General features: G+C 44.3%; 13 protein-coding genes and 2 pseudogenes across 16 annotated transcripts in view; 8 read left to right on the top strand and 7 right to left on the bottom strand.

Annotated features, from left to right (window-relative positions):
- LOC133897145 (rab GTPase-activating protein 22-like) overlaps positions 1-3,056 on the top strand; it is a 4,861-nt gene extending 1,805 nt beyond the window's left edge. The window contains exons 3-5 of the mRNA XM_062337747.1: positions 133-182; positions 1,156-1,209; positions 1,520-3,056. Coding sequence (XP_062193731.1) covers positions 133-182; positions 1,156-1,209; positions 1,520-2,759 — 1,344 coding nt within the window. The 3' untranslated portion in view covers positions 2,760-3,056. The remainder of the gene's footprint in view (positions 1-132; positions 183-1,155; positions 1,210-1,519) is intronic.
- Positions 3,057-13,795: 10,739 nt separating this feature from the next.
- LOC133897762 (cytochrome P450 78A9-like) lies at positions 13,796-15,875 on the bottom strand. The gene is made up of 2 exons (XM_062338579.1): positions 14,696-15,875; positions 13,796-14,605 (listed from the first exon to the last, which is right to left on the bottom strand). Exons 1-2 carry the CDS (start codon positions 15,689-15,691, stop codon positions 13,988-13,990), a joined length of 1,614 nt encoding a protein of 537 aa, XP_062194563.1. The 5' UTR covers positions 15,692-15,875; the 3' UTR covers positions 13,796-13,987.
- Positions 15,876-48,155: 32,280 nt separating this feature from the next.
- On the top strand, positions 48,156-51,555 carry LOC133897439 (mediator of RNA polymerase II transcription subunit 10b-like). Its single transcript, XM_062338173.1, has 5 exons — positions 48,156-48,469; positions 48,592-48,672; positions 48,761-48,863; positions 50,013-50,102; positions 51,051-51,555. The coding sequence occupies exons 1-5, from the start codon at positions 48,243-48,245 to the stop codon at positions 51,120-51,122; spliced, it is 573 nt and encodes a 190-aa protein (XP_062194157.1). The 5' UTR covers positions 48,156-48,242; the 3' UTR covers positions 51,123-51,555.
- Positions 51,556-57,892: 6,337 nt separating this feature from the next.
- LOC133897908 (homeobox-leucine zipper protein HOX6-like) lies at positions 57,893-59,474 on the bottom strand. The gene is made up of 2 exons (XM_062338736.1): positions 58,674-59,474; positions 57,893-58,549 (listed from the first exon to the last, which is right to left on the bottom strand). Exons 1-2 carry the CDS (start codon positions 59,025-59,027, stop codon positions 58,205-58,207), a joined length of 699 nt encoding a protein of 232 aa, XP_062194720.1. The 5' UTR covers positions 59,028-59,474; the 3' UTR covers positions 57,893-58,204.
- An 11,045-nt stretch (positions 59,475-70,519) lies between these two features.
- Positions 70,520-71,135, bottom strand: LOC133897374 (small ribosomal subunit protein bTHXm). Its single transcript, XM_062338089.1, has one exon. It carries the CDS (start codon positions 71,056-71,058, stop codon positions 70,795-70,797), a length of 264 nt encoding a protein of 87 aa, XP_062194073.1. The 5' UTR covers positions 71,059-71,135; the 3' UTR covers positions 70,520-70,794.
- Positions 71,136-73,808: 2,673 nt separating this feature from the next.
- LOC133897862 (kinesin-like protein KIN-7J) lies at positions 73,809-78,901 on the bottom strand. The gene is made up of 13 exons (XM_062338691.1): positions 78,552-78,901; positions 78,367-78,456; positions 78,193-78,293; positions 77,334-77,447; positions 77,149-77,230; positions 76,987-77,054; positions 76,842-76,907; positions 76,615-76,739; positions 76,121-76,454; positions 75,872-75,988; positions 74,883-75,785; positions 74,334-74,629; positions 73,809-74,216 (listed from the first exon to the last, which is right to left on the bottom strand). The coding sequence occupies exons 1-13, from the start codon at positions 78,715-78,717 to the stop codon at positions 73,904-73,906; spliced, it is 2,775 nt and encodes a 924-aa protein (XP_062194675.1). The 5' UTR covers positions 78,718-78,901; the 3' UTR covers positions 73,809-73,903.
- A 6,358-nt stretch (positions 78,902-85,259) lies between these two features.
- On the top strand, positions 85,260-89,659 carry LOC133897546 (B-box zinc finger protein 18-like). Of its 2 annotated transcripts, XM_062338313.1 has the most exons (6): positions 85,260-85,596; positions 87,724-87,799; positions 88,464-88,560; positions 88,656-88,771; positions 88,858-89,100; positions 89,214-89,659. In XM_062338313.1, exons 3-6 carry the CDS (start codon positions 88,470-88,472, stop codon positions 89,298-89,300), a joined length of 537 nt encoding a protein of 178 aa, XP_062194297.1. In that variant the 5' UTR covers positions 85,260-85,596; positions 87,724-87,799; positions 88,464-88,469; the 3' UTR covers positions 89,301-89,659. The 2 variants fall into 2 exon arrangements, with proteins under 2 accessions (XP_062194297.1, XP_062194296.1); XM_062338312.1 differs by lacking the exon at positions 87,724-87,799 and having other exon boundaries at positions 85,262-85,596.
- A 6,518-nt stretch (positions 89,660-96,177) lies between these two features.
- Positions 96,178-97,625, top strand: LOC133897782 (auxin-responsive protein IAA26-like). Of its 2 annotated transcripts, XM_062338604.1 has the most exons (5): positions 96,178-96,392; positions 96,531-96,639; positions 96,741-96,831; positions 96,953-97,072; positions 97,301-97,625. In XM_062338604.1, the coding sequence occupies exons 1-5, from the start codon at positions 96,272-96,274 to the stop codon at positions 97,376-97,378; spliced, it is 519 nt and encodes a 172-aa protein (XP_062194588.1). In that variant the 5' UTR covers positions 96,178-96,271; the 3' UTR covers positions 97,379-97,625. The 2 variants fall into 2 exon arrangements, with proteins under 2 accessions (XP_062194588.1, XP_062194589.1); XM_062338605.1 differs by lacking the exon at positions 97,301-97,625 and having other exon boundaries at positions 96,520-96,639; positions 96,953-97,028.
- A 4,581-nt stretch (positions 97,626-102,206) lies between these two features.
- LOC133897385 (endoglucanase 23-like) lies at positions 102,207-105,792 on the top strand. Its single transcript, XM_062338107.1, has 5 exons — positions 102,207-102,708; positions 102,786-103,085; positions 104,615-104,776; positions 104,894-105,169; positions 105,283-105,792. Exons 1-5 carry the CDS (start codon positions 102,229-102,231, stop codon positions 105,625-105,627), a joined length of 1,563 nt encoding a protein of 520 aa, XP_062194091.1. The 5' UTR covers positions 102,207-102,228; the 3' UTR covers positions 105,628-105,792.
- A 6,817-nt stretch (positions 105,793-112,609) lies between these two features.
- Positions 112,610-115,499, top strand: LOC133897720 (uncharacterized). Its single transcript, XM_062338530.1, has 5 exons — positions 112,610-112,870; positions 113,048-113,217; positions 114,482-114,557; positions 115,001-115,071; positions 115,149-115,499. Exons 1-5 carry the CDS (start codon positions 112,702-112,704, stop codon positions 115,266-115,268), a joined length of 606 nt encoding a protein of 201 aa, XP_062194514.1. The 5' UTR covers positions 112,610-112,701; the 3' UTR covers positions 115,269-115,499.
- Positions 115,500-117,275: 1,776 nt separating this feature from the next.
- Positions 117,276-121,961, top strand: LOC133897052 (subtilisin-like protease SBT3.6; annotated as a pseudogene).
- A 123-nt stretch (positions 121,962-122,084) lies between these two features.
- Positions 122,085-122,700, bottom strand: LOC133897771 (UPF0651 protein YPL107W, mitochondrial-like). Its single transcript, XM_062338594.1, has one exon. The coding sequence runs from the start codon at positions 122,626-122,628 to the stop codon at positions 122,302-122,304; it is 327 nt and encodes a 108-aa protein (XP_062194578.1). The 5' UTR covers positions 122,629-122,700; the 3' UTR covers positions 122,085-122,301.
- Positions 122,701-123,134: 434 nt separating this feature from the next.
- On the bottom strand, positions 123,135-126,939 carry LOC133897497 (uncharacterized). 2 transcript variants are annotated; one of them, XM_062338242.1, is made up of 12 exons: positions 126,769-126,937; positions 126,578-126,657; positions 125,993-126,098; positions 125,214-125,312; positions 125,046-125,111; positions 124,785-124,901; positions 124,334-124,408; positions 124,127-124,229; positions 123,990-124,037; positions 123,786-123,907; positions 123,496-123,680; positions 123,135-123,411 (listed from the first exon to the last, which is right to left on the bottom strand). In XM_062338242.1, the coding sequence occupies exons 1-11, from the start codon at positions 126,841-126,843 to the stop codon at positions 123,579-123,581; spliced, it is 993 nt and encodes a 330-aa protein (XP_062194226.1). In that variant the 5' UTR covers positions 126,844-126,937; the 3' UTR covers positions 123,135-123,411; positions 123,496-123,578. The 2 variants fall into 2 exon arrangements, with proteins under 2 accessions (XP_062194226.1, XP_062194227.1); XM_062338243.1 differs by lacking the exon at positions 123,135-123,411 and having other exon boundaries at positions 123,535-123,680; positions 123,786-123,927; positions 126,769-126,939.
- Positions 126,940-135,883: 8,944 nt separating this feature from the next.
- On the top strand, positions 135,884-136,545 carry LOC133897051 (uncharacterized; annotated as a pseudogene).
- Positions 136,546-138,063: 1,518 nt separating this feature from the next.
- On the bottom strand, positions 138,064-139,597 carry LOC133897049 (protein MEI2-like 6). The gene is made up of 4 exons (XM_062337634.1): positions 138,732-139,597; positions 138,526-138,645; positions 138,284-138,425; positions 138,064-138,216 (listed from the first exon to the last, which is right to left on the bottom strand). The coding sequence occupies exons 1-4, from the start codon at positions 139,595-139,597 to the stop codon at positions 138,064-138,066; spliced, it is 1,281 nt and encodes a 426-aa protein (XP_062193618.1).
- Between the last annotated feature and the right edge of the window lie 828 nt (positions 139,598-140,425).

Here is a 140,425-nt window from a genome sequence, read left to right as displayed (position 1 = left end):
ATTTTTCTTGTCTATTCATTGTTTCTAGTTCAAGATATAGATATCTCTACTATTACCTTAGTCTAATAAAGATCTCTACTATTACTGAATTTTTTTGCATCTTACATAAATGTCCCTCTTTTATTGTACCAGGGTATTGAACCAGGCATTAGGGCTGAAGTTTGGCCCTTTCTACTGGGAGTGTGAGTTTCTTGATCCCTTTTATCCATCTAGTAATAATTTATAACCGCTCATATCTGTGTCCAACTGTAACTTTACACCTATGCATGTCAATACTCTCCAGTACATCTTAAGAAAATATTCAATTGAGATTCTGCCGCATGAATTTGCATTGTGCAGTTGATTATTGGCCTAGAGCAAACTCCCTCTTTTTTTTTTTTCCAAATTTGAACCCAGGATAATAACTGCATTCGATGAACCGATGTCAGTTCGGTTTTTATGGGTACAATACATTACTAGTCCATGCCAAAAAACTGGTATGTATTAATAGTTTTTAGCTAGATCAATCTTGGAATTTAAAGTTTATGTAAATAAAGTTGAAGGTGATACTTGTTTGTGTGGCAGCTTTTTTCATAGAAAACCATAAAGGTTTAAAACCAGTGTTCCTTTTAAGAAATATAACTCTTAAGTAATGTTATGGAATGTATGCTTACTGTCCTGCTCTTGTTCATGTGTTTACGCTGCGCATCTGCACGGGTAAGTGGCATTTGTATGTATGGCATGCCTACAGTGTCTGCTGCTGCAACCAAAACTCTTACCTTTATCATTGGAAAGCTAGGCATTTTGTTATGTTATATTAGGAATATGATTTCTTATCTAGTCAAACTGGAGTATGGGGCATTCAGTTGTGTTTAACTTTTGTATTATTTGATATTGTGAGAATGATAACTAGTGTACTCTGGTGTCCATATCTAGAATATGAGTAATCTATCTTGTAAGAATGTGATTTTGCAAGATAGCCTCAATTTGTGGCTCATGGTAAATGCTATAAATATCAACATATCATACATTTAGTATTTTCAGCGCAATATGGTGTCTAGTCTGTTCAAATTTTGTTCTTTTGTGTAAAAGAAAGGTTTTTGTTTGTATGCTTCTTATGTTATGCTTGGTGACTTCATAGCCTCAGAGATTGACCTTGTCGGATCTTGTCTGCAGCTATGATTTGAGTAGCTCTGAAGAGGAAAGGAATACTGTCAAGCTCAAGAAGAGGTAACATATTCATCACTGTAAAGACTTCTTCTTTGGTGTTAATGGACACTTGCTTTATAGATCTGTTCAAATGCCTGGTTTGCATTAAAAGTATTCATCTGGCTTGGCTCAATGTATCATGCTTCCATGAAGCAAGACTGAAACGAATATCATGTTGCACTTTAGCAGCATGCATCAACTTGTTACTCCCCTGAGTAGTTTCAGTAAAGGATGGATATCCTAATGTCATTGATGTCCTGTCTAATCTGTTAATAATTCTTTTTTTGAGATGATCTGTTAGTAATTATGGATGAACATGGCTTTGGTACAGGAAAGAGTTTGAAAAGCTGAGGCGGCAGTGCCAACAATTTCTGAATGACTACAAGGGAAATGGATTGAAGGCGATAACTGAAGTTAATAATGATGAATGTTCTGGTTTAGAGGGTACTGCTGAAGTATCAGAATCACCTTGTTTCGAGGATGCCAATGTTGCAAGTGCTTCTGTGTCACTCGAGGAGCTAAAGCCTGAACACAGCGAGACCGAGCAACAAGAGAACACACCCTGTATTGTCTTAGAATGTATGGAAGAAGACGCAAACGAGTTAACTTATGCAGATCCATGCATAGCAGAGTCAGAATCTTCTGATTCTGAATCATCCGATGAGGATGACGCTGGAAGGATATCAGTGTCTGGTGAGGAGAATTGTGATCCAGATCCTAAATTTACCAGGAGCACTTCATTCAAGGCAGATTTTTTTAGGTCTAGCAGAACCTCAGAGGACTTCGCCACATGGCAGCGCATCATAAGGTTGGATGCTATCCGGTCAAACACTGAATGGATTATGTTCTCCCGTGACCAGGCTGAAGTTTCCAAAGAGAAAGCATTGCAGTGCGCAGCATCTGTTGGGTTGAAAGACTATGATCACTTAGAGCCCTGTATGATTTATCATGCTGCTCGATTAGTTGGATTGCTTGAAGCATACGCGGTCTACGATCCAGAGATCGGCTACTGCCAAGGTATGAGTGATCTTTTATCACCGATAATTGCTGTGATGGAGGAGGAGGATGAAGCGTTTTGGTGTTTTGTGGGTTTCATGAGGAAAGCAAGGCACAACTTCAGGCTTGATGAGATTGGAATAAGAAGGCAGTTGAAGATTGTCTCTCAGATCATCAAGCGCAAAGACTCGCACCTGTATAGGCATCTGCAGAAGTTGCAGGCTGAGGACTGTTTCTTTGTGTACAGAATGGTGGTGGTTCTCTTCAGGAGGGAGCTCACTTTTGAGCAGACCGTGTGCCTTTGGGAGGTTATGTGGGCTGATCAAGCGGCCATACGAGCTGGGATTGGGAGGTCCACCTGGGCAAGAATAAGGCTGCGTGCTCCGCCAACCGATGACTTGTTGCTTTATGCGATCGCTGCGTGCGTGCTGCAGAGGAGGAAGCTAATAATCGAGAAGTATAGTAGCATGGATGAAATATTGCGAGAGTGCAATAGCATGGCTGGGCAGCTAGACGTCTGGAGGCTACTAGATGATGCACATGATCTGGTTGTTAACCTTCATGATAAAATTTGATCTGGTGGTAAGTGATGTTCTTCGTTCCCGCGTTAGAACAGATGTAGACATCAACAGAAATATTGAGGTATATTTACTGCCTGTTGAAAGTACTCTATTATCTGCTATTCGTTCCCAGCACACAACCCATTTCTAGGTATAGAGAATGTTGTAACTTAGAGCGAGGACTTGAGTGTCCTCGCAAAGAAAAGCTGAAATACTGTTTGGTGTTACTGAGGCACGGTAAACTATTCATTGTTTAACCTGTTATAGGTAAAAACAAAATTTCCAGGGATGGCAGTCCATCCATTTTATGCATCCATGCTCAAGCTAACGACTAGAAAGGCGCATGGTGATATGGTTCAGGGATGCAATAACTTTGTTCGCATTCCATGCTTCCAAAATGCTCTCGTGTGTTTGGCTGGTGATCAACTTTGCCCAACCAATCTCGCATAATTTGTCATCAAATTGGCAGCGCAAGAATTGGGTAAGAAAATGAACGACAAAACCAATAGCAGGAGAGCATTGCCGAAATCTCGGCAACAAACCGAGTTTGGACCAAATTTGGTTAAACTCACTAAATTTTGTGAAAGCAAGCTCTTCAGATAAATCATCCCTTAAGGACGAGAGATCATAGGACCTATCAGATTCCCCTGATGCCATCGTTTGATCTGCTTTTTGGGTGACTAGGACATCAAATGGTACGACGAAGCAGGCTCCGATGTGATCTTGCCCGAAGCAAGGCTCGGCATAATTGGGTCAGCAAACACAAGGTATCATAGGACATACTAGCTTCTGTTGTCGGATTCGTTTTCCAAATGACTTTTCTTGTTATCAGCTAAAAAGATCACGCCATTTCAATGGATCAGAGAAGTTCGGTCACAAAATTAGGCTGAAGTTTGTCACAAGTTAAGCTGGCAAAGTTACCCGAGATAATTTTTGGCCGTTTCAGAAGAAAAAACTGTGCATGAGTCTAAAAAAGAAGAAAACTTTGCAGGTCCTCCTGTACCAATGGATGCAACTCGACCCCTTATCTGCGATTAAGTTTCCCTTAAACTCAGTACAGCATCGCAGGAAATAGTTCGTTTTTCGGATGAATCAACAAGATTTCCGGCGTGCCAAATGGAGTCTTTTTTCCAGCGTTTCATCAGCAAGAGCCTGCCTGCTGTTCCAATCAGCAAAAGAGTTGCTGCTGTACTGCAAGTCTGCAAGTGCCGGCGCATCGAGCAAAGCGACAGGATGGACGATGTTTCAACAGAGCGTAGAGTTGGGTGCGCGCAGGGTTTCTGCGTCAGCCGAACCCTCCAAACCATTGGAGGGGACGACGGCGACGTGACACAGCCAGCCGACAAGGCACCGTGCGCCATGTCTGGACGCCCTGCAGGTGAACTGTATGACAGAGAAACATCAACGCTCCTGATGAGGGATGCGAATCGGTGCTACCCGCTAGTGCCACTGTGGATCGGTACTTGCAGTGCGTCTCTGACTGGATTGTTCCAGGCTTCCAGCGCCGATTGCTCCGTGCAATTGTCAAATCAGATGAATTATAGCATCTTCTTTTGGGAAAATTGCTTGACTGCCACGAGTTAACTGCGTTACGAAGAATTTCCATATTGTCATCACAGTGGGATTTTTAAAGCTAATTTGCCGTTTCATGGGTTTTAATGTGTTTTCTCTTTTTCACCTATACCGCCCATCAAAAAGACTATTTTATCCCTGACCAAAATGAATCACATCAAGTTTCTAACCCGATCAGGACTCTTTTTGCTCAACCTCCGATGTCGCCCTCACACCTCGCACCATGCAACGCTGCCCCACGCCAGCACTATGCCGCGCCGCCCCAATCGATGCTCGGGCTGCTTCATCTCGTGTCGTTTTAGTTAGTGGTGGATCCAACACATATGAGATAATGAATCAAAATCTCTATCTAACATATTCCTCACCCTATCCCCTTCTTGTTGATTCAATTAGTGGCAGATTTGAGATCGAAATCCTTAGGTTGTTCATGGCGATTTAAGATAGCTGAGGTCAGTAGTGACGGGGATGGACCCTAAGAATATCTCAACAGAGTAGGTAACAGTATCATTTTCATATTTTTCATTTCCATTAGTAGAGGGAGCCCTAATTTTTTTTCCCCTTGTTTGATCCATTTGCTCACGTAGAGTTGACCTTGAGCTTGCGTTTAAAGTTGTTGCTGGAATTTCATCCTGTGTTATAAGGCTTGATGATGGAACCCTACGACAAATTGAGCGCCAAGATTTGGAATGGGATGTCAATTTAGCCGGTGGGTACATGATGGAGAAGATTAGTGATCTTCGCTCGAGGACTGAATGAGGTTGCTGCCAGGAACCACATGTTTGGTGTACTAATATGGATATAAATCAACAGTAAAGGGTACATCATAGCTTGGATTTGTTTCAGGCTTTTAATTCTCATTGGAGGGTGAAATGGGTTTGTTTTCTGGTTGAGATAGTTAACATTGTTAGGTATGAATCTTGCCATTCAAGTGTCACAATGGTGCGTGCTTGTTCTTCAGCAATAGCTAGCAATATGAAAGGTGATGCGACTAGTGATGTTGCAGTAGTGGCTAACAACATGTTAGTTCCTGGAACTACTAATGCTTTACCTTTAGATGTTGATTGGTCTACTTTGCATAATCATCAATTAGTTAATGAGGAAGGAAGAAATGACCCCATTTATGATCATGCTATGTTTGTGTTACTTGGTCTGAGGGATGAGGATGAAAGGTCTAGAAAGGCGGATGTTGATGTTTCTGATGATGTTGATCCTTATTGTTCCTAATGTTGCACCCGCTATTGCTCCAAGTATTCATGATGAGGCTTCCATTCCAATGGATGACGCTATACCAAAGGAGAGACACATTGTGTATGGTAGGGACCACCCTCAAATTATTGTAGATAGTATATTTCCATCAATAGAAGACTTTAGGTTGGCTATCAAGCATTATGCCATAAATGAAGAATTTGAGTTTGGCACTGAAAAATAAGATAGAAAGAGATACATGGTGTATTGCAAAGTAGATGATTGCCCTTTGATGCTTGTTGGCCGCAATATGGTAGATAACAAAATAGTCAGGTATTAACCTTCTTGCTAATGTACTTGAAACCTAACATACTAGGGCGTCCCTAATCATTATTGTTAACATAATTTATTTCTTGGATTTGCATGTCACTTTGTTAGTAGACATGCACACTTGTGGCTCCACTAGCAAAATCAAGACAAGAATGACTTCTAATGCTTGGGTAGTCGACAAGGCAGTAAGTCTCTTACGCACCACTCCAAACATGGGTACCAAACAACTTCAGAAGGAGTTGGAGGCTGAATACAATGTTACCATTGGCTATGATACAGTTTGGAAAGGTAAGGAGAAAGCTACTGAGTTTCTTTATATGTGATGGGAAGAAGGCTTTTAGATGTTGTATAATTTTAAAGTTGAGGTAGAATCGAGGTCTCCTGGTAGTGTTGTTGAGATTGACACTCAGTTTGTAGATGGCAAAGTGCATTTTTACAGATTCTTTTGTACATTTAGACCTTGCATTGATGGATTTATAAATGATTGTAGACCCTACATTAGTATCGACTCCACTGCACTAAATGAAAAGTGGAATGAACACTTGGCTACAACAACTACTTTAGATGGACTTATTGGATGTTTCAATTGCTTTTGGGTTCATCCAATCTAAAAATAAGGATAACTAGGTATGGTTCACGAGAAATCTACATAAGTCTATAGGAGACCTTCCTAAGTTGGCAGTGTGTACAGATGCTTACAAGGGGCAAGAGAATGCAGTTTGGAAAGGTAAGGAGAAAGCTACTGAGTTTCTTTATAGGTGATGGGAAGAAGGCTTTTAGATGTTGATCATATCAAGAAAAAGAAGAAGACCAGGAACAAGAGGGAGACAAGAGGAAGGTGCAAGGCATTTGCCAGCATAGGAAGGTAGGTGAGTGAAGATGAAGATTCAAGCTCAAGTAATGAGAGTTTCACCACCCACTCCTCCAAGAGAAACTCTTCCTCAAAGTTGTCATCATGCAAGTTGTTATCTCATAAGTGTCTTATGACAAAAGCTATGGAAATCGATATAAGTGATGATGAATTTGATGAGCATTCACCCTCTCAAGAAGAATTTCTTGCATTAATCAATGAGCAATAAAGTGTCTTAAAGAAAAAATCTAAAGAACTTAAAAAATTCAATACCTTTAATGATATCCATGCTTCTTTTGTTTCTAGTTATAAACAATTGTTGAGCAAGTTTGAATTGCTGAGCAAGGAACATGAAGAGCTTAAGGCAAAATTGAGGACATTGAATTTCAATCTACCTCTACCTCTACTTACTGTCTAGATATGTATATATTGCTAGATTACTATAAGTGATATTCTCAAGTGAGTCTCATTATATGTATGTACATATATACAGGAAGTTTAAATTATATCATGTGAGTTTCATGAATTGTAATTCTTGTTTGTCTTTTTCAATTGATATTAATGCCTCCTACCTTTATAATTGGTATATCTTTTCAATTGGTATCATTTCATTAGATCATAATTTATGAAACTCTCTTACGTGTGCTCTAACACTCTTTCTCGAGTTTAACATATGTTTATAGTTATTTTTGAGATTATTAACAAAGGAGGAGAAGTTTGATGACCAAAGCAAGAGACATGTCTAGTGAAGAGTAAGCAAAATAATGGCAATAATAAAGCTCTTTCATAGATCGATCAAGGGAGATAGTGACAATAGAGAAAGAGTGACCATAACCAAATGGGACTAAATGGTAACAATATACATCCAAGCAATATGGTAAAACTTTGTACTCTCTACAATTGGTATCATTTATTATTTGCAACTTGCTTTGGTTATGTTGTCATCAATCACTAAAAAGGTAGGAGATTGTAGCGAATATGGTCCTCTTAGGATATGTATGTGATTTTAGTGATTAATGACAATATAGTCAATAAGACTAACATATTTATCAAGTACATGCTTTAGTAGGTCGCATAGATGCAACAAAAGAGAAGTCACCGAAGCCGGGATAAAGAGAAGAATAAATTAGACTTTTTCTATGAATTTTGATGTGATCAAATGGGATGATTTCTATATAATCATGTAGAGCTCTTCACAAGCTTTATATAGAGCCTAACATCATAAAAATCAGATATCGTAGCGAAAAGTAATGACCAAAATACGAACTGCTAGTAGGCCAAAAATATATACGGCGGATATTCCAGCGTGTGCAATTTGAAGAGCATAAAATACTCCGATGTTCAAAAAATAAACACGCCGGATGTTCTGTTGTTTACAAAAAGTTTTCAGCAGTTTGTTTATTCCAGAGAGCTTTCAAATGGGATCTAATACACGTCGGATGTTCCGATCTTAAAAAAAAGTTTATATCAAACTATTTTTTCCAGAGGGGTTGTAAAATGGTTCAATTGGCATTGTATGCACATCGGATATTCCAGTATTCACAAAGAAAATACTTCGGCGTTCATAAAAGAAAGTGGAGTTCTAAGGCTAGTTTTTAGAGTACACGCTAATGGTCCGGCACTTATAATGTTGCACACGCCGGATCATCCGGTAAGTACAACAAAATATGATCATTAGAGCAATGCCTAGTCCACGTGGTTGAGACTATAAATACCTCTCCACTCGATCATTTGGATTGGCCTAAGTGTGCTGGAGTCCAAAAGAGTCATTAGACACTTGAGAAGACATCCAAGCCACCATAGTGTTCAAAGTTTTCATCCAAGACGATTAAATACAAGATTAGTGAATAATTAGTGCTAATAGGTCTAGAGAGAGTTGATGCTAAGTGATGCTACCTAGAGAGTGGATTAATGAGTGTCCTAACTTGTACGAAGATATACACCGTGTCTTAAAGTCTTAGTGACTCGTCGACACCTTGGACCTTGGTGACTCAAGCTTGTTGACACACCGACTTGGTGTGTAGAGACGGTAAGACGCTTGTATAGTGATACGGAGACCCTTGGCTTGATGGCTCAAGCTCCGAAGTGATCACGGAGATAAGTGATCGGAAGATAGACTTGTAGTGAGACCTTGCCTTGCTGGTTTGGTGGCTCATCCTACTTAAGACCTTAGTGGTTCAAAGGCCGTGACCGGTATCGTGTGAAGCATATCCTTAGTGTAGCTATAATGTGAAATATAAATGGTATTTATACCATCGATACTATAAGATAAAAATCTTTTATATCGAGTTTGCTCTCTCTCTACTTTATTTATATTTCTATATTTACATATTTACAATCTAATATTGCTTATTTATTTTTCTAAGTAGTTGGTTAGAATTGGCAGTAAGTTATAAACCATTCGAACGATAGAGTACACACTAGATAAATCTAAAGACGTTTAGATATAAATTAATATAGATTTATTAATAAATTTTTTAAAACCAGTTAGATGTGAATCGGCGTAGCAATGCAGGGTGTGGGTCAGCGCAGCACTGCACGGGCGTGAGGCGTGAGAAGGCATGGTGGAGGCGTCACGGGGCGGGCGTGGGCGCGGCGCAAGGCTGGGCGAGAGGAGCGAGCCGAAGAGCGTGTCAGAAGCAAAATTATCTTTTCCGGTTGCTGGTATAGGGGCAAAAAAGAGAAAGCGCATTAAAAACCATGAAATGGCAAATTAGCAACCAAAAATCTCACTTTGATGGCAATCGGTAAAAACGAATCAAATGGGTAGCAATTCTTCGAAACGTGGTTAACTCGGTGGCAATCAAGCAATTTTCCCTCTTCTTCTGCCTGGCCTGGCATGCAAGATCAGATATTTACCATAAAACTTGCCGGTCGATCGTTGCTGCAACTTGCTGGACGATCTTTGCTTCAGCTTGCAGAGTGGATATGCCGATTCGAGTGGCCGCGTCTGTCGGACTTATGTATGCTGGGAGCTGCAGCCTACTTCAAAATTCAGATGCAATGTAGCTGGGGACAAAGATCGGATGTTTCGTCCGCGCATGGCCACCTCGGTGGGATGACCTCATGCATCATTTTTGCTCGTGAAACATGAGGGAGTGATGGACAAATTTATTTTACTCCTCGGACAAAACGGTTGAGTCAGATTTGGAGCAGGATCAAATGGTTATACGCTGTCTGGCCCCTAAAAAAAAAACCTTTTAATAGGTTGGCATCTGTTCCTCTGTTGAGATCAATCACAATCACCAGCCGAGCCCAAGTTGAGGACGTGCAAGACATTAAACACTAGAAATTGATTCATCTATACTCCTATAAAATAATGAATTATAATCAATTTAAATAATCTTCACCGTATATCTTACGTGATCAAACAGTTTATAATTAAAGTTGATTCTTCATCTTCTCTCCTCTTAATTATTTGTGTCTATCTCGTCCACCGTCCTCATGTTGCAGCCACCATCAATGATCTTTTCCTTCCTTACCTGCTTCTTTCCTTCTAAATCAACAAGCGATTAATTTATAAATGCAATAAATTAGGTTCAGAAGCTCAATCACAAGATTATTGATTAGGGATGTTTTCGATTATTTTTTCTCATGAAAACTTTTGCCTCTCGTCGTAATATTATTGATTTCACACATGTAATACGTCCGTGGTTGCTTTTGCAAAAACAAACTTATTCATCTTAAGTTACATAAATCTGCATTTGGGATTCATGACATTTGAACAATGTATATCTGGATTGTCAGAATAACTAAACCAACTAAGCGCAAGTGGAGCAACATTACATTTCCCTATCACCATTGATCCACTTGCAAAAGTAATATGCTCTTATCTTCAGAGGGAGTTGGTAGGTAATCCTTTTCACAACCGTAGTCATGCATGTCACTAGCTCTGCCTCCCTGGTAAGAGATGTGTTTTTATCTTCTGTGGCCTGCATTGGCCATGCTTGCAAATGGGGGCTGCCTTAACAGTGGAGTTGTTGACCTCACTAACTGTTAGCTCAGCTCATCACACGTGTGGATCGAGTACTAGCTAGTCCGAACCGGTATGCTCGTTCCGACAGTGCTGTCCACACACACACATGCCACTTGCTCCTACACGACGTTTACACTTACCTTCATTAATAATTTAAAGAGATAATTTAAAATAGTACTCTAGTAGTAATGTTTCATCCAGAAAAATGCTGGGCATCTGGCAGCATATGCAGTATAAAGTTTTGATTATACTCCCTGCACAGGTCATGCGAGATCAGTGTACTTAGTTCGATCAGTTAGTTAAAAGTGTGCATATAAGTCTAGATCAACAAAGTTTGAGTCGTTGAATTGAGTGAATATTTCTTTCTAATATAAAACCGTTTAATTCCTTCTAGATTGATCTACTTTTTTAGTGTGCTCAACTCATGTGACATTTTTTAATAGGAAAAGATACATATTTAGTTCCTCGACTCTTCCCTCGGTTTCGTTTTCACTCCCAACTATTGTTTCGGTTCAATTTACACCCTCATCTTCAAATACCATCCAAATATTGTCCTCTGGCCAGTTTTCTATCTCATATGGCGCTGACGTGGATACTGAGTTGTGATGTGGCGCTGACATGACCGGTTTTCTCCTCATCTGATGCCCTCTCTCTCCTCACTCTCCCTATATGTCATCTCTCTCTTTCTCCTTCTCTCTTCTCTCCTCTCTCTTGTCAACGTCAAAGTCGATCATGTGGACATGACACACGCCACCAAGCGCGTCTAGGAGCACCTTTTGTGGATGTGAAGTTGGTAAACAGGATGGTCGAGGACGCTTTCACTAAGGCCTTGTTCGTCGGGCGAGAGGGTGACGGGCGTGAGGCAGAGGCGTAGGAGCGCGTCCTGGAGGTGAGCATTGACACAGAGAAGCAGAGGGTGCCCTGGTGGCGAGGGGGCTGGTGATTGAGCCCTGCTAATATCCCACGTGCACCAGTAGAGTCCCTAACATCAACGTGGTGTGCTGCCTCGAGGAGCTCAGCCTAAGGCTCGAGATACTTGGCAACGGGGAGCAGCTACTCCGGATGTTGCAGCAGCATGAACGCCTCAAGGATGGGTTCTTCTTCTTCTTGGCACGGCAGTAGAGGTCAAAGGCAGGGCCTTTGAGTCCAAATGTGTTGCCTTCGCCGTTGCATCCGTGATTCAGTGGGGGAAGGAGCTTTCCTAAGACCACGTGATTGGTGTCATGGCCATGTCGCTAAAGAGAGGGAGAGGATGGAGAGGGAGAGAGGAGAGAGAGGGCGTCAAATGGGGAGAAAACTGGCCATGTCAGTGCCACATCACCACTCGTTATTCATATCAGCACCACGTGGGATAGAAAACTGGCCAGGGAATAACATTTGGACGGTATTATGAGACGAGACGAGGGACACAAATTGATCTGAACAATAGTTAGAGGCGAAAACTAAACGAGGGAAGAGTTTGAGGGACCGGTTATGGACTTTTTCTTTTTAGATAATAGAAAAAGGGTTTCTTGCCTCTGCACTATAACAGTGCATACAACCTGATTTGTTATTATATCATTGTAGCGTCACGCTGAAATATCAAAAAAGATAAATATAACAAACCATATGATGCACATATGACATGGACACGGGTTCTTTGTATTGGGCATGTAATTAAGCTGCATGTCTTGTCCAGAAAGTGGCCGATAATATCTCAAAACTCTCGTTTGATTGGCTGCTGCAGATCGTCATCTAATCCTCTTGTGATGAGATCGATGGGTTGCAACAGTTACATACAGCATGCAATACAGCAATCGGTTGCAACAGTTTCAGCAGACGAGTCATGTTATGTTACTGCCACGATACAGATCTGTCTCCAATTGGAACATTGTATATGAGCCCCAGCATGTCGCTGCCCAATTACTGAAGACAGCACATTCGGTTAGCAGAGAGGCAGCTACGGTACACCAAATTTTTACTGAATACTGAATTAAACGGAGCACATACATTTTCGCATAGTGGAGCAGCCAGCATGAGGCAGTCAGAGGAAATCTATTCTGCCGACTCTGAGCTATTCACCAAAAGATCACGCGTCAGGTTCGCCATGGAACAGCAACCTCTGTGAAAGTGCAAATTAGCCATGGGCCAGCAGCCAGCTCCGGGATTGTAGAAGCGCGCAACTTGAGCTTGGAAGTAAGCAAGCGGCACATCACATCACATCACAGACAGCTCGGCAACTTTTGTCGGGGAGGGAATCAGAGCGGCACACCTGGGCAGGAACGGCTGCGAGGTTGTTGTCCACTTCGTCGCGCGGTGGAGGAATTCGGAATTCCTGGTCCTGCCCGGCAGAGCGAGTGCAAGAAGCTATTCGCCAAGCTGACGCCCTCCTAAGGCCAGCTTCAACGGAAGCGGCAAAACGCCCCGTATCACTGTGCTGACGGTCACGTTTTTCCTTTTGTCGATCGGCAGAGAAAAGCTCTACAACAGCGCTAGTATCAACCGGCACAAGGATACGGGCACGAGACCCTGTCCGGCAAATTTGCGGAAGCAAAAATGAGTCTGTATCACTGTTGCAAAACAATAGAAGATAGTAAATAAAGTAGCTACTGGAGATGATAAAAATAGATGATACTGTAATAGTGTTAGAGGATGTTGTAATAGTATTAAATTTTAAAATATCTATTAGAGATGACATAAGAATGATTTGCAAGATGACACAGGAATGAAATCTATGCTTTGGATATGCTTAGTGGTACTTATGTTCAGCTGTTTGATGACATGAATCCTTTGGCAACTCTGCATTCATCAGGGTTGTTCTTTAGTGAGCATAAGCATCGAAGAATATGATTCTTACTACTTAGTAAGTTTCGCAACGTGTATCATATAGTAAGTGAGTGTCACAGCACTCTGCGTTGTAATGTTCGTCATGCGGAGGCGATGCAACACTCAATTGATTCTTCTCTAATATAATGAACAAATGATGTATAGCTCTGTTACGTATTTGAAAAAAAATAATTTGTACCGAGCAGTATTAATATATGATCTACAATCCATAATCATTAAACTATATATTTTACTTACTATTTTACAAAGCAGTCATGCGTACTGAGGTACTGTCGATCCACTTCTGCCACACAAAAAGGAAAAGAAAAGGAAGAACAGTACAAAACCAAAATATCACATTCAGCACCTGGTTGATACATCTATAAAAGATAAGAACACGACAAGCATACACCCAGGTCGAGTAGTAGCAACTCGCAAGCTGACCGGTAGCAACAACATCTCTAAAAAGTAGCGGCAGCAGTAAGGCGGTAAGCGTACGGTAGAGCGAGGCCTCCGTCCACGTCATCACACCGCTCGCCGAGGTCTCACCGTCACCGCCAGCGGGGCAGACATCTCGCACGACAGCCTCAGCACCTCCGACAGGTCGACGCCACGTGCCGGGTCGGGCGAGGGCAGCAGTTCGAGCTCGTGCAGCAGCGTGGCGAGCCAGAATGCCACAGTGGCCATGGCGAGGCTCTTCCCGGGGCAGCTCCGCCGGCCGGCCCCGAACGGCGCGAGCCTAAGATCCGACCCCATCACAGGGAACTTGGCTGCTCCAGCGAACCGGTCGGGGCGGAACTCCGTGGGATTGGCCCACACGTCAGGGTCATGCGTGATGGCCCACATGTTCACCATAGCAGTGGTGCCAGCAGGGATGAGGAACCCGTCCACGTGTACGTCAGACGTGGCCAGGCGCGCCCACGAGAGCAGTGGGCCCGGCGGGTGGAGCCTGAGCACTTCTTTGATCACAGCGTGGAGGTAGACCAGTGACCCCGAGTCCGACTCGGTCACGGCCCGGTCAGGTCCGACCACGCGGTCCAGTTCGTCGTGGACGCGGGCCTGCACGTCAGGGTGCAGCACGAGCCTGGCCAAGACCCACTCGATCAGCACGGCCACAGTGTCCGTGCCACGAAACACCATCTCCTGCAAAAATATAGCGTGCAGGCGTCAGAAAACTGACACATGCGAACAGTCAGGAGAGGTCACGCTCGCGGTTTGGGTTCGGTTACGCACCCAGAGAACGGCGACCATGTCGGAGTCGGCGAGCCTGTCGTCGCCTTGCAGCGAGAGCAGGACGTCGGTGAAGTCCATGGCGGTGCGTGAAGCCGAGCGGTGCTCGTCGATGATGCCGCCGACGAAGCGGTTCACGCGTGGGACGAGGCGCGAGCACCTGGCCCGGATGCTCTGCAGGTCGAAGCGCGCGAGCCAGGGGAGGTGGTCGGACCAGTTGAGCTGACCCAGCAGGTCGTAGCCTTCGTCCACGAGGCCCCTCAGCTCCCGTGCCTCCGGTCTCTCCTTGCTGGGGTCCAGCTCCAGGTCGTACCGCCGGCCGAACACCGACCACATCACGTTGTGCAGAGACGCGCGCCGCAGGACGCTGCGGACCTGGACGTCGCGGCCGGTGGCCGACGCGCCCGCCAGGGCGCCGACCATCTGGCGCGCGATCACCGCGCGCTGCGCACCGGAGGCGGAGACCTGCCACGGGGAGAAGAGGTGCGTCGACGCCACGCGGCGCAGCGCGCGCCAGTACGCGCCGTGGGGCGCGAACCCGATGGCGCGGTGGAACAGGAGCCCGTACGCGGACTCCTTCACGGGCCGGTCCGCGAACGCCGGGCTGTTGAGGATCTCCCTCGCCACGTCCGGGTGCGCGGCCACCACCACCCGCGTCTCGCCGAGGGAGAACGCCATCAGCCGACGCGCGCGCAGGCTCTCGGCCGCCGCCGCGAGGTTGCGGTGCGCCAGGCCGGTCATGAGCCACATGCTCCCGATCACCGGCAGTCCCCTGGGCCCCGGCACGGCCTTGCCTCCGAGCCGCAGAGCCCGCCGCGTCCACCACCACTTACCCCACGCAGGTCCTCCCGGGAAGCACCAGTGGAGGAGGCAAGTGACGAGGCCGGCGACAGAACAAACCACCAGGAAACCGGCGAGGCGATGCGGCTGACCGCCGCCGCATTTGGCGGCCAGCGAAAGGTACAGCAGCCAGCTACCACAGTCATCAGGAGTTGCCATGGCAAGAAACCTCAGCTTCTTCTGTTTTACTATCGAGCTGAGGCTTGAAACGGGCGTCCAAGTTGAGAGGCAAGGGCGAGGCGAGGCGCCATTTTATAGGCGCGGGAAAGGCGGCAACGCACCCGAAGGAAGCGGGAACGGTACATGGCGGCCGTAAAGCTTGTGGCCCTATGTGCTGCCGCCTGCCGGTGCAAATGTTCATGGTTTAATCACGGCATCAACGGCGCGGTTAATGTCGAGGCGGTTTTGAAGGCGAGATATTTGTACTCGCTGTACGAGCCCCAATGAGACGGCGCGGAGAGGCGGGCGCAGCCGCCGCGGGCACTCATAACGAACAGTGGGAAAGGCGCATGGAGAGGCTACGGCTGGGTAGGGCAGGGGAGGGGGCACGTACGGCTACGGCGGCGGCGGCGGCGGCGGCTGATTGGCGGGGGAGGAGCGTGGGGGGCACGTGATGGCCATGCACGGATGCGCTGCGCCGGCGGCCGCCGTGCGGTCGTGAACTCGTGATGGGCGCGCACATCGGCCGTGTGACCGCGAGGTGCGGGCATTGCATTCGGCCGCCTCGCGCCTCACGCGGGCTCCGCGCGGCGTGCGGCGGCGCTACGACTCCGCTAGCGTCTCAGGGTCTGGCAGAGCACGGTGCTGCTCGCCAACCAATGAACCGGTCAGTTCTTCCAAAATCCATGCATCAAAGCTGATACCGTTGCAGCTAAAAAAAAAAACTGATGCCGTTGCTGCAAAACCGTGGATCTTTCCATGATTTGAACTCTGAAGGCGGTGTGGTTCTGTGGTAAACTGCGGGGTTTTTTTTTTTTTGTTTCAAATCACAGCAGGATGAGTAACTGAACGTAATTGCTGCGAAACGGTCGCCCGTCCTACGCATCCTGCACAAGATATCGTCCGTGTGCACGGCGGCGGATCCAGGGGGCTCCAGACCCGCTAATGCTCGACAGCCTTTTACAACCATGCAGACGTATGGTTTATTTAACTTATTTAGTATTGGGTTCACTCATGTGTGGATGTCAGGCTAGAGCTACATATATAGTATGCAACGCGTTGGGTAGGTGGGCGTGTGTGCCGGAGGCAAAATGCTGGAGCGAGATTTTCAGAGCAGAATACATGCGAGTGGAGTAGTGGAGATTGAGGGTATGAGGTGGATAATTTCTGCGAAGTTTAGGATAGTTTGTAGGATTGGAATGAGAACGTCCTGTCTAGTGCGAGAATCACTATGTATTTTTTAAATAGCATAAATTTATTTAGGCTAAAATTTGTATTAGATAGATAGAAAAATCATGATGTAAATAAGAATTAATAGATGAATGAGTATCAGGTGAGAGATATATAGTTGGTATATGTAAACCACATTACATAGTTGCATTTTCCTCTTTAGAAGCCCCTTTGAGCCTCTAACATTTTTCTTTGCCATGGATAAGGGGAGTGAGAACAAAACAGAAAGAAGAGAAGAAAGAAGATGTGGATAAATCCTCTACTTTATTTCTCTGCATCTGTCATTGCATATGCATAGCACCAACCTTGTTATGGATCAGGTACCACGGTTGTAGGGCTCGAAGGATAAGAAGGATAGGGTGAAAAATGGATAGTAGGTATCCAAATTATTCGATATTTGTATCTGTTAAAATATAAATATGGATATCGTATTTGTATTCGTTTCTAAAATGGATACTAAAATGGATGTATCGGAATTCGTTTTCGAGATTCGAAGTCAAATGTGGATATCCGAATTGCTTTGAATTCGTACGGGGAAATGGATGATATCTGTATCAACCAACCAGGGAATCAAATTTCGCTAATGTTTTAGAAATTTCAGATGTGAACAAAATTTATATATTCTGGCCTAATCTGGAAACAAATTTCAGTCAAATTTGACCAAAAATATTTTTGACATGAATTTTGAACGAAATTTCTAAAGTTTCGGTAATACCAGTAATTTTGTCGAGGGTTAATCCCTAACAAAGATTTCAGGACATACCGATCGATGAGCACATGAACAATAATTGTGGTGTGTATGTGTGTGTTTGTGATGAACTCAGGAACACAGAGATTATCCAGATTCAGGCCTCCTTAAGGATAATAGCCCTACATCCTGTGTATTTTGTTATCAATGTTTATGAACTGGTTCCATATCCTCATTTAATAAACTGGGTCCTCATCTCTTTATAAACAAGAGAGAAGTAGAACTTACAAGTATATCATTTTTCGCTGACTCATACCTTAGCTAAATATTTCACCCCATGTTATTTAAAATAGGCGGCGCATGTGCCTCTTTTTGTTATATGAAGCTGGCGAGCCCGTCCCATCCGCTGGATACCTCCACGCCTACGTCACCCGGTCAGCCGATCTGCCCCGTCCTATCACTGGTCACGCACGTGCGTCTGTGAAGCAGTCTGACACGCCTGGGAGACTATCCCGTAACATTTAATGCTACGGGACAGGGCATGGCACCACTGCACCGGCTACGACCTGTCCACTGGGGAGGTATGCCTAGAGAAGAAAAATACTTGAGTGGAATGCATATAATGAGAATAGACTGGTTTGATAAGTATCTATCCCGCGACCAACCTCGTGTAGGTTGGTCACAGGAATTCCTTATGTGATGAGGATCCTAGTCACGAAGATGCAGACTGGTCACGCAAACTGGTCACGCGGTGGGACTCTAGTCCGGTAAAGAATCTTCTACCAACTAACATTGGCTAGTGTGTGCCCTTAGAATAGGGGACCCCTATTCTATACTCTGACGATAGCCCCAAAGCTCTCTTACGGAGGTGGTGATCGAAGTGGTTCGTCGCGTGGTCACGGATGGATCTGGTCGTACCATCTGGGCCCCAGGTCAACACGAGTTCACCCTAGGAGTGGGTATTGATGCAGTCCACTTTCATGGCAAGACCATAAAACCGCATCCCAATGGGATGTTTTAAACCTCTAGAGAGATAGAAACATCATGGGAGAGAGACATTGGATTCTGTCGGACTTGAGGGAATTTTAGCCCTCGTAGCACAGCCTTTTGAATTTGAGACGATTGAGCTCCACGTGACGGTTGGGATATCGTGCTAGCCTTATAAATTTGAAAGTCAAAGCTTGCCCAAGGAATCCTTTCGCCATCCCCTACAGCCTCTCAGCCCTTGCGCTCAGAGCCCATCGTCCCATCTCCACTCGTGTTCCCACAGCCACCCCTGTCGCTCCCGATGGCAGCACGCATCGGTAAAGAGTCAGATTTTCCAAGTCCAAGTGCACTACGATGAAGCTGAAGCAGATGTATAACAACTGTCTACTCCCTCGCTACCTTTCTTAGGGGTACCGCTAGGGGAGGACGTGCATGCCCCCTGCAAGGGGGAGATCGTGTTGTTTGCCTCTTTCTTTTTGGTTGGCCTTTTGTCATCCTTTTCTGAATTATTCACCACCGTCATCTCCTTCTACGATATATGTCACCTCCATCTCAATGCCAATTCTATTGTTATGTTGAGCGTCTTTGCTCACATGTTCAAGAACTTTATTAGGGTCAATCCATATCTTGATCTCTTCAGGTATTTTTTACACGGCCAGGTTGCAGATCGGACCGACTATTGGGAGCTGCAGATTCCGCCTTCGCGACGGCATCGCGGGCTCCTACCTTGAGATGGGCCTTAAGCCGTCGTGGTCGGGCTGAAGTGAAGAATGGTTCTACCTCAAGATGGAGGATTCCTTGGACAACATCTGCATGTCGAACAGACTGACACAGGTCTCCGAGAGCTAGGAGAACTCCCTCGCGACCACTCAGGAGCTGTTGAGCCTTGCATCCCAGGTCAAAAACCTCACGAACGTCGGGCTAATGGGATGAGATGTTACTTGTGACTTCATCAAGCGCCGGTTGTGCTCTTTGTGGAAAAGAGCACATCCAGCATATATGTATACCGGGAATGACGACGTCACTAGGGAGAGCTCTCTAGGTAACATCGTAACCACTTCCAAGTTGCTCTTTGTTTACTGAAGTATCCCTCTTATACAGATCTCCCTGACGAGTCCATCGAGTCGCAGGTCAAATTCCTCAAGGCGATAGCCCCGAGGAAGGATGGTCCGCCGTGAAACACTTCTCCATTGTGCGACCTCTCTTCGTCGGAGAGGGCTCGGCTCAGATTGATATGTTTGGTCTTTTATCAGAACTTACATCTCCAAGTCTTCTACTGGGTCAGGGTTTCATGGTTTACGTCACTGCAGGGTCTTCCCTAGGTTGATATCTTACGCCCGATAATCAACGAGATCACGGAGACTACCCGAGAAGTTGATCTCACTGCCAGCATGTCCTCTCCGTTGCCCAGCTCTGCCCCGTGCGGCCACCCATCTGGTCATGATGTCAACCCAGCTGGTCGAGAAGGCAACCAAACTGCTCAGAGTCAGGCAGTGGCCACGGGTGACGGTTTTGTGAGCGACGCCAATCTCCAAAGGGTCGACCAACATCGCCCCGACCAGACTCGCTCCGACCAGGTGCGCTTCGACTAGACCGAGAGCGATCAGGCTGCTGTTGGCCCAGTGTCGACACAAGAGTGAAAGAGTGAATGTATGTGATGTCGCCTAGAGGGGGTGAATAGGCGTTTTCTGAAAAATTAAAACCTCACAGCGGATTACAGATTCTGGATACTCTGGGTCAATCCGAAGACTCTGGGGTCCAGAGGTTTCGAGCTTAACCTATATAGTCCGGATGGAACAAAAAAAATCGGAAACTAAGAACACATAATCAAGTATAGTTGAATCTAAGGATTTTCACAGGTTTCAAAGGAAGCTTAAGTATATTTTCACCAACCACCTCCAGCTATAAACTCACAAACATATAGATCAGACAACTTGCCCCAAAGATCAACTAGAATGAGAAAGTATGCAAGAAGGTAAATGAGACAATAATTTGTTTCCCGAAGTTCGGATCAAACGGTCTTACGTCTCCGTTGAGGTGCGGATACTTCGGATTCTGGTGTGTCAACTAGGTTCTCTAAGTTCAGCTGAACTTTCCAGTGTTCATGGGGTGATTTATGTCTCTCTTCTTTGATCTAAACAGGTACTTTAAGCACTGAGACATCTTCAAGTCTATCTATACGCATCTCTCTCGATAGAATGGCATACATATACTCAAATTTAAAAATAAAATCAGTTTAAATCTATTAAGTGACTACAAGCCGATTCTCTTTTCTTTTTGAGGGATGTCAACATCGTTTAACTTCTTTGATGGGACTAAAACATGTTCATAACTTTAATAAACTCATTAATCCCCTAATCATTTGTCATCAATTATCCAAAACCTACATAGGGTCTAGATGGACTTTCAAAGAGACTGACGGAGAGCTTGTCTATCGCGGAGGCATCCAAACGTGCTCGCGGGACGCCAAGGTTCGGCTGCTCGACTACTAGACAGTCCTCCCCAACCAGTCGACCCAACAGCTTTACGAGGTTCAGGCTTGTGCTTAGCACTCTGCCATCACTGTAAGGTTTTCTGTTAGGCGCCAACACCTCGCGCTTTCATTCTTTTCCTGATTGTAAATTTGTTGTCACCGCAGTTCCTCGACCCTTCCCATAACCACGGTTGTAACTCCTTCACCTGTACCTCAACATGTTTGGCCCCCCAGCCTGCAGCAGCTCTGACCTCGGGATAATTGATCATGGCTCCCATGCCTGCTGAGCAGGCCATTGAGCCTGTTTCAGCCTCCGACCTTCTCTCCCTGGCCACCCGCTTCCCCGCCTCTATCCGCAAGTTGATTGACAATAAGGAAACGACAGCCAACATGTGTGCTTGTCGGTGATATGGGAACCAAGGGTCCCCGAGTCCCAAAACCAGAACAGCAGAGTGCCACGTGGCGCCCTCCCTCGGGGGTTATCTCCCCGAGGTCCGAGAAGACCAAGTTCCGGGAGAGGATGCTCGAGGCCATAAACAGTGGTCCCCAAGTACCCGAGTTCCCTGATGATCTGAGAAGACCAAGTTTCGGGAGAGGGTGCTCGGGGCCATGAATAGTAGTCTCCAAGTACCCGAGTTCCCCGATGATCCGAGAAGACCAAGTTCCGGGAGAGGGTGCTCGGGGCCGTGAACAGTGGCCCCCGAGCACCCAAGTTCCCCGAGGACGCGAGCAGACAAATTCCGGGAGAGAGTGCTCGGGGCCATGAACAGTGGCCCCCGAGCACTCGAGTTCCACGAGGACCCGAGCAGTCAAGTTTCGGGAGAGAGTGCTCGGGGCCATGAACAGTGGTCCCCGAGCACCCGGTTCCCCGAGGACCAAGAGAGGGCATATCCGGGAGAGAGTGCTCGGGCTGTGAACAGTAATCCCCGAGCACTCACAGTTCCCCGAGGGCCTGAGAAGTCCTTCGCCGGTAGTCCCCACAGAGGCTCAACGGTGAGGTATCAACTAGTGAGAGGCCCGATGCTGCATTTAAGAGGGCGCATGACCTGTCACTTCCAACTACTCCCCCCATGCCTGCTGTCAGTCCCTGCCACGGTCTGGCAGGGAGGCGTAGGAACATTTAATGCACGGGTCACATCGTGCGTCATCCGGCGCGCCTCGGGATAACGTCGCAGGGCTCGAGGCACACCACCTACCGCCTTATTGTGTCAGGCCTGCTCTGACCGGGCGGGCACGCGAGGCTGCTCTCGCCGAAAAAGCAGAATGATGACGAACAAGACTGAACGGGGGCGCATTTTTAACCCTCCCTGTCACCTCGAGCTGCAGCCCATGATGGTTGCTTTTCATTTATGGCGTCTTGGAACTTACGCCATCCTTTCTGGGCACGCTACGGCTCTTACGGATATATAAGCGGGGCGGGCTCCCCAGAGAAAGGAGACCCAAGACTTAGGAACACACATCACCGAGACTTAGAGAACACAAGATAGAGAAGATGGAAGACCTAGAGCACATCGAACAAACTCCGATCGACGACGGCGGAAGCACGAAGCTCTAGACTTAGACAAATATTCTTGTAACACGGCAGATCCTCAGAGAGACATTCTCAGAGCATTTATAGCATACACACAGGAGTAGGGTATTACGCTCAGTGCGGCCCGAACCTGTCTAAAAATCCCCTAAGTATTTACTTCCTCCTGCATCCGATCATCCACTCCACCTGCATCTCATTTACTCCCATTTATTTCACCTACGAAGCGGATTCAGAATCATCCCCCTCGCCGAATCTCAAAGGGGGTCCCTCCAGATCCCCGCTTGAGGAGTTCACCCTCCGATAGTGCTGAATTGGAGAAGCAGCTGGCCAAAGAAAAGGAGGCGCGGCTCATGCTCCAGCAGAAGTGTGGTGAGCTCCAATAAGAAAAAGGCGCACTCATCGCTGAACATACCCAGCTCAGGGAGAACGAGAGCACCACTCCTAGCATTCTCCAAGATACATTTAAGGCATTCAAGGATCCCCTGAGGAGCCTCGAGCTGGATATCATCGAGCCGAAGGACCTGCGCATAGCCTAGGCCTGGGCCTATGCCACAAAAGTTCTCTCAGAAAAGTTTTCCGATCTCCCGAGTATACCGGCGGCGAGGGGTACTAAGGATGTGGTGCATGCAGTGAGAAATGCAGAAGGGTACATCCTCTGGTGCTATCGTAGCCATGATCCCAACTTCAACCTCGATCTCATTCGTGAGGGGGTTGCGGTAGCCGAACCCGTAGCCGAGGAGAGACTACAAGAGAAGTGCCAAGGGGCAGTGGACTATGTACGATCCATCTTCCAGGTGGAGGCCACCGAGCAGTAAATATCAAACTATAATTTAGGTTCTTTATTATATTTGGACGAAACTTTGTGATTTCTCTGATGAGTTTTGTTGTTGCCACCCTGATCGTAGAAGCCCTAAAATGACTGAAACTCCATCATACTCTGAGCCCCCTCCCACACATACCGACAACACCCACAACCAGTGTCGGCTAGAAGTGGCACGATCAGAACTGGTTGACCCACCTTCTCGTCCCGAACCCCAGACAATGCTTATTGAAGATTCTGTTGACCGGCGTATCCAGGAAGCGGTGGCCGAGTGTGAGCTAGGGTTTATGGTCAAGCGAGAGAACTTGCAGGGTGATCTTCAAGGTGCGTTAGTCCTACCACCACTTAGCGATGTGTTAGCCCTAGGCTAGCCGAGTGAGACCCAATCGGCTTGCTTCTTTGTGATGTGCAACCTATTTCATTGACCAGCTTGCCGGGAGGAGCTACTTGTGGTGAGCAGAGACCTGGAGCAGATGGCCAGAGAACGTGACCAGCGGCGGAAATATTTCTATGACCACCTCAATCGAGCTTTTACACCCTTTGACTCGCTATTGCGGACCACCGATGTTCAGGATCGCCCAACGCCTGGGGGCACCATGACTGATCATGTTGACTGCTTTTTGGTGGCCTCCAAGGAGGCGAGTGGCCTTGAGGATAGGCTACGTGTGATGGTGGCTGACCACTTGCTGGATGTCAAAACAACCAGCGCATGTCTTTCCCTAGCCTGTGCCCATGAGCACCTTCTGGATAAAGACCTCATCCTGGCTGTCTTCGAAGGCTTTATCGGCGCTACGAAGACCACCAAGGAGCTCCATGAACTTGCAGACTCATATATGCCCGTTGTTCGCTCCTTTCTTTTGTATGTCTGGTTCAATCCTCTGCCATAAGTTTTTGGGTCTCGCGTGTACTGAATAGATTGTTTAGATCCAGCCCCCGAGAGCAGCCCAGGTGGTCACTTTGTAATGAAGGACTAGTCTTCATATAATTTTTTCCTATGTTTGAGTAGTGAGTAGGTTTGAGGTACTCACTAGTAAGGTTCCTGGTGCTTAGTATGGCTCTTAGCACAACAAGCCCTTTGAGGGCGACCAATGCTCAACCTGATTTAGGACTCGTGGCCTTGTCATCGTCATCCCTCGGAAGCCCATACCCTCGATACTGCGCGAGTAGAAATTTTGACTCCCACCCCCCCAAAAAGAAGGATCGATCGAGAAGAACAAAACCTATAAGCTACACAAAAAAAACACTACATATCCTAAAATCTCTAGCCCCTGATCATCTGGCCGGTCGGAACACTACCAACCAGGCGATCAAGCCTATGAATTGGAAAAAATTACCATTTGTGAGACGTTCATATATGGGTTATCCTGCAAAACAGAGTCTATTTTTTGAATTTGCAAAAACTCACAAGCCATGTTCCACACTCGTCCGGAAGATCTTGCAAAATAAAAACAGGTTCGTCTTCGAGCAGCCTTACACATAGAAACTGTGTTTCACTAGTTTGTGTAATTTGTGGCCGGCCTCTAGCCACATAGACTATGCCAGGTCAACAAAAGCAGACCACCTTGTAGGACACCCTCCCCCTTGAGAAAGAGTTTGTTATGACCTGCCCTATTCCTAGACTCATCTGAGATCGAGGTCGTCTACGACAAGTGTCTGCTTTCGTACCCTATGGTAGCGGTAGTGCCTGAGGCTCTATTGGTATCGGGCTGTCCAAATTTTGAGCACGTTCATGAGACTCTTCGCTCGAGTTTGTATTGTCCTCTTGCCACGCCTCCTGGTCGTCACGTGAATAGTTGGTTGTACAACGCGACGTGCGTTTTCTGACTGGCGAATTGAGTCTTGTTTGTTCGTAATTATGCGGTTTGGATGGCCAAATCACACTACCACTGCTCATATGAACTTAATCTCCGTTGTGATGGAGACTTACAAACAGGCTTGGCCTCGATCCCCTTAGTGAATTTGCCTAGTACCACGAACAGGAATTCAAAATCGCCTAGGGCTTTTAGGGAACGGTCCCATGATAACGAGTCCCCAAACAGTAAAGAAACATAGAGTTGTACGGTTTGCTGTGCTCGGGCTGGAAGTTTGGCATATCAGCCATGTTTCTCACATGACCTGTACTGTTTCACCGGCTCCCAAGCATCCTGGAGGGTCGTGGGCTAATAGAATCCTTACCAAAATACTTTCTCGACCCGAGTGCGGTATGAAGCGCGACCAACACATAAGCCTCTGAGGATGTCGGGAACGCTGTTCTCCCCACATTCTGAGTGATGTATTTCAATAAAAGGCTGATGCTCCTTTGGTGGTAGAGGCATCCCCCTAACTAGGAGTATTTGTGGTCCTGCCACGTGACGCTTTCTGCTGATCCATCATCATCAAGGGTTGCTTGATTCTGAATGTAGTCTAAGATCTGATCCATTCAGGTCATACCCAAATCGAGCAGAGCGACCATATGATGGCCATCCGAGGTTGACGACACCAAATGAGGTGTTGCCTCTGATGCTCCGTTTCCCAGCGAAGCATCCCTTACATGTTGGAATGAGACCGCAGTGGTTGGTCGTGTGAATATTTTTTCAAAGACTCTGACCAGGATAGGTGCGCAAGAAGAGACTAGATAGATCAACTCACCGGCTAGGAAGTTGTCCTTGTAAGAGATGCGCTAGACATCAAAATTGAAGGAGCGTCACTCTAGCTTTTTTACTTCGGAGAGGTATGTCGCTATCGTCTGGTCTGAGCACAGGAATCCCTCTTAACCCAGTTTATGGCCATTAGCGAGTCTCTTATCTCTAGTGGGCGTCTTACCCTCCATGCGGATGCTGCTCGCATTCTAGTTAAAGGCCCTCATACTTCGCAACAATGTTTGGTGGCCTGAAAATTTAATTGAAATGTGTACCTAAAGGTGTTGCTGGCGTGTGGGGTCAAGATCGCTCTAGCTCCCAATCCAATCAACATGCACAACTTATCAACATGTGTGGTCCTGTGCTTGTTTGTCTCTGGTCACAACAAACCATCACTGCTCAACGACTAGTACCGCTCTCGTGACCTGTGGGGGTAGCTGCAAATAGGGCAATGACTCCTCGTCTGGTCGAGGAGTGGTTAGTACACGAGGAGAAAAAGGGCCACCAATTGAGATCTTGGAAGATTGCCCTCGTTCCGGGTATCTATCGGAATTGGTCGTTCTTTCTATTAAGATCTTGAAGAGCGGAAGACCTTTTTTCCTGACCTCGAGATGACCTTGCCAAAAAGTCCACACACTCGATTAGTTTCAGTGTACCCTCTTACCTGTTTGGGGATTTTGCCTAGTTGATGGCTCTGAATCACACTGTAGAGGTCGCTTTGGCGTAGGGAGTCATGCAGGTTTGAGGATTGGCTGTCCTAACACGGCGGGGGTCTTTGAGCACTCCCTGTTATTGACGGAGGACGAGATCTCTCCTGCTGTAGGGCCTACTGTGGTTCTTGGTGATCGCGGCCATCACCAGTCCTACTGACAGGCGTGGTGCTTGCCGCAGCAGTTTGGCGTCATGTCGCGAGAGGAGAGCCCCCGACATTCGCGCAGCGTAACGACCTTGGTGATGATGCCGCCAAAGACCGCGACGTCTATGACAACTCCTCTGGGCGACGCTGTGGTGGTTGGAGCTGTGTCAGAGCGTCTTCATGTCCGGTGCCGATCTGGTTCCCCTCTGGGCATGTGGCCTGGGGATCATCGCCGACACCCAGAACACGGGAGCCTCCGCTGCCCCCCTGGTTGCATGAACTGTCGTGCAAACTTTTTGTTGAGCCTCGGAGCCTTCAAACTTTAATTTAGTGTCCCACACCTAGGCACAACGGGCTCATCTGGGTCGTATCCCATGACAAACATCGGTGTGGTGTCCGGTGTTCACAGAGACATGAGTGGGGTTCCAACGACTAGTTTGTGATAATACTCACGGACGATCCGGTGTTAGTACTATTGTTCTCACCAGATCATCCGATTTTAACAACTTTTCTCAACCGTTGGGTTAACAGCTAGTGCATAGGTTTTAGGCTATAAATACCCCTCCACTCGGTCATTTGAAGTAGTGGCATGCTGCTGGAGTCTAGAGGAAGCTCATACACCTTTTAGAAGATATCCAAGCCACCAAAGTGCTTAATGTGTTTGTCCAAGATGATTAAGCACAAGATTAGAGAGTGTTTAGTGTTTATAGGCCTAGAGAGAGTGTTGCTAGGTGATTGCGTCCTAAAGAGTGGATCAAGAAGTGATCCAATCTTGTAATAAGTGGTACATCAGCACCTTAAAGTCTTGGTGACTTGCCCGCAAGCTTGTTGACACTCCGACGTGGTGTGGAGCAGCGACAAGGCGATTGTACGGGGACGCAGAAACCCTTGCTTTGGTGACTTAAGCTCCAAAATAATCACAACGGCAAGGAACCGGAAGATATGCTAGTGATGAGACATTGCCTTGGTGGCTCATCCGGGTGGAGGTCTTGTCTTTGTGACTTGTTGGCTCAAGAGCCGTGATCGAATGCCAAGCATGAGCATATCCTTAGTGGAGCTCTAATGTGGACTAGAGGTGGCATTCATACCATCGATACCATAGAAAAAATTCTTGCGTCGTGTTTGCTCTCTACCTTATTTACGTTTCTGTATTTACATTCTTGCAATTTATCTTCTTAGATACATTATAAGTGCTTTGATCAGTGGAGTAGACACACTCAATAAACCTGAGCACATTTAGATAAAAATTAATATAGATTTATCTTGCGTTATTTTTGAAACTGAAATAGTTCTAAATATCATAATTTACTCCCTTTTAAGACGTTATCGATCCCTTTAGTGGATCTCCTATTCTATACTCCGACAAATTCCAAATGTGAACGAATCTTTTGCGCACCAAAATAAAAATTGTTTTCGTTAAACTTGTATGATATTTGCGTACAACTCGATTGAGTAGATATTCGAATATAGATTTGGATTCAAACTATCATATTCATATTAAAATTAAAATATAGATAGCAATATAAAAATAAACCATTCAATCAGTATGGAACCGTTTTTATCCTTAAAGAAGGAGGGCTCCTGAATAATAATGCATCTATAATACTCTCCTACACATTTCAACGAAAAAAACCAGGTTAAATAACATGTGCCTTCGAAGAGGGCAATAGTTTTTTTTACCATCCTACCAGATGGCGCCCACCCAAATGCCACACAAACACTGTTGAAACCAAATACGGTTGAAATCAAACACTTTTATAAATTATTATATCTCATGAGAGGAATATTAGTAAAAAAATTAGAGTTTTTGGAATTTTTATAAGGACTTAAAAATTGCTACAAGTTGCAAAAATAGTATATTTTGAAAAATTTTAGTTTGAATTCTACACAAGATTTTTAGTGAATCCAGTTAAAATAATTTACTTATAAATTATAGAGCATGTAAAAAATCGACACATTTTTTGTTTTTTAAGCTAATGGTTATTGTTCATAACGAAAAAGTTATGGGCATCAGAAACCTGGTTTAAATAATGTTTGGTGATAAATGACTGAGAAAATTTGATAGAGTGATATTTGAGCTAGCGCCGTAGGATAGAAAAAAAAAAACTATTGCCCCATTCGAAGGAGCTTCAGCCTTCAGGTGTCCAGCACTCCAGCTCCAGCGTCTCTGATGGCTCATGAACCCCTATGTCACCTGTCAAGACGTCACTCTGTCAGTAGTCTGTGCACAAAATGTTTCATGCACACAGTATAAAATCCACGTCCTATCGTACTTGCAGTCCTCGTCGCTATATTGTCCGCGTGGCGAGATTTGGAGTTTTTTAAATATTATTTTTATAGGAATTTTAAAAATATTGCAAAATGGTAAAATTATAAAAATAGTCCCTGAACGGTTCAATGAAAATCAACTATCGCTCTATGCAATAGTGAAAATAGTAGTTTTCGTATTTTGGTCCTGTGAAAATTAATTTTAACACTTTAGTCTTGTAAAAATTATTTTTTTTAATAATTTTTGCAGTACAGTACCTCAAAAATTATTAGAAAATTAATTTGTGTGGAACTAGTGTGCGAAAATTGTTTTCATTTTTTATGCATGCAATTTTTTGTATTTTTTATGTAAGTTGTTATTTTTGTTGTGGTGCACAATCTTTTTTTACGTAATTAATTTTCATGGTTAATCATAATTTTGATTTTTCAGTGTTTATAATTCAAAATGTCACTCTACTTGCTCAGACATAGTAATCGAAATAGTATATCTGCTCTCTTATTTCTTTCACGAAGGCTTGAATTACTATAGAAGTTAGTCAGTTGCAAGGAGAACAAGACTGCTACTTAGCTTGATGGATAGTGTAACTAGTAAGTACAAATATTATGTAGTGATAGCACCAATAGTTTTGAGCCTTCTCTGATTTCATTTGATATTTACTTCCCCAAAGTGTGGCAAAAAAGTTAAATTGTAATTATAGTAGTATTTTAGTATCCTATTACAGGACCAAGCATTTTCAGTTATATATTTTCAAGATTGGATGTAATATTTTCTTCCTTTTAGCGCATCAGCTGTCCTATTTTTTAGACGAGTTCAATGTAAATGCTTTATATTTCTGTATGTCAATGATCTCCAGGTATGTGTTATTTCTGTATGACAACCAAATAACAACTTACATCGAAAAATACAAAAAATTGCATGCATAAAAAAATGAAAAACAATTTTCACACATCCGTTCTGTGAAAATTAAGTTTTTAAATAATTTTCAAGCTACAGTTCCACAAAAAATTGTTTTTGCGCTAACATACCTAAAAAATTATTTAAAAAATAATTTGTGGAATCAATGTGTGAAAATTAATTTTCACGGGACCCAAGTACAAAAATTACTATTTTCGCTATTCCATCGAGAGAAAACTGATTTTCTTCATTCCATCGAGCGAAAATTGATTTTCGCTAAACCGTCCGCGACTGCATATTATTTTTGTAATTTTGTAATTTTGTGCAATATTTTTGAAATTCCCATAAAAAATAATATTTTAAAAAAAAATCCGCAAGATTTGCACTCGCTGGTTAAATAACAATTCAAGATGCTTCAGGAAAACTTCCTCGCAGTTATGTTGTGCTTCAAATTTACCCTCGAGATGGTGTAATGGTGATGAGGTTGTGAGGTAAGGTGCGAAAGACGATACTACTGTTCGCGTCCGGGCGACTCGATGGAGACCTGGCTTTTGTGATTTATCAGTTCAGATATGTACTTGGCAGACTGTTTTTTCTATTCCTCATATGGCATGTTGCATCGAGCAAGCATGGTGTGGGTCACAGCTTCCAGGCATCCACAAACATTTTACATCACCAAACCAGTGGCAATAGGACGATGATAACTGAACAATGCTCTGTCTCGTCACAGCCACATAAAACTACTTCAGGTAAAAAAACGCCACACCTATCTTAGCCTAAAATAACAGCGCCCAAATTAGGCCTCAGACAACCACCGGTGTAGCAACGCATCAGGTAATTAAAACAACTGACACAGTAGCCAAGTCAGGCTGAATTGAAATCAACGGCGAGTCTTCGCTCTTTCTGCTTCCTTTCCGGGCTGTGCTGAAAAGGTTGGCGTACTTAGTGATCCTGTTAATGGGTTGGGTCAAAATGGATTAAACGGGTTGGGTTGTCCGACAGGTTTGTTTTGGAAGGGTGGAAGTGGATTTACCTGAGGAGTGGATTGGATTAAGTTTTGTTTGCAATAAGAGAGGGTTGGATAGATTTAGAATGGTTTTTTTTCGAGTTCATATGGGTTGAATCTGGGGGTTGAAGTTGGATCGTCAGGTACAATCGTCGGCTAGTCTCAGAATCCCTAACCTCGCGGGGTGGCATGATGCTGCGAAGGCAAGCAGATCAGGTCGGTGCGCTGTTGCTACGGACTCCTCTGTGACAGATCCCATTCGAGCTCTCGTGGAATCAAACAAGATCAATCGGCGAAGAATTGATGGAAAACGAAAATTGGGGAAATCACCAGAGCTGGATTTCTACATTAGACTGTTTTAGGAGGTTCTTGTACAGAATATTCTCATGGCATAACCCCGTCCCCTCCCGGCTGGGTACTTATCCAGCGATTACAACTCACCAGGTTTAAAAGTAAAAACGAGCTTAACAGTTTAACCATGGCTGAAAATGGAAGGACAACTGTAGTTATCCGGCAAACAGCAAAAATGAACTCGGCAGAGTCATCAGAGCGTCCTCAACCGTCCGATGCACCTGAAAGAGTGATCTGGAGATCAGGACCGTAGCTTGTAGTACCTGGTTATGACAATGCCCCCTCCTTAAGCAGACACTTGCCCTCAAGTGTCATGGATTGCAACGCTCCCATCTTGAGGTTGTTGGTCCGAAGCTTCCTGCGACCACCATGTCTTGATGATCTGCCAATAGAATGAGGGAAATGTAGTCTTGATAAATGATTTATCCTCCCAAGATGCTTCGGCTGGAGAGGAAGGATCCCACTGAATCAGCCATTGAGTAATCATATTGTCTCCCCTAGGTAGTGCGCGGGTATCCAGCACGGCTGTAGGGGCAAATTTGATTCTTCCTTGGGAGTCCACCAGAGGCAAATTTGTACAAGGAACAGCATTGGGACCAATATGCTTTTTCAATTGACTGACATGGAACACTGGATGGATTTGAGCATCAGAAGGTAATTGAAGTTTATATGCAACATTGCCGATCTTTTGCAAGATTAGAAATGGACCATAGAATTTAGTATTCAGTTTAAGAGAGTTTTGAGTCCAAAAGCCACCTGCCGATAAGGCTGCATCTTAAGGTAGACAAATTCACATTCTTGAAAAGATCTCTCAGTCCTCTTCAAATCTGCATATTTTTTTTTATGCGAGCTTGTGCCTGAGCCAAATTTTCTTTAAGCTTAGCAATCATGGAGCTTTTTTCAGAGAGATAGTCACTTGCAGGAGTGTCTGGTCCAGGAATCATGACTTCACTAATGAGAGGAGGTGGATAACCATAAAGTGCTTGGAATGGGGTGCATTTGAGGGATGTATGGTAGTTTGTATTGTACCACCATTCGGCTAAAGGTAACCATGCAGACCAGCGTTTTGGATCTGAAAATGCCATGCATCTCAAATAATTTTCAAGGCATTGGTTCACGCGCTCAGTTTGATTGTCACTTTGTGGATGGTAAGCCGAGCTAAACCGAAGTGAAACCTTGAGGCTTTTGAACAAGTTTTGCCAGAGGTCACTGGTGAAGATTCGGTCTCGATCTGATACAATAGCAGTTGGTAGCCCATGTTGTTTATAAATTTGATCCATAAATACTTGTGCTACCACTTTGGCAGTAATTGGGTGAGACAAGGGAATGAAGTGGGAATACTTTGTGAGTCTGTCAACTACTACGAAAATGATGTCCTTCCTATTAGATTTAGGCAGACCCTCAATAAAATCTAGGGAAATATTGGACCATGCCATATCAGGGATGGGAAGAGGATCCAGCATACCCGGGTAGTGACATGTTTCACCTTTGGCTCGTTGGCAGATAGGACAGGAGGTGACAAAGGCTTCAATTGATTTCTTCAGGCCAACCCAATGAAATAATCGTTTAACCCTTTGATATGTAGCTGAAATTCCTGAATGTCCCCCAATGGTGGAAGAATGAAGAGCAGAAATGATAGTGTTCTGAACCTCCTTATCTTTCCCCAAATGAATTCGTCCTTTATACCGTAGTATGTCCGAGTGGAGGGAAAATGGTGATGAAGGATCTTGGGATACTGCCAGTTGGGCTATAAGCTGTTTGCAAGAGTCATCATTTACATAGCTTTTGAGAATCTCAGCAACCCATATAGGTTGAGCAATGGAAATAGCATGACAATTCACATCTCTTCTGGACAGAGCATTTGCTACAGTGTTGTCCTTCCCCTTTTTGTATTCAATGGTATAATCAAGGTGCAGCAATCTTAAAAGTAATTTGTGTTGTATACCCTCAGTCAACCTCTGGTTAGATAGGTGTTTGAGGCTTTGTTGATCAGTCCGAATGACCAATTTGGACCTCAATAGATAATGTTTCCATTTTTTTATTGCCTCTAAGATAGCCAATGCCTCTTTGTCATAAATAGACTGAGTTTGAGCACTTTTATTTAAGGCTTTGCTAAAATAGGCAATAGGTTGTCCTTGCTGCATGAGAACCGCACCAATGCCACTACCACAAGCATCTGTTTCTAAGATGAATGGCAACTTGAAATTTGGAAGAGTAAGAACTGGTGCTGATACCAACCGGGACTTCAATTCTGTGAAAGCTTGAGTTTGCTCATGTCCCCAGGAGAAGGCATTCTTTTTTAGCATATCATGAAGTGTTCTCGAGATAATGCCAAAATTTCTGACAAAACGCTTGTAATAGCCGGCCAATCCTAAGAATCCCCTCAATTGTGTAACAGATTTTGGTTGTGGCTAGTTTTTGACTGCTTCAATTTTTGTTGGGTCTGTTGAAAGACCATTGACACTAATTAGGTGGCCCAGATATTCAATCTGTCAGCAAAAACACATTTACTACTTTTAGCTTTCAGCTTGTTATCCAGCAGCACTTGTAACACCGTAGTGAGATGAGTTTTGTGGTCCTCAAAACTTCTGCTGTAAACTAAAATGTCATAAAAAAAATCAGCACAAACTTTCTCAAGTAAGGAGCAAAGACAGTGTTCATCATGGCTTGGAAAGAAGCAGGAGCGTTAGTAAGACCGAAAGGCATTACAAGGAACTCAAAATGGCCGAAATGAGTTCTGAAGGCAGTTTTGTGGATATCCTTCTCGTTCATAAGAATTTGGTGGAGACCTGATCTTAAATCCAATTTAGAGAAGAAGGAGGATCATGTAGCTCATCAAATAAATCATCCACTATCGGTATTGGGAATTTGTTTTTGATGGTCATGTCGTTCAACTCCTATAGTCGACACAGAAACACCAACTACCATCTTTTTTTCTGGCCAAGATGGAGGGAGAAGCAAATGGACTTTCACTATGCTGTATAATGCCTTGTGCTAGCATTTCTTTAACAAGTTTTTCAACTTCATCTTTTTGATGGTGGGGGATTCTGTAAGGGCGTAGGTTAGGAGGAGTGCTACCAGGTTTAAGGGGAATAGAATGAGTATTCTGCCGATGTGGAGGAAGACCATGTGGTTCAGAAAAAACCTCAGCAAACCTGTCCAGAATTTGAGCTATCTCCTCAGGAATATTGGTACTAGGAGCTGCCATGGCTGTATGTGCTTTGAGGTGAATGAGGTAACCCATAGCTCCCTTTGACAGTAACTTATCAAGCTTTGGAGCATCAATAGCAGTGCATAGATGAGTAGAAGTGCAATCAGAAAATGTCATTGATTTGAGTCCATCCTTGCAAATAGTCAGGAGCCGTTGTTTCAGATCAATGGCAATGGAGCTGTGTAGGAAAATCCAGTCACATCCCAGTATCAAGTCATAATTCTTAAGATCCAACAAGAGGAAGGGATTGCAAAACTTCTTATGATAGATATGATAATAACATTGGTGAACAAAGCCTCCAGTGTGTAATTCACCCCCACCAGCCACTTTGATAGATTGTAAGCTAGTAGATTCAATGTCACAAGCAGCCTTATTGGCAAAAGATGCATCTAGAAAACTGTGAGTACTGCCACTATCTACAAGTGCTATGCCCCTTTTTCCTCTAAGAAGAACTGGAACACAGAATGTTGCAGAGGTGTGAGATCCAGTCATGGCTTGTTTAGATATTTCCATTAAGATGGGAGTTGGCTGTGGATCTTCTTGATCTTGGTGATGTTCTTCTTGGTCCCCATCCGAGTGCCGCAATTCGTATGGTTCCAAGGTAATAGCATGTGCGATGTTCTGGTAGAATTTGCATTTTAACTTGTGTTTTGGAGTCCAAGGAGCAGCGCACTTCCAACAAGAACCTGGTTCCTTGAGCTTAACTGCGATTTTTGCCAAAGTGTCAGGTTTGTAAGCTGTCTCAAGCTTAACTGGTGCATGAAGACTTGGTAGCTGTTTCTGAAGAGGAGGAACAATATTGAAGGGAGGTTTGTTGGAGGATTGGTAATGCTGTTGTTTTCTAGTCCAAGCAGCTTTTTCCAAGTCCTTGGCAATCCAATATGCATCATCCAGAGTGATCGGTTTATGAGGTTTTTCAAGTAATGCTTAATTTGATCTTTAAGACCTCGAACAAAACACCGAACATAATAGTCCTCCTGCAATCCAGGATGTTGCCTCTGCATGTGAGCCATTAGTTCTTCAAATTTGTCAATATATGCACTAACAGATGAGTCTTGGGTAAGTGCATGAAACAGCTCAACCACATCATACATATTGTGCTCTGCAAATCTATTACAGACCATTGTGCAAAATGAAAGCCATCTGACTTGCTTAGGAGCAATCCTCAAACTAGTCCACCAGTTCTCAGCACGACCAAAACAATGTAGAGTGGCCATTGAAACCCACATCTCCTGAGGAACTGAAGCAAGGTCGAAGTATTTTTCACATTGGCGTGTCCATCCAATTGGGTTTTCACCAGAGAATGCAGGGAAATCCAATTTAGGCCGAGAAATGGAAAGGCTGAATGAGTGGTCAGGTTGGCGTTGAGGCAATGGATCATGGCTAAAAACCTGAGGGTGTCTAATGGATTCAGCAGGTCTTACATGAGGTGGAACGTAAGGGGTTGGAATAGGAAATCGAGTAGAAGGGTGGGTAAAGGTGAGGGTGGGTCTGTTGTTAAAATGTTCCTCATCATGGGTATAAGCACTGGTCTTAGGTGGTAATTCAGTGTAAACAAGCCCATAAGAGGTTGAGTGCCTCAGATTACCCTGATTAGCTTCCTCCAACAATTTACTCTGTCTTTCCTCCTTGAACTCCTTGCCCTCTTGCTTGGTTGCTTCTTCCATGGTGCAGTTGTCTAACTCCAAATCCTCTAGTTTGCTCTGCTGAAGATCAGCCAGAGGTCTGGGGTTGTTGGCCAATTTTGCCAACGACGATTGGATCGAGCTGAGCTGGTCTTCCATGTGCGCCAGACGTATCTCCACGCTGCCCACTCGGGTCTTCAACTCCAACACATCGTCCTGGACAGTCTCCATGAATCCCATACTAGATCCGTCAGCATCTTCAGGACCCAAAACACCAGAATGGGTGGTAGCTCCAGCCGCAGTGGTTGCAGCAGAGTTCGCCGCCGCCATCGCCACCTTCGTTGAGCGTGTCATCAGGTCCAGATCGGAACAGATCGGTTCGGAATCACTTCCTCACCACTAGTCTGTCCCGCAAGGTCTACCGCCGCCGCAACTGGAGACCGACTCCGGAATTTTACGCTCGGACCTGCCGAGCAACCCTTGTCTGAATCCAGTCGCCCGCCGTCGCCACCAATCCAATTCTGAGCTCCGCCGTGGGGATTTTAGACGCAAACAAGTTGCGCAACCCACCGCCAAGAATGGATTCGTCAGCAACAATCCGAGGAGTGGAAGGCTCTGATACCAGTTGTCAGATCCCGTTCGAGCTCTCGTGGAATCGAACAAGATCAATCGGCTAAGAATTGATGGAAAACGAAAATTGGGGAAATCGCCAGAGCTGGATTTCTACATTAGACTGTTCTAGGAGGTTCTTGTACAGAATATTCTCATGGCATAACCCCGTCCCCTCCCGGCTGGGTACTTATCCAGCGATTACAACTCACCAGGTTTAAAAGTAAAAATGAGCTTAACAGTTTAACCATGGCTGAAAATGGAAGAACAACTGTAGTTATCCGGCAAACAGCAAAAATAAACTCGGCAGAGTCGTCAGAGCGTCCTCAACCGTCCGATGCGCCTAAAAGAGTGATCTGGAGATCAGGACCGTAGCTTGTAGTACCTAGTTATGACACTCTGCCACCACTGATTCATCCTCCTGTCCTCTAAGCTTAGGCTCCCCTACACCAGCAGCGGCCATCGTTGTCTCCATCGCACGAGGTGAAACCCTTGGTGGCTACATTTGTCTGAAGCAGCCAGAGCTCGGTGCAGCGATCGATGTCCCTTCATAGATACTCCATGACGATCTATTTCTTCTTAACCTCCTCTTGCGTCGTCATCGCAGAGAGGCACATTTCCCTTCTTCGGTCACCGTAGAGTCTCGAGCGAGGATGATTTGGGAGGAGAACCAAAGTCTAGAGCTAGAAGCATAGTGCTTTAAATCCCACCATGACCCGAATAACCAGGCCAAGGTGGTCATCGAGATACGTGGCTGCTTCTGGTTTCTAGAAGTTGGCAATGCTCTCTCTTGATTTGTGCTTTGTTTGTCTGTGCCTGCTTGCGTTTTGATCTACGTTCTTGGTTGGATCGGGATTTAATTTATGGACGGTAATGGATTAAAATTCGTGGTTACTGAGTTTAATGTTTCGATCTGATTTCAGAAATCGAACGGTAACCGAATTTGAATTAAAAAATTTAAAAAAATAAAAAAATCAAACAAATCTAAAAATAGAAACAATTCTAAGGCTTTCTGTGTTTTTTTTTCAAAAATAATATTGTTTGCATCATATTCTATAGGGAGGAAGTTTAAAAAAAAATAAAAAAAGTTGAAGCGTGCAGCTCAATTATTAACTTATGTTAAGGAAAAGTTTAACATGCAAACCAATTTTTCTTGTGTAGGACGTATCTTAAGAGGATCTTTAAAATTGATTTAACTTCATTTAGAGTTTTATTAATTTCTCTATAATTTTTACAAATTTCACAAGCATAAAGTGAATATGTTGAGAAACAACACTATAATTAACTTTTTTATATATACTATTATTTTTTCTACATAAATAATAGTATAAATAAACTAATAAAAATGGTTTCACTAATTTAGAGGTGTGATGGGTCAGTTATGAATTAATCTAGTCGTAACAATATTTACACAATCCTGCATGTTATAATAAATAATTCATGAGTTCATGTATTTTTCGGAGATATAGGATCATGTAAGAAGACTAAAAAAAATTAGTTTCGTGATTTTTGGATTAGCAAAGAGTAAACTATGCATTTAACTTGGTTTAACAAATACATTTTCTCACAGAAAATTTTTAACTTTTTTATGAGTATAAATACTTTTATCATGTAGATCATGTTATAAAGAAACCAATTTTTCGATTTGAAGCTCAGATGAATTAGTTATTGATTTTATAAGATTGAGCCAATTTTTTGGTTTTTTGTTGAACTTCACTGAAAATCAAGAAAACTGCGTAATAAATTGAAAAAACCGAGTGGTTACTAACAAAACTGAGTGGTTACCAACGATGCGAAAAATTTGAGAAAACCGCTCAATAAATTGAGAAAATCGCTCGGTAACCGGTCCGATTAGACCGGTTGCCGAGAGGCGATTCTGATAATTTTTTTGACCAAATTTCAAAATTAGTAAATAAATTTTGTACGAATTTCAGCTGAATTTTGAGCGATTATCGTGATAATCGCGCATCTTCAGTTACCGATCGGGCTCGATAACCGAGCCTTAAACGGTAAGTCAAACCTTAGGTTGGGTTCCCCGCTTCCTTTTACTCTTAGTAGTTGATTGGGACTGGATTGGTAGTAGTCTTTATTAGTCTCTTTTATCATGTTGGAGTGAGTGTTAGTATCTTAGAGTCTGTTTGTTTGTATATTTTCTTCTGATTTCTCTGAAAAATTGAGTTTTTGGTTTTTTTGAAAAATTATTTTTGATTTTAGCTGTTGAATTTTACAATAATTTTTTAGCTTTTCAACATATTACTTCTCGAAAAAGATACACTCAGCTAGCTTCTTAGTTTCTTGTTCATTTCCTCATAAACAGACTTTTTACTTCTTAAAATCCACTTTTTAACAAACTCGTTTGTTTGGATTCTAACTCCTAACAGAAGCAGAAAACAAAAACAGCCTGAAACATATATACCCGTAGTCTTATATTTAATTTGCTATGGTGAGATTTTTGCGGCTGAAACCAGCAATCTCTTTGGACCTGCAGCAAAGATGTAACAACACCACTTTTGTTCGAAGTACATGGTCTCAAGCTAGGATTGATTCAGGTTGTTCGAGTGGATCTATGGAGCATTCTGTGGACTCCTAGCTATGGTTTCTCCGATCTCCTCTTGCTTTTCAGAATTCTGTTGCATGACCTTTTACCATTGATGGTTTCAACTCTCAGGACTCGCTGTGACAACATCTGCAACAGCTTGTAATGAATCAATCCAGCAATGCTTTTAATTGTTCAACTTGTTAATATTTTGTGGTCATACTGAATGGGGATTTATTCATCCGTCCTCTTTGGCTTTGTTGTATAATTATGTTTACTGCAAAGTGTCGTTTCAGATATTGATATAGTTTTTAAAGTACAACTTGATTACTATTTTTTAATATATTGATAAAACATAATAAAATTATATTATTATAAAAATACTTTTGACACAAATCTACCCGTGCTATTTTCAAGTATCCAAACTCAATATATAAAAAGTAATTTATAACTAAAGTTTGAAATAATTAATTGCACCACAATCTAAAATGATACTTATTTTGGACTAGAGAGAATATAAAATTGGCTTGTAATAGCCGTTACACTGTAAAATGGTCAAATGTTCCATTCATCATTTGTAATACCCATTTCTGATATTCAGGTTGGGTTAATTTGGGTGGAAATACTTGATGGGTTGAGTTAAGCTAGTTTTTTTTTAATGTTGTTGCATGGATTAATTGGGGCCAGGTTGTTTGTTTTTATTGTGTCGGCTAAGTTGATTTTGGTGTGGGTTCCAAACCATTAGCAGACCTAAGTCAGCCGTTGCCAGTCCAGTCCCGGCTGGTTCCTGGTCGCTGGAGACCGGAAAAACTGCGGCCGGCCGGCCGAGGACGATCCGTTGGCTGCCCGTCGCCGTTCGACGGCAGTCGTAACGGCTTTGACGATTCCAATCTTCTATTGAAATGTCACGTTCAGGTACTCTTGGCGGTCACTGCTACTCCCAATTAAAGAAGTGTGTCACCATCGTTGCCGTTGCTTCTGCCGATTCAGCGATGCACTCACTTGTAGACTAGTACTGGTCCGTTTCAATCTGTTCTTTGCAATAATTTCTCCGTGAATTGGAGGTGTGGTTTAATCACTCATGCTGCTAATATTGCACATGATAAAATAACACGAGATTTTTCTAGAGAATGTTTTCGTAATATTACGATTCCATTAGGTTTTAGAGATATAATACAATATTTTTGATAAAGTTGTGTTTCAGAGATTGTATTAGTGTACAAAACATCACATGATTGTGGTCAAAGAAAATAGAAATTCATAGAGTTAGTTGACACTACTTGCGGCACGCCTAACACCATCCTCAACTATTTTTACTTCATTTCATTCCCTTTCTAATTCCCTCCTCTATTCTTATTCTCTTTATTTTTTCTTATTTTTAACCGTTTCCCTTCTAAGGGATTCGTAACGGGAAATGAGATAATCCCGTCCTGAAAGGATGGCATTGAGAAATCCTTAGTAAAGAGAAATCGTTGGAACGCTGAAGTGAACGAAAATCTCTTCACGAAGTGATTTTAGGTCGTAAAGGGAATCCGTTGGGCATGATCTAAGGCCGCCCCAACGGATTCGCTTCGGGGACCAAAATCCCACCGTTAAGGAATTTTCGTTCACTTCAGCGCTCCAACGATTTTCCTTCATAGTTCCCTTCACGACGGGATTCCCAGGGTCATTCCCTTCAGGGCGGGATTCTCTCTCATTTCCCTTCGCGATTCCCCTCGAAGGGAAGCTGTTGGAGATAAGAGAAAATAAAGGGAATGGGAACGGAGAAGGGAATCGGGAAGAGAACGAAATGAAGGGAATCGGAAAGGGAACGAAATGAAGGGAATATGATTGGGAATAGTCTGTCAGGTATGAAGAATTTCATCCATAGGATGCTCTGTCAGCTCTTGTGGATGCCAAAGGTTGCTTGTTGTTTTATGCTCTGAACCCCAAAATTCTTAAACTAGTTTGAAAATGACCTGATAAACAAATTGAAAATGACATGCCAAAGTCAACTTGTGACCATTGCTTCCTTAAAAACAATTTGTTTTTGTAGGGTTTATTTATTGAAGTAAGCAACGGCCATGAGTAGAAGGTAGAAGAATACTTCCAAGACTTGTGGATATGGATCAGAACAGATCTATTTTAGTACATAGAGGGAGTGACCAATTCAAGATTCTGCCATAGATGTGCTCTTTCCATTCTTGTAGTTTTGTTAGAGTACACAACGATGATAGATTAACCAATTGCTTCCATTGTTGGAAAAGCTTATCTATTGCGCTCATAAAAAACAGGGTGTCTAAAGCTACGGATTAGAATTCATTACTGCACCAATGAGCTGTGAGTGGTTATGCCCTGCGGATACATAAGTTTTTTATTAATACGTGCACTCTCTGTCCGGGAGAGGCTTGGCTTCAGGCTCGTATTGTTTCGCAGCCAATGAAAACCCTCCTGAGTCTCAACATTTTTTTTTTTTTTGCCATAGATAAGGGAGAGGAAGAAAAAAATTGTGGCGAAGAAGAGGAGGAAGAAAAAGAACAATGAGAGAGGTGTATGATTCTCCCCTACCTAACTCCTCTACATCTGCTATAGTCTTCGTCAGCAATAAGTTTTCGGGTTTAGGGTCATCGAAGCTATGCATCATCTTAATTTATAGCTTGAGGGGAGAGTGAATCTGAACACTACGATGGAATAAGTACAAATTATATCTAAACATCTAAATTTAACAGTTAATTAGATAAGAGGTCTAGCTCTCAGATAAAAATACAAGTTCTTCAAAACTCAGTGGCTATTTTGTTTTGTTAGCAAGAAGCAACCCTTTCATGAATTGCGGTCCAACTGTTTGCTAGGAATTCAAGTGTGACAGGTCGTAATTAAAAGTGTTGAGTTCGTAATTAAAAGTGTTGAGTGAATCACTCTCATTCTAAATCAATTATTTTATGGAAACAACTAATCTAGCTTAACATTATTTATATGATGTGTGAATGGCATACAATAAGTTTTCTATAAGTAGGATACACAAGAAATTAACACAGCTCTTCAACATTTCAAAAAAAAAAACACCAGCTCTTCGACATTTCAAATATAAAAAAACATAAACCATCACTACATATACACATCATACACACACAATTACACCACTATCACACACCTCGTAACCGAACGAGGAATCAACAAGATAAATTTAGTCTGGAGGAAAGGAAGGGAAAAATCAGGACAAATAGAAACAGGACGAGGGCTCGAGTTTAGTCCGACGTCAGAAGGTGCGCAGGAGACAGCTTCTGTGCGAGTGAAAGGTCCAGCATCAGCGATTACGCTGACAACACACTGGACAGGTGGCCAGTGCGTGTCACGTAGGTCGACCTCGTGACAGTGCCACAAAGCCTATTTAACTGACCGCTGGCCCCACTATTCGTCGACAACGCTAGGACAAACTGTGCCTCTTGTAGCAGTACGCGCACGTCACGACAGGGCGAGCGATTCGCCAAGCCAAACGGGATGTCGACGTAGGAGAAAGCTTGCAGTTGACGTCATGCAACTTGCAAGCATGTATGCTCACTAGTCACCATGGGCAACACTTAAACCGAAATGATCCTAGTTAGAGATGATAATGTGTACTGGTTACGTGATGAGTAATTATTTCATTAGGATTAGATATGAGATATTTTTCTTATGTATGAATCTATTAGCCGGCAAAAACCTCACATATTGGATAAAGCGGGTTTGGATACGTTCTCGTAGTACGTGAACTCGTTTACCCATAGACCCCTTACCAACCCATCTTTATTCATCTAGCCCATGTAGTGATGTAGCCCAAAGCCTCCAAACCCTTTGAACCCTAAACTCTCTGAGACCCTAATCCCTTGATCGTGAGGACGTTTTCTCGTCGGCCATCGACCATAGCCACTCGTGGACTCGTCATTGCCTGACCACTCGCGTCACTCGATCATCATCGCTCCCAACACCTGGTTCCCGCTGTCTCGTATGGCCACAGTTAGCGCTCGGCACCATGCTCCCGTCGACCTCGCTTCCTCGACCTGCCACCTGAGGCCCCATCGTCCTGTGCCCCCATCGCCCGCCACTCCCCTCCCGACTGCTGCCAGCTGCTACCTCAGTCCCAGCCAACCGACATTGTCGCCAGTTCCCCTCCCAGTCATCATTAGATCCTGAATGTTGAAGTGGGTGTAGGTAGTCTGGTACCTGCTCAGATACGAGTATGGATAAAAATTGTACCTATAAGTGGGTATAAGTATTATGGCGAGTGTGTTTGTTTGAGATGTATACGGATATGGAGTGATACCCGGTGGATTTGGATCCATTGCCATTCCTAATCCTAGTGTCAGATCATCATATATCTAATAACAATGTAAATTTATATGATCAATATGAGCATGTTACTAGTAAAAAAAAATCACCCTAATACTAATGCACCACTCTAAATGAAAGTAGCTTCGCCCCTACTCGTCAGTAGCAAGATTGTTTTGATGATTTCTCGCGCGGATTCGATGCCAACATTACCCAAAGGTTATTTCCACTAGGGGTAACGTTTACTTGCGCCAATAAACTTCTATCACTTTGATCGCACTTGAAACGGTGAGCTCACAATATATTTCAAACACAAGTAGAATATACAAAGTCTCACTTTAGACATAAGACCTGAAATAAAAGTGTGCCGCAACATGACAGATAGTGACCTGTCGGTATCGGGGCCCCAACAAGCGACTGGCACCATGCACCACGGTCAAGCTACTGGCAGCTTGTCGTCTCGCCGGCAGGCAAGCGCTCCGATCTCTCTCACTCTCCCGTTCACTTCTCATGCTCGACGACCGTGACGCTCGCGCGCGACAGGCAACTTCGAAGCAGCAGGAAATGAACCGAGCGTCTCACGGCAGAAACAGACATGTCATCGTGCCCAAATGGCGCCGCCGACGCTGACGCGGCCACTGTAAATCGATCGGTGAATCCGATCGCCATTGCACCGATAGATTCTGCGATATCCGTGCGGCCGGGGGGCGGTGGCGATGGGTGAACAGCGATGTGACCGCAGCAGAACCGGTAGAAATCATTGTACCAGCGCGCACGTGCAAAGGCGCCGAACCTCGGAGCCGATTGGGCGGCGGGTCGACGCCGAAATCGCTCGGTGCGCCGGCCGGCGATCGATCGAACAAGCATCCGGGTTAAAGCTAGTGGCGCGGCGAGCTAGTGCGCGCGTGCTAGCTTGACGCTGATCCTGTACTGCCACCGCCCTCTTGGCCAGAGGCGTAGATGTCACACGTCCAAGAAATTCCACGCGACCCGAGCGCATCATTGCCTTTGTTGCATTTCTTGGCAGATTCGTTCAGCTGCTTGCACCTTTTGTTCTCAGGATAAAATAAGATTGATCTCGCGAATCCGATGGCTTTTGCGGGAACGAAACGGGGAGGGAGATCGGGTTCTTCAAAAAGATCTCTTCTTCCAATACGACACGTGCTATCATCTTTCTCTCCCGTACACGTAAACCATTAGATCAAAGGAAAGATAATATAAATCAAAATCTCACAAAAATCTTTCTGTAAAAAATTCTATAAAACTTTCTTCCAAAAGAGATAGATATCAAAATCGAACTTGTCGTTCCTATTAGATGCGTGCATGATCAGTGGAGCGCACATCTTTTTTTTAATCCCAATATAACACACAAACATACAGCACCCATTAAAAATCAGATATATGAAATGTGAAGATTGACGAAATTATTATAGATATCTTGTTATCGAGAATACATCACTTATTATAAAAAAATCATTTTAATTAGAAAAAAAATAAATTTAGGATTTAATCCCTAATAAATAAAAATATAACTACCTTCACTAACTAATCAAGCCAAGTTTTGGTTCGAGTGCACAGCTGCTTGCCATGGACCATCGAGCTGCCCATGCCACGGCGAACCAGTGCTCGGCGTCAGGGTAAGAAGAGGTGTCCGTGTCGTGCGCTGTGTTCGGCAGTATGCATGCCACTAACACACGGGTCAAGTAACTCAGTAACAACTTCTATACTTTTATACTCCTATAAAATACAGAATTATAACAGATAATTGATATTCACAGTCAATTGAAATTAATAAAATAGTCATAATACAAAATTATATCTCATTCCTCTTTCTAAAAATATAGTTAATCTCCTATTATTTATCTTTCATACCTAAATATCCAATATTTATCTTTCATATATTCTAAAAATACATTCAATATTATATTATCTATTTTCCATATATTTATCATCAAATTTCTCCAGATGGTGCACCGTCTCCCGTACTTCGCCTACAACGTCGTATTTCTTTAAAAGGTACGACGCCTCCTATATTTCACCTACAACACTAATTTCTAGAAAGGGTGTGTCATCACCCACATGTTGCCTCCATCACCGTCTACCATAGAAGTTGTGTTCGTCACCCCCATCACATACACCAAGGTATATACGAGAATTATTTTCATCCCTCATAAATCGGTTACCATCTTGATCCCCTCGCAGCGTTACTACAGACAACCAACTCTAAACGAGATAGTTTTATTACATCCAAGTACTCATCATTCTCCTCTATACTAAGATTAGATATAATCCTATTATAAATTTTACATATACAAATTTCTCTTTTATTATACTATTTTTTTTTTTACTTATTAGGCTTACTGTACCATGATTCCACGTGTGTGAAACCGGTGCGCCGTTGGTAGCAGTAGTAAGGTTGCGAGTCTGCGTCGGATGGGCGCTTGATTTGGGCCGTTTGCCGGTGACACGACCCCCGGTGCCGCACTTTTGTGGCACAGCCTGTACGACGGTACGAAGCGGCATGGAGGTCCGGTACGTGACCAGTGACCCGATTGCTAATAATCGGTGATGGGGGCCGGCTGGCGTGATGGACCTCTAAGGCCCGCCTGCCCAACAAACAGATTGTGCCACCCAGTGAAATTATGAGCTCTCGTTACCTAGCGCTTGTTGATAGCACCAAGGGGACGTGTGCACATGCCGGTTGAGCTGCAGCATGCATGGCCTTCACCTGCACCTGTTCAACTCAGCCGGCGCTATCTGCCTGTGATCTCCACTGGTTTCGCTATTTCAGTGTACCGGTGGTAGCAAAAGTAACGTTTTTTTCTCTCAAGATGCTAGCAAAAGCGATGTGAAATACGGAAATGCCGAGGATCGTAATTTGTCTGCTCTGTTTTTTTAAGAAGGGGTGACTTCTATTAGATCCATGTGCAGCACACGCATATTACAAAACAGGAATCTGGGAAGAATAAAAACATAAAGAAAAAACATAGGGCCTTCCACCGACACCCATTCGCCATTACCAAACACGGTCCAACAAACCGGGACCGAAATCCATACCGACGAGAAGGGACCATTAAAAATCATTATATTTTTAGCAACCAACAAAAATAACATACAACAATCAGGATGTATTAAGAATGGTGAACACTTCTGGCAACCTCGCTGGCCAGAAAGAAATATGGCGTCGCCGAGCACACCAACAGCTCAGAAGGGAGAAATGGTGCCTCCAACGAGCACGTTGTCAACCCGGACTTAAAATTCGCATCCCATCACATAGATGCAGCACAAACCAAAACTCACAAGACCAAATCCAAATACCACCAGCCTGTCGGTGGATTTGACTTGGAGTAAGCCAAACCTCATTAGGAGAATGCCAAAGAATACATCAAAGATGACACCGCCACCTCTGCTGACCTCCTGAAGGGACAAACTCCTTCACAACGTTCCCACTGCTATCGACGAAAAGGATAAAGTAGCAGGAACCCCTATACACACAAAACACCATAGAGAACCTGGACATATCTCGAATCGGTCCTCGCTGGAGGAGTCACCGACGCTAGCTCCGGCCACTAGAAGAACCAAACTAGAGCATAAGTCCCCATGTGACCTATTTTCCATGGGAAACCCTAACAAGGCTATCAAGGAAACCTATACTAGGTAGTATTTACAGATCAGGCAGCGAGAGGCCGATTCCCCCGCTCTCTGGTACTTGGAAAGATCAGCGAAGGGAAAAGGAACTGACAAATCTGACACCAAATCGACCTATCACCTTTCCTTTTGCCTCTCTCAGTTGTAGCAAGGGGAGGGGAAGCTTCGAGAGTAGACAGTTGCAGGCTACTTTTTGATTGGCTTTGCTCCATTTTTGGTCAATGTTGTTCATGAGTTTGGCTATGATCAACCAAACACACAGCAGCATATGGAGTTTCGCAACTCTGGAGAGGCCGTGCCTGGACCAAACTTTGCAAGGCCACATTGCGGCAATGGTGTTTAAGTGTCAGCCCGAGTAAAAAGCTCGGTAGGGGCGTGCTATCTCTTATGGGATAAATCGGAAGCAGTACAATAATTTTTTTTAATTTAACAAAATCAGGTGGCTATTTTAAAAACTGACAAAAAAATTCATATATAGTTATCTCCATCCCAATTCATATAGAAAAAAATGATTTTTCAAAGGTGTTACACAATGAGATAACCTTGTCGTTGGGCTAGATGTCTTAAAATCGTCCATTCGTCAGACCACTAATCACCTAAACTGCTACTAAGGGTGGATCCTACGTCGTCGCTCTTTTATTAGGCGACAATCATCTTGTGAATGCGCGTCTAGTTTTATCATTTTTTAAACGGTCGCCTAATTTTATTAAATTAATAAAAAGAAAAAAAAATATTTTTCAAATCGAACTTTCTGGCCCACGATGTACCTCGTCGTGGGCTCAGCCGGCAAGCATGAATTGGCCCATTTGGCCCATGAGAGGGTGTTCGAGGCCAGAACTTTCGACGGTGAGCCGGCGACTTGCCTCGTCTCCGACCGACTCCTCCCTCCCCCCTCTTCCGAGTTCCGACTGCGCCATGGACAGCGCAGCGCCGAACCCCTCCGCTGTGGCCACGGCCGCCGCTGCGGCAGGGAACGGCGTCCAAGCGTCGGGGCCCGGCGGGGAGCGGCCCGAGGACGCGTCGAGGCAGAACCTGGCGCAGGTGACGAGTTCGATCCAGAAGACGCTGGGCCTGCTCCACCAGCTCAACCTCACCGTCTCCTCCTTCAACTCCGCCTCCCAGCTTCCCCTCCTACAACGCTTGTGAGTCCCCCGAGGACACCCTATTCGGTCCCGCTTCGTCCTGTGGCTTTGGGCTGGCGCTTCTGTGTGGGGGTGGAATCCTTAGGGTTTGCGGTTGCTGTCGTGTGTGTGTCGTGGCTTAGGAACGCGCTCGTGGGGGAGCTCGACACGATGCAGAAGCTCGCCGAGGGGTGCAACATCCAGGTGCCGATGGAGGTCGTCAAGTGAGCGCATTTATTTGATATCTTCACCACCTCCCAGCCCAATTTTGCTCTTGGGTTGTGTAGTTTTAACTGGTTTCTGTTCTATTAGTTTGATCGATAACGGGAAGAACCCCGACGAGTTCACCAAGGACGTGTTCAACAGCTGCATCGCCAAGAACCAGATCACCAAGGGCAAGACCGACGCTTTCAAGGTATGGAAGCATTGGGAGCCCACAACCATTGTTGAGATTGGTTAATGCAGTCATAGCATGTGAGCTTTTGATCTGCTCGCTATAATTAGGATTCTATATACACTTTGGATTGTGAGATATGCAACTGCTCTTGCCCTGGTATGCAAATGATCTTGCATAGGAGTTAGCCGTTGAGCTTCTTGCAGCTCTTTTTGCTGTCGACTTTCTGTAACATTGTGTTGTTTCGCTAGAAATTAGAACTTGTTTTTCAGCCAAGGAGGATTACATCATTCCATACCGGTGAAAAAACTATGTTTTTCGTAATGTATATCATTACTTCAATTGCCAAAGTGGTTTTTGTTGTTTGTGGAATCAATCTTATGTTGCTTACTTGCTTTTGGTATAAGAAGATATTAGTGTAAATTGAAGCAAATATGAATATCTGTACTTGTCTTGAGTTGGAAGCAGCACGTGCCTTCTTTATTTTATTCATAAATTGACATTGGAACCACCTATTTGGCCCTGCTGAAATTTGTTATATTTTACTGTCTGTCAGTTTTTAAGAACCCTTATCACTTTAAAAGTTTCCCCCAGTGTCGCTCCCATTGACTTCTTATAAATTAGAATCTTCTCTAATAAAATTTAGGTGAAACATGCGCCGAGTTTTCTGTAGTACTGCTCATGCAGATAGTCACTGCCTTATCCTGTTTTATAAGTTGACGATTTAGATTTCTGAGTGCCTATTTGGAACAGTTAGATGGCATATTCTTGTCCAACACTTAATATATTATATAGCATCTATGGAAAGGATATATAGCTGCAAGGTCCTGGTTGGCCTTATCGTTATCAGTCTTCAAAGTAGTTATGAAGTCAACTACTCATAAAACGTATCGGTGATCAAATGGGTATATTATATGTGAACACTGCATTTTTATGTTGGTCTGTGGGTTGATTTCTCCTGGTATTACCTGCTATTTTGCTTCTGAAATGTTCCTGCCCATGTGATCATTTCTGTGTAGACTTGTGCACTAATATTACCATGAAACATTTTATACCCTCTATTGCCTTGTAAAATTTTGGTTTTATCTTTTCTCATATTTTCTAGGAGAATTTATATTGCATCGCAGTAATAAAAATGAATTTATTTCATTGTAAATTGGTTTGTTTCAGAGCCTACGGAAGCATCTTCTTGAGGAGCTTGAACAAACTTTCCCTGAGGATGTAGACGCATACAGGGAGATACGTGCTACTGCTGCCGCTGTATGTGGAAATATAATTGACCTCTGTCTGTTACGTGTTTATATAGAGCCGAATGAGCCAATATGTAGTTTACTATTAGCTGAGCCTAATAACATTTTAGGTCTATTGTTAACAAAATGACATTACCAGTTTAATTTAGCGACACTACCACAGGACCAATGCTAAATATACGCCTTCAATCGGAAAAGCTGCAAATTTAAAAGCTATGCTTGTGTTTAGGATTTGGTTTAACTGACGTCAAAATTTACTCTTTATATTTGGCTTCTATTTTGTAAATATACTCATTTAGGCTTATTCCGATGTGTTTAACTGTTTGATAGCATGGATTTGCTGTTGGCAGGGTGGTGCCTAGCGCCTAATCAGGGCTAGTCGGCCGCTTAGGGGGCTAGGTGGAAGGGTGGTGCCACGTTTCGATGGCATAATTTCTTTTGAACTTTACAGCTTAGATTATCAAGCATCAACTGGACTTGAATTTCCTTTTAGTCTCAAATTTGATGTAACAACCAACTTTTCACATCTTATTCATAAGGAGCTGCCTGTGTCCATGTTCTGGCTAGTACCACACGGTTTCTGTCCAGGTAGAGCTTGACTATTATCCCCAAAATATCCACAAACCAAACTAACTCAGTCGGACCTGGTGGCATCTATCTATTTTCAAGGAACTGCAGGAACTGATATGAAATACCATTTACCCTTACTTTTTTCAATTAATACTAGCAATTGTTAACAGAAAAAAATGGAGAAAAGTTTCTGTGTTCTGTGAGAAATATCTTGGTTTCACAAATCCTGCTGCTTGCTAGGTTTTCTAGGAAACAAGTTTTGGGTGTAGTTTCTCAAACACCGGTAGTGGTAACATGTGTATATGTGCTTCAGTCATTGCTTTTGCGCTAAGAATAATTATCATTTGTATCTTGTTGCCTTAACTTCTTAAAATCTCATTTTATACAGGAGTCAAAGCGGTTGGCTCAGTCCCAGAGTACTTTGCCTAATGGAGATGCCAAAGTGAAAGCTGAGCACTGAGAGAAGGATACAGCTACAAAGGGCAAGTTTGTTACTCCCTCCGGTTTTAAATATATGACGCTCTGACCAAAATCCGGTCAAACTCTTAAAATTTTGACCGTCAATAGCTTCTAAAATATTTACTTTGGAGGAAACATAAAAATCACACATGTAGATTTTTCTTAAAAAATACTTTTATAATATTATATTTTTAGGTTTCCAAAATAAATATTTTAGAAGCTATTGACGGTCAAAGTTTTAAAAGTTTGATCGGATTTTTGGTAAAGCATCATATATTTAAAACCGGAGGGAGTATTTCTATTTAGTTTGGGGATGGCTTTGTTAAGCAACATGTATGACCTTCTGTGCACCCTTCATATGATTGATTAGTGAATCTGTACATATTATCATGACATGTGTGGCACAATATATTCAACTTACCCATGCACTGAAATTGATCACCCCATGCTGCATTGTTATAACTAGTTCATTAGGTACAGCTAGCTCAAGAAAATAAGAAGCAGGACAGTGTGCGCTAAGTAGCTATGGTTTGCCCTATTTTGGTTTATCTAAGGTTAGCACTAACCACCATCTAGGGTTGGGGTGTGCCACTGCCACATACTTTCTCGGTGTAGTAATGTAATGCAATTGACAATATAATAATAGATTTTTATTTATTAACTCTTCATGGACATACCGGGTACTGCTTTGTACTCCATTCACATGCTAATCCAGTTGGCGGTTGCCCCTAGATTCATTCCATGATGTAGTCTGTGACCTATATAGAAGTACATAGGATAGATTGCCTTTTGGTGATTGTTTGCTTTTTCCTCTCCCGAATGATATAACTGAGAAACGGTTGGCACTATGCTTAGGTAGGTGGTTGATTTTCCCTTTGAAGGTTTCTTTCCTGAATTGAGGAGAACTCTTGGCTTGCATGCTGCATCAGGGATAGTCATTTGACGTTTAGGTTGTACAGTTATCTTGGGTTCATCACTTATCATCTCTGTTGCTCTTCGGCATATCATCAAAACAAAACAAAAAATTAAGCTAGATGCTACGATGGTGAGCTTCCATGTAATGAATTATGAAACTTAAGAGAGAGAAAAGGATGATATTGTGAGTACAAGACTGATTGAACGCTTTGCAAAATTTATAATGATCATTGTACTTGGATGATGAAGTAAGCCTTGATATTGACATCTGCTGCAAATATATAAGCTTATCAAAGATGCAGAGGATCTTTAAGACGTATGAATGACTTGTGAGCAACCATATGACCTGTTCCGTAGGTTTGTTTTGAAACATATTGAGAGTACATTCGAATCTGGATTGCTGATATTATTATTTTCTTATGTTTTCTAAGATCATTCTACTACTCTGACTTGGATTGTTCCCAACACGAAGGTGATGTAGCTTTTAATTAATGAGCAATGCCTGGCCAGATAAATCTTTAACGCCGTATGTCTAGATTAGCAAGTAATTATGCATCTCTAATCAAGTTGAAGATGTTATTCATTTCAGCATAATCTGTCCATGGCCGGACTTCAAATTTATTGGCACCAACTTAAGGTATTGTTTCGAATGGAGAAATTTCTAGGAATTGTTTGAATTCCTGCTAAATTCTTGTGGGATACCTGTGCTGCAAACAGTTTCTGAATGATTTATAGAGTTTCGGCATTGACGTACCATGTGCTCATTTCTGGTGTGATCTGTAACCTGTTGGGAGTCGACACCAATTGACTCGTCGTCGGAGAATCAAATTAGCTGCGTGTTTGAGGCTCTGATGGGAATGTATTGAACATCCTCTCCGATCAATAATGCCTCTATACATGGTAGTTGGTAGCTGTACCACGGCATTCCAATATCATCGCACTGAGTAGTACAATAAGTGATAAGGAAGCCACGTGTACATTTGCTTATGTCAGAAATCTTTCGTCACCAGATCAGGAATTTGATACTGCTGTTCTCAACTAAATTATTTTTCTGGTCTGGCGTTTCCCTTCTCTGATGGGTAGTCTTTGCCTTTGACAGGAACGCGTTGCTTATAATACGCCGGTCATGAGTTGTCACGTTCGAGTGGAATCCATATCGGTTCGATGGAAGCAACGCTAACCAACCTTGCAAGAAGCGGTGGAGCGAACCGGCGACGTAGAAGGGCTGCATCTTCAGGCCATGGCCGTACCCGCCGTGAGGAAAAACCTGGAGTCCATCGTGGCCGTACCCGCCAAGCATCTTCTTGCTCCTCGGCCCGACGTACACCTCGTGGAGTTGCACAAGGTTTGGGTGGCTGACCGCGCCAATCCGCCGCGCGACGGCGCAGGCCTCCTTGGCACCGACGGTGCACGCGGTGTGCACGAATCGGAGCAGCGCCTCACCGCCGGGGAACTTGACGAGCGCCTGGGCCCCACCGTGGCTATACCAGTCGAGCGTCCTTGACGCACAACCCTCAGCCTCGTCGCTCCACCTGTTGCTTGCCTCGTCTCATGGCGTTGCTGTCCGCGGGTCACATTTTCTTTATGCAGCCACCACCAACCACTTCCTCATGGTGCCGCTGGTCTCCGCATGCCTCCTTCTGATGTGCTGCCTGCCTCCTTCCGATGCCACCAGATCCGGCCAACGAAACAACTATAGAAGCAAGATCTGGGAGGAGGACACTCAATTTGTTTGGGAGACAGAGAAACCAAGTGGGGAATTTTTCTATTGCTCAAGATGGAGGGAGGAAAGAGAGAGAGAGGGTATTTTTCCTCGCGCGAAGGAAACATATGGTCGATGAAGAGGAGCGGTATTTTATTTCATGTGGATCTCAGATTCTCAGGCCTATAGATAGCTGCGATACTAATTCCTTCACACGTTGTACCTTGGGGAGTTAGATGCTTATTTCTCACGTGGGGCCTTTTTTTTTTTTTTTTTTTTGCTGGCTTCACTAGCACATTGTGGAAGGCCTTCTGGAGCCATGGTTGGGCTCACATCGAATTCTTTTTTAGATTTTTAGTTTTAGATCGTGGCTAGGCTAGTGTCATCACATTTACAAATAGTGTGTTTGGTTTTTTTGACGGAGTTTTGTAGAGCTCTATTGTATAGTCTAGTTGAAAAGAAGCAAGTTAAATAAAATAATATTTGTTGAAAAAAATATTTAGTTGTTTGTATTTGTTTGAATATATTGAGGTGTGTTTATGTTCGGTTAACTGAATCTGAGGTGACATGAGCAGACGTAAAAGTTAGAGATTTTAATTGTTTGATTGTATAAAAATGATTTTATGACACTGACAAGTGAATTCGACTGCATGAGCTGATACAAAAGTCTATATTCATAAGATCATGCTTAAAACGTATATTTACATCCATCGAATTAAATTAGAATAATAGATATAGATAACTAAATATACTTCTTTCTAAAGATAACTAAACATATTTTTTTCTAAAATTATACGTATATATCAGATCAAACTGATAAACTCGAACAACCAATAAAAAAAACTGGCCTTCTAGTATCTAGGATTCCAAATCATCACAGTGTGGCACAGTGACATGCCATTATATGCCGTGGGGCTCGGCCGACAGCCGAGGGCGAAAGAAAGAGACCTTGCCGAATAAAACTGCTTGAATTCGATGGGTTGCGTATGTATCCAAACAAACAGTGGGTGATTTGATTACTGGAAGCAACTTTCTCGAGAGGGTAATCCTGCTTACATCTTGAGAGACGATACATGGAACTGTGTTTTACTTTTACCGCCGATTAACAAAGACTGGTTTTTTTTATCATATTTCTGTTGGTCACTATCAAGAAATGAAAACCACTACGGAGTAAAATTCTAGCCACTTCTACCTTAGGTCATGAACCACGGTAGTTGCTTATGGCTAAGTACAAGAAAAGAAAGTGTTAAGTAGCTATAAATAATTATAATTTCTAATGTAAACAAGATTATATGTACTTAAACATAATTAATTATTTTGTTAGTACTAATATAAGCAATGATATTTAAGTAAATAACTTATTATCTGTCTAAATATATGTACCAGTGCAGTTGAGAACCAACCCCAATTTTTTTCTTTCCAAAAACACTTTATGTGAGCACTCTATTTCATATGCTCTCAGGATAAGCGAAGGAAGGTGTCAGTTTCCAGCATCATGTCTTGACCTCCTTTGCTAGTTTTGTCCAGGTTAATGGCTCTGGGAACCTTAGGCATCGGTGCAGGTTCTTAGCATTTCGATATTAGTCCTAGAAATCGTGAGTCATGATGAACCAGCATGCATGCATAACTGCATATGATTAAACGATTTTACTATCAGTTTACTCTTTCTCAAATGTTAATATCGAGATTGATGATCAGAGAGGGTAAATATATGTCTCAATAAATTTCTTTCAAAATTAATAGCCTTCTTCTATCTAGATGGACTATTTAAAAATCTCAACAGAAACAAAAACACTGGATAGACTATTTAAAAAGAGAAGTTCCGAGATAACATAACTCCACATATTGTATATGACCTATAAGTTCCAATCAAGACTATTCTATATGACTTTATGTACACAAGCTTGTAATTTTGAATCAACACGAGCTACCTAGAGAAAATCCTCAAGTTAATGGAACAGAGGCAAGAAATACCCACTTATACACATATGTGTGTGTCAATTTTATACCTCTAACCATACGGAGAATAACCTCAATAAGATAAAAACATTCAGCTCAAATAGAAAAATGAAAATCAACTCAAAAGTCGGAAAAACTTGCACCTGAGGCAAGAGAACCAAAAGAAAGAGATTAGAAGGAGATGAACATAAGCAAATACGAGAATATAAACTTTATTAAGCACATAGGTTAACCCTATTTTAGACAAATTATATAATATTTTTCTCTCACAAAAGCTATAACCTATTACAAAGGCTAAACATATATTCTTTTCTCCTCCAAAACCTATAACAAGACTCAAATTGCTGGCTCACTCTCTCCTTAAAACCATACCACTCTATTTATAAGTTTTAGGTGCTTTCTTGGATGCTAAGTTTTCTTGTTTCCATAATATTTCTCGTTTATAATGGTCTTCTACCTACCACAGGAATATTTTGCTCTATTTTATCAAATGGCTATGACACCTTCACAACTTAGCTTCGTCTCAACGCTAGCTTCTTAATGATGCCACATGCACTTCATCCTTCCACGGTTTGGAGTCAAACCGCGAAACTGCCTCGTACGCTTCTCAAAGCGTGACTCACATCTGCTTACTTGACCTTAAGCAAGCATCCTGATGTTGGTGCGTGTACTCCATCTTGTGATCTCTCCCACTTTCGATCCTTTGGGCCATCGTATCACTTACACCGGTATCTCATTCGCTTGACTTCATCAACATGTCGTTCACACCGGACCATCCGGTATGTAGGCCAGCTCTAGTACTAAAAACTTGCATCTCTGTTAAATACTCTGGTGTTAAAAGCCTCTTGACACCAGACCTTCCGGTGACTAGACCGCCTTAGACACCCATTTTTAGCATCTCCTGTTAAATACTCCGGTGTTATCTCCAAGTACTCACTGTATCATCTGGTGTGTACAAATTACCGCACACTGGATCATCTGGTTAATGCAATTTTTTTCTAGACTTTACATAACTATACCAACTCCATCTTTATCAATTTTGGTTAGTCATGATTATTGTAACACATATACATACTTACACAAATAAAAAATTATCAAACCAAAACAACACTTTATCAATCACTCATCACATATAAACAACAGCTCATTTCAACATGGTTTCTCACATATCATAAACACATGCGCCACAACGAAGCAGATATCGACCTTGAGCATATTTCGTGCAACCTTATATATATTTAAGCATAACTATGCAAAGTGGTATGAAGGATGCATGGACATAGTTTGAACTTCGCACCAGACATGTCCCCGTTTATCTTTTCTTCAAAATGGAAAACGAAGTTTTTTTTCCGATAAAGTAAGTTTTATTAACTCTTAAAAGAAAATGCCTCTAATGTATCTGTATCATAAAAGATATATCATGATGTCGTGGAAGTATCTTTTAGGAGAACCCTACTTGATTCATTTTTCATATGGCTGATCTGCATATCCATTGATAATGTTGATCAAAGTTAGAATAATCTAACCGTAACCATCCTAGGAAGACACTTGCTTTTGATCGGGGCTCAGGCTATTGTTGCCTCCGAGGTCGTAAATTGAATTTTGATTAGGTTGTTTGCCTCCCATTGTTCCAGTTCTACCTAGGTTTGCATGCCGTCCTTAAATGGAGTCACTGGCGAAGCCACGTTGAGTCTGGGTGATGCACAGGCACCGTGCTAGAAAAAAAAATGTTACTAATAAGTATCTTTCTTTACTTACTTAAAACAACTATATTTGACAATGATACTTCAAGATTATGCATGTGCGCACCACTATCAATTTCTTTCCAGCATCGTTCCTGATTGGAGTGCGATCCAGGCTACACTGCACTACTCGCTACAGATCTCGTATCAGATTAATAGTATGATATATATTTCTACTTGACCTAAACAACGCGCCTTATCATCTGCTTAAAAGAATGGCTGCATGCATGTTACTTGTGTGATCTATGCCACCCTGTATCGTCCCGTACTGTAATTGTACTGCGCCTTGCTGTGTTCGATTCCCTTCCCCTCGCCTGCTCGATCAAGAATCTTGATCCAGTCGGCATCTTTTTGCAATCTGTGCGTTCATGCTCTCTGCTAGCTGTTCATCAGCTATCGTTGGAAGAAAGAAAGGAGAAAGAAGCAACGACATAAAGAAAGAGAAAGCAGCCATTTAACAGGGCAAATTGCTAGCTCGCATGTGACCATCTCTATAGGTTTGATCTTTCTCTACATGTTCCTGGATTACATGATCCGGTACCGACGACAGGGAAGGGGGGGGGGGGATTTGCATGCTGAGGAGGAGAAGAAACTGCCTGGGCAGACCTGGATCTCGATTTACTGATGAAGCTATGTACACCGTCACCCTCGGCTGATCATCCTTACGAATTCTTACTCGATCGTATGTGCGTGCTCCGAATCTTCTGGTCGTCATGTGGATTGTGAATTCGTGATCGTTGAATGATCTGCTGATCAGCTCGATCACTACTCACTCAAGGACTCGAATTCCCACCATTGCGAGCTGCTGCAGGTCTGCTCCGTGGACGAAGGCCAGCAGCTCGAGTGGAGCTGGAAAGACTGGTGCTCTGGCAGCCCCGATGCTGTGAGCCCGGCGGTCGGCTGCGGCAATGGCCGGAAGAGGCCCCCAGCATCGTCGTCCGCGAACTTGCCGCCGCCGCCACCCTTGGCCGAGTAGAGGGCCGCCCCGGCGTCCGTGAACTCTTCCTTCGTGCCGGCGACACCCGAGCGCACGTCGTCCCCAGCGCCGGCGTCTGCATTGCCACCGTACTTCCCTCGCGGCTCCTGCAGCATATCAGCCAGATTCTCCATCTGCACGCCACACAAAGAACCGATCTTTAGAAACAACAAATTCCGCATGATCATTCAGCTACGGATAAACGCGCGAGAGCGCGCACAAGAGTTGGATGCCTGATGATGAGCTTGACAGACTGACCTGCTTGTGGAGCGCGTGCTTCTCCTTCTTGAGGGACTCGTAGCTGCAGAGGAGGGCGTCGTAGTCTTCGCGGAGCGCCGAGTACTCGCGCTCGAGCTGCTTGGACTTCCAGCGCGCGCGCTTGTTCTGGAACCAGATGGCGACCTGGCGCGGCTGTAGCCCGAGCTCCCGCGCCAGCTGCAGCTTCTGCCGTGGCTCCAGCTTGGTCTGCGTCGCGAACATGGACTCCAGCGACGTGATCTGCTCCTCGCTGAACCGCTTCTTGTTCCTGTCCACCCCGCCGCCACCTTTCCCCTTTCCTCCGGCCCCGCCCACCTCCATCATCCACTCTGGCCCGTCATCCTCGCCTTCCATGGCCAGACCTCTCGGTCGCCGGCTCACTCCCTCAGCCAGAGATAAGTCCCGCCTAGCTCGCTGAACCAGCCAGCCTTGCCTGCTGGGGAAGTGGAGGAATGGAGGGAGCCCGATCGCATGCGAGAAGCAAGCTAGCTTGCTGGGCGATCGAGTAGTTTAATCGGCGTGATGGCAACGGCGTGGCCAATGGAGCGCGGTGGCGTGCTCGCGCGGCCTGTTCCTCTCCCCCGAGTCTCTCTTGCTAGCGAGCCGCGCTGTGCCGCTCGGCCCCGCCCGCGTCGCTGTCGCGGGGCAGAGGCAGAAAATTCGCTCCCGATCCCTCTCCCCCTCTCTTTTCTCCAGCCAGAGCCAGAGCCAGAGCCAGCGCGTGCCACCTTTGCCAGCGCCGCAAGGAGGAGCGCGCGGCTCGGTCGAACGGTTGGTGCGGGAGAGACTAGCGAACGCGCGGACGGGCCGGGGGCCGGGGCGGGATAACGTATTAAAAATGCTCCGTGTGGCGCCGCGTTTCGGCGTTGCGTGCGCGGGGCGGCTGGATTGGTTGGTTGGGAAGTGAAATGCAGGGGGGCAGCGGACGTGTCGGGTGGGCAGTGGCGTCGCGTTCGCGTCTCCGTGCCATCCTGCCAGGCTTGCTTCTACGTGCCGCCCAGCCCTCCGGGCGCGCGCGCGTGGTGCCGTGGCGGTGGCACGGCGGCGCGTGTGACTGCGCGGGGGCATGGCGGCGGCGGCCGCGGTGCGCAGGATTTGATTCGGCAAGACGCCAAGACGCCGCGCCGACCACGGTTCGATTCGGCGGGCGCTAGCCGCTGTTTCTTCTGCGAAACCGATCTCGCTTCTTTGCTGCCCAGGAGTTAACCACTTGGTACATTTTTTTTAACAAACCTTCTAAATTTCAGTGATGACGGATTCTCAGACAACGAGTTTGGGAAGGCGAGTTTTTGGGTTTAGAATCAGCTTCGGAGAAGACAGGTTAAACCGACGGAGGAGATAGGTGTGATGGTTCCACCAACTATGGACTGTGAAAGACGATCGGTGAGGTAGGGTAAGGTGGAGAAGCATGAAAACAAGTTGTTTGTGAGAAATGAGTGATAGCAGTGAATCTAGCGGCGAGGCCGCCACTAGAGGTGGGAGGGATGCGAGGGAGCGAAGTGGCATCAGTTGAAGAAATATTGTGAGAGGTGGACGAGAGTCTGGAGGTTGAAAAAAAGATTATAAGCTATTAGGTGGCTAGCTGTTACTTAAAAATAAAGAAAAAAACATATACCTCATAATATCAGCGCCTTTTTTAAAACAATGGAAAACAGGTTTACAACCTTGCACCGTACAACCACGCAGCCTGATCTTGTCCATACGTGCAAACAATGTCACTTAACTTGTCCATGTTTTTATCAATCACCCGCGTACATTTTTTACTCCAAAGCATGATACTCCGTCGTCATTTATATACAGTGTTAGCGTATATTTTGTAGTGAGGATTTGTAATTATTTATTATCATATGTATTAGGAAGGTTTCTTGTCCTTCAAACCTCTATACTATATTCATACAGCTCAAAAGTCTCATTATAATTTATTCTAACTACAGATCTACCATGGTCCATCCTAACTACTAAAAATACTCTAACATCCTCGTAATTATAACGGTAGCATCGTAGATAGCTAGAATGGAGAAGAAACAAAGTAGCAAACCGACGGACTGACACGCAATATCATATGCATTGTTGTTGCAAAAAAAAAAATTCTGTTATTATTTTTGCACAGTATTCATGTGACTTGTGTCTCATGATGATGTGTGCAAAATTTTCTGGTATCCTAAACACCTGTACCGAAACGAAGGAACTGACAGACCAGATAGCACTACTGCAGCAAGCAGATGGCACGATTGAATTCGGCGACGGAAGCCAGCGATGTTATCAGTCTCGTGCACATGTCACTCAGGTGTCCCCCTTTTCAGATGCTGCTGTCAAGTTGATCACTCGGCGGCAAAGTTTGACACACCTGGCCCCTTCGGCCAGCTCCAAGCTTCAGCCATTAAAACATACTTTTTCTTTAATTTATACAGATCTTTATTGTTCCTAATTCTTCATATATAAGTAAAAGAGAGACGTGCTAAAATGAGACTATGGCTCTTTAAAAAAATTCTTCATATCTGTAAAATAAAAACTAGCCGTTAGCTCTTATCTTTTATCTTCACTCGCTTTTTTTTTTATGTTTATAAAATAAAAGCTAATAGCTAGAGTTCACCAACTATTGCTGATTGCTCGTCTGATTCCTTCCCGGTGCTATATCTTATCAGGTATGCTATCACCCTTCGGATTTTCGTGTCTTGATAAGTTGCCTATCGTTGACTCGAAAAGCCTTTTGCCTTTCTTGCGATGGACCGAATGCATAGAAAACTCCCCTTAGGTGCAGCGTTGGACGTGCTACGTTCGTAGTGGAGTTTTCTGCCCATATGGGTCTCAGTTTTCTGTCGTTTTGGACAGCGAAGAAAACGAAACCTCTCCTTTGACACCGGTTTAATTTGTATAGCTTACGATGTACGTTTGAACATGGCGTTGTTTAAGACGAATTATATTTGGACAGGGTATGCACCCGCTGGGAACAGAGCATATGTGCTTCGAAGTTCATGGACTCTTCGTAGCCATTCAAGATGAACTAGAACAAAACCCGATCTGGAAACCGAACCAAAGCCTAACCATCAATGCAGCAGAACTGTTCATGGACCCTGCAAGAGCACACCGATCTGCGCGGCTGGTGATACCATATCAGGCACGGCATGGCCGGAGGCATCGAGCAGAGCGGCGAACGAGAGGCGAGGAATCGGCCAGCAACACGTACTGCTACAGACCTCGGCATGGCCCTGATGAGTGCGGAATCAACAAAGGCCGCCAGACCCGTCACCTGACGTCGTCAACACTGCGCGGATATGGCCGGCCGGGCCGGCCCCCCCTTCCTTCTTCCATAGTTCCATGCCGCCCACCTTTCTCTCCCCCGTTGGCCGCCCCCGTGCCATGCTAGCTGCAGCTAGTAAGTTGCGTGCGATGTTGCCACATGCACTTTATCATTCCACGGTTTGGGATCAAACTATGAAACCATCTCGTACGTTTCTAAAAGCGTGACTCACATCTGCTTATTTTGATCTTAAACAAGTATCCTGATATTGGTGCATGTACTCCATCTTGTGATCTCTCCCGCTCCCGATCCTTTAGGTCATCTTATCACTTACACCAGCATCCCATTCGCTTGACTTCATCAACACGTCGTCTTCATCATTCCTTCTAGACTTTATTTGACCTCCATGTGTATAGCTAGGATCACCCTTGACTCTCTTCGGTCTGCTCGATCGTCTGGCACCAAGCACCCTGTTTGGTCTTAATCATCCCACCGTCGACCGTCAAGTTGCATCCATCACCTACACATCATGACATAAATAGAAATATATCTCCAAACACTATGTAAACTTATCGCAAGTTAGTTCAAATCAAAATCCTACAAAAACAGTGCATCTCACAAAAAAGTGAACACTGAATAATTCAGCGCTCACACCAGTACAAGCACCAGATCATCAAGTGTGTACAACTCATCCGGACTCTAGACTCCCTCTGAAAAAAGCTTCGGCGTTCACTGGGCTCAACACCGGACCATCTCGTCAGCAAAACATCACCAGACCATGATTTTGTACTTCTTTGTTAAACATTCCAATGTTCTTCTGATGTTCACACCGGACCATCCGGTATGTAGGCCAGCTCTAGTACCAAAAACTTGCATCTCTGTTAAATACTCTGGTGTTAAAAACCTCTCGACACCAGACCTTCCAGTGAGTAGACCGCCTTAGACGCCCATTTTTAGCATCTCTGTTAAATACTCTGGTGATATCTTCAAGTACTTATCGGATCATTCGGTATGTACAAATTATCACACTGGATCATCTAGTTAATGCAATTTTTTCTAGATTTTACAGAACTATGTCAACTCCATTTTTATCAATTTTGGTTAGTCATAATTATGCCACAGGGCACCGTGCATGCAGCTGGCTGCCGGAGTTGCGTGCGATGTTACTCTACGCCGCTGCCGGCAGCTTGCTAACTACTACTCCCTCTGTTCTATATAGTTCGATTTCACTCTTAAATAGATATCGTTGTAAGTCTATAACATAACGTTTATGCATATATTAAGAGTTATTGGAAAATTGAGTTCTATTTGAAGGAGTGTGATGTATTTGTAGATTATGTGCTATTAGTTGAAGGTAGAAAAAATCGAGAGAAATAAATATATCATATAGATATGAGAATTAATCGCTACCTTTTTAATGTCAAGGCTAAAAACGATATGCCTGCATCTATCGAGTGGTGTCTCTGCAACTGATAGTGGGCCCTGCTGCTCCATCATGCTGCTCGCAGTGGCACTTTTGCTGTAGCCTTTTTTCATACCAGCAGTACTTAGCCTTCTCCACTGAACTATGCATGGGTAGCTAGATACATGTCGTGTGTGTATATATATGCAGCAGCCAGCATGTAGTACAATTTGCACGCTGATTTTAATTTATTGCTGCTGGTATGCTGTATTACTGTCTGAAGATTCAGGGAAGGAGCTTGTTCTGTTTGGGGCGGATGGACGTCGTCATCCTTTCGGACAGGCGTGGATGGTTTCTTCGACCAGGAAAAGCCCGGGAATGAACAGAAACAGTCAACGTGGGTTCCGGTCCAGGCGGCGAATCGACGGGGACATCGGTGTTCGACTCTTCCGTGATCTGATCGATCGATGGATCTCTCGAGGATCACGGGAGGGGTCTTGGAGCATGTCCTGGCTCGTGAGAAAAGCTCGTTGTTCAGTGGCTCGGTGCTGTCTGTACGTATGAAATCTGAAGCCCTAAGATCTGCTATTCTTCGACACTGATGACTCCAGCACAGCGTCAAGATCAGTCTATGGCCATGGAGCTTTTCTTTGCTTTGCTCCGAGGAGTTGTGCCAGGTACAAACTGTTGAAAATTAATCTTGTTTTATGATAAATTTAGTTTGATATGTAGAAGAGTCTATATCAAAGTAGAGAGTTACAGTAGGATTAAAGTCTTAGTAGGAATAGGATTGCATCGAAGTAGGATTAGGAGTTTAGTATTTGGTTCCTATATAATGAAGGAAGCGGGGCACCCTATAATGTGCCCCGGAGAAGCGACAGGTGTCGTGAAAAAAAGAGTCGTGTTCGTGAATTATTAAGTGTGCGTGCGTGAGAAATAAAGTAGCAGTGTGTGGAGAGAAAAATCTCGTCGTTCTTTTGTGTATTTGTGTTCTTCGTAGTTGTTCGATCCTGGTGAAAAAGCCAATAATTAGTATCATAGCCTGTCAAGATGTAGAAGTTGATGAGATCTGGAGGCCGGTGCTGCGTCGCGGGTGTGTGGCGTGAGCGCAGCGTAGCTGCGTGGTGCGGCTCACGAGGCCAGGCACGACTCATACGGAAGTGGAGATCAATAGGGGACTCAATTGATGTTTTTGCCACACGTGTCACGGCCATCATCGCCAAATTATGTGGACTCGGTGACAAGGTGAAGAATAGCTATGTTGTCAATAAAATTCTTCGGACCCTATCTTCGAAGTTTCTTCATATTGCTTCTACCATTGAGCAATTTTATGATTTAAAGACCATGACTGTGGAGGAACTAATCGGTCGACTAAAAGCACATGAGGAGCGACTACGTGGTTATGCAGGTGCTAATGAAGGTGGTGAACATCTCCTGCTAACAAAGGCCGAGTGGAAAGCAAGAGGAGCAAAGGCCGGTGGTCGCAAGAAGAAATTTGATAAGTCAAAAGATACAGTGCTACAATTGTCAGAAGTTTGGGCATTTTTCTAATGAGTGTCCTGACAAAGAGAAAAAAAAAGAAAAGATAATGAGTAGGGGCTACTTATGTATGAGACAGCTCTTTTGTATTCTTGTGTTGAGGTGTGGTCATGCATGTAGTGCCCATACATGTCTAAAGTGGTGTGTGGTGAGTGCAGGGTGAAAGAGGTATTCTCTCTATCCTCGGATGATGAAGTAGTGTTCGTCATCCTAAAACAAGTGTAGGGTGAAAGATGTATGCTTTTCATCCTAGGTTGAAGCAGTGTTCATCATCCTAAATTAAGTGTGCAGTGAGGCAGGCAGGAGTGTGCTTGCCATTTTAAACTAAGTGCAAGTGAAGAAGTGTTTGTCATCCTGAATCGAGTGTGAAGAAAATAAGATTAAGGGGGAGTGTTGGAAATTAATCTTATTTTATGGTAGGTTTAGTTTGGCATATAGGAGAGTCCATATTAAAATAGAGAGTTGGAGTAAGATTAGAGTTCTAGTAGAAATAAAATTGCATCGGAGTATGATTATGAGTCTAGTATTTAATCCCTATATAATGAAGGGAGGGGGGCACCCTATAATATGCCCTGGAGAAGAGAGAGGTGCCGTGAAAAAAAAAAGAGTTGTGTCTGTAAATTATAAAGTGTGGGGAAAAATAAAGTAGCAGCGTGTGTTGAGAAAATTTTTGTCGTTTTTTTGTTTGTATTTTTTATGGTTGTTCGATTCGGTGAAAAGGCCAACACAAACAAGATAAGGAGGTCCAAGGAGTACTGCTCGTACGAAGCCAAATGCTTCTGGTCGCTCGCTTGTCATTGTCAGGCACTGCTCATCGATCTTTGATCCATCACCTGACGGCAACCTGATAGAGAGAGATACAGATTCACCAGACACCATTTTTTTTTAGGGGGATAGTATTATATTAAAAAGACAGCACAGTGCATCCCCAAATTGCATTCAGCACTCTGAAAATGAAAGAAAATACAGAAGAGAAACAACAAAGTCCTCCTCGCATTCATCCTCCACTCTTATGGCCTCAGCCGGAGCAAGAACTGAGCAAGCCCAGATCAACAAGCAAGAAGCCATTTGACTAGGGGAGGCAGTGTCGAAAAAAAGACTTCTATCAGAGCGTTAAGAGAGAATGCGACTGGACTGGACCAGGCCGACACAGATATCTCAATTGGTACATCCAAAAAGGCTAAAACATGCCAAGTTGGGATTCATACAGGCTGTGACCCATGGGCCGTAAGAGTTGGTAACCAGTCCTTTTGTTTCCACGTCAACCTCTTTCAATTGTGTAGTTTGTTTTTTAATGAGTAACAGAGAGTAAAAAATAAACAACATGTGCACCACGACTCGTCAGCCACACTGTTGTCGTAGAGATAGGCAACTACGCTCCTCCAACAAAATTAGGATAAGACTAACAAGAAAATGATAAGTTTAAGCAAAAGCAAACATGAGATTCTGTTGGTCGAAATCCTCCTTATCTTTGATTATGACTTGGATGGGTGGCAACTCCTTGTTTTGAAAGTTTCTACGGTTCACTTTTTCCCTAATGTTCCACCAAAGTATAGAACTAGCCCATCGAACTTCCTTCAAGCTCGGTGAGCAAAGATCTTTTGTGCCACCTTCCACCACCTATTAATTAAGTTGCCCTCATCTAAATTCAGCATGAAAACAAGGTTGAATCTGCTAGATAGCTCACTCCATACGTCTTTTGTAAAATTACAGTTTTTTATAAGTGTGGGGATTTCAAATTCATACCAACAAAGCTTGCAGACCTGGTCATGAGGCCAACCTCTCTTTGCCAAGTTATTCGCTATTAGAATTTTGTGTTGAAAGAGCACGCATGCGAAGAACTTGGGCCCAGTCTTAGCCTTCCAAATCGACAACATGGCAGGTTTCTTCACTGCGCGGCAAACTATATGGTGTAGGCACTCTTTGTGAAGTATTCTCCATCGGTTGTTCATTGCTAGTGTATGGGCGTTCGAAATTTTTTGGCTAACAGTGATGTCCCTTAGATCCTTCCCATAAAGTGACTAGCTCCTCGAGCTCCTGTTGAGTAGTGATTTGCCATAAGTTTTTGATCTTTTTTTTTTTTCAGAAACGGGACCCACACTCATCCATTTGCAGAGGAAATGAAGAGCGCCCCGGGGGGGAGCGCCGGGGATCTAACGCTGGTTTGTAAGAGCAGTGATCACTGTTTCATTTTTCCTCTTAGTTTTTGCATAAAGAGTCAGGGCTATGTTTTTTGACGCTTGTCCTCGTATCCAGCTGGATTGTCTGAACAAAGCTTTCTTGCCATCCCCCAACACCACTACCATGGAGGTGTGGAAGAGGTCCCTATCTGCATTGTCACACGGGATCTTCATGCCAAGCCAAGGCCGCTCATCTTGATTCCACTCAAACCATAGCCACCTTACTCTCAGAGCCCTCACAAATTTCTGCAAATCAGAAATTCCCAAGCCATCCAGATTCCTCGGCCTGCAAATTGTAGGCCAATTGACAAGGCAATGATCACCGCTAACTTTTTCCGGCGAATTCGATCAATTCGTTTGGAAAGCCACTTGTTTAATGGAAAGATTGTCAGGTGATACGTCGGCAGCGAAGAAAGGACAGTCTCGACCTATGCCTCCCTACTTCTTGTACATTGTCTGATATATGAACTCCCATCACAATCCTTTGAGATGCCGATACCACAACGTGAGGTGCAGAAAGACGATTTCATCACACCAAGTTTACGTCGCCATGGACCACACGCGCTGCAAAAGGAAACAGGCCATGGCCATCAAGCGTAGAGTGCATGGCCGTTGTTAGTGGTGCTTGCAAGTAGTCGGATGTGTGTCAGCTCCCATGGACGTTGCCGTCTGGGCGCGGTAGCGGAGAATCCCGGAGTACAGCGCTCTCCTATTCGCCCTGCCGTCGACCTTCTCCTCGCGGGCTTCTCTTGCCTCTCGTCTTCCACCCTGCGTCGTCGGACACCGCCGCAGGCGCCTTCGCCCTCGCCAGCGTCGACAACGGCTGCTCCAAGAAGAACCGCACCTTCCTCTTGCCTGCACGGACGGGACGGTTTACACGGAGTACCTTGCGGCTTAGGCTCGGCAATGATTGTACAGTGCGTGCTTGGTTACCGTGTGAGGACACGGCGGACGACAAGGACGGCGCAGCCGGAGAACGTGGGAGCGGCGATAGTGGTGCCGAGCCGAGAACTGCTCAGCATTGGAGAATGGTGACATGACCGTGCTGATTCAAGAGGTTCGCTTTGGTCTGACGTAGCTGAGATCTGTATGATCGTACCAACGATCTGAAAAATCAGATATCCGGAATGGAGATGACATTGTCAGAAGCATTCTTACCGTGCCGACATGGCCACTGAATTGAGCAGATGAGACTACTAGTCACAACAAAAACCACCGGCTATCGAGCACCTTTGCCATGGAAATTGGCACAGATGCCATATGTTATTCCTTTGCAGAGCAACTTTACATCCTCTGAGAAACGAACCTGCACTGCACGACTCCAAAAATGCGAACTGGAAACGAGAATGCAAAAGAACATCGTCATATGCAACAACAGGACAGAAATTGTCGTATACCATACCAACTCCATGCTTAGGTTCGACAGGGCAGAAAAGTTCGAAAGTAAAGCATAGGCTTAGCACGACCCAGATAAGTTCAATTCAGGGGAACACATGGCCCCGGTAGCAAATATATGGAAGTCTGATAACAGCAGGCGAATGCCCAGGTGGCCAGGTTTATCTTTCTCCTGAAGATCTAGCTCCTGAAGCATGTTTATCAAATCCTAGGGCAGAGCTATTGATTGATACATGGAAGAACCTAGTTGTACCTTCTAACAAGTTTGATAAGTAGTTCTAAGCTAGCTTGATTGCTTCATATCTCCTGCTCAACAAACAAATTATATCAGCTTTAGAGCCATGAAGAAATAATAGACTGATCATGAATTGAGTTGGGCGCAATTCTACTGATGTGATTTTCGACTGCCCAGTATAGAAGTTTGTTTACATATAGTGGTCCAAGTTCAAAAAACTCAATTGCGTGAATCCATCCTGTAGTGATGCATAATGTGAAACAAAGAGAGCACTAATTGTGAACATGACATTTCAAGAAGCAACCTGGGGATTTGTATTCTTTTATCAATTTTTTTTAAAAATGTGATCAAAGAGCAATGCGCAGCTTTTGACCACAAATCCTTGCTGCGCACCAGTGTTGTAAAAGACGCTAGGTAGGGGGACACTAGGAGAAGGTGACAGGTGTCAGCTGGAGACTCCAACTTAAGTTCAGACAGCCAACTAGATGATTTTCACAAACAACAGGGAGTGGTAACAAAAGCAGGATGACACCAATTTTGGTCAATTACTTGCATTTGCTCAATCTATCACCTATTCTGAAAAAGTGGGCATTTTTGCTGCGCCCTAATGCAAAACATACCTAAAGAGTGATTTTCACAATTGCAAAGCAAAAAAAGGGTAAGATTTTCATACAGTAAGTTGTAATTTTACAAAGAAATTGTAGTGCAAGCACATGTACCTTCAGCTAGGATTCAGCTACGGAGAGAAAGTAATATATTTGTATGGAACCTACATAAGAATGGACAATTTTCTGTGCACTCTATGTATCACACTATGGTTAACCAGAACATCCTTTTCTCAAACAAGTTGTTGTAGAAGCTTAAAATGCCCCTGAAGATCAAAATATTCATGCGGTACATTCATAAAGGTGTAATCTTAACCAAGAATAATCTCGCTAAGATAAATTGGAAAGGCAGCCAGAAATGTTGCTTCTGTCATAAGAATGAGAATATTCAACATCTCTTTCTTGACTGCCAGTTTGCAAGAGCGATATGGCACATAGTCCAAATAGCTCTAGGTTTAAGCCCACCTCATAGTATTTCTCATATGTATGAAGATTAGCTTCGGGGACTGAATAAAAAAAGAAAAAATGGGTTTATGTTCAACGGAAAAAAATTCCCAAAGGCAAGGAAAAGTATTTTATTTCAGTTCAACCTAAAATCTTGGTTGGGGTTGCTGCATTGTGCTGGTCTATTTAGCTATGCCAGAATGATGTTGTTTTTGACAAATGTAAAAATATTACTTTCATGCAGGCTATTTTCAAGGGGCATATTGGCTTCGCTTTTAGGCATTGTTACAGCATGAAGATGAAAAGGAGACCCATGAAGCATGTCATTCTCTAGAGCTTATTGCCATGGAGATCTTCCCCAAAAAATGGGTGGAGGTGGAATAATAGGCTATGTGCTGCTTGACATTTGCAAACAATTCATGGCTCGTTATTATTATTTTGGTTGAGAACTCAGCATGGGGTTGAAATGAACTCAGCTTGGTGCTGAAGTATGTAATAAGGGCCAGACTGCATGCATCTTAGGATGTAGAGGCTAGAATTTGTTTTCCTTAATCTAAAAGGAAAAATGTACCTCCAACCTCTTGTAAATACATGGTTCCAATTGTGTTCAAGATACACTTATAATTTGGATTGGTCACCTTTAACATACCAGACCAGTTGCTTGGCAGGCGCCACTTCATTATGTATGTCATGCGAGTGCAACTAGTGACGATAGTAAAACAACACAGAGTGAAAATCCAATCTAAGCCGATATCCTTTGATATTTCTATTGATGAGCACGGGGAGTATCATGAACAGCAGAATGAATAAACGATCAATAACTATAAATTCATTTTCCAAGTATCAGCATCCAGATAGCACATGCACCGACAGAAGGATGAAACAGAAACATATTTCACCCATCAGGATTGCATTGGGCAAAGTTGAATCACAGCAGTTCGATAGTACATATCTGACACCACGCAATGAGAAACAACCAAGTAAAATGTAGCTAGCTGGAAACGGAGAAATGGCAGCAACCGTTGCAGTAAACCTGAAGTACCCTCGCGAGCCGAGGAAAAGGGGAGGGGAAGCCCGCGCTCAGATAAGCTTGAAAGGGAGGGGCCAGGGTGTGGAACGGGGCACCTCGACGCGGTCCTTGATGCGCTCGATCTTCTTCTCCCGCTTCGGCCGCGCGTTGCCGTAGGAGCCCTTGAACCGCTTCCCCCGCTTGGTCTTCTTGTCCCCGCGCCCGCACGTCACCGCCTCCGCCTCCGCCGAAGCGGCCGCCAACGGGACGGGGACGGGAGGGCGCGCCGGTGTCATCCGCCGCACAAATGCCGCCGCCGCCAACCGCATCGCCATGCCGCCGGGTTCGGTCCCTGCCTGCCTGCCGCCGCCGCCGCCTGTGGAAGAGGAGTGAAACGAGCACAAGGGTTGCAAGGCCCAAGGGAAACTAAAAAAAACCAGGATTGGTTTTTTTCTTCTCGGCCCAATAAAAAACCGTCCAGTATTGAAACGGACTTTCTAATTTTTCTACGGGCGTCCGCAAGGTCCTGGTCCGCAATGGTGCCAACAATGAGGTGGCGCAGGTCAATAGTTGCACGTGGTTCGAAAAAAAAATTATTACCAAATTTCAAATGCTAATATTTACGAAATCATACACTCGATTTTTAATCCTGTAACCTAACCGTAGACTTAATATGTCCTAACGAAACCTTTTATCATCATCTCATTTGCCGTACCATCTCATTCCCCTTTAGAGCGACACCTTGTTATTTTGTCATCGCATCGCCTCCTCCCTGTCCCAATCTGCCATCCATAGAACATGACGATCGGAAGATCATCCACAAGGTGTAATCCTTTTGTAAGTAAAAAAGTGTGTTTTTAATTGGAAGTGTGTGAACGAGTGAAAAGTGTTTTCTGAATTGACTTAAGGTGTTTTCTCTTTTCTGAAAAAATTTAAAAGCGGATCTATGAATAGAGTCGAAACAAAATATTTTCCACTTTCAGTTAATGATAATCGAAACCTATCGGGTGATTCTAGTCATAGTTTAGCATAACGCGGCTCTACATAAAGAAGCCAACGACTCTGGCTTTCGTAGCAAGCGTGTTAGCAGAATGTAGGTGAATTAGATGTACATTGATGCAAAGTATGTCAGAACAGCAATACATCATGCAGTTTGGTGCCCAGGGGTCGGCAACCCTTGCTGATCATTTTTTAAACGCGTATTAGTTTGGACTAATCAACTTCGTTAAGCAAATGCCATCGCTGAAACAGTTTTCTCGGCAGGCTGGAGCGCCTGCTTCCCCGGGAGACTCTTTCCGCGCATGGGGCTGACTCTTGGCGTCGAACCCCTAGTCCGCGAGAGCGAGCTCCTGCTGTAAAACCCTGAAACTTTAAGGAAAATAAAACTTCGATTGGGAAGGCCAAAGAGAGGGTGAGAAATTGGCTTTTTGAATTGCAGCTGGGATGAAAGGTTGAAGACCGTGAATTCATAGATCTCGTCCAAATAATTTCGTATGATTACTCAGATGTCATGTTTAGAATTAGGATGATTGATATATGATAAATCAAAATTTGGACTTGTAAGATAAATTAAAAGAAAACAAAAGCAATGTCACATTCCACCTTCTGTCCTACTCAGCCTCTCCTACGCCATGCCTTATAGGTTAAGGTGTCGCTAGCGGATCCAATTCCTCTGATTTAAAAAGGAGTGAAGTGAGAGTAGAACAGTAGATTATGAGAAGAGCTACGATACCCTGACTTTGATTACTATAGCAAAGTTACTATATATATAGAAAAACTACAGATATTTCACTATGACGATGGTACTGTAGTAGTCTGAAGTGTTAAATCAAATACATTCATTCACGATTCAACATCTCACGATGGAGTGAAATCACCACCGTGAAGTTAGACGATCTCCGTCCATCCCTAGCTCACCTACTCCTATGGACTCTAGCCCTAGCTGTGCCCGCCACAGGTGCCCTCTGCTTGCCTGCGCCCGTTGCCTGGCTGCTGTCCTAAGTGCTGCCGCTGCTGTGCGACAAGGGAGCAAGGGAGGGGCAGAAGAAGAGGAAGGAGACGTTGTTGTGCTGATGTCACCAATTCGAGGAGAAGGGAAAAAGAGAAGCAATGAAGAAGAACCAAGGGAAGAAGAAGAAAATGAAGAAAGAAAGAGAAAAGGGATTTCACGGTGTTCATCAAAATTCTGCATAAATTCATGATCTTCCTTACGGTGGCAACTTCTAATTAGTTCTCTAGAATGCATGCCTTTTTGTCTGGGAGCTGATTTGGACACTGGTTGATCTATACCGGTTTTCACGTTATTTATGCAGATTTATTCAATGATAATCTGGTATTAAACGGTGTATAATATCTATGTAGCCTTAAAACCAAAGTTGTAGGTTTTGTCATTATTCTTTCATATAGTATTTGAACACTGAATCTGATGCATAGGTCGGGAGCTATGAAGGGACAACGCGGTCGCAGGAGCCACGGCCCAAAGCAAGGAGCGAGGGGTGTTTGCAGGCGTGGGAGGGCAGACGAAAATATGTTGGGGGGACGAAGGGCGTAGGCAGACAAAAATCATTGGATGGACAGGGATGCAGAGCGAAAGCGGTCCACATGTCGGGAGCGAGGGATTCAGGGGTGGACGTAAGATTCAGTGGACACAGGACTCATTACATGCTTTTTAAGTATGAGATATATTTGTTTGAGACGTACAAAATTAAGGGCATGATGCATTAATTTTTTATAATATTTTCTAGGATTTCTCTTTTTTTCTTAGCGTGTTTCATCTCAGACCACCGTAGAGCTTCTAAGAAGCCTTTAATTAGTAACAGTAAGATTTTCAAATATGGCCCGAGAAGGCCCGAGAAGGCCAGAGAAGGCCAGAGAAGGTCAGGATAATGCAAAGATTGTCAGAACAGCAATACATCATGTAGTTTGGTGCAAAGGAGTTGGCATCTGATGTCGGTTTATTTGATCGTTTCACAATACTCCCGCTGTAAAATCGATCGCATATTCACATCCATAAGCTTAAAAAGAAATAAAGGCACGGGCTCCAGTGAAAATCAGCATTGCGGTGAATTCGCCTCCGGACAATAGATATCCTCTAAGATGTATTCATCATCTGGCACCATGCCATTGTCACTGAGTCATCATGGCCGTCATTGTCATATCATCATCGCCACAATGCTTAATTTAGGAGTAAGCACCGACCCAGCTGAAAGATCTCCGATCAGCTCGTGGGTTCAGTGTGAAGCTCAACCCAAACATCTCCTTGATGGCCTGCCCCCGCTCCAGATGTTCGACTAGCTTTGCGACAATAGCGGCGCTCTCCCTCACGTGTTCCATGTCAGTCTGTGCCCAGATGCGGCGCGATAGCTGCAGCCTCCTCTGTTTGGAGTTCAGATCTATCCCCCACTTAGTGTAAAGGCTCTCCCTTTCTGCAAGATGAAATCTCCTCAGCATCTGCCTGTAGAGCATGTCTCTTTCATGCCGAAGATTCCTCAAGCTGCCGGGAACAAGGATTCACAGAATCTATTAAGTGCATATGTTTCACAGAAAAAAAAAACTGAAAATGTGTTGATTTGATCAATTTAATGGCTGCATATGAACTGTGATAAGTTACCTTGATGTAACAGTAGCATTAGGCTCATCACCAGCACTGAACGAATTTTTAATGAAGGACAATCTCCTGTGCTCTACTTCCAAGTAGATGTTATCTGCCTTATCTCCCTTGAAGAGGAGGAAAAAGTAAGTTCTGTGTACTATAGAGACATTGCACTCCTGCCATAACTCAATAATTTCTTGCTGTTTTGTCTCGAAATGAATAGGCCACCGAGAAGGAGACTCGACGGTGGTCACTGAGGAATCTGTGCCACCATCTTTGACATTTTTCGGGGGCGCTAAATCTTCATTCTGCTGCTTAAATAGATATATTGAGACAACAAAATCAGTTTGATGAACTAAAAAAGATGTGGGCATTAAGAAATAATGTGGGTCTTATATACAGATACAACTAGACAACTGGTCAATTTTTCCTACCTTGTAAGCGATCGTGATGCTATTATTCTTATTGGGGCAAATAGCATATATTGCTTGTGTAAGGGAAAATATGATGTCCATTAAACATAATTCATGGAGAGATCATTTTCATATGTTAAAAAAATGCTCTTACCTGATTTCCCCGTAGGTGTGATGTATGGTGCTCTTTTGACGTCTCCTTCACTTCCGTGATGCAGCTGATGTCACTAATAACGCCTTCCTCTTCAGCACTGCAAGTGCTCTTGTGTGCATCAGCATCAGATGCAACTCGTCCAAAGGCCACAGGACAGTCCAATGGACGATCATTTTGGTGGTCACCGTTTTCAGGATACAGGCTTCTCCTGACCTTCTCTGGCCTTCTCGGGCCATATTTGAAAATTTCACCTGGAGGTGTCATGTTCATGTCCACTGAATCATCAAACCAACTATTCGGAATGACCATGAAGCTAGCTCGGCAGCTTCTACTCCTGCTTAGCACACTATCCCTGGAGCTTACTACACACCTCTTCAGAGCCAAAGATTCGTCAGTGTTAGGTTTTTGGGTATCAGAAGATGGGTCAAAATCGCACGTATACAGTTTGATGGCATTGTCTACTGTGCTTGTCGTGCTTTCACCATGCTTCTCTTCGCTTACCTCTGCGTCCGCATGGGATCTACCTGCAGGAAAGAATCCTTGGCTATTCCTTCTCCTGAGCTCATTTGTTTCAATGCATTGGACTTCCTTGCAATGCTCCTCAGAGACCTCAGGTGAAGCCTCCCTTTTTGCTTGATACATCTCTAAGCTATCAGAAATATGGTTGCTCATTGGGTGTAAACTGGAAATTGACTGTTTATCCATTGTTTGTTGATGCCGCTTCGCTGTTCGTTCAGGGAGATTTGGGTCATGATGACGACCGTTGCAGACGTGTGATGCATCAAGCGCTTTTGAGCCGAGATCATCTTGATCTTCGTAAGCAGCATCGTAAGTATCAGAAGAAGAAAACGCATCTTCAGACACATTACGTGGAAGGGACTCTGAAGACCGATTACGTTCACCCTGTCAGAAGTAGGGTAATTAGTTGGACATTACAAAGATTGCTGCATCGTTTTTAAAAAGGAGGCCAGTAATAAGAGAGCAAATACCCATGGCCTTGCTGTGCGGTCATCGATGTGCCCATCGCTTGCAACTCTGCGGAAACTGTCAAGTTGGGATTGAACAGTGTCTTTCTGCTCCATCAATTCCTTCAGCTGTTCTTCCAACTGAAAATCCATCACATTTTTTATATCACAAAACAGCATACATTCTAGAAAATGCGCAAGGATATAGGGATGAAATCATCATGAGCGCGGAGATGAAAGCAAAGGACTCGTTGTCGTTGAGAGTCACGGCACCTGTTTAATCAGTTCATCCTTCTCTCTCAAAGCCTCAGCGTGAGTACTGCAAGAGACTGATCCAGGGAACTTGAGCTCATTCTCTAGCCTCGCAAGTTCTCTCTGAAGATGTTTCACCAATGTCTTGTCTGACATCACCACATTGACCTGTGCGTCAGTAACTACATCTTTCGCACAGTTAGCGAACAAAAGCGTGTTCCTGGATTGCTCAATGTGACAGTGTGCTGGGCTCATTGTGCAGATAATAGCCGTCCTCGCGTTGCCTCCCAAAGATGGCTGTAATATGCGAGTGAGCTTCGAATCTCTGTAAGGGATATGGCCGTTTCTCCCCTTGCTGCATCAGGAATGAGTTGTCCAAATTCAGGTGTACAAGAATGGCAACGTTAAAGGGCATTTAAACCAAGAGAAATTGTAAAGTAAAGGTGTAGGACTAATATGATTGGAAGTGTAGTTTTGCTCTGCCAAAGACAGATGACAAGAGCACTTGAACAGACCTGAGTTGGCGAATGACCTTTCCCAGTGTAAGCAGACTTCTGTTAATATGGCTGCCTTCCTTCAGCCTCATACCAGCTGATTGCGTTTGAGAGGCACGCTCACTTCCGGCTAAATCAACAAAATTCTGCCCAGTTTTTTTTTTTTTTTGGGTGAAACTCAAGAGGCCAATGCATGGAACAATGTCCTATCTGAATGAGCTAGCAAAGCATAACGAAGATATTCGTACCACACAAGCCAGAAGGGTGCTCGAGTTGCCTCGTCCCATGAACTGCTTTGTCGAACTCTCGATCGTCTGCGGTTCACAAGTTTACAATAAAAATCAATTCTTGCAGAAACAAATGCGCATAATTCAGTATTGCAGAAGAGCCAACCAGTCTGAGTATCTGGTGAGATCTGGAGCTTGTTTCATTCAGAGTAGTTTCCCCAATCTGTCTTTGAGCTGTCCCACAAACCAAAAGGATTAGCGCAGGCGAACAAACCAATGAGGTGCTGCTCGTTTCTTGGAACAGAAATAAAAAGTTTCAGTTCCATACCTTCACACACAGCAAGGAGCTCCAAGAGATGACCTTTGTCCCTGAGAGTTCCCTCGGTGAGTTTCTCTACGACAGTTCCTTTCTGATCGAATCCAGAATGGCCAATGAATGAACATTAGTTGTACAGAAACACGAGAAGACTGCAAGTTAGTTGCTTTCAGGTGACACCATTAAGAGCAGTTCACCTCCGGATCATCAAGAAGCCTTAGAGGCGTCGCGTCGGGGATCAAGAGATCCCTCACAGCTTCGTTGTATATCTCCATCGCCGAAAATTTCAAGATGAACTCCCTCTCAGGATGCTGCAGAGACCAGAACAGAACTTGAAGACGAAGAAGCAGAGAATCACAGTGAAATCAAAGCGGTGCATTGATTCAGGGGAAAAAATAGGTGGATCCTATTCTTCAAGCGTCTAATTTTTTTTAAAAAAAAAATAGACGACAATCAAGATAATTACAATAATACCTACTAAAATGTTAGATCACAACAATGATACTCTCCATCATCTAGTATCATGGTGTACTGTAAAGGTTCTCCTATAGAGCCATTCGATAGGTTTCTTTGAGAGTCTAAAATTAAAAAAATAGACGACACTTGTAAGCCGTTGGATAGGTATCCATCCAACGGCTCACAGCCGTTTTCAACCTCCCACCCTGCGCCATGCTGGCTCCCCCGCCTTCCTCCCTACCCTATAGTCATCTTCGACGGCGTTCTCGGAGCTGGATTTGCGCCCACCACCCTGCCGCGCTAACCTTTGGATTTTCGTGCTCCCTCACCCTATCTAGCCCACCGACCGTCCTCCTCCACCACAGTCGATGGCATCCCACCCCGTGCCCGCCTTCTCCTCCGAGCCGGCCTGCCTTCTTAGAGATTCATCTAAAGAGGACAAAGGAATGCCACCCCGCCCCCAAATCAATTCCCCCGTTGGGACCGGAGCGTGAAAAAGGATTTCAGACGCCTGAGATTCAAGAAGCGTGAAAAAGGTAACAAGGAACAAATGAAATGAACCGGCAGAGCTGCAGCTAGTTCTGAGTCCTGACTTCTCACCTTGTCGATGTAGTCGTAGATGTCCGACATGCTGTGTTCCGTGATGCCGACCATGGTGTAAGTCTTGCCGCTGCTCGTCTGCCCGTACGCGAATATGCTTGCTGCGGTGCAGAGAACAAAATCGCGTGAAGGCTTGTTGAAACCAACGGTGGTGTTGCTACGATGCGTACGTACAGTTGATTCCGCTGAGCACCGATAGAGCCACATGCTTGGCCCCTTCCTCGTACACCTGCTTCGTGCTGCACTCCGGGCTGAACACCCGGTCTGAAGAGGAGAGCAATGTGAATGAGCCGCACGAGAAGGTAGGCGGCCATTGCGACGGCACGCGAGCAGCGCGACATGACGGGATGCGTGCTCACCGTAGGTGTAGGCGGCGGGGAACATGGCGCGCTCGGGAATGTTGCCGCGGAACATGAGGGTGGTTGGGCCGGCGCACTCCCATTCGGAGCCGTCGCCGCGCTCCGCCTCCCGCGCGTTCACCGGCCGCAGCCGCACCGACACCACGATCCGCTCTTCCCCCGCCATCGCCCGCCCGCGCGCGGCGGTCCGCGTCTGCTCGCCTAGCCTGCCTTCCCTGCTTGCTAACGCGACACAAAATGAAACAAGCAACCAACCGTCACCAGACGCTCGCGGGCATCACAATGCACACCACCAAACAGCGTCGTGTTCATGCGTATCGAGTGCAAAGTGCATTGGAGCGAGCAAAGGCGCTTGAGCAGAGGCCGGCAGGCACCCTGCGATGTGACGCGACACGCGAGCCCCGTGAGACCGTGAGGTCGGTGCGCGATCGGTGTTGGCCGCGGCTGCCGTGCGGGCCCGAAAGCGCCGCGCCAACGGCCAGTGCGGCCGCTTGTGCGCCGCATCTCTATCCTTGAAAACCACGCGCACAGCACGGGAGACGGGACCAGAGCACAATGTCCGTGCATGGCGAGTGAAACCAAAAGGAAAATATAAAATGCAGCGTGCAATGTGCATTCGCTCTGGATGTTGGGCGAAGACGAGCGGCGACGTCGTTACCTCCGGGAGGACGGTGGCCGCCGCTCGCTGAAGCCGGCCGTCGACGCGAAGAGGAAACGAAATGCCGGCGACGGCGAGGCGCTTCTGTTCTTGTGCCGCGTCCTCCTCCCCTTCTTCGCGCGAGGAAAGAGAGGAGGAGGAGGAGAGGGAATGGACGGCACGGGGCAGAGCAGGACAGGAGAAGGTGGTTCCTGGCTTGCTAGAGTTAGCTGGAAAAAGAAAAGGTGAAAACGAGAAAGAGGCAGGGAAAAGACTAGCCTAGCCGGGCCGGACTGGCCAATCATCTCATTTAGGATGCTCACAGGGGACCCGCGTGCCTGCATGCCATGTGCGGTGACCGGTGAGCCGGTGCGGTGCCGGAGCGCATGGTGAAAGGACGGCGCCGAGAAAGCCGTGCTAAATTTAACCGTTCGTCAGTTGACCGTGCCGTGGCCTTGTCAAGGAAAAAGGAACGATGGCTAAAATACACAGCGGCAGCGGCAGTTGTCCATTGGCACCCTCGCCGACCTGGCGTCGCCGGGGCCATGGGTGGGAACTGGCTTTTCCAGAGCTCAGGGTACGAGTTGGCAGCGGTGACGACGATCATGGGGAGCGCCTTTAGCGCTCTGTTTCTGTGGGCACGGCCGGCCGGTCGGCAGCTCGCTGTTCATGTCCATGGGCGGCTTTATTGGTATCGATCAACTTCGGCACGGCAGACATTGGTACCGGTTGTGTGAATGGAGGCAGCACAGCAGCAGATGGGCCGGTTGCCAACGTTCAGCTTTGCTCAGGCTGGTCCTAGAATCAGCGCCTCGTCATTGAGGCTCTTCGGTCTCCGAGCTTAGGATCCGGTTGGGGATTTCTCCTGCCGTTTCTCTGGACCAAACTCAGTGTGAATGAGGCAAATGGTCCAGCTAGCTACCACTTGAATGGTTCTTGGGTCATCTATCATTTGTGTTCGCCAGTTCGGTGTTTTAATATGCCTATCCGAACGTTGTTTGAATTTATATCACCGTGGCTGAGAACTTGATAATTAATAATTAAAGATTTATATGAAATATATTATGTTCTGGTAATAGAGTACCATAGTACGCATATATGTTATCTTGCACGATAGGTCTAATAACCGCTCTAAGGTAAATAAGACATATAAGAATATCTTAGACAGTTCATTGTGTTCCACATGAAAATATACTCGAATTAGAAAAGAATCCTCCAGGTAACACGATCCGTAAAAGTATAGTATGTCTTGTCGACCTGACTATGCAAGGAGAAGAGAGTGTACGATAGGTATAACAAGCCACAAAGAGCCAAAAAGGAATAAATAAAACCAATACGAGGTCGGATAGAAATAAAAACAATCCATTAAGATTTAGACACGCACTCATTGTAATAGGTTTTTTTTTTCCTAAGATTAATTAAGACATCACATGACATAGTGCTATTATCTTAAAAAATATCCGAACATGTATAAAATTATGTGTACTACTCTTTGATACGCATAGTTGATAAACATGTATCCTACTTTAAATAAATATTTGCACGATTTATTTTACTAATTATCGACATTTGGTGTCACCCATAGGGATACAACAAGATATGCCTTCATCAACTAAGCACATTAAGCCTCCGACAATGAGCTACTCCGATGACCGGTTCTATGATAACTTCGGACCCAACATCTACATGAAGTCCCACAAGTTGGTGGAGGTCCCTTGATCTTCGATGGCAAATTTTAGCCGTTGAGCCCAGGAACTCGAAGGTCAAGATGATTACTCACGTGATCATGTGGCTAGTAGATTAAAAAAAACCAAGTACATAGTCGCCAAGATAGAGCATGAGATTTCGAAGGATGAACCTCACTTCTTCGACGCAACTACAGATGAAGAAGACATATAAGACTATAGTGTTAATGCACTATATTTCGTGATAACATCTAGACCCTTCTCTATTTATAAGGCAAGAAGGTTTAGCAACTATTCCGTGAAGAACGATGGCGTTACCGCTCTAAGTTAACGGTGTTCGTGGCGTTTCGAATTTCTAAGTATCTTTTCAGACTTCATGATTGTTCCAACTCCCCTAAGCCGTCACGCATATTTAATGTGATATTCCATGAGGATAGAAAAAGGGAAGATGTCCTTTGGACTTTTGCAGTCGGAAGTAATTTCTTAACTAGACAAGCCTTTATAAGTAGAACTCTATTCAGTTAGCGAAATTCCTTAACTAGCAAAGGTTATATTCAGTTGGAGATAATTCCCTATTAAAGAGAATATTTCTTATCAAGGACTATTCCTAACTATGTGAGTTTTAGTATGGTCAAACTCTAGACTACACATAATCCAGTCATCCTCTGTTGAGCATTGTTAGGGGGCTATCTAACAAGAAATAAATAATTAATAAATACATATTTTTTTTTAAAGAATATGGTATACCCTTAAAACAAGTATTAATTGCACACGTGTCCTTAACCCGATATTGTAGATTCTACATCCGTTATGGGGCAAATAAGACATGTGTCGATATTTTTGACAATTTATTATGTTCCACACGAAAATCATCCTCATATAAAGAACGAATATTCTACATATTCAGAAAGAATAATACAATTCAGAAAGGTTACACTCGGTAACTCCGAGTATATTACTTCTACTTGATCTGACTATATAAGAAAGGGAGAGGGTACGTCCAAAGGCATCTGATTCTGAGCTAGACAATCAAATTGTAAGCAAAAAGCCGGACAAGCAGAGCAAGTCTAGTCAGATAGGAGCAAAATTAATCCATTGAGATTCATAAGCAGCTATAAGCCACTATTAGATTCATCCGACTAGGATTCTAGGATTTAAGACACAAAAGAACTCACCGAGATGATTAGGATTAGATCTCAACACATCCCTAATATAATTATCTATTTCTAAGAATAATCTAGGTGAAACAAGATGTAGAGTTATTATCCTAAGTAAGATATAAATTGTATAAAATCTCGTGCCATTCTTTTTGATACATACAGTTGATGACTAGTTATTCCTACTCTAAATAAATATTTATATAATTGATTTTACCAATTATTGATAGTAAGAATTCCTCATTGAAGAAGGGCACAAATAGAAGTTGGTGTGTCCTAATCACAAATATAAGTTGCCAAATTCGATTTGAGGACATAACTTCATAGAGAACTTGCATAACGGTAAATATCAGTGGCCAAATTTTGGTGATGCAAAAACTTTTGATTTTGTTTTTAAAAAAATAGCAGAAATATGTGTCCGTTTTCTAACAAAAAATAGGCGCATCTTTCACGTTGAACGAGCCATAAATATAGATCACCTGTTCAGTGGTACACTGGGCGATTTAATTAAAAACATAAAAAATTTGTGTTTCAATGGTCTCAAACCTTCAAAACACTATCTAAATAGTTATAAAAAAATCTTAAAAAATTTGTGGTGTAGAAAATGATATTATCTAGCGCTCAACAAATTTTAACTCAAACAATTACTTATACAATGGGAAAAAAAGACAAATTTAGCAATTCTTATCTTACAGATCATATTTTTGTCCGAACATTTGTGAAAAGCTAAATGGTTGCATATTTTGCACTACCACATTTGTTTCACAGTTTTTCATGACTATTTAGATAGTGTTTTGAAGGTTTGAGAGTATTAAATCGTGATATTTTTATAATTTAAAATAAATCATTGAACACCTTTTTTGTTAATTTTGAAAATAGACACATATTTATGCATTTTTTTTAAAAAAAATCAACATCATTGTCTCATGGGCTTGTTGCGGTAGCCACGTACTCCAAACAAACTGGATGGGCCGAGATGTTGCCGAGGTGACTCTGTGCAAGCAATCATATGCACAACGTGGCTCATTTGCAAAGTGGAAATTTTATGATTTTTATATTTTTAAATAAAAAACTGCAAACATATACGCCTATTTTGATTTTTTTAAAATCTAGATGATAGCATCCTCTACATCATATATTTTTTAATTTTTCATTACTATTTCAATATTTTTTTGAATTTTGAGAGCTTTGGAATATAATATTTTTTAATTTTTAAACTTATTGTGTGTTGGAAGTGTTATCCTTCCAACGGATGACATGATAATTTTTCAAAATTAATATATATATTTGTAATTTTTATTTAAAAATATAAAAATTCAAAAATTTATTGCCTCTTGCAAATTATGTATGAAAAAATCCAACAATAAAATGATCCTTAAACAAAAATAAGCTCAAAATAGGGGCTGAGTCTGTTTATGTCAATGTAAAAGTCCTTATTTTAAGGGTTTGTTTGTTTAAGTTTTTATTTTTGGTTTTTTCTACTCGTAGAGTTAGAAGCCAAAACAAATGCGATTGTTGCTTATGAGAAAATGAACTAGAAGCTAAGAAATTGAGAATAGTTTTCTTGAAAAGTGATGTGCTGAGAAATTAAAAATTGTTGTAAAAACTAACAGCTAAAATTCAAAAATAATTTTTCAAAAAAGACAAAAATATAGCTTTTAAAAAAAACTAAAAACAGAAATCCAAATAAAGGCCCCCGACTCTGTTTACTTTTTCGGAAGGGTAATCCTTTTTGGAACGAGGGAATTGACTCGTTTGTTGTGAAATTACTAGTACTTGCCTACTTGGCTTGAAGCTAAGGCCAACCGACCCCTGTTTTGAACGAGGGTATGCACTTGTCTGCTGTGAAATTACTATGCAAGCTGAGCTGAGGCCAACCTAAACATTGATCAGAGCCTGTTTGGAACCGAGGATTTCCAAAGAAACATCATATGATTTGCACTGCTTCGCGTGAGATTTCTGAAGAAATTACACGCTCTCTTGCCAAGCCTGAAGAGCATGATAGATTTCACCAGTGCCTAGCACGCAGGCACGGACACACGACGGTTGTGAGTTGTCGTCGCTAGGGATCACGACGGCCATCTGACGGCGCCGGTGGACGCTGGCCATGAACTCGGTGCACGGCGGACTCCGGAGGTCAGGAAGAAAGAAAAGCAGGGAAGAATGCGTGGCAAAAGCAGTCAGAAGAGTGTTTAATTGGTTATTTTTGATTGAACATGGTAAATTGAGTTTATGATTGGTTGATTAAATTTGAGATCGTATGAACATATGCAAAAGTTAAAGTTATGATTGTTTGTTCATATAAAGATAATTTTATAAAATTGATTAGTAATATTATCTACATTAATAGATAAAAAAAAACTTGTATTCACTAAGTTAAGATATAAAAAATTCAATTCGAGCATCCTTCCCAACCAAACTACTAACATACATTTACATTCGTCAAATCAGATTAAAACAATACATATAGATAAATCAAACTCGTAGGGCATCTCCAATATTTATAGATAACTATTATCCCTTAGTAAAAAGATTATATTTCTTAAAATTTATACAGAGATACCACTTTTCGTAATTCCGCATAACTTATAAAGAAGAGAGGGGTTGATGAGACTTGCAAATACTAGCTCTTTATCTCTCCTTTATAAAAACTAATATTTACTTCCTTTCTTCTCTATAAAATATAAAGGACCATACTAATCATAATATTAAGAAATATACTCTTTTAAATAAAAGATAAAGAGCTCTATATAATTATTGGAGATGCCGATATGCTCCGGGTAAAGAACCCCGTGCGGACACCCTATCGGTCCCAGATCCGGAGCCACACCCCTGAAATCCCGCCCCTTTTCTATTCCGTGGCGGACGCCCTTCGCGGGCCCACCGCCGCCTAAATCCTCAAATCCAAACGCAACTAACGCCGAGCCCATCCGCAGCAGCTAAACGTCACAGGCGAGGTGGCCCCACGTATTTTGTCCCCACTTGTAAGTGGAAGACAAGATGGTCGCCGTGTAGCTGGAGCAGCCCTATAGCATCAAATAGTGTTTGGCTACTGTCGACTTCAAAGTGGCCTGGGACCGGTCCATAGACCCAAAGAAAAAGTTACCTGCCACCCTGGCGTGGCTCAGTTGGTTAGGTGCATAGACCGCGCGCGCCTAGCGACGCGACGGTACGATGCCTCGAGAAGTCTGGGCCCACCACCTCGCGAGCCCTCGTCGCCCCACCACCACATCCAAATCAAATCTACTCCAGCTTCCGCCGTGTCGTCGCCCTCGCTTAGTCGCTGCCACATCTCTCGCCGTCCGTACTCCCGTGGGCCGTGGCCTCTGCTGCGCCTCCTCGTGCTCGTCCACCTCGGCCTTCTTCACCGCAGCGCCGCGCGGGGATCCGACTGGAGAGGCAAGGCGGAGCGGGGAGGCGGTGGTTTACCGTCGGGATGGAGTGGTGTCGGCGATGACGGTGAGAGCGGCGGGATGCGGACGATCTGCGACGTGTGCGAGAGCGCGCCGGCGGTGCTCTTCTGCGCGGCCGACGAGGCCGCGCTCTGCCGGCCCTGCGACGAGAAGGTGATCCACGCTCCCTCCTCCTTAAACCCTACCCGTGGAGCTCTGCATCCCTGTCGTAGATCGGGCTGAGCGCTACTTCGATTGGAGTGGCACACGGCGCACTGGTTGGCCCGATCGTTCGATTTGAGAATGCGATCTCGCGGATTGGTTAGCTGCGTTCGATTTCGTTAGGCGGTCTGCGTTTCCCATTATTTTACCCAATTTTTGTTCCATTTTCTCCATTTTGGTCATCCTGCATCTGTTCCAGTCCATTTTTGGTACCACACATAAAAAATAGTCACTGAGTATGGCATAGTCTCATACTAGTCCAAATAGGTAAGTGTTCAGTTCGGGCCGAGGGAAATTGAGGTATTCAAGCGGCACTCCAGTGTGCATTGTACTGGCAAGCTTCTCGGAGTTTTTTAGGTGGTAATTGAGTAGGGGGTGCATACTTTTTGGATTCCGGTGATTCTACGGCAATTGAGATCTAGTCTGTTTCTTAGAAACGGAAATATACTTATACGTTTTTGTCATGAGATGAAAACATTCCCTGCATATATTCAGTTTAGTTAGCTGAATCAGATTATCAGAGATTCGGAAGATCTTCACTGAGTGAATCTGTGAGGGAATTTGCTTAAAATATTTCACTGGATCTCGTGGTTATCTAGCTAGGTGGATGGTTGACATCACCGGCATGTGTCTGTTTGTGGGTGATGAGCTTGCCATGAATTCTGTGCGACTAACAGCGAGCGTATTGGGGATAAGTAATAGTGAAGCTGCTCATATTTTGGTATATGCTTGAGTTGACCTTGTCAAAAGAAATCATAGACCAAATACTATGATTATAATTTTACAAAGTGTCTAGTGTCTACACCACTTTGTTGTTCACGGCTTCATGCGTTAACAAGGGTTTTAGCCCTTGGAATGGTATGCTTCTAAGCTTACTTTAAGTGTGGTTGCCAGATGGTGAATCCTTTTCCGGACTCGCTAAATGTTTACATGGAACATAATGTATTTGTTGGTTTGGCGTTCAAATTTCGATGTTCCAAGTTCAGTCCCATTACACATAGTTTCAGTACAGTATGAATGGTTTACATGTGTCGAATTTGTGGCAAAGCTGTTGCACCATTGGGTTGGAAGTAGGTTCTCGAACTCTTTGTTGGCAGTTCTTGATGCTACTAAAGTTATTGACAGGTTATGTCATGTTGGTTAAAACCATGATCATTTATCAAGGAGGACAGTGACTTCTTTACAGGGGTGAGCTGGGTCCTCATGATTTCAGGCAATTAAGATTTTTGCCATTAACTCATTACACAATATACAATTTTTTGACTGGGAATTATGACAATGCAGTTTATTGCATGAAATTCTCTGTACAAATCATAACTACAGAACCCTTAACAAAATTTTTTCCTCATATCTAATATTCTTAAACAACTCACATTAAAGGACAGTGATAACAGAATGGACATACCAAATTCTTAATGGGTAAATCAAGAATGGCCATCTTTTGACCTACACCATCTTTCTTATTCATATTCTGGAGGACAAGTTTAAAAAGTTACGTTTATCACTATTATATCTGTTTCAGACATACTATATGCTGATTGTATGCATGAAGCATAAGAAATCTTGTCTCATAAAGCTGATGACTGTGTACGGATATTTTAGGTGAGGTTTGTTATATACGCTTCTGTGTTTGGTATGTTGGGATTAGAATTCTAAATTTTCTTTGGTAAGAAACTTGAGTCATATTCTTTTCTAAAAAAGGAATTTGGCATCATGTTTTGTATTCTTTTCTACTCCAAGCTTACATACTTGTGCAGAAAATGCATCCTTGGTTTAGGATGATAGTAGTCAGTAAGTATGTTATCGTATATAGCAATTCCATATCTGGAACCACAGAGAAACCTTCAACAACTTCTGCTATCAACAGAAGTTCCCGTATTACTTGTTGCATGTTAGACAGATGTTTCCAGAGTGTCTTGATCTTTTTACCAAGCATGTATTGGTAGTGAATAGTGATTACGAAACCCTGAATGTAAATAGGTTGTCTGGGTGTTTGCATTGTTGAAGTGCGGTGAAATTTGCACCTTTAAGGCAAGGAATATTTTGTATTACTATCATGATGAAATCCATCTGCCACAGCATTACTACCTTCCAAATTTCATTCGGCGAACTGAAGTTTAGCAGAAAAATGAGGAGGTCATGTCCTCTTGTTTAGGTAACTTACAGCTCATCATAATAAGTATTCCTCAGTAGACTTCTTTTTCCAGCAATCCAATTCGGTCAGAGGAAATAGTTACATTTGCAGTTTAGTAGTTATATGTTGTGTGCATCCGGAATTTCAGACTTACAATGTGATTTGAGGTTCATCCTCTGATTGGAAACCAGTGTGGTTTTTTTTTTCTGGCAGATGCTGGTGATAAATTTTAACACATGTTAGTGTATGGGAACAATTTATCAGTAGGGATTATTTATTATTTTAACTAGTCAAATGCATGTGGAGAAGTTTTCTTTGACTTGATAATTGCATTCCATTTTTACCATCAGAAATTTGCCCTCTTAGAAACAACCTTCCATGGGTGAACTAGCTAGTCTGAGTTGGTGTTACACTGATGGAATTTCTCGGTGGTCTTTGATCGTGGTTTGATCCTGCATTAGTTAGCTCGGGCTTTCCTTTTCATCAGAAATGGTGTGTGCCTGGTGCTTGTGCAATGTCTTTCATGCAGTACCACTAGCATGAAAATAACAAATATTGTCTGTGATCATTGCTTCAGTTAATGCCCACCTTGATTGTCAACAGATTCTTTTTTTTTAACGAAGTTGATTGTCAACAGATCATCCTAATATGACTGTTTCTGATATATCTCCATGTTGCGATGCAGGTACACATGTGTAACAAGCTTGCCAGTCGGCATGTGAGAGTTGGACTTGCAGACCCTAATAAACTTGTCCGATGTGATATATGTGAAAATTCTCCTGGTATGCATTTCGATTCATGAATCCTCCTTTTTCCTCATTTAATCAAATAAACCTCGATTTTGTCTGGTTTCACATTGTTTGTCCTGTCAATGCAGCTTTCTTCTACTGTGAGGTAGATGGCACATCACTTTGCCAGAGCTGTGATATGACTGTTCATGTCGGTGGCAAACGAACCCATGGAAGATACCTGCTTCTAAGGCAACAGGTTGAAGTAAGTTGTTAGTCTATGACCAACCTGGCAACCTCAGATATCAATTTCGCATTTTTCTACTTCTTAAAGTTGGGAATTTTGACTAGTTTCCAGGAGATAAACCAGGCCATATGGATGATGTAGCCATGCAAACCAAAGACCCTGAAAACCAGAGAGACCAGAAGAAGGCGCCTCATTCAGTAACAAAGAAGCAAATGGCAAACCACCATAACGTCTCTGGTGATCCAGCCTCTGATGGTAATTGCGATGACCAGGGTAACATTAATTCGAAAATGATTGATCTTAATATGCGACCAGTTCGAACTCCTGGGCAGGGCTCGAATTCTCAGGTTTGTCATATTTTTACTATGGTCTAAGTCGTTTAAGTATCTATAGTGCCCTTTCCATTAATACTTACAATTTCCTCTGTTGCAACAATTTCTCTTCCTGATGGCAAATCCAGACTCAGGGGGTGGATCTTAGTGTGAACAACCATGACTCTACAGGAGTGGTGCCAACAAGTCATTACGAAAGAGACGCCAACAAGTAAGCACTGGAAGATGGGAATGTACATTTCTTCAACTACTGCTCTATAGCAGCTCACGGGGAATTTGAATCAGCTTGGTCTTAGAGGCCGGGCAAAAGATGTGTTATTGCACGTGGCGCCTCTGTTCCTAGTACTAGTACTACATTTTTTTGGCAGAGTTGAAGCTAACGACTGCATCTCAATTCGGCTTGTCGTGCCCAAGGCGCTATTTATTGTCAGGTGTATTCTCGTTACGATTGTCAGAACTCATGTCACATTGCCGTATAAAAGCGCAGTGGCTATCACCTGTGCGTTGGAGTGCTGTATGTCATTAGAAACTGTACAGAAGATTAATAGACTGCTCATTTTTCTGTGGCGGGATACGTTCAGCTAAGTTGAGCATGCGTAATGTAGAATGACACGCGACCACGACCATCCAGTTTGTTCATCGTTGGGGCGTTTATCAGAGAGTTCCAGTTCCAACCGTAACGGGGGCGTATCAAAGCATCCTGACCAAGAGTAAGATGTGAGGCTGGGACCCATTTCTTAAGAGTGTATTCGACACGTTTCATGCCTTTTGAGGGTGTGTCTGTGAGCTGTTCAAACACCCGTTGATTTTCAAAGGATGTGGTAAAAAATGGTTGCATCAAATGGCTATTCAATGTCTCTTAGAACTCCTGGGCTATCCATAGAGCAAAAAATTGCTTCAAGCAGCAAATGCACTCCTGGCTCACTTCTATCAGTTAATCTTATTTCATTTTTTTTTCTTTTGTTGTAACTTCTCAGATATGTCTTGTTTGATTATTTATATGCCCTCTCCGTTCAAAAGTGTAAGTCGTATTTTGTTTAAAAAATGCCAAACTTCAAAAGTTTTGACCGATGATTAGTTAAATTATATGCATGTTTAGTATACAAAATTTGTTTCAATAGATTTGTATTTCAAAGTACTTTTAATATGATATTGACTTTATAGAAATTGATACTAACATATTGTAAGATAAATTAAAGATCAAAGTTTATTTTTTTATGTTTTTTAAATAAAATACGGCAAATATTCTTAACGGAAAGAGTATTAATCGGTATGAGCGTGTCCCCCCTGTTCTTTCAAGAAACAAATGTGCTCTACAACTCGAGTTTTATCCAACCCATGCCACTTCCGCCAACTACGAGGTTAATCCTCTGCCGGCAACGGGAAAACAAACAATTGCACACCGCCGCGCGTGTAATCTCGGGTGAACGCGAACTGAAACAAATGACCAGCCGCCACACGCGCCCTCTGCCCTGGCTCCGAGCAGGGCACGACACCGGGCGCGCGGCAGGACAGGACAGGGAGCACGGCAAAAATCCAATCCCGCCTCGTCTACCCAGTCGCTTGGACTGGGAGCAAAGTACATTGAACTCGCGTAGCACGATGCCTGTGCTCCGCGCGAGGCAGCGGCAGCGCACCTTTGCCCGGACACGGCGGCGGCGAGGCCTCCGGGCTGTCGAGCCAGGGCCCGGCACCGCGCGACCAGCGGTGAGGCGAGTTGCGAAACATGGGCAGCGGAGATGGGGGACGCAGGAGGAAGCCGAGTTGGCGTCGTGCGGTGCAGGCACGTTGTCACTGCGTGCTTGCCATGAGGTTCTATTTGCGGAGCCCTGCCAAACGCCCAATGCAGGGGGTTCGCGTATCCAGTTTCGCAGCCGGCTCGCACGCGCCAACTTGCGGGGCGCCTGTCCCCTACCCCGTTGCCAGAATCCGGATCTACTGTGGCGTGGCGGCTTTCACGGCAGCAGCATAGCTAGCTAGAGATCCTTTCGCAGCCTTCCGTTAACATATTCAGAGCTGTTGCAACGTAAAAAAAGAAAATGCAACATGCGAAAGTCAATATTTACAACATCAAAAAATATGTATAAAAATAGTTCGTTGTAGGCATCCGATTTTATGAGATTCTCACCACAATATCACCTCATGTTACATGCAATATTTTTATACAAAATCTATATGGTGCAGAATTAGTTGCAACATACGAAAATAACTATAACAATAATTTTCATAACATCTAAAATATTAAATTTGAACATCCGAAATATTAGAGATGTAAAAATATAGAAAATAACTCAAATAAATAATATTTTCGAGTCTGAATCTGTACGCAATAAATTTTAGAATGTAACATACGAAAATAACTATGACAACAAATTTCTATAATGCCTGAAACATTAAATTTAAAGTCTAAAATATTGTAGATGTGAAAATATAGGAATTAACTCAAATATATAATTTTTTTCGTGTTCAGATCTGTACGTTAGAGATTTCAAGATGCAACATATGAAAATAACTATGACAATAAATTTTTATAACATCTAAAATATTAAATTTAAACGTCTGAAATATTGAATATGCAAAAAATATAGGAATTAACTATGACGCCCATTTTCTCGCCGACCCGGCCCATCTCCCCGCACGAGTGGCCTAGCCCCGCCTATTACTCCCTCTCTTCTTCCCACTAATAGCACGGGTCCACCTGTCATCCCCCTTCCTCCGCTCCAACCACACTATGTCACGCTCGCAACCGCACACCGAAACTGCCGCCGCACGCCCACGATCCCGTGCCCGCGACTCCGCAACCGCACGCCCTCCCTCCGCGCCTATATAGCGGCTTCTACAGCACGTCACCGCCCTCTCCCACATCATCTCGCATGCAAAACCGCGTGCCCAAGCCCTCTCCATCACGTTTGAGGACGTCATCGGCATCGTAGGAGCACAAGAAGCCTTCTCTGCCACTCCTTGACGTCGTTCCACCACCGCAAGCCATCTCCCGTCGAGCTCCGGTAAGCATTATCGTCATATCGCCATCATCGGACTTCCTCGTTGCGCCCCGAGGCCCACTGACCAGCTCTCCAACACTGCAGGAACCCCAGCAAGACTCCCTGCCCCTTGGATTCCTCTTCACGTCGCTGTAGCCGAGTTCCCGTCGAGCTCCGACCTCCACCGCCGCTTTTCTCCATCGCCGACTACCGCCAAGCCATCTCCGACCGCTGCGAAGCCCTTGGTGAGAATCCCCATCATCATCTCTTTCGGTTGCACAATTTCTCGTCATGTTTATTAGCCATAGTGCTATATCATGTGTCGTCGACGATGCTCTGGCCATGCCCGCAGTACCACCATCGGTCGTCCGATCGTAGATGAATGGTCGAGATTAGAAGCTACGTACCCCTTCGCCCGGTTAGATAGTGACTGTCGATTTGAGATCGGTGGTGTAGATTTAGATAGATGTATCCTAGTTAGCGCTGCCATGTGTGCATGTCGTGCGTGCACCTTCGTCCCACGTGACATGGCCACGTTAGCACGTATAGCCTAGTCAGCATGCTGACATCCTGGTGACATCATTAATTAGGATTTTTAATTAAAAAAACAATCCTTAAATTAGGTCTTATTACAATTTAACTCATAGGATTTCTATTTTCACAAAAGAACCCTATCAGTACCATTATTTTACATTTAGCCCCTAAAGTTTATAGATTTACATACAGGTCTCTAAACTTTTACAAATAAGTCCCTGAAACTTGTTGTTTTACCAAATAGTCCATGTTATTTTATAGAAAGACACCTGTAACTTTAAACCTTTATAACTTTTTCATACGAGCTTCGTTCTAGGCGATTCTTATGCTCACACGATCATAGTAACGAGTACTTTCCATTAGTAGGCTTTCTATATTGCTATGTTACTGTTTGATATACTGTTCTTAGATGTTTATACTTGCTTATTTTCAGTGTTCGCTAATGCAATATGAGACGAGCAGTTCGTGAACATGTAGGACCAGACTTTTAAAGAGTTTGAGTAACTCGCTGCTGAAGGTAAGTGTCCTTGATCACACTGATCTTATTGTAGGAAAATGTGTCTTTTAATTTTAGTTGCATGCTTGTCAATATGAGTCCCATTACTAGGGTTTACTAGATTCTTCTATGATTATCCTTATCGTTTGTGTTGTAGTTTGGTTGTGAAGGGTAGAAATGTTTAGTCATGTTGTCAAGTTGGGTGGTTTAAATGTTAATCTATTAAATGGTCTATGCAACATGAACCAGTTTAGGTAATCTTTGTAGCAACATGGATCATATGGATCTAGACAGGTTGGTTTGGTTGGTATGACTGTTGTATGTGTATTGGATAATGTGCGAGTACATGCTTTAGATCATAAGGATCGGTTAATGGACATGTAACCCGGCACAACAGCGTGACCATGAGGCTTATATGGGTATGGCTTGGCCAATTAAATAGATGTCCTTATTCTGTACGCACCAATTAGCGGTTGAGTGGCACAAGGGGGGCCTCTACAATGGATAAAATCTCTGTTAGCGGTGAAGCCTTAGTTGGTGTGGATAGATTTAGAGACCCTTTGTAAAGGTTTTGTAGTGAGACCCCAGCTTTACACCTTAAAAGTGTGAAGCAACGCGTGAATCACGACTTGTGGTGTCGGTGACATAGGAACCAGGAGTCCTCGAGTCCCGAGGCCAGGATAGCAGAATGCCACGTGGCGCCTTCCCTTGGGGACTATCTCCCCGAGGACCGAGAAGAGCCAGTTCCGGGAGGGGTGCTCGGGACCATGAACAGTGGTCCCCCGAGTACCCAGAGTTCCCCGACGATCCGAGAAAATGCAGTTCCGGGAGGGGTGCTCGGGACTATGAACAGTGGTCCCCGAGTACCCGTAGTTCCCTGAGGACCCGAGAAGAGCCAGTTCCAGGAGGGGTGCTCGGGGCCATGAACAGTTATCCCTAAGTACCCGGAGTTCCCCGAGGACCCGAGAAGAGACATATCCGGGGGAGGGTGCTCGGGGCTATGAACAGTGGTCCCCGAGCACCTAGAGTTCCCCGAGGACCTGAGAAGCTCCTTGCCGGTGGACCCCACAAGGGCTCAACAGTGAGGTGTCAATTGGTGAGAGGCCCGATGTTGCATTTAAGAGAGAGCGTGTCCTATCACTTCCAACCACTCCCCCCCACGCTTGTTGTACTGAGTACGTCAGTCCCTGCCACCTCCTGGTAGGAAGGCGTGGTGACATTTAATGCGATGGGTCCCATCGTACGTCACCCTGCGGGGCTCATAAGGGAAACGGCTTGGAGATATCATCGCTGGGCTCGAGGCATATCGCTCGCCCCCCTGCTGTGTCAGACCTGCTCTGACCGAGCGGGCATGCGGGGTTGTTCGGCGGCTGCCCGGTGGGCCGCCCCTGCACCTGCTAAAGGTGGGCATAATGGGCGATAGGACCGGCCGAAGGCGCATTTTCAACCCTATGTAATATCAAACTGCAGCCCCATGATGATTGTTTTCTATTTATGGCGCATCTGGTTTGTTTTTTTTAAATCGTGTGTGATATTAACTCGAATGGATAATTTTTTTAGATCTGACTACATGGGCCAGCCCAATCAAAATATCTGATACGTCCGGATGGCCAGGCCACATCATTATACTAACATATTAGTATTAGTTTGGCACAGCAATCTGTGGTTAGATTCGCTATTGGAATTTATAATACTCATACCTGTCAAGAGTATATTAGCTCGTCACACAGAATTTGATACTACATATCAATACCATCATACCGTGAACATGGTTCGGCTGGGAGCCATTTAACCATGGTGTGAGCATTGGCTGTAGCTAGGGATAACAGTTTTACCTGTATACCCGTGAATAAATGTTTTAATAGAGACATGTTTGTTTCTTATTTGCTGCCAGCGGGCATGTTCGTAGACGCAAATAGCTACCCGGTGGGTATAAAGGCATAAGTATAGATAAGTCTTATACATACTTGTGACACCTGTTTATCTATCTATACACTTTCGAGTCCGCCAACTTAACCCGCCGACATCATTCACATTTCACACCAGACCAATTTCCCAATCCCCACCAGCATAACTGCCTAGAAAGGCCAACACGGTGCACAAGGTAGCTACAGAGATCGACTTTTGGTCTCGCTTTGGTTTGGGCGGACCTCAGGGAGCGGCAGCTGGATGGCTCTGAGAGGGGTCTAACAGTTGCAAAAGCTCGTGGTGAACTACCGTGAGAGGGGGGGGGGGGGGGAGTAGCAGCGGGTTCAACTACGATTCAGTTCCTCACTCCGATAGTGATGCTACAAGCCTCTATCATCTTGGTTTGCTTTGCTTTGATTCGAGGATTAGTTTTGATCCAAAAGCTGATGTGTATTCTTTGATGCTGGAATTGGTCGAGTAGTCGATCGATTGTGCGCACCGAATGATTGCACGACGAGACGTGGCTCTCGCTTCTGTGTGGATGAGTGTAGCGCTTATGTAAGCGTGCAAGGTTATAATTGCGTGGAGCTGGAGAGAGCAAGAGCGAGAGCTAGAGCCCGCTACCCAAGAGTAGGTAAACAGGTATGCTCCACAAGGGATGGTTTTGTTCTTCACTCTTCACCTATGGATATTTATAGGTATATCTACGAGCATGCTAAAACTTATATATACAGGAAATCATCATCCGTAACTGTGACACCGATTTCCCTTGCTGCAACAATGACGCCACACCAGATTCTGATCCAGCGCAGCCACGAGGGCACGCTACGTGATGCAGGAGACCAGGGCGTCCACCTGGCAGCAGCCGGTCGGCCCCACGAAGGACACCGTGCCAGGGTTCAGGCCGGCAGGCTTCGTTGCCGGCCCGCACCCAACCCAACCGCCGGCGCGTCCCGCCAGGCTCCGGAGCCATGCGGCTGTCCCCGGGCCAACGACCCCACCGGAACCGGATCCCCTGCAACCGCTGTATCGTATCGTCTGGCTGGCACGATGCCACCGGCTCCCTCCCAGCCCGCCGCAGAGGATCTCGTGCCCAAACATCCTGTGCGCCGCCCCAACGGTATATATACGGGCCAGAGTTGCAGCTCGGTTCACCTTCACGCTTCACGACCTCGATCTCGAGTTCTAAGCTTCTCATCGTCTTCTCCAGTCCCCATCGGCATCGACAGGTCGTGCCTGATTGGAGCATCAGACGAAGCCGGCACGCATGGCGAGCTACGGAGACGACGGCGTGGACCTCACCGAGCTGACGCTGGGGCTCCCGGCGCCAATGCGCGCAAGGCGAGACGAGCAAGGAAGAGAGGCCGGCCGTCGTCAACGTCTGCGATGTACGTAACTCAGCTCGATCCTGTCACATTCCGGCAAGAGAAGAAAAGGAATATTTCTGTGGTTGATTCAGTCGCATCGACTGACTCGTGGTTCTGGCTGACCGGGCGACTGTGTGTACGATGCAAGCGTTCGTGAAGGTGAGCATGGACGGGACGCCGTACCTGAGGAAGGTGGACGTGGCGGCGTACGGCGACTACGGCGAGCTCGTCGAGGCGCTCAACTGCATGTTCTGCTGTGCATCCATCGGTAAGCTAGCTGCGAAGAACCACGCAAACGCCATCGCATAAGGTGCGGGAAAAAAAAAACTGAAGATCCGCGCGCGCGCTCTGTTCGTGTTGTCCGTGCAGGGCTAATGGACGGGCACGGCCCGTGGGAGCACGCCGTGGTGTACGAGGATGGGGACGGCGACTGGATGCTCGTCGGCGACGTGCCGTGGGAGTAAGCACCATCGGATCGTTGCAATGCATTGGCATTGCTTTTTTTTGCCATGCACTGTTGCGCGAATGGGCTCTAACAAATGGAAAGAAAACACACTCTTCTCTGCTCGATTCTTTCGCAGGATGTTCGCGCCTTCGTGCAAGAGGATGAGGGTGATGCGAGCATGCGAGGCGAGAGGGCTCAGTTCCAACGCGTGACAGGCAGGCCGCTCCGCGCAACCACACAAGACCGAGAACCGCAGGTGAGGGGACGATGTCCAGAAATGTGTTCTTGTTTTATGCAGCTTTCTTGAGGACACTGAATCAGCACTGCACATGGCAGTGTGATCATACATCAAAGCCGCCATACAAACAAGAGCAACCAAGAAACATCAACTGAAACTGAACCTTGCTCGCCACTGAACATTTCAGTTCTGCTCATCCTTTTGCCTTCGTGGCAATACATTGACTGACGATCTGTTTGGTTTCAGAATGTGCAGGCATCATCTGGACGGAACTTGCACATAGCTCAAGTGGTGAAGCTGACTACGACGCTGGCGCAATTCTGAGCGAGGCCATGCATGTACGATTCCATGTACACGAAGACTGCACATGATTGGTGGAAAATAAATGTTAGTTGAGGCCAGAACGTACGACCGATCTCCCGCTTGCTGCTTCTCACATGAGCCAGATACGGTCGACTTCCCTGAGATACAAATATTTTAAGTTCCGATGCTCAATCCATGTGGATTAACACCTACATGTTCTGGTTGTTTCGGCTGTATCTCGCACGTACATGAATCAAGAGTTGCTGCACCTCACAAATTTTGATAAGGGTTGCCCCCCAGAATGGAAGATCATGGATTGAGCTAAGAATTGCTCCATTTTTCGCATTCGACAGTTCAGGCCAGTTAACTGGCTGGATCAGCTGTTCAGTCTATTTTACTATTGCAAGTGTCAAGTGTGTTACTTGGTTCAAGTTCAACTGTCGGGATATCGTGTGACAGAGGTTGCATTTGGAGGTTTGCGTGTATGCAGAGTAGCAAGCACTGAACTTCCAAAGCGTGGAATGAATCCTGGTTGGAGATGGTTCGTGTGATAACTGATAAGGGAAGGATCTTGCCGAGCACACTAAATCAGGTAAAAATGAAATGAACAAAGAGTATAGAAACTTGTGCAGATGCTACGATCAGGAATGTTTCTTTCTTTAGATGATCAGGGCTTGCCGTTAACTCGTTAGAGTAGCAGGTTTCAGTTTTTTTGCCCCTTTTTGAGAAAACAAAAGAAGGTGCATGGATGTAGTTCTACCCTGACTTCGTGTTGCTCATGAGCGAATGAGCCAGCCAAGTGGGCTGGTGAACTATTGGACTCTTGGTCCGGGGCCTGGAGGCTAGAGGTGTGACTGGCCTCACGCCCTGCTGCCCCTAGGCCCAAGAAGAGTGAGGAGCCCACCTCTGTGGCTCTGTGTGGAAACGGGCCAACACCAACAGACGGTGATCGGGGGTGCAGGCCGCGGCACATGGCACCCCGTAAGCCTGCGCCGACGGACCACGAGACACCGTCGTTGTGGACGAGATTTATAAAAATTTCACTCTCAAAGGGCTAGGTTTATTTCTCGAGCTCTGAAACGGTGATCAATACCACAGGTGAGGAGAGGACATATGACCACCACAAATTTGTAGAATATCATCTAATTTGTAGTTATTCTAAGTATGTTGTTAGTTTTGTAAATTGTGCTCAAATTTAAAAAATATCTTGCCTTATATAAAATTTGCTATCTTCGATGGTGAGAAATACAAATTTTATTAAAAAAACCACTCTTCTCTCTAAAGGGAGAGAAATATTTCTGGCCCTCCCACTATTATACAGGAAGAATCTCTGTACAACAACATGGTTGACACATCATTTATCGCCCGTTTAGCGAATGATATTTACATCTTACTCGCCGAAGGTGCGAGATTTATATCTTACTCACTGAACAGCGGCCAAGACATTTATATTTGAAACGGATGCCTATTTCTACCTAAATTAGAAACTAAAAACTGCGGAGCGTGGTTCACCGGAATCGGCGATGGGTTGGCCCGTGCGGGGCGGGGCGCCACTAAACGCTACGACCGACGTCGTTGGCCCATGGTCACAGTAGGAATTTTAGGATTTGCAGTTCACTCGTTGCTTCTTCCGACTCGAGCAGCTTATCAGATACTCTAATTCCTTGTAAGAAACGCCACGCGCTCCCTGTGATCTGTCGGTGGCACACACTGTGCGATCTTCTTCTTCTTCTTCTTTTGCGAAAGACACACCGCGCGATCTGTGACGAGGCTAACAACAGCATTTGCACCGATCACCTTCTTTTTCAACTTTTTCTCTTGATCATCAGGATCTTAAGCTTTGGACTCCCGCACGCAAAGACCTGCACAAGGTGCGATGAAGTCCCACGCATGCTGTCTCGCGAAACCGAGGCCTTCCTTTTCTGTTTACGTGAGAAAGTGCTTCGATCCACCACTACCAGGCTTGCAACCTTTGATCCTGCAAATGGTCCAAGTGTTGCTTCATGAGTAGCTAAGCTGCTTACGTTTACCAGCATCACATGACTGACGAAAAGAAGAGCTAACAGCTCTGCGGTTTATTTGAGATTTGAGGCACGACACTTCATATCAGTGACTAGTAAGGACACTTTTGAAAACTTCATTAGCAACAGCAACCGCTTATTTCATCTCAAATCTAAAAATCCATTTTACTTTCCATGAACCCAAATTTTCTGCTTTGATAAATCAATCGAATTACATGGGTTGCTCCAGTCAAACACTTGTGATTTACTGGGGCCTGCATTCCTGAATCACACGGAACAGGGTCCCCATCCACAGCAATTCTCCTCCGCTTCCTGTTCCTCTTTATGCCATTGCAACGTCGACTCCCCTCCAATTCGACAACCTTAACAGCTCCCTTTTTTGGTAGACGTAGCAGATTTGCCGTATCTATCTGGTCTGTTGTTACGCTGAGTTATTGGTCTCAATCATCGATATTCGCCGCCTTTTTCGTATCTCCAATAAGAAGAAGGCTCTTATGTCTTTCAACCAAACTACCGTTTTCAGTTTCGCAAGGCAGATCAACAAAAACTTCTACGTTGTCCTCTTGATATATTGGATGCTGGCATGAAGATGGCATTGCTGCGATTTGTGTGTAGGGGTGGAAACAGCCGAGCCGAGCTCGGCTCGGTTTGAATGAGCTCAGCTATGAGCAAGCCGAGCTCGGCTCAGTCAAGTTACCGAGCTGAAATTCAGGCTCGGTGCCAGTTCGTGAGCCAAGTCCATACACCAGAACTGAGCCCCATTACTTGCCCTACCTTGTGCTCTCTCTCGCTCCCTCACTCTCTTCCTCGAGCAAACTAGAGCAGCGCGACATGTTGCCACCAGCCAAATCTGATGCCACCGAGTGCAGATCCACCCCAACCGAGTCCCGAGGTCCCAAATAGGAGCTGCACAAGGCATCCCAGAGTTGTTCCCTTCGCTTCCCGTCGAGTTCACCAATGGATTTGAGCTCGACGCCATTTCCTTCTTTGTCTCCGATGGTTGCTCCACCACCACACCGACGCGCCACCAATCCACAGCTCGTCTGTCTCAGCTAGCCACACGGTGAGCATCACTACATCCAGCTGCATGTTTTATGTGCGCTCCATCATCTTCGTCTTAGCGTCGACGCACCTCTCCTAGCTGGCCGAGCGCCGTCAAGCCAAGCTGCTCGCTGTCAGCACCTTCCCAGCTGAGCCCGCTCACTGAAGACCCCTTCATTGAGTTCACTGTCTTGCACTGCACCTCCCACTGCTACTCATGGCCGTCGTCGTCACCTAGCTCTCTGTCGGCCACCATCCCCTCCACTGTCGGCCACCTCTCTTCCTCCCTTAATCTCAATCTCCCTTTCTTATCTCAATCCTGCGAGCTCGGTGGTGGGCGAAGAGGCGGAGAGGCGAAGGTGGCTGAGAGGCAGTGGGTGGAGAGTCGTCGGTGGTGGAGATGCAACAGGCAGGCGCCAGGGGGGGGGGGAGATGAATCGAGCAGGCACCAGGTGAAGATGCAGCGGGTGAGTGGCAGCGGAGATGCAGTGAGTAAGCGGCGGCGGTGATGGAGAGGTGGCGGGCGAGCGGTGACGATGACAGATCTTGTGCTGGTGGTAGCTGGAGGAGTCCTTGTTGCGTGTTAGATTTAGGAGTGAGCCAACGAGCCGCTTCCGAGTCAGCTCGAGCTCGACTCGATTTGCCACTGAGCTGGAGAGGCGACTCGGGTTCGGCTCGTTTGGCCTTCGAGCTGAGCCGAGCCTTTTCGAACCTGTGCTGGCTCGCGAACCTAGAACTATATTTTCAGCCCTATTGGACCCCATCTTGAGATGAAGTCGACAAAACCCAATATAAAGGGAATCGTTGAGTTACCAGTTAAATTTTTTTTTGCCAATGAGTTGCTTCGGTAGAACTTCTAGGAAAAGTTCACACATCTTAAAGCAAAATAGCTAGCATTAGGGTGCACTCAAATCCGTAATGACACAAAAGATACATTTAATCAACATCTCCCCCTTAATATTGGAGCCAGATCTATATCCGATCATCAGCTTGATCTACTCATTCAGATTTATGTGGATTTAGGCTGAAATAATGCTATGGCATGGATTCAACATGGGCTAGGAGACTAGCACCTTGTCTAGCACCTTGTCTAACCAGTCGAGTTTCACCAAAAAGTTTAAGCTGATTCTATGAAACAAGTTAAACCGTGAAAAGACTTATCACAATTTAACAGAAATCAAGGAAGAAATCCGATCTCTACTACTCCATTCAGGAATATTGCCAAACTTTAGAATTTTAACCAAGATGGTCCTACTCCTACATACTGCTGCTTAACCGCTACATGTGACCACACCGAGCCCAATAGCTGCGGAGTATTGCTGGTTGCCCGTGTCGGCCATCGAGAACCCTTTGGCCTCAACCTCTTCTTACCAACACTCCCGTGACCCTCACCTTTGTCCTTTTAACCATCCCACACCATTCCCCACCATAAAAATCAAAGAAAAACCCAGACCCTGAATATATATATATATATATATATATATATATATAATAATAATAATAATAATAATAATGTGTGTGTGTGTGTAGAGAGAGAGAGAGAGATGGCATCGCCAGGGGTTTCTACTTGATATACCCAGTGAATGAAGCCATTCTCATACTACTAATGGTCAGGACCATTTCAGTATGTATGCAGTATACATGTAAGCCAATACTGAAATTACCAATGCCACGGATAAGCATCAGTGTATGACACTATGACAGTTTTGTCAGTATGAGCATATGCTTGTGACATGTTGTCTATAAATACGCGCCAAAGAAAGAGCAGAGACACGCTCTAATGAGTGTGTGAGTAGCAGCAAGCTCGAAATGGCGCTTTGCTTTGCTTCTTGTTCGTCTCCCATCCGCCACTTGTGCGTGTGCATCCTACTAGTGTACTTCTTGGCGCACTCGCTCGTGCCGTCCTGCTCGGCTTCCTTCGTCGCCGCCCCCACCGCCTCGCGGGGGCGGCACGACTACCGTGACGCGCTGGCCAAGTCCATCCTCTTCTTCGAGGGCCAGCGCTCAGGGCGGCTCCCGCCGGGGCAGCGCGCGTCGTGGCGCGGGGACTCCGGCGTGTCGGACGGGGCGGCGGCAGGGGTCGACCTCGAGGGCGGGTACTACGACGCCGGGGACAACGTCAAGTTCGGCTTCCCCATGGCGTTCACGACCACGATGCTGGCCTGGAGCGTCATCGAGTTCGGCGAGTCTATGCCGTCCTACGAGCGCCGCCACGCCGCCGCCGCCGTCCGCTGGGCCACCGACTACCTCCTCAAGACCGTCGCCCATCCCGGCGTCATCTTCATGCAGGCAAGTGCCACGTACACTGCATTGTCACGTTCATGTAACTGCAGAGCAGGGTCGCTGAGAGTGCACGAGTATTGCAGGTCGGCGATCCATGGAAGGATCACGACTGCTGGGAGAGGCCGGAGGACATGGACACGGAGCGCACCGTGTACAACGTCAGCGTGGGGCGGCCGGGCTCGGAAGTCGCGGGGGAGACGGCGGCGGCATTGGCCGCGGCGTCCATGGTGTTCCGCGACACCGACCCGGAGTACGCCGAGACGCTGCTCGCGAGCGCCAGGAGGACGTTCGAGTTCGCGGACACGTACAAAGGAGCGTACAGCGACGACCCGGACCTCAGGGCCGGGGGCTGCCCGTTCTACTGCGACTTCAATGGCTACCAGGTCAGATGCTTGTCTCGTCTCCCTGCCTATGTCAGTAGATGGAGACATGACCTCACAAGAAACAAAGGAGCTTACATGGTGTTGCAGTTGCAGTATGTTACTTTGGAAATTGGTAGTTCATTGTTCTTCAAACACTATCATATCGTTAGGCATATCTAACAAAAAGAGAGAGAGAGAGAGAAAGAAGAGCATATATGACCTAGAGAATGGAACGACACTAGTGACTATGACTCCAAATCCTCCCTGATGTCCTTTTCTTCAGCTCCCTTGCATTCATGCATTAAGCGGCAACAAAGCTTTTTGTCACGATCGGCATGAGCGGTTCGCATCTTTTCTAATCTTATTATTCGAGTAGCATTCTGGAAATTCAGCAATAGAAACTCAAATGTTTGTTGCTATGCTCTGTTAGAACTTAAAAATGTCATCCATTTTTGATGCAGTACGTACTACCTTTGCGCCAACACATAATACCTGAACAATGTGCAATGAGCGCCTAGAGGGTGATCAACCTAAATTGCTAGATGTCGGAGTCCTCCAAGTTCAGGAACAGAAATTTCAGAGTTTGCTGTTATTCACAGCCGCGCGCGCCCCTCTCTTAGTCCCCTACCTCCTGCTTTCAAAAACAGCTAGGACCTCCTCTTGTGCCAGCTCCAATAGTTTTCGACCAGTAATACCTCGGCCTATTAGTGTTTCTGTTTTTGACCTGTGTGGTTCAAATGTTCCGATGTAATGTGTTTAATATAACCTTAATAGTTTAGATAAGTTGATACCAGCTTATAAGTATTCATGTTCTAAACATTGTACCGATGAGTTAACCTTTTTATATAAAGTAAGGACGAAAATGTAAGAGGTGTGTTATATGTATATGAGCACATCCCATGTGAGGACTAGGCTATAAACGGATTTTAGATATAGGGTGTTACATATGGTATTCAGAGTTCCTTGGTGCTCCAAATATAGCATATACGGGTTGTTACATATAGTATTCAGAGTTCTTTGGTGCTCCAAACATAGCACATGCGGGGTGTTACACGACCATTTCGATTGTGAAACGTTGATCCACTGTACTCTGAAGTTTCTGTTCCTGAACTTCCAGGACTCCAACATCTAGCAAGTTAGGTTGATCACCCTCTAGGCACTCATAGCACATTGTTCGTGTATTATGTGTTGGCGCAATACATCAAAAGTGGCTGGCATTTCTTAGTTGATCAACCTAAAATGGCATTTTCAGGACTTCGATATCTAGCAATTTACTCTGATGACCCTCAGACACTCACTGCACATTGCTCGTGTATTATGTGTTGGCGCAAAGGGTAGTACAACATCATAAGTGGCTAGATTTCCAAGTTCTAACAGAGCAGAGCAACGAACATTTGAGTTTCTATTGCTGAACATCCACAATTCCAATTTAACAATTCAAGCTGACCCCCAAACACTCAGTGCACAACAGTGAGTGTACATTCAGAACAACAGAAGTTCAGAACTGATCAAGCTGATGTCTTAAAGCGTATATCAAAAATTCTTGACAGGATGAGCTGCTGTGGGGGGCGGCATGGCTACAGAGAGCCTCCAAGGACGACACATTCCTCCAGTACATTCAGAACAACGGCAAAACCCTTGGTGCAGAAGACAGCACCAACGAGTTCGGGTGGGACAACAAGCATGCTGGCCTAAATGTCCTCGTTTCCAAGGTTCAGGCACTACGTACTTCCATTGATCTCCTTCAGCTCCTGAATGCAAATTTTGCTGATAAATTAATAGAGCATAGGTGAGTGCTATAAGAAAAATGAGGATTAATTGCTTTGCAGGAGTTCATAGAAGGGGAGGTGCTATCTTTGCAATCCTATAAAGAATATACAGATAGCTTCATTTGCACACTCATCCCAGAATCCTCTTCACCACACATCATGTACACCCCTGGGGGCATGATCTACAAGCCAGGAGGCAGCAACATGCAGCATGTCACCTCCATCTCCTTCCTGCTCCTAACTTATGCCAAGTACCTCGCCAAGTCCTCGCATACTGTCAACTGTGGAGACATTTCGGTTGGCCCTGTAACTCTTCAGCTACTAGCCAAAAAGCAGGTACTAACATCTCTGACATTTTTCATCGTATATACTTGTTTCACTGACATCCAACTCAGGAACATTGACAGATTGCCCTCCAAACAATTTTATCTTGTGATGCATATCTGCAGGTTGATTATCTACTAGGATATAACCCGATGAAAATGTCGTTCATGATCGGGTACAGTGACCGGTACCCTCAGCGGATCCATCACCGAGCATCGTCATTGCCCTCCATCAGGGACCATCCACAGCGCATTGCGTGCAAAGAAGGCACACCTTACTACAGATCATCCAGCACGAACCCTAACCCGTTGATCGGTGCGGTCGTTGGCGGGCCGGGGGAGGATGATGCTTATGAGGATGACCGTTCAGATTTCAGGAAATCTGAACCCACCACCTATATCAATGCTCCATTGGTAGGAGTTCTGGCCTACTTTGTTGGCAACCCTAATCCGGGTCACACCAGACATTGAGCATCAGATGTCAGTCTCGTGGCATGTAGATGATAGAGAAGAGTGGCAGTAGCTATAAACAGGTGCAACTGAAGCAAGTAGGATTGTGTTTAGACGAAACTATATACTTATACGGGTGGAGTTTATGCAATAATGAGATTATGTCTTCGCGCTGTTTTTCCGTTTGTTCTTGGATTTTGCAATAAATTTGTGTGGATGTTTTGCAAACTGCAGTTGCACTACACTAGGTTTTTTTTTTGAGGGATGCACTGGACTAGTATAGTCGGTCAAGAACGCCCCCTCTTCTTCCCTCCTGAACCTGAAACAGAAGAAGAAGCGCTTGGCAAGCTGCCATAACAGGCCGAGATTCAGACCAATCTTGCAGTACAGCTCTGAAGCTGTCGAAAATTCGCTATACGGCCGGCGCACGAGAGGGCATCTCTGATTGCATGGTTGCTCCTCAGCCTCGGACCATGATATTTCAACACGGCCCATACCGCGACGGCCTGGAAGAACCGAGCTATCTAAGCCTACAAAGACATCACGGTTTGGGATGACAACGTGTACAAGACCAATGAGTAAAACTATTCAAATTCATACTCGTGAGCTAATTCTTGAACCTCTGTCTGCACCCATTACCCACCACGAGTAAAGCACGACACCAATGCTCGCCACCCGCGGGCATGCCCGTATGTCCGATAACATGTAAACATGAAGTGAATATAGCATGACATTTTGTATGAATCACCAATTAAAAACACATCACACATATAATTGACATGTATATTAGATAATCCAAAAGCATCTAATGGCATGAGGAAACCCTAATGATTCATTTATATACCTAGTGCTTTAAGCTCACATGTCAAGTACTTGGAGCGGGTACACGGGCAAAACGAATATGGGTGATCTGGGTGTGAGACATTAACAGCGAATTGAGATATGTGATGAACCCTAAGACTATCCCAACCGTTTTCCGTCGCGGTTCCCGTTCCCCTCACAATGGACAAAATACCGCGATGGGAATGACTCACAAGCTCCAAGGGCTTCCCGTGGCAGGGCGGCGCCGGACGAGATAGGGGAGAGGTTCCCACGCCCATGGTAACATATCTCATATCCCTTCGCGGAAAAGCATCGTGGGGTAGGAGCTAGTGGTTGCGGGCACGCGCTCAGGTGGAAGCGAGGGGCGGCAACAGCGGCGCGCGCGAGGGAGAAGGACGGTTTATGGCAATGGAGGGGGGATCCCGGAAACTTGAACCCAGCTCACGTGTTGAGGGAAGTGGCGACGTCACCGGAGGCGGCATGGCGGCGACGAGGAGCGGCGACGGGAGGTACGGAACATTCTACCCTAAATCATTTTGGATTTGTGAATGTTGCTGTAGAATATCCAATAGGGTGTACGGGCGTGGCGGCAGGCGACTCCGCCGATGGGGAGGTTCCGGTGGTAGTTGTGGAGGGGGAGGCATTGGAGCACGAGCACATTCTCAAGCATAGTTTGCTGAGGAGGCAGCCATTGTCTGCAAGATCGAGCCCTAGCCGATCAAGGTCTGCTTCCTGATCCATTCATTCAGCTTGCAAGTTGTAGAAAACATGCATACATAGATCTAGATCTAATGACCACTCTAACATATTGATCACTCTAAGTTATGCTGCTTTCAAACTTGCAACTATGATGGTTGCTAATCTATGAGTTTGTGGTAAACCTATAGGGCATAGTTTTGATTATATCTGTTGTAGCCATTTAATCTTAGCATCTCGTAGCCTCGTTGATATACTTGTAAGTTCTTGATTGAGTCTATATGTTCATTGGCACATTGCGACATCATCGATGCGTTTTCTTCGTGCTTGTAGATGGATGCCGCATTGCTTGCTTGTGTCATGTCGAAGATGCAGGACCATGTGTAGAAGGCAGTTGCCGCGTTGAAGAAGGTGACCAATGACAACTTGAGTCCGAACAGGACCCCTGCTACCATGGATCTCAACAGAGCACTTCTGGAGGTCAACGTTGACAAGAGGAAGCATCGGGATCCAAGGACATTGACGACGATAACGTCCTTCCTAGTGACTAGAGCTCCAATCACCTTCTGTGTGCTAATTCAGATGATGGAATGCTAATTGAATCCGATCGTTCGTGGAGGCTTTAGTCGGGAAGGGTGTTTGTTACTCAGTTGTTTGAAATTGGTGTAGTCGAGGTAGCCAGTCCCCTATAGTATTACGGTTAACCTCTAGTTGATGGTCTTGTACTCCGGTACTCCCCTGTGATGTATCTGTTATTGCTTAAGACATATCCCTCGTCATATTATTAATGATATGACCTTTGGCATAATGTTATTGTAGTAATCTAGTGTGAATTGTTATGATCTTTGTCAATTCTTGATGTTCTATTGAGGTTTATGTGCATCTGTACTGCAGGCAATAAGTATCTATATTGTTTTTGTGAAGAGGAAGTTTGAAGTTGATGTTAGTGAGCATGTAGGCCATGATAAGTGCAGGGATGGATATGAAGTGATCTTGTTTGGATTCTTGTTTCAATCTTGCCTCTGGAATTACAACCACCTGCATGTTTACTATCTATTTATAAACATATGGAAGACCCCTTCATTCTTGTTGTTTTTATATTGAAATTGAACTTTTGTGCAGCCGACTAGTGGTTCTGATGTAGCATTTCTGAACATTACATTGTATGTCTTGTGGTCATGAGAGGCAACCAGGTGCTAAATATTCTAATTTTTAGTTGAAAATTCAAGTTTTTGTTGTTGTGATGTGCATATGCTCCATGGATCCGTTTTACGAGAGTTTTCTTCAGGACAGAGTGCAACGGATGACATGGTTCGGACCACATATGTAGGAGGACCATTCACTGTTGCACCTATGGTGGAGATGGGCCACTTCGTGTTTGCGGACACTACTATCCGATGAGGACTAGGGACAGTTCAGCTTAGGTAGCAATGACAAGGGAAGGAAGAAGGTGATCACCTCTAAGAGGAAGAAGAAGGTGGAGCCAAAGACGGACCGAACAAAGTGGACAAACAAGGAGGGCGAGCTGCTCATGTCTGCATGGTTAAACGTGAGCTAGGATCCTGTAGTTGGAATAGATCAGTCAAAAGAGACGTATTGGGGTAGGATCGCCAAGTACTTCAACATGTATAGAAAGTCGGCTATGATGCCAAGGTCAGATAAGGCTTTGATCAACCACATGAAGCTTATCACTGACGCAGTTAACAAGTTTGCGGTGCACGTGAGGAATGTGGAGTAGCTCAATCCTAGTGGGACCAACGAGCGTGACAAGGTATCACTAATATGATTCCAGTTGATTGCTTTTATCACTAGTAGCTAAGACATGACTTTATACGTAGCAAACCAAAATGATCTTTTCTTTGAGCCGAACTTTCGTAGCAAACCAAAATGATCTTTTCTTGAGAAAGAAATCAAAAGATCATCATTTAGCATTCTTGGGAAATTCCAGTATCTATACTACTTGAAAATTCCAGTATCTCTCATGGTTTCCTTGATTCGCAGATGGCGCAGGCTTGCACAACGTACAAGGGGATTGAGGGGAAGCCGTTTGCATACGCACTCTCTTATGTATTCAAATCTTTATCATTTCTGTTGGACATGTAAGAACTATGTAATATTTTTGTGATAAATGATGTGGTGGTGTGCTAGTAGTTGAATTTTAATATTTGTAAGTCTTTATTTGTGTTAGTATGTTGTTATGAGATGCTTGATGTAATGTTTGTTTCTCTATTTCTTTTTTGTGATATATGCTGTCATATGCATCAATGCTTATTATGTTCACTCTCTTGCATCGCACGGATGCTAAGATATAGGAGAGCTCTCGTAAAAAATTCCTTTAAATATGTGCACTTGATCTAAAATTTAAATTTCAATTAATGCACACGTTTAGGGGGAGCTCACCATATACCTTAGAATTCAAAAATCTTTAATGCAATTATCTTTTGTAAGCTTTAATTGTGTTGCTATCAATCACTAAAAAGGAAAGATTAAAAATGCATCTAGGCCCTTTATATGAGTTTTGGCTAATTGATGATAAACGATTAAGGGACTAACGTGTTTATTGAGGTTATGTACATGTTTTAGTCCCGATGAAGAAGTTAAACGATGATGATATCCCTCAAAAGAAAAGAGAAGTGACATGTAGTTACTCAACATGTTTTAATTCGCTTTATTTTCAAATTTGAGTTTAGGAATGCCGTTCTATCAAGAGGAACGCATATTTATAGTTTTGATGGTGTCTCAGTGCTCATGATATCCTTCTAGAACAAAAAAATTGAGAGATACAATAATCCACGTACACAGGGAAAATTGTGTCTTGTCTGAACCCGGAGTCTCCCAGTTGGGCTGGATACTATGGATTCTGAACAGCAGCTCGAAGTCTTCAGGTGGAGCTCCGAGCCGAGCTCTCGGGATAGGTATATTGTTTCAACCCGGAGTCTCTGGACTTTTCTCCAGCAGAGAGTCTCGGTTTTCTCCTAAATATTTAACCCAGAGTCTCTAAGTTGACCCAGATACTCCGGGGTTTTGTGTTCATCCAGACCCTCTAGGTAGGGTTCCGGATAGGCTTGTGAGTGTGCGTTGCGTGCCAACTCAGAGTCTCTGGGTCAGTTCAAAAAGCACAATAACGGCTAGTTTTATAGAGGGTGATTATAAATACCCCTTCACCATCTCCTTCATTTGCTGCTAAGTTATTGTGGACAAACTTATTTATAGCCATTCAATAGCCCTCCTAACTCCTCTAAAGTCTTAAATCTTTGAAAATTTGGAGAGTATGGTTGGAAGAGTGAGACTAAAGAACAAGTGAGTTTAAATATAATCTTGAGCACTTGAGTTCATCGCCAAGCTGTCGATTCATTTTTTTACTCTTGGAGTCTTGAGCTCCTATACGGTTAGGCGTCGCCCGTAGAGCAACCAAGCTTGTGGAATGCCCTGGAAAGTTTGTATTACCCTAATGATTTGCTCTTGGTGGTCGCTTGGATGGAAAAGGGTTGAAAAAGACTTGGTTCTTTGTGAGCTCCTCCACAGAGACGTAGACACTTCTTTGTGGAGTGGACGAACTTCGGGTTACAAATTTTTGTCTCCTTTACTTGTACACACTTTCTTGTTCTAGTTGATTTTGAACGATTTACCCCGATCTACTTGTATGTGAGTGTTTTGTTACAGTTTGTTGATCAATATGTCTTTAGACATCTTTTAGAACCTATGATAACTCATAGACTAAATTTGATTTGCTTAAAAGTTCTTAGTTTTTTGATTTTCTGATCAAGTCAGAGTATCCAGATTCACTCGGAGTATCCGGATATATATAACCTGGAGTCTCTGAACTTACCCGAAGTATCCAAATATTTTAATCTATTGTAAAAATTTTAAATTTTAGAAAACGATTATTCACGTCCTCTAAGGAACATCTTGTACATTCAGAAGCAAGTATGGATTACAGAAGAATGAGATGGTCAGATGGGACCGAAAGAGGCAATACCTCATTACATAGAGAGTTATGTGCAAAAACAAACTGTCGTTGTACGCCCGCGAAAAATTTCGATTTTTTCCACTAAAGAGTGGGCTTCATAAATCTATCCCTTTAAATATTAGCTTTGCATAATTACTACTCAGAACATTGACTCTTTAATTTTCTTGTCATTATATAATTTTAAAATAATGTTTTGAGTGCCATTATATATAAATTATGAATTGACATAATAACAAAAAAAAATCATCGATGTAATGTTTTAAGTGATAATTGTACGAAGTTAATATTTAGAGTGGCGAACAAGGTTTCATTTACCGACCGGAGCTCGGTTACCGAGCTCCGGCGGTAACCGAAAATGCGCGATAACCGCGGTTACCAGTCAAAAATTCAAAAAAATTCGGAGAAAATTCATTCGGCAAATTTTAAATTTTTGCGAAAAAATCATGTTTTTGCCCTCTCGGTAACCGAGCGGTTTGGGTCGGTTACCGAGCGGTTTGGGTCGGTTACCGAGCGATTTTCTCGCATTTTTGATTCGATCGGTTACCGAGCGGTTTGGGTCGGTAACCGCTCGGTTTTCTCGATTTATCGAGCGGTTTTATCGAATTTCAGCGCAGTTCAACAAAAAACCTAAAAAAGGGTTCAATCTTGTAAAATCAATAACTAATTCATCCGAGCTTCAAATCAAATGAAACAAATTTTGTTGGCTTCCTTGTAACATGATCTACATGATAAAAGTATTTATACTCATAAAAAAGTTCAAAATTTTCTGTGAGAAATTTTATTTGTTAAACCAAGGTAAATGCATAGTTTACTCTTTGCTAATCCAAAAATCATGAAACTAATTTTGTTAGTCTTCTTACATGATCCTATATCTTTTAAAAATATATGAACTCATGAATTAGTTATTGTAACATGCATGATTGTGTAAATGTGTTGTGACTAGATTAATTCATAACTGACCCATCACACCTTAAAAATTAGTGAAACCACTTTCATTAGCTTATTTATATTATGATTTACGTAGAAAAAATAATAGTAGACATGAAAAAATTAATTACAGTGATGTTTCTTAACATATTCACTTTATGCTTGTGAACTTTGTAAAAATCATAGAGAATTTAATAAAACTCTAAATAAAGTGAAATCAATTTTAAAGATTCTCTTAAAATACGTTTTATACAAGAAAAATATGTGTTTGCATGTTACACTTTTCCTTAACGTGAGTTAATAATTGAGCCGCACGCTTCAATTTTTTTTATTAAACTTTCTCCCTATAAAATATGATGCAAACGACATTATTTTTGAAAAAAAATTTCACAGAAGTTCTTAGAATTATGTCTAGTTTTTTTTAAAGATTTATTTTGAATTTTTTTAATATTTTTATTTTTTCGAATTTTTTGAATTCAAATTTCGGTTACCGAGCGGTTTTTAAAATCGAACCGGATCGAGAAGGTCGGTAACCGTGATTTTTGAGCGAATTCGTGAAGCCCACTTCTTTTTAGAGTGGCAAAAATCCAAATTTCTCGCCGACGCAGGGTCCCACTTGACCGCAAAATTTCTCCATCTGAAGGAGAGAGGAGAGGAGACGGAGGGAGGGAGATAGAGAGATGGGGGAGGCATCGCCGGAGTCCGGCGGCGCGGCCGCCGGAGGAGCGGCAGGTCCGGCGCCGCCGCAGAAGGGGAAGTCGTGCAAGGGCTGCCTCTACTACTCGTCGGTGCTCAAATCCCGGGGCTACAACCCCATCTGCGTTGGGATCCCCCGCTCCATCCCCCAAGGTCACAAACCCTAACCCGATATACCACAAATCTGTCGTCTATCGAGCGATACTTGTTACGCAAACCACCAAGTTGTTTCCTTTTGGATGCAAATTTGTTACTTTTCCTTAATTTTTGCGGCTTGATTTACGCCCGATCCGAAGACCTCATGAGGCCATTGCTGATTTGGTGTGTTAGTTCCGAGCTACGTTGTGGATGAGACTAAGGAGGAGGCGATGGCGCAGGGGCATGATCTGAGGCAGTTCAGGTACGGGTGCGCGGGTTACTCCATGTTCGTGGATAACAGGGACGGCCAGGGTGGCGAGAGCGAGGGCAAGACATTGTTGCCGTATTGTCGGGGGCTTGAGGTTGGTTGCCTTCTTGTTAACGCTCTTAAGCTCTGAAATTCGCAGTTTATGTTTGGTCATGTGGCTGGCTGCTGGCGTATGGATAGACCTGTTTCTGTTAATTGTCATCTGTTTGATACCACAGCATATATAGTTAGTGAATAGCACATAATACATGGTCACAAATATCCTCAATTTTTGGTGTAGGAGATACTGATCATACCGGCATCTTCATGATAAGTAGACCTCAGATAAATAGAAAATACTGGAAAGAGAACTGATGTGATTTTAATGAAACCCTACAATCATAGGCGTGGTCTGCTTGACTTAGCAATCATTGTTTATCCTGATTCCAAATCCATGCAGAAACCTAATTTTTTTTCACAAGGAGGCCATGGGGAGATCTCTTTCTACTTTCCCTTTCAACATAATATCAATCAGCTGTAGCACTTTGATAAGATACCAAGATTGTGGGCCGGCCATTGAGCAGGAGATGTACCATTTCTCAAGCGTTTTCTATATCCCGACAAATTAGTAATCCATATATCTTATGTAGGAATGAAATTTCTAGTTTAGAAAAGATTAGCGAGCACTAATTTGCCATTAACCGCATGCATGAGTTTTGGATTTGTTTTACTGTTGCCACCAGAGTTGCTATTCTACATGCAATAAAAACCTACAAGGAGAATTGGTTTTCTAACCTGCGTAGTTGGAGTTTCGATTTCGTTTCAGTGGATATTGCTGCCTGTCCTTTTTCTCTACTGGCTGGTAACCATATTAGATTCACCTTTTCATTTAGTCTTGACTTCCTATTGAGTGAGTTTTTTCTACCAGCAGCAGCCATCATCACCATGAGGAAATCCCTGTCTTGACGTAACCCTGGAATATAATCTCCCTTTTGAATGCCTTATGCACTAACAATGACTCACATATTTTATTCCTAGTCACCCTGAAAGAGTATTGCATATACTTTCATGGGAGGGATATTGGTTGGGGGCATCAGCCCATATGATGGTTCCTGCCAATCCTTGTTACTTGGCCTGTCTGCATATCGAAGAATGGTAGCTAAAAGCTTTTCTCCATTTGCTTTTGGTATCGTATCCTGTCACTCTGGAAATATGGAGTGCTCTCTGAACACGATGAATGAACTTTCTACCTGCTAATAATATATTTAGCATTTAAGATTCACTAATAGTAAATGGCTATGTACAATTTCTAGTTGTCGAAGCTTCTTGAGATAGACTTCAGTAAGTGGTCCTAATAAAAGTGAGAAATATCCCTGCAGCTATTGGTGGACAGCAGATTGGTTGAGAGGAAACTGTCGACTGCTGAAAAAGGTCCAGCATATGTTTCAAAGGATGGTATGTGAAGTTTTCTCTTGACATTATATCCAGTGGTTCATTGTATTCTAACTTCATCCCTGGTAGCCCTATGTTAAAGATGGAATCAATTGTGATCCACCAAGCACATTATTTGGGACACGGACGTACTTGTCAACCGCAGTCAGCTGCAGTTCTATATCCAAAATATAATATACATATGATCGTTTCTTTTCTTTTGAGGAAATTACAACGAGGACATGAACTGGTTGAATTGATGCCATACTATTATGCCATATTGCCTTGATGTTTAGTCAAATTGATCTGTCATCTCAAAGGTTTTGGTTTCAGATTTGTTGGTCAATATTAGTCTGAACCCACCAGTTCCTTCTCTTGGTTTCTTGTTATCAGCGAACCATTTCCGGTGTCATCCTTTGTAGAGATTAAACTTATTTTTAGTAAATCTGTCATATTTCTTTCCGCAGCTGCCACCCGCTCTCACCAACAGGGACAACAGAGACCTACGGACTTGGCGAGACAGGAATTCTTGGGGAGGAAAGTTACCATTCATATTTTCTCTCCTTGGTCCCAACTTTCTTACATTGACTTACTAATATATAAGGGTGGTGCAGGTTTAAGAGGAGTTCTGGACTGGTTGCTTCAGGTGTTGCCAAGAATCTAAACAAAACGGCCAATTATATCAAGGAATATATCGAGGACATAGTCTACCCTGACCGTGGATCACCGAAATAGGAGCTGTGCTGTGAGCTCATCTATGTTCAGGTTGAGAGTCGAAGAAAATGCTTCCTGCTGCAAACAAAAAGCCTACCTGACAGTTCATTCATAATGTTACTGTCCGAGGAAGCAGCTCCAGTTCCATTGACAAAAATGGATCCTTTCTGGGATACGAAGTTGCTTTGCTGTACTTGCATGACTTTGAAATTTACGGCTGCATAATAATTTGCTGCTTGGTTGAAGCAAGAATCGGTTCTGGTTGATGTTTTGCCGAATAATGTCACCCCATCACTACAAAATTCGAAGGTGCAAAAAATTACTATCGTTCATTCGTTTGTAAACAGTAAGGCCATAATGTTTGCATGTCAGCAGGCGCTCAACTGGCCTGGACCTTTACTGCAAACGCGTTTTTCACATTCAAGATCGCATCTCATTTTCACAGCTGAGAAAACGTACTGCAATAACGTTTTTTCACATTCAAAATCATATCTCATGTTCACAGCTGAAAAACGTCATTGACTATAGATACGTCCTTGTGCTCCTTTTTACTCTACTCTGTTCTGCTAGCTAAAAATCCAAAATTAGATAACATATATGAACGTATTTACTAAAATAGATTATATATTATCGTATTTATAATTTTAACATTTGTATTTAGCATATTATTTATCGAAAATGGAATCTTGGTACACCGTACGTCGAAAAACCGTAGGACAGTCTATATTCGGCACAACATGTGCTTATTAATCGTATTGTGTCGAATATAAACCGTATTCGGCACATCGTGTGCTTAATACGGGCTACAGTATCATATTCGGTACGTCGAATACGGAATTGTAGCCTATATTTAGCGCACGGTATGTTGAATATGGATTTTTCGACGTACGGTGTAATGAAAATTCATTTTTGATAAATAATGCTCTGAATACAAATATTAAATTTGTAAATATAATAATATATTATTTGTTTTAATAAATACGCTTATCTATATTATCTAATTTTGAATTTTTACCGTTGTGCTCTCGTTGATTGCTTTCAGAGTTGAACGGTCGTCTACGCTGCAGAATCCCTCACTTCACTTAGAGTTCTCACAAGGCGAGAGAGAGAGATGGACGACACTGGTCACTGAGCAAGCATCTGCATTAAAGAAACCACAGACTGAGGAGCACGTTGCAGCACCAGGAGCCCAGGACGGAAGAACAAGAGTAAGGGTACGTTTGTTTCAGTTTTGAATTATATTTTTTAATTTTTATAATTTAAAGTTAAAATAAATAGATATCTTTTGGTTATAATTTTTTAAAATCTGCTGGTTGGATTGTGAGAATCTGAGAAGATGATTTTTTTCAGCTTTTGATAGATTGTGAAAGTTCATTTTACTAAACTGTTCATCAAACTTTTTTAGAATCTACAATCTAAAAGCTTTTCATAATCCAGCTTTTTACAATTCAGCTTTTCACAATCCAATTTTTCACAATCCAACTTCTAAGCTACTTTTCAGAATCTTGAGCTGAAACAAACATGACAAAACAAATCAGTCCGCACTGAAACACTGCGGTATTTAGGGTCTGTTTGTTTGAGCCGGAGATTGTGAAAAGCAGCTTATAGATTGTGGATTGTAAAATCTGGATTGTAAAAACTGGATTGTGGATTGTAAGAAGCTGGTGGAAGACGGATTGCTGGATTGTTACAATCTGTGTGTTGGATTGTAACAATCCACCTTTTTCAACTAGCTGTTTGTTTCAGCTTTTGGATTGTGATCACAATCCAGCTGTTTATTTCAGCTTTTGAATTTGGATCACAATCCAGCTTTTACAATCTGAAACAAACAAGGCCTTAGTAAGCACGAGATTTGAATCCAAGTATCCAGCCAGCGAGAGCCTCCTCCAGTTCTTGTAGTGCAAAGAGGAGGAAGAAGAGGAGGTCCACACCTCCGTACAACCCCCTAGCTCCTCACCTCCCTTTCAAACTACTCAGTTTCCCATCTGCGTCAGCTTCTCGTTTGAGCTTCCAGCGAGCTAGGTCACAATGGCGGTGGTCATGGCGCCCCTGTTCGTCTTCTTTCTGCTGCTGCTTTAGTTCGGCCCCTCTTCTTGGGGCAATGCGAGTGAGCTAATTGTTGTAGTAAATGTGATAATTTGAGCAATGAAATTATTCCATATATACAAAGACAAAAGCATAATAACATGAAATAAGTATACATGACCTTTGAAATAGATAACAATAAAGCAGAATTATCAGATTCCATAATCATGTATATCACAAAATCTAGACAGCAGTTGCTTATGAAGTATAAAAGAGCTCTCAGGAAAAGCATAACAGTTGGCCTCAAGACATATACAACCCTGCTCCCTAATTGTTCTAAAGAATACATCATTGATTGGACAAAATTCAAAGATAACATCTAGATTAGAACTTGAGCAGTATCTAAAGAAGTTATGTTATCACTCTGGTCTTAGCTATTGTCACAAACTGAGTGAAGTATGTTCTAACTAGAACAATCACAATATAGCAAAATCAGATAAGAAGCCAAAATATTAAATTGGCTACTGAGTCAGGAAACAAAAGAAACATACACTCGTTACAGACAACAGCTATCAACCCAAGATTCAGGCAATTCACCAGATTGCTAACCAAGACATTAAATTCGGTTAACCAGATCAGATCAGGTCATACAAAGAACTTAGATACCAGTGGCCACCAAATAGAAACAAACTCTTAGATAATGCGCAAGACTAACTATTGTACTCAAAATTCTGTCTAGTCTCAGTATATATATTCATCACCGAGCAAGGAAAAATAAGCACCTAAACTGTCTAGATTCACAGAGAGGGGAGAGAGACGTGAACTTGATATACTCACAGTGCGATGCACTCAAACGAGTCAATCAACGAGGCAAGGCACGACAAGCAAGCCGCTGACCCAGAAATCCTATTCGCCGCCGTAGCCGCTGGCAAGGAAGTCGGAGATACAATGCATCACCGCACCGCGACAGCGCGTACGGGCGAGTCTTAGCTTTCACAGCTCCGAGCAACACCAACATAGTGACTCCCCACACAATCTCTTCAAGCACCGAAGCACCCAGATTGGAGCACAAAAGTTCTCTCAACTCCAAATCACAGATGACGACCAAATCGAAGGAGACAGTGAGAAAACCAAACGAGGAAAATTAATTTTCTTCCTATGCAGTGAGAGGAAGCCGGCCTAGATATGGAGACCTCCATGCCCTCCATCTCAACGACTTCCGAAGGAATCGCCGAGGGTTGCGCAGCTGCCACCCGCTTTCTCTACCTGCTCACTTCTCTTCTGTCTGCTCTAGCTGGCCATGTGCCCAACTGATTTTGTTCAGACCCAAATGGGCCTGGACAACATATAGATGTATGGGCCAGCCAATCCAGCAAAAGAAAGAAGCCAAAAATATATATTAAAATTCATATTTTCCTCAACACTACTCAGCTTGAATAGCGCCTTGCTTCAGCTTCCCGATCCAAGAGCAGGTTCATGGCGGGTGTGTAATTTCGGTTTGGTTTCTTGGCGTCGCTGCAGGTGCACATTGTGTATATGGGGGAGAGGAATCCCGAGCTGAACCCGGCGCTGGTCCGGGACTCGCACCACGGCATGCTCGCCGCCGTCCTTGGCAGGTGAGGAGGTGGCCATTGATTACCTTGATTCTAAGCTTTCCCATGGCCTGCTCACTCTGGTCTTGAGCTTTGCAGTGAGCAGGCGGCCAAGGACGCCATCCTCTATAGCTACAGGCACGGCTTCTCCGGGTTCGCCGCCGTGCTCACGGACAGGCAGGCGGCGGGGCTCGCCGGTGAGCTCACATTTCGCTGATCTCCTGTTCACACTGCATCTTTGCTTTGTGTTCTTGACTTCTTCTTTTTTTTCCTTCTTGTTCAAATTGAATTGTGGTGCTAAAGACTGGCCTGGAGTAGTGCGAGTGGTTCGGAATCGTGTTCTTGACCTGCACACCACCAGGAGCTGGGATTTCATGCGAGTGAATCCCTCGCCCTCGGAGAGTAGAATTGGGGAGGATTCCATTATTGGTATACTAGATACAGGTGAGGCTATATGTCTGTCTCATTGATTCCAGTAGAAATTCATGATTGGAACTGACATTGAAAGGTGAAGATTGAGTTCTTTGTTTGCACTGTGCAGGGATATGGCCGGAGTCGGCCAGCTTTAGAGACGACGGCATCGGCGAGGTTCCGCGGCGGTGGAAAGGGCGATGTGTCGCCGGAGATAGATTCAATGCTTCTAACTGCAACAGGTTAGCGTTGCCCTACTTTCACCTTACCATTTGGTTGTAAAAAATTTCGTGGCTACTTGCAATAGGATAGGTGAGAATTCTACTGGTTATCATGGTGGTGACTTCAAATTCATGATAGGATAGGAAAATAATAGGCGCGAAATGGTACATCAAAGGCTATGAAACCGAGTACGGGAAGATGAACACGACTGACATCTACGAGTTCATGTCCGCGAGAGACGCCGTCGGGCACGGGACGCACACGGCGTCCACTGCTGCCGGTGCTCTGGTAGCCGATGCAAACTTCAAGGGGAGGCGCACCCAGGGCAAGGCTGGCTGTTTACAAAGTGTGCTGGGCCACCGGAGATTGTACTTCTGCAGACATCCTTGCTGCTTTCGACGACGCCATACATGACGGTGTCGATGTGCTTTCGGTGTCCCTGGGGCAAGCACCACCACTCCCTGCTTATGTTGATGATGTCTTGTCAATTGGATCCTTCCATGCTGTCGCAAAAGGGATTGTTGTGGTCTGCTCTGCGGGAAACTCCGGGCCTTATTCGGAGACAGTGATCAACTCAGCACCCTGGATTGTGGCCGTTGCTGCTGGCACCATTGATAGAACTTTCCTTGCAAAGATCACCCTCGGCAACAATAGCACTTATGTGGTAAGACTTTCATCTGAATTTTTTGGTCGATACTTGTGGTTGTAATTTGCAAGCTTGTGGATATGCCCATCTTTATGCCTCGCATTCTGACGTCTGATGATGCAGGGTCAAACACTGTACTCCGGAAAGCATCCTGCTAAAAGTATGCGTGTAGTCTATGCTGAAGATATTGCATCTAATAATGCTGATGATACAGATGCAAGGTAAACTGTCATCCTCATTCTCTTATGATCAATCCTTGAATTCATCTTCCGTATTACTGATGTCTCTGCAGAAGCTGCACTGCAGGATCTCTGAATTCAACTCTAGTGAAGGGAAACGTGGTGCTTTGTTTCCAAACGAGAGTACAGAGATCACCATCAGTGGCAGTGGAGACTGTCAAGAAAGCTCGTGGTATTGGAGTCATCTTCGCCCAGTTCTTAACCAAGGATATCGCTTCTTCATTTGACATTCCCTATGTTCAAGTAGACTATCAAGTTGGAACAGCTATACTTGCATACACTACTAGCATGAGGTACGCAAAACAATCTTGTATATGTCTCAACAGTTGTGAAAATCTAGTAATATGTATTATTTTCTGCAAATTTCCAGTAACTTATACTTTCTATACACACAAACGCAACGGTTCAATTTGGCTTGGCAAAAACAATTCTTGGAGAACTGATAGGCCCAGAAGTTGCATATTTCTCATCTCGGGGTTCAAGTTCTCTGTCCCCCTCTATTCTGAAGGTAAACCATCTCCTCCAGTTGATCAAAGTTCATCCTTAAGTCAGTCAACATTAGTCCTCTATCCTTGGAGCAGCTTTCAAACTACGTATAAGCTACAGGATAAGCTTAGAGAAATGTTCATTTGCTGAGATACTGGATGCTTACCTAAAGAGGGGAATTTCACGTCAGACTAGTTGGTTGAAGAAGCGCTGTGCCTTCTTCTGATATCCAACTTCTGCAGCCAGACATTGCTGCACCAGGTGTAAACATTTTGGCTGCATGGACACCTGCTGCGCCATATCATCAGCCATTGGATCTGTGAACTTCAAGATTGATTCAGGAACCTCGATGTCCTGCCGGCACATTTCAGGCGCGGTCGCTCTCCTCAAATCAATGCACCCTAATTGGAGTCCGGCTACAGTAAAATCAGCACTGGTCACTACAGGTAATGCCACATCTGCTTGTCTAATCAGAGATGTTTTTCGCCCTAACAAGTAGTAACTTCTTTGCAGGCAATGTCCATGACAAATATGGCTTTGAGATGGTATCCGAGGCAGCACCCTACAACCAGGCAAACCCATTCGATTACGGAGGTGGCCATGTGGATCCAAACAGGGCGGTACACCCTGGTCGTGTACGACATTGGGACATCCGACTATGTGTGCTTCCTTTACTCCATGGGCTACAACAACTCAGCCATCAGCTCCATGACTCAACAGCATGCAACCTGTCAGCACACTCCGAAGTCGCAGTTGAACCTGAATCTGCCATCCATCACCATTCCCGAACCGAGGGGCAAACTTACGGTGTCAAGAATGGTCACCAATGTCGGCCCAGCCATGTCAAAGTACAGAGCTCGTGTGGAAACTCCTCCCGGGGTGGACGTCACTTTGAGCCCCTCGCTACTGACCTTCAACTCGACCGTGAGCAAGTTGACATTCCAGGCCAAACTGAGGGTGCAAGGGAGGTACACCTTAGGCAGCCTAACATAATAAGATGGCGCCCACACGGTGAGGATCCCTCTGGTGGTTCGGACGAAGATCAGTAAGTTCTACGTCAATGCGTGAACAAGTGTGTCACCTTGCATTCACTATCGATGATGATGAGGCAGACAAGATGTACTCGCTAATTTCTCTCTATTCTAATGGCATTGGTGATTGGTTGGGGTTCATTGGCTAGAATTCTACTACTGATTAAGATGAATACAATGCTAGATTTTCACATAAAAAATCGAATCTTTCTTGTTTGCTAATAATAACTTTCTCTTGATACACAACAATGGGGGTGAGAAAGCATACTCTAGCACATACCACATCAGGCACAATGATAGTGTAATGTTTGAGTGTCAAGAATTGGTAGTGGCATGTCTGATAAGATAAGACTGCTAGTAATTCAATTGGGAACAGAAGAGGGCATACACACGACACGCGTTTCAGGAAGACTTGACATCGTCGCTGGGCTTGCTTTCAGCGGGGGCCTTGCCGTCGGAGCCCGAGGAGGAGTGGGCGGCGAGGGCCTTGTTGTAGGCGTCGAGCTCGTCGTAGTAGACGTCCCAGACGCAGCGGACGCAGCCGCTGCCGCAGCAGTCGCCCGGGAGCGGCTTCTCGGGCGGCTCCGGGGCCGGCGCGGGCGCTGGGTCAGGCTTGTTGACGCCGGCGCCGGCGTTGTGGAGGGAGGAAGCCATGGTCGGCGCGGGCGAGAGGCGGCGGCCGGGGAGAGGCGGGATCGGGGCCGGGAGGCGGAGGACGACGCCCAGCATGCAGCCTGGCAAGGCACAAGGGGAAAAAGACGAGGAGGCTTCGCGTGACCAGGTTGGAGTTTGGGGTCAGGCTCCAACTGCAACGATTTCAATTTTATTTTATAATTTTTTTTCGTCCACTAGCGAAAGACTGAAATTTCGATCTTTTTTTCGTTTCTCCTCTGTGATCTCAATGAAAGAAAATTTTAAAATTAAATATTTCATTGCCCTCTAAAATTCATAAAAGAAATATTTTGTTGCCCTTCGAAATTCGCCAAAGAATCGGCAGCGCGTTTGGTTGTCTGTCGTGTCCGTTCGCTGTGTCGAGACCGCGTCGTCCAGCTCAATTTGGCACGAGAACTCTCCAATTTTGATCGGTTTACCCGTCTAATTTATGTATGGGCACTCTCCAGTTCTGATCTGTTTACACATCTACACACGGCAAGTCGGTTCATACAAGGGATCCATGACGAACCCACGATCCATCGAGGCGTCAACAATAGGAGTTGGAGGGGATGTATACTCAGTAAAGTTCAACACTTTGAAGCTCACGATTAGAATCTTCTCCATCGTTGAATAGGTTCGGTTTGGAAGTTCGGTACAGTATATTTCTACATTACAATTTTCAGTCAGACAAAAACCGGAACATCTCATTGTACCAACAGCTAAAACAGCCAGGAAATCAAGATTAAAATGTGCAATCAAATAAGCACACGCGATAAGCTGTGATCGTGCACTTCTCCTGGCTCTATCTCTCTATCTTGTGTGATCAATGATCAGGTCCCAACATACAATCAGATGTACCTGAAAGGCAGGAAGTTGTTAATGACATAGAAGAGAATAGAGCTTTCAGGTTCTCATCTGTATGCGGAAGAGGTGGAAACACACCTGTTTCGAGTTTTCTGTCGACAGCCTCAAGAAGCTTCAGCCAAGTCCTTATCTTGTATCTCGTAAAACTGGACCACAAGACCTTAAATTGTTGGTCCTTGAAGCACTTTGACAACTTCCTCTGCTCTAACTTGTATCTCTTTTAGATATTCAACGAGTATGCGTTGCTGATAAGAACCACCTTCCTGTCAAACAGAAAAACGAAATGAAGGAAGAAAAAAAAAACAGTGTGAGAAGATACTCAGGACAAGGCTGGCTCTCTCTAGAACCCAGAAGTTTGTGGATCTTACTGTGCGAATTAAGACTCTCTCAATTCTCTTATTTATAACGGCATAAAGCTCATCTGGTGAGACATCTCCCTTTCCTAGTGTAAGTCCATCAAGCAACACCTTGTTCCACTCATTCTCAGGCGCTGCGTTGCACAATCTCCATCTATTAGAGGTGGTAATTAGTAGGTGCAAAAGAAACAAATCTCTATGGGCAACAATACAGACCCTGTATTACAGATTCGAGAAACTTTTCAGGAACTACGACTTGTCCCCCTGAAAAAAGAAGAAAGGTACTCAGCAATAAAATCCTTTCTCAACATCTCTAGTTGAACAGCCTAAAAGTAATGCATAAAAAATACTACCTTTGTAAGCGTAACTACGCTTTTGGAGTGATTTGGAAGCATATATCTGCAACACCTTTTGCAGCATCGCTTGAAGCCCTGGTTTGTCTCCATCTTGTTTAGCCTAATCACATTTAAATATGTACTAATCACATGAAAGATAGAATTAATCTGCACCAGGAATAATACAAGACTTGCTAGCCTTAAAAAGCAGAAAAGAACACTTACTTGCCTCAACTGAGCACTAACTTCTGACAGGAATCCCTCATCTAGCTGCCCTTCTTGTTCTCGGTGTGATATTTCCTGGGAATACCAGGATGGCATAAAAGAACACATTAAAAATATGGAAGCAAAATATTGGCAATTTGGCATTTCTAGGTACACAATGTAACACAGTAACAACCGAATCTCTGAAGCCCAAAAGAAAAGTTTGCTGAAAAGTAGAGACAATGGTAACAACAGGCATGTGTAAAGCATAATTTGAACGAAATTATTTAAGAAGATAAGTCTGGATCTTTGCGCAGACCATCACATTTTCACTACACATTTTGTCAATCAGTGCAGATGACAGTGTAAGGAAGTTCAATTTTACAACCACTGCAAATACAAAGAACATGACAAAATACATATAAAGGGCAGCACCAGAAGAAAGTGTGTAGTGTAGAGCATGTGGGCTTACTTTCTCCATCAATTTTAGAGTATCTGGATCCCTTGGTGGCCACTTCACATCTTCTCCTTCATGCATTGCAGGACTAATGATTGCCTTCAGCACATCAGTCGACTGTTCGATCTTTTGCTACATAACAAAAGTGGTAAAATTAGCAGCATGCAATCCATATCTGTAATCACAACGGAAATACCAAGGTTTCAGCGCTTCACATCAAGATGTAGGCAGCAGTACTATAATGACGACTTATGCATGATGGAGCGTCATTCTTACATTTGTCTTGTGAACAAGACGGTCCACTATGTTCATGACATTTCCTGCCAGCTCTTCATAATCTTTCTGAAAAGGCCAAAGAGACACTAATCACAAAGTTAGATTAACTGAGATGGAAGATAATGACATCTATAAGAAGCCAAATAGTATCCATATGTGAAACCATGCTTTATCATCATCTGAGTTGCACAGGTCGATTCTAGCTGCCAGCCGAACCCAGAAACCCGCGTCGAATGCCAGAACGTTTTCAACCACTATTTGATCAAGCTGTTTACATGTAGGAAGGGTGCGTTAGTAATTTTAGGTAAACTCATTATGTCAAAAGAAACATAAAACATGTGAGGATTGTTATGAACAGCACTTGTATTCATCATGAGGGATCTAGGCCCAAATATGTATATGTACAGGGTGCCACAAAAGGAAGATAATTAGGAGCTATACAAAGCAACTAAACATGCGCTATACTAGGCAGACTATCAACACTATACAAGGCAGGAAATAATAACCATATCTCTAACAAGGATTTTCTCAGTTGATTCAACAGACAATAAGAACCTAATTTAAAAAACAATAAGTGGACACACTAGTCTAATCTAGTGACACATTCAGGTAAACTTCAAATAGTTCTACAATCATGTAGAATAGGATAGTAAGAAAACTAGAAGTAATCTGACAGTTTATAAGGCACTGCCAACAAGCTTGTATAGTTCAAGTAGTTAATCAAACTTGAGGTCCAGTGATAGATTCATCAACCATTGCTCAGTTTGGTTCTTCAGATTTTGAAAAGGAAGCAAGCTCAAACTGAGCATAGTACATACTAGCGGTTTTCAAACTGGAGGAATCAATAGAGTGAAGTCTGAATTGCAATCCAGTACAGCAATAAGTATACTTCAAAAATGGTAATTTGATCTAATTATGGTGACGGACAAGCTTTATAGCACATTTACCTCTCTAGGATTTGCGTCCCTGAGCATATCAATCAGCCTATCCACTTCAATGGTCTTCTTGAGGGATTCTTCAGGAGCTTTATCAGCTGCACATAACAAAGTGATCCTGTTTGATGAAATCATTAGTTCTACTTCTACCGAGTTCCACTACCAGAGTTCAAGATGAAAAGTTAAATTACAGATACTGGGAACTGCTGGGAAGTACCAACATTAATCACAAATTTGCATCAGCGCCCCCAAAGTTATCCTATCCGAAATTTCTAACAACAGGCATGCTACTTGGTAGGCTACAATTCTAGTGCCACATTTTACTATTGAGCAACCATAGCACATACACAATGACAGTTCCACTACAATGTTCATGCTATGCTCAATGCTCAATATGAAATTTCCCCACGTCATGAAATTCCAACCCCACACGAGGCAATGCCACAACAGGGTGGCAGAATGGAAAATCACCCTTGACCTGATAAGCCAAACTAAATCAAACAATCCGGGGTAAGAGGCCGCTAAATCCGATCCAGAAACACCCAATGCGCACAGGCAACCTCAACTAAAAACCGCGAGCAAGTACAGAGCACGAACCGCCTCCGCCGATCCGCGTGGAACGCTCTCCGTCCTTGGGACTGCACCGGGATCCCCCAACACCACCGACGGGTCAAACCCTGGTGAGCATAAGCAAGGGCGATCAGAAGACGCCGACACCGCGAAAGCCGTGAATTCGATCGATTTTTTTTTTAAAAAAATAAACGAGATGAACACAGAGTGCAACCAACCGCAAGGTGAGGCGTGGATGGAGACGGCGGCCGGAGCGACGTGGATGCCGCGGTGGCGGCGGCTGCCGTCGCCATCGCCGGCCGGTGACGGGAGCGGGGTGGAGGGCAACGGGAATGGGGAGGGGAGGGAGTGCGCGCGTGCAGTGTGCGCCACAGGTATGGAAGTGGCAGATAGAGTTGGGCTTTCCGCCTTTTCGCCCGAAGTATTACGCTTTCTGTTCCGAGTTACGTAACTAAATTGACTCTGCCAATCTTCCTCGTTTGCGGAAAGTAAAGCTTCACGCTATTATCTTCACTGTGTTCCAGGACCCGAAAAGCTTCTTGAAATAGCCAAAGCGTAATCGATGGTCGATCTGAAAATGGCAAAAGGGACAATGCCAATCAAAACTTCACTTTGACACGTTTGATCGAAAACCAAAATGTCACGTTTTAGTCAAAACTTCACTTTGACACGTTTGCTACTTGGAGTAACATGGCATCTACTACGCTGAAACCAAAATGATCGAAAACTTCGAGTCTTCCACGATCAACGGTACGGATTGTTTTTGCCTGAAATGAACGAACCAACCACATCTGCAGTAGCTGCTCAACGAACTTGCTGCACTTGCCATAGCCAGCAGCTGCAGAATCCACATTCAGTATTCGGGGGAGGGGCAACGCCGGCGGCCGGCGGCCAGACCAGCCTGCAGCTACCTATTAATGATCTCATGATCATAACCTTTTTTGCAAACATACAAGAATACAGGTGAAAAATAATAGTCATAAATGGGATTCATCCCAAAAATACTGAGTATATCCACAAGGAGGTCATGCTGCCACTAGCACGGGTAAAGTTGAACGCAACAGTTAATTCTGATGGGCGACTCATGGTGATTTGCCATAACTCTCCTCAAACAGTGATTGATTATCTCTAAGAGAAATCACGGCTGATACTTGTTTGTTTGTCTCTTTTTGGACGAACGTTTAATGCCCACGTTTAAGAGTTAAGAGTCCTTTTACGGTGACCTATACTACTTATAGGTAATATGTGGTATAAATTTAATTTTATCGTCCACGTGATTGGATATTTTTATAATTACGACAGTAGTGTTAATATTTACCCACTATATAATTAAAGAGCATTATGATCTTTTTTTATTCCTAATTCTAAAATAATCGTTCAACCAGATAATCAACATTCATACCAGTCTAAACATTAAACCTATGAATTTACACGATATAACTACTATGTTATTTCTTTTTCCCAAAATACCCTTATACTACATATACTTCTCTCATATACTACTTATACTACCTCTAAATAATAGTTAGTATTTAAAAAATAGATGGCTCAAGTTCCTCCAAGACCGCATAAAATTTTTCAGTCTCATAGTGGTATTTTATTATCTTATAGTACATTTTTGGCGTCTGGTTCGTAACCGAAGCAAAGAATTCTAACGTTATTTCATGTACTCCATTAAGCTGCTGCTGCCCCTGAGAATGCACTACAGTTTGGACTAATCAATTACAGAAAGCGAACAATGGTGCTTTTTTTTAATAAACGAAGACTGGTGCTTTACGATCCAGCTGCTACTCACAGCGGTGGATAAACAGGGGATCCAAGTGCGGCCGGAGGTGGAGGTTTGAGCGCTCCTTCTCAATTTTTGAGTATGAAACAGAAAGAAGATGAGAAGTAGAAGAAGATATGCATTTCTACCCAGCTATTTCGTAGCTCTGGATTCAACACCGACCGCTCACTACCCAGCTACGCATTTCTGGCCAAGCAAAGGGTCCTCCTGATCGGCCGGAGGCAATTGCACCGGGGCCCATTTTCTTCCTGAAAATACTAGTAACTGATGAGCATTCACCTGCCGAAACCTCTGGCATGTGACATCCCCAGCGTTGGCTCACGTGCCACGTCCCAACGAGCTAAATCGTACAATGGCGACTGTACAATGGCGACCTGTATCTCTTCCTGTCTATTCGTAAGTGGATACTGTACGCATATGGATAGCAGTGCTCCGGGACCGCACTCATCAACCACTATCACATCACTCAATCACTGGACTTTTCACTGTTCTTTCCATACATGTACCGCAATACATATTTCACATATACGTATGTACTTCTACATTAATCGAACTCAACAAACAGCAGCAACATTATACTGCCTGCTTGTTCATATACCTATCCAAATCAACTTAGCATGTGTATATCAAGAAAGTCACTATTACAGAATATTTTATAAAAATGCCCTCAAGTAATATCATGTGCAAAAAAACGTGGTGTAAGTGTTTCACAAGAAACAAGAAGTGACAAGTTATTTAAAAAAAGATAAAATGATGGAGAAATAACCGGAGTTGTGCCTCATGTCTTTATTTTGGTGGATGATGGATTATTCTATATATATATATATATATATATATATACATTTTTACAAAACATAATTTGGAGCTGACAACAAATAAAAAGGTCATATTATACTCCTTTGAACAATTGCCATGACTTACGATAAATTTTCACAAAAGCAGGATATTCCGCTACGGAGGAGCCAAAGACTTTGAAGACTGCTATACACAATTAGTGCATGTTTAGTTCGCACCTAAGTTTACCACACCTAAAGTTAGCCAGGTGTGGCTTGTCAAAAAAATATGGCTAACAAATTTTTAACTATGAGTGTAACAAAGTTAGTTAAAAAAATCGAGTGTACGACGTATTGACCATGATTAGAGAATTAAGTGTGATTTATCATAATTATGGTAATCAACCAAATAGTTACCTAAAATCTATGGCATGACTAACCTTAGGCGTGAACAAAATATGTCCTTATTTTGTTGCCAAACATGCTCATATCCTTTTCGATATCTTGGTATGCCTATGCATCATAGAAAATTGAGGAATATAGGTTGGAAGGGTGTAGAAGAATATTTTAAGAAGAAATTAAGAAGATAGAAAGGCAAACATCTATCTTTCAGGGGCGATTAGTGCTCATAAATTCAGTCTTGAGTAGCCTTTCTATGTTCATGATGTTTTTCTTCAAAATATTATATGTGCTTAAGAAATTAGATTATCTGCGATTTAAAATTTTTTTTGTCAAAGAGACAATCATAAAATAAAATATCGGCTCACAAGAAGAAACATATTGTGCCAACCCTAGGATCAAGGAGCACACTTAGCGAATGGCTATTTTGGTTATTAAATGAGGATAGGGTATGACAAACTTTGCTTAGAAATAAATATCGGGGAACTAAGACCTCACGCAAGTTGAAGGCAAACCAACGGATTCACACTTTTGGTCAAGGCTTTTGAAAGTTAAGAATGAATTCTTAAAATGGGGAGCATTTCAAATACGGGATGCAACCCAAATAAGATTTTAAGAAAATATTTGATTGGATAGCAACCTCCTCAGCGAATAATATCCATCGCTTTTCCATGTTGTGAGGAAAAGGCACGCCACAGTGGGTGAGGTAATGAGGACTGTACATCTCAAGGTGTCCTCTTAGATCAATTATAGGAGATAAACTAAATGCTTGGTAAGAATTGGTGTTTAAATTAGTAAATATACACTTATCTTAATAGATGGACTTTTTCAAGTGAAAGCTACATGTGAATGGAATTTTTTGGTCCGTTCCATGTACCAGCATATGACCATCCACATCAGTGGTTGTAGCGTCTCAAACTCCTTATAGAAATAAAAATCCTCCTTTGGTAGAGGAGAGATTGTAACAAAAAATAATTTGGCTAAAAAAATTAGAATAGGGGCATGAAATGTTGTTTTTTAATCATATTAAAAGTATACGATATCTATTCTTTGATTATTATTTTGCTATATCCATTTAGGGCTCTAGGGCTAAAGACACCTATGCATATCAATCCATATGATAGGGATATTGGTTAAGGGTGTTGATCATGTATACCAGAATAAAAATTTGCTAGAGTAGCCGCTATATGTTAGATAATTTGGTTATATTATAATGATATTGTTTTTGAAAAAAAATATCACAATGTTTTTTAGTGTTCTTTAGGTTACCTGTTAGCTACGCTGGATATTGTTGTAGAAAGTAGAGGAGAGCTAGGATAGGCATAAAGGGTGCCATGCATTGGTAGCGATGGATATTGACTTCTTCATTAAGAATAACGACGGTTTAATAATAGCTGGACGGTTTAACAATAGACTTCGTGTTAGATGATATTTTGTGCCCCAAGTTACGTATTTATTTTATTTATTCTACTTTCCTTTTTAGTTGACTGATGAGGTAACGTAATAATGACCGAGACTGCGTGCAACAATAACACTGAGATCGAAATAAGTTTTCATTTAAAAAAATCAAAATTAGCAGGTCTTTGAATTTGACAAGCATTTGAAGGTAGAGCACGTGGGCATTCGGTTGTTCCAGGACAAAGAATAAAGAACCGACTCTAGCTAGCAGGAGGAACACAGAAAGCAACTCCCTGCGCCAGTGCAGTACTGTGCTGTGTCAACGCCATACAGCGCGCGGCATGATGGCAGTGCGAGTTGTACAGAAGCTGCAGCCCCTGCTACACCCGGTTCAATCGAGTGGTTGCAGGCCATGTCTGGCACTGGTCTGCTGGCTGCACGCCCCTTACTCCGTCAGCTCTCGCAATTTTCCAACGCATTCTACTGTTTGGACTTGGATGCACCTGGCTTGCGTACGTTCGCAAACCTAGATGCAGGGGACTGCGCCTGGGTGCGGATCGGATGGAGCACGCACAACAGTCACGTCATGAGGCGAGCCACCGTTCTCGCAACGCTGCGTTTGGCGATGGGGATGGCATGTTCTCCTGGTTTTCTTCTCCCAACCTCACATCCCATTAATGGCATGCGCATAATTTATAAGCACATACCTTAGCGGTACACCATGTCCCCTCGTGGCGGTGTGGGGTGGAGTCCGAGGAGGGCGTGGCGGCGTGGGGTGAGGATGCAGTGACGTCGAGGTGGAGGAGGCTGGGGAGGGTGCAGCAGCCGAGGATGTAGCGTCCTAAGTGTGAAATGGGTGAGAAGATGATTAGATATAGAAGCTAATTATTATTCTCGGTTCATATCTAGAATTGATAATATTATACTTTTTATCGTCACCAAATCTAGTCAAATCGGTAGTCGATCGTCTATTATTTGTTCTATAGTAATGAGTATAGATCGAGAGGACTGGTAGTTTATTCGTTACCTCTTAGGCATATGGCAGCAACCAAAAAAGGAGAAAAACGCCATGCCTGAGCAGGTAAAATCAATCACAAATTCAGGGAGTACTCAGGCAAGCAAAAATACTCAGGAAAATGGGAGAGGGCAGCAACCAAACAAGCCTACAGTGGCTTGGCTAGGAAGGGGTCTGCCACAACAAGAAGGGATCCAAGGCAGACGGTCTGTTTTTCCTCTTAGCCTCATCTCCTTTATAGCATGGCACTATCAGCAATGCTCAGACAACTTTCTGCCTCTCCCTTCCTCTTCATCTGCATGGCCTCTGCATCTTCACCCATCCAAGATGCACGCCTCCACCTCCAACTCCACCTGATTGAATCCAAGAGGCGGCGGAGTGGCTAGAGTCAAAGGAGAAGGGGCAATCGAGCTGGGGGCTAGAGTTTCAAAACTGAACCTGAGGAGAGGAGACATCCAGGATAAGCAACACCATCCTCGATATATTAGAGATGTCAATGTAAGCAAGGTTGGCGAGGTCGTCGTCGAAGACATTGAAGAACCACCAGCGCATGGTTCATGTCGATAGTGCTAGAGTCAGCGTTGGCGCAGGCAGGGTCCTAGAATCAGCTAGTGATGGGCACGATGAAGGGGTTGGACTTGGGAGGGAGAGGAGGATGCGACGATGACGGCCGGGTGGAGCTAGCGAGGCCATAGGGAGAGCTGGGGCTCGTGCAGTCATAGCAAGTCAACAGCGATGGGCACAACAGCGGGTCATAGGGAGCGGATAGTGGCGGCGGGGATTGGGAGGAGACAAAGGATGCGAGGGCTCGCTATTTTCCATCAGGCTCGTAGGTTAAGAAAATGTGGCTTGTTAGAATGAAAGTCAACAGAACAGTTGTTTAAAAATTTATGATATGATATTTTTAAACGTGATGATTTTAGGCTTGAACCAAACACGTCTTAGCCACGTAGGGCAGTCAGAGGTGGACAATTTTTTTGATAGGTGCCGAAGTTTTTTTTTTCCGAACAAATTGGCTAAACGCACAAGATCAAACGTATACGAATAGCTGTGGAACAAGCGTCGGACTGAAAGCGCAAGATTGGATGGCGATGAATAGCTATGAAACAGGTGTCACACCGGGATTGGCAGAGGCCGACGGGAATCACTAGGAGGATCCCATTCCTTCTGGATCAATTATCTTGGGTCAGGGTCCTTTTATCCCCTACAATTTCCTTCATCTATTTAAAAATAGTATACATATTTCTTTTTCAAAAAGTTAAATTTTATATACTTTAACTAATATTAATTATAATACTAATATTTAATTAAATTATAAGAATATTAGTGTGTAAAAATTATACAAGTAGATTCACAATTCAAAATGAATTCACACTATATAAGATATGTAGCTATAAATGTTATATTTTGTGAGAAAACTTAGTTAAAATCTAACTTTAAAAACTAAATTAAAAAAATACACATACTATTTCTAAATAGAAGGAGTATTATCTATGACCACAATGACATTTTTGGAGCACAATGCGCTCCAATCCATGTTTTACACAATGCTCGTCGAGCAGCTTACCCTATTTTTGATAAATCCGATGCTACACACTTTGTATAGCTTATGCTGTATTTCTCCGGAAAGGCATTGCTGCATGCAACCGTGTTACATTTGCTCAACAATGCATCCTAAGGCTAACTCCAACAGGAGCGTAATCGACTGCTACAATAGCCAATGCGGGATATGTCCCTCAAACGAGCTCCAACATACTTGAGGTACCGAATACATGCCAATGGTCCTATCACCGCTCTTGTATGCTGATGTTGTCTGTGTCTTACTCATTAGGTCATACAACAGAACTGACCAATATCTATTCTTGTATCGGCAGCGACGTGTTGCTGCTGTAAATTTGTTTCGATGTAATTTTGTTGACATTTCTTTATTCTCTTAATGCAAATTTGTGTGAGTAATTTTCAGTAAATAATAGTTGTTATGCAACACAATTATCATATAAATTGGCACATATGTTACATACGTTGATAATACTACATGGGACATAAGATTTTTTGACGCTACATGAATGAACTCTAACCATAAAAAGATGACAATAACAAATGTTGGCATATATGTTACGCATAAAGACTAACTTAATAGCGTGACTTAGGTAATGAAATAGATCGGTTTAAATATATGCTCTCTAATGAGTGCACACTACTACAGAATCCATTTAGTTGGACGCTGTCGGAGAGTGAACTCCTAAAGCAGGGATCCGGAGGGACCCTTTTGAGATTCGACCGAGGGGATGATTCTGAATCTGTCTTGCGGGAGAAATAAATGAGCGTAAATGCGATGGAAGGTGGAATGTAATGATCGGATACAGAATGCAGTAAATGCACTGGAGGTTTTTAGACAGGTTCGGGCCGCACTGAGCGTAATGCCCTACTCCTGTGTGGATGCTATAAATGCACTGAGATTGTCTCTCAGGGATGTTGCTGGTTACAAGAATGTTTGTCTATCCTAGAGCTTTGGGCTCCTTGTTCTTCGATGATCTCAGCTTCTGTGCTTGTCCTGAATCTCGGTCTTGTTCCTTGGCTCTGAGTGTTCGAATCCGGAGAGAGAGAGAGAGAGAGGCTTTCCGTGTCCACCGGCTCCTCTTAAATACTCGCCGGCGGTAGCGTGGCCTGAAAAGGAGGGCACGAGTTCCAAGACACCATAAATGGAAAAGCAACCATCATAGGCTGCTGCGCGAAGTGACGGGGGTTGAAAATGCCCCCTCCCCCCCCCCCCCCCCGCCCGGTCTCGATCGTCATTATGTTATTCTGCAACGGGCGCCGCGGAGAGGGCCCACCGGGCAGCCACCGAGCAGCCCGGCGTGCCTGTTCGGTCTTGTACGCCTGACACAGCAGGGCGGCAGACGGGGTGCCTTAGGCCTCGCGATGTTATCCCGAGGCGCGCTGGATGACGCGGGATGGGACCCGTGCATTAAATGTCCCCACGCCCTCCTGCCAGAATATGGCAGGGACTGACATTGAGCATGGCAGGAGCAATTGGAAGTGACAGGTCACGCGCCCTCTTAAATGCGGCATCGAGACTTTCACTGGTTAACACCTCACCGCTGGACCTCTGTGGGGGCCACCGGCGAAAGACTTCTTAGGCTGTCGGGGAACCGAGTGCTCGGGGGGTCACTATTCACATCCCAGAGGACTCTCTCCCGGATATGTCCTTTCTTGGTCCTTGGGAACCGAGTGCTCGGGGGCCACTGTTTGCGGCCCCGAGCACTCTCTCCCGGAATTGACTGTTTAGATCCTCGGGGAACCGAGTGCTCGGGGGCCGCTGTTCACGGCCCCAAGCACTCTCTACTGGAACTAACTCCCTTGGGTCCTTGGGGTACTCGGGTGCTCAGGGGCCGCTGTTCGCAGCCCTGAGCACACCCTTCCCGGTACTCGACTTTTCTGGTCGTCGGGGAACTTGGGTGCTCGGGGGCCACTGTTCATGGCTCCGAGCACTCTCTTTCCAGTATTTGGTCTTTGCGGATCATCGGGGAACTCGGGTACTCGGGGACCACTGTTTATGGCCCCGAGCACCCTCTCCCGGGACTTAGTCTTCTCGTACCTCGCGGAGATGATCCCCGTGAGAAGGCGCCACGTGGCAAATTACGGATCTGGCCTCGGGACTCGGGGACCCCTGGTTCCTGATTCACCGACAGACGCTCCTGTATAGACAGATCTATGGAGCCGTCCGTATAAAGTAAATCACATACGACTCCAAACTAAAACCATCTGAGAAAATGACAACAAGCAGTTCCAACAAACCGAAACGCTACAATACAGATATGTACAAACTATTAGTACAGACAGTTCTAGTTTAGAATCGTTTGTATTATAGATAGTAATAATACAGATAGTTCCAAATTAGAACCGTCTATTAAAAAAGGAACGATGCAAGAGGTTCTAAACTAGAACTATGTTTACAGACGATGATTGCTCGGCTCGCGAAGAAAGAAGACTACCTCGAAAAAAGAAAGAAAGCTGAAAGCATATGGTGGGCCCAATGATCCACTGCAAAGCTGCCTCACCCAATGGCCTTCCGCCATCACCCATCACGTGGATCGACGCCACTAGTAGTATAAGATCCATCGTCCTGAGGTGACCAAATCCTCATAGCCACACCGCAATTCCCATTCGAATTCAATCTCACTAAATCCCACCTCCGAGTAACTCCTCTAGCTCCACAAATATGATAGCTTGCACGAAGCAGACTGTGTGCAAGTCCAAAGGGGGCAAGGCCCCTCGGAAGCAGCTGGCCACCAAGGGGGTGCGCAAGTCGACGCCGACAACGGGCAGCATGAAGAATCCGCACCAAAGGGTCATGACGCTACGGGAGATCCGCAAGTACCAGAAGAGTAGGGAGCCACTGATCCGGAAGCTACCCTTCTAGCGACGGGTGCGGGAGATCACGTAGGACTTCAAGACGGACCTCCGATTCTAGTCCTCGGCTATCGGGTTGCAAGAGGCCGCGGAGGCGTATCTAGTGCGGCTCTTCGAGGACACCAACCTCTGCACCCTCCACGCCAAGTGTGTCACCATAATGCCCAAGGACATCCAACTCGCGCGACGCATCAGGGGTGAGAGGGCCTAAGCACTGTTCGTGATTGTTGTGTTCTATCTCTCTCGGTTTCCTGGTCTGCAACACTTTGGTTTGAGAATCGTTGCTTGTTGTGCTATCATGTAATGCTCTGGTTGTGTTGTTTTTGCATGATTTGTTGTCTGCTCTATGCTATTTGATATGTTCTTACTTCTTACTATTAAGCATGCGATTGTTAATGCAAAAGAGGCGCAAATTATCAACTTGATCGCTAATGTTGATTTCGACAATTCGGCACATGATTTGTGAGCATTCCACGGAATATGATTTTGATTTTGGGATGCGAGTGACGCTGTTTGGGTGGTATCATTCGGGGATGCCATGATTTGAATTCGTTTGTGGTAGTATTAGTACAGACGGGTTCTAAACTACAAGCTGTCTGTACTATTAGTAGTACACAGATGGTTGAAAACTTCGAGCCATCTGTGATATTCAGCTTCGGATTATAAAAACTGAAAGCCAAAATCCGAAATTGAAACAAACAGGGCCTAAGTCTTGTCTTGATTATCAGCCCGCTCTTATTGTATATCAAAACACAACAGCACGTAAAGACAAGACACGCGAACGACCTGGGTCCGACCATATTCGATAGATAATGTCTAAAAAGCACACTTCACATCGATTACAAGTTCACTAAGGTGCTAAATAGTATCAAAATTTAGTTTTCTATGAACGTAGCATCAAATATAAATACTAAATTTTCAAATATATCACTATATTATCGAATGATGCCTATTTTTATTTTTTTTCAAATAGTACAATGCGCAAATACTGTATAATGCGCATAGGATGAAAAAATCCTGTAATGATATTAAATAATATTATAACAGTATTATAAAAGACAAAAATTTAAAGTATTAGTTAGAAATAACGTAACTAAACATTCGAATTCAACTTTGACTCAATCAAATGTCTGAGGGTTCAATTCAAGTTTGACTCAAATCAAATCTGCATCCTAAAAATTCCCAATAAAGTACCTCTCAAATAAACACCCCAGTGCACTGAAATCCTTTTACCCAAACATATCGACATGAAATTGAGGATTGATTCCATAAGCAAACGAAAGAGTAGTAGCAAGACTCAGAAGGACTAAAATCGAGTGCGGGGACGAAACCACGGCAGTGCATATGAACTACGATAAATTGAGCTCTACGCAGGATAAATTGAGCTCTACGCAGGATAAATTGAGCTCTAATACAAATGTTACTTTAGATTGTGCATTTGGCACCCCCTAAGAGGGTATGTTTACTCGTACATAATAATGCAATTCCGCATCTTAAGCTGATACAGCCCAAACATATTACACACAACAGGGGCTGCTTAAGCTTCGACTTAAGCTTGGTTCTAGATAGAAAACGCATGCAAATGGGAAGGAAAACACATGCAAATTACTCTAAGCAGGTAATCAAGCTAGCTAATCCTATCTCCCGTTCCATCTGTTCCTCACAAGAACCGATAGAATGCAAGATAGACGGCGGCTTGCGTGCATCGAGGAGACGAGGATACAGCCCGTCAGGAGCGGCGCCCTAGTTGACCGACGACATGCTGCACGCCCACGGCCGGCCAAGCGCCGTCCCGCGGCGGCTGGAACCACACCGGCAGGAACTCCGCCGTCTCGCAGTCGAAGCACGACCCCGAGAAATGGGCCACCAACGCGTCCCGCCCCTGCAGATCAAACAACGGGTGAGTCCGGCGGCGCTAGCGAAGACGAAGGCAGCGGACGCTAACGTACCTGGATTGCCGCGTGGTCAACCTCGCACGTCTTGCCGCAGCCCCTGACCTTCCAGCGATACCCATGCAGGTGCTCCCAGAGCCGGCGCGCCGCGGCCGGCGTGGTTACGTTTACGAAGGCGTAGCCCTTGTTGGACTTGGTCCTGGGAAAATGCAACGAACAAGGTGACGATCGAGCAGCAAAAACCCTAGCTCGCTAGGATAAGATTGATTAGTATTGGGAACAAATGTGAGATATAATACCCGAAGTCGATCGGCAGGTAGAGGAAGTCGTATTCCGACCAGATGCCGCCGCCGGCCGATATGACTTTCGCGTTTTCTTCAGCACAATGTTGATCAATGATGTTCATCAGCCTCATCCTCCTGTGTAGAAACGAACAAAACAATCGGATTTCAAGCATAACAAGTTCAAAGAATGAATCAAAAAGTGGTAAAGTAACAGCACGCACGTGAAACTATTAGGGATGTTTCTGATCATTAGAGACGTCCGATTGGAAGCAGGGTTGAACAGGCGCCGTGTCTTCCGGACGCGGCGGCGCACTTCGCCGCCGGAAGCCTGCTGGGGAGGAAGCGCGCGCTGCCGCCGCCTCCTCTGCGGCGGACCAACGGTAGCGAGCTCGGAGCCGGGGGAAGGCTCCGTTGCCGGGGTGAGACCCGTGGACGCCGGCGGCGTAGGGGAAGTCAGGTGCGGCAAGGGGAAGGTCGCCGGGAGGGAGCTTGTCGGCGAAACGGGCGTGCTCGCGGTAACGAGCACTGAGCGCGGGGACGGCTCGTTGGCCGGCTCCCCCTTCGCGGCGGCGTCGCCTCCGACCCCGATGACCTCCACGCCGCGGGGTGACGGGAATGGCACCGGACACGCCGCTCGCTGCATCCGTGGCGGCACGTCGAGCCAGGGCCGCGGCCTACCACCGGAAGCACGTCGAGTACGCGCAGTGCGCGACGGTGGGTTGCAACCGTCCTGCGGGATCGGCGTGACGAGGGGAAGCTGAGGCTGCAGAGGGGCACGGTGCGACCCCGCAGGGAACGCCATCGTCCCGTGCGGTATCGGCATCGGCGGCGCCCAGGCGGCCGGGTGGGGGAACGCGCCCGGCATCCCTACACCTGGGCCCTGCGGGAACCCCGGGCAGCCCGGGAACCCCAGCGGCGGAGGCGGAGCCTGGCACGGGAACATTGGGATGAGGCCCAGCGGCGGTAGGACCTCCGGATTAGACACGTACGCCACGATCTCAGGAGCGACCGCCGGCGGGACGAAGGACGACGCAGGCGGCACGAAGAGCGGCGCGTCAGCTCGGAGCCGGGAGTGGGAGGCCGCCATGGTTCCTTAGCTCTCCCTTCTTCTCTTTGCTCTCTCGGTTTTGCCTTTGGAGCTGTGGGGGAGACGGTAGTGATCGAGACCGCGGCGCAGACGAGAGGAGCGCAGGGGCGGCCGAGTTATAAAGGGAGAGAGAGGGGTCGCAAAAGTTTCCTCTTCATAGTTTTGTGTCACTGACAGTGGGCCCAGACGAGTACGGCCGCGGGCCAGGAGCCTTGAAAGGGGTGTGCTATTTCATGTCGTCGATCTGGACTATCTTGAGAGGGAATTAGGGTCTGTTTGTTTCAGCTAGAGATTCTGAAAATCAGTTTATAAAAGCTGGATTGTTAAAAGTTGGATTGTGAAAAGCTGGATTGTGAAAAGCTTTTAGACTGTAGATTCTAAAAAAATTTAATGGACAGTTTAGTAAAATGGACTTTCACAATCTATCAAAAGCTGAGGAAAACCAGCTTCTCAGATTCTCACAATCCAACCAGCAGATTTTAAAAAGCTATAACCAAAAGCTGCCTGTTTGTTTCAGCTTCGGATTATAAAAGCTGAAAGCCAGAATCCGAAGCTGAAACAAACAGGGCCTTAGTTCAAACTAGAGACTGCATTGTGTACGGTGAAAAAAAGGTTTAGGATGCAAGTTTCACCTAATTAAATTAAATAAAAATAAACTTCAAAACTACTCATTATGTACCAGTTACATTCCTAACTAGAATATTAGCGGTGCTCCATTCGAGTAGTACCGCCAGTACATTACTCTTATCTAGCGGCAGCAAATAGAAGCAGGGGCATGATAAAAATCGAGTTAACAATTTAACATTCGGTTGTTGTTGAGAGAGTTTT

The sequence above is a fragment of the Phragmites australis genome, chromosome 17, assembly GCF_958298935.1.
Source record: "Phragmites australis chromosome 17, lpPhrAust1.1, whole genome shotgun sequence".
Taxonomy (NCBI): domain Eukaryota; kingdom Viridiplantae; phylum Streptophyta; class Magnoliopsida; order Poales; family Poaceae; genus Phragmites; species Phragmites australis.
The sequence above is the reverse complement of the archived record's forward strand: the minus strand, read 5'-3'. Positions and strand labels throughout refer to the sequence as shown.

Coding starts and splice junctions, on each gene's coding strand:
- LOC133897862 (XM_062338691.1), bottom strand. CDS start 78,717: ATGGCGGGGGAAGAGCGGATCGTGGTGTCGGTGCGGCTGCGGCCGGTG. Junction 78,294..78,366: donor GGTGCTCAGCGGAATCAACT/GTACGTACGCAT, acceptor TCTGCACCGCAG/CAAGCATATTCGCGTACGGG. Junction 77,448..78,192: donor TCTACGACTACATCGACAAG/GTGAGAAGTCAG, acceptor TGGTCTCTGCAG/CATCCTGAGAGGGAGTTCAT.
- LOC133897771 (XM_062338594.1), bottom strand. CDS start 122,628: ATGCTGGGCGTCGTCCTCCGCCTCCCGGCCCCGATCCCGCCTCTCCCC.
- LOC133897385 (XM_062338107.1), top strand. CDS start 102,229: ATGGCGCTTTGCTTTGCTTCTTGTTCGTCTCCCATCCGCCACTTGTGC. Junction 103,086..104,614: donor GCGACTTCAATGGCTACCAG/GTCAGATGCTTG, acceptor AATTCTTGACAG/GATGAGCTGCTGTGGGGGGC. Junction 104,777..104,893: donor TAAATGTCCTCGTTTCCAAG/GTTCAGGCACTA, acceptor ATTGCTTTGCAG/GAGTTCATAGAAGGGGAGGT.
- LOC133897720 (XM_062338530.1), top strand. CDS start 112,702: ATGGGGGAGGCATCGCCGGAGTCCGGCGGCGCGGCCGCCGGAGGAGCG. Junction 114,558..115,000: donor AGCATATGTTTCAAAGGATG/GTATGTGAAGTT, acceptor TTCTTTCCGCAG/CTGCCACCCGCTCTCACCAA. Junction 115,072..115,148: donor GACAGGAATTCTTGGGGAGG/AAAGTTACCATT, acceptor GGGTGGTGCAGG/TTTAAGAGGAGTTCTGGACT.
- LOC133897546 (XM_062338312.1), top strand. CDS start 85,504: ATGCGGACGATCTGCGACGTGTGCGAGAGCGCGCCGGCGGTGCTCTTC. Junction 85,597..88,463: donor GCCGGCCCTGCGACGAGAAG/GTGATCCACGCT, acceptor GTTGCGATGCAG/GTACACATGTGTAACAAGCT. Junction 88,561..88,655: donor TATATGTGAAAATTCTCCTG/GTATGCATTTCG, acceptor CTGTCAATGCAG/CTTTCTTCTACTGTGAGGTA.
- LOC133897439 (XM_062338173.1), top strand. CDS start 48,243: ATGGACAGCGCAGCGCCGAACCCCTCCGCTGTGGCCACGGCCGCCGCT. Junction 48,673..48,760: donor GTGCCGATGGAGGTCGTCAA/GTGAGCGCATTT, acceptor CTGTTCTATTAG/TTTGATCGATAACGGGAAGA. Junction 48,864..50,012: donor GCAAGACCGACGCTTTCAAG/GTATGGAAGCAT, acceptor GGTTTGTTTCAG/AGCCTACGGAAGCATCTTCT.
- LOC133897908 (XM_062338736.1), bottom strand. CDS start 59,027: ATGGAAGGCGAGGATGACGGGCCAGAGTGGATGATGGAGGTGGGCGGG. Junction 58,550..58,673: donor AGCACGCGCTCCACAAGCAG/GTCAGTCTGTCA, acceptor TGTGGCGTGCAG/ATGGAGAATCTGGCTGATAT.
- LOC133897762 (XM_062338579.1), bottom strand. CDS start 15,691: ATGGCAACTCCTGATGACTGTGGTAGCTGGCTGCTGTACCTTTCGCTG. Junction 14,606..14,695: donor ACATGGTCGCCGTTCTCTGG/GTGCGTAACCGA, acceptor ATATTTTTGCAG/GAGATGGTGTTTCGTGGCAC.
- LOC133897782 (XM_062338604.1), top strand. CDS start 96,272: ATGGCGAGCTACGGAGACGACGGCGTGGACCTCACCGAGCTGACGCTG. Junction 96,393..96,530: donor CCGTCGTCAACGTCTGCGAT/GTACGTAACTCA, acceptor GCGTTCGTGAAG/GTGAGCATGGACGGGACGCC. Junction 97,073..97,300: donor CACAAGACCGAGAACCGCAG/GTGAGGGGACGA, acceptor GTTTGGTTTCAG/AATGTGCAGGCATCATCTGG.
- LOC133897049 (XM_062337634.1), bottom strand. CDS start 139,597: ATGGCGGCCTCCCACTCCCGGCTCCGAGCTGACGCGCCGCTCTTCGTG. Junction 138,646..138,731: donor AACATCCCTAATAGTTTCAC/GTGCGTGCTGTT, acceptor GTTTCTACACAG/GAGGATGAGGCTGATGAACA. Junction 138,426..138,525: donor TACCTGCCGATCGACTTCGG/GTATTATATCTC, acceptor GCATTTTCCCAG/GACCAAGTCCAACAAGGGCT.
- LOC133897497 (XM_062338242.1), bottom strand. CDS start 126,843: ATGGCGACGGCAGCCGCCGCCACCGCGGCATCCACGTCGCTCCGGCCG. Junction 126,099..126,577: donor CACGCGGATCGGCGGAGGCG/GTTCGTGCTCTG, acceptor TTCATCAAACAG/GATCACTTTGTTATGTGCAG. Junction 124,038..124,126: donor GCGTAGTTACGCTTACAAAG/GTAGTATTTTTT, acceptor TTCTTTTTTCAG/GGGGACAAGTCGTAGTTCCT.
- LOC133897374 (XM_062338089.1), bottom strand. CDS start 71,058: ATGGCGATGCGGTTGGCGGCGGCGGCATTTGTGCGGCGGATGACACCG.